The sequence below is a fragment of the Phalacrocorax aristotelis genome, chromosome 2 (assembly GCF_949628215.1).
Source record: "Phalacrocorax aristotelis chromosome 2, bGulAri2.1, whole genome shotgun sequence".
NCBI classification, from domain to species: domain Eukaryota; kingdom Metazoa; phylum Chordata; class Aves; order Suliformes; family Phalacrocoracidae; genus Phalacrocorax; species Phalacrocorax aristotelis.
The window spans coordinates 141,348,748-141,492,926 of NC_134277.1; the positions used below are offsets into that span (position 1 = coordinate 141,348,748).

At 40.1% G+C, this 144,179-nt stretch overlaps 1 protein-coding gene across 5 annotated transcripts; it reads right to left on the reverse strand.

Moving 5' to 3' along the window:
* Positions 1-5,874: 5,874 nt before the first annotated feature.
* On the reverse strand, positions 5,875-69,283 carry TRIQK (triple QxxK/R motif containing). Of its 5 annotated transcripts, none has more exons than XM_075085385.1 (6): positions 68,987-69,069; positions 53,860-54,010; positions 53,285-53,407; positions 50,908-50,988; positions 21,003-21,088; positions 5,875-11,115 (listed from the first exon to the last, which is right to left on the reverse strand). In XM_075085385.1, exons 3-6 carry the CDS (start codon positions 53,319-53,321, stop codon positions 11,002-11,004), a joined length of 318 nt encoding a protein of 105 aa, XP_074941486.1. In that variant the 5' UTR covers positions 53,322-53,407; positions 53,860-54,010; positions 68,987-69,069; the 3' UTR covers positions 5,875-11,001. The 5 variants fall into 5 exon arrangements, with proteins under 5 accessions (XP_074941486.1, XP_074941485.1, XP_074941489.1 ...); XM_075085384.1 differs by lacking the exon at positions 68,987-69,069 and adding an exon at positions 54,419-54,514; XM_075085388.1 differs by lacking the exon at positions 68,987-69,069 and adding an exon at positions 54,419-54,514 and having other exon boundaries at positions 53,259-53,407.
* Positions 69,284-144,179: the final 74,896 nt, after the last annotated feature.

A 144,179-nucleotide genomic window follows, 5' to 3' on the forward strand; every position in this document is an offset into this window, starting at 1 on the left:
ATTTAAATTATTAATGATTTAATAATTAGAAAGAAGTATTTTAATGCAGGACTGAATAATGTATACAACTATTCAATTTATTTTTTGGAAATGAGGGTCTAGGCTTATTCTTTTCCCTATATTTTCAATTCAGAACTATTCAGAAGTTGCAGTTCTGCCATTCTGGCTTCCTGCAAAATATAGTGAGTACAAAAAAATCTTGTTTAATGCAGTCCAAGAAAGCACATGTGTGTGGGAGACAGAAAGTGATACAGTCTCCTAAAGTTCTGCTAAAATCTCAGTGGTGGTTAGAGATACAGCTGTGTGAAAAACATCAGGAAAAAACAAGTCACAAGTCATAAACAAAAAGGAATAATTACGCCAGAGCAAATTTAGAACCTTTACACCAAAACTTGAATTACTTTGAACATGCCCACAGAGTCTTTCTCAGTGCAATATTTGTGCATATTCACATTTCATACAGCAACAAACACGGGCTATCCTGGGAGCAGCTGGGGATAGCCCTTCAGAGATCACGGGGCCACAAACTCGAGCACATGCAGAAGTTTATATTGCCACGGCGTGAAGTGGGTCAGTGTGTTACCCGACAGGTTATTGTAAAAGTCGCCTGTGGTCCCACTGTGGGCAGGGAGCAGACGGCCTGGAGGGCAGCAGCCCTTCGGAGGCACATGCACACTTCTGCAACTCCAGACTGCCTTCTGCCCTCCAGAGACTGCTGATGTGGGCAGTTTTTCCCTGTACATTCAGGATCAGCCAAGAATCAACCCTAAACCAGACCGATTCCTAAATTTCCGTCATTTCTGACTGGAGTTGGATTTAGACACTGTCCCTGGAGGGCTGATGCAGTAGCAGGGAGCACCACCAGCCACCCTGCCCTGCAGGGACTCAGGACTCCCAGAGCAGGCAATACCACTGGGAGAAGGGTGTCACGAGGGCATAACCATGAACAGACTTCTGCCTTCAACACAAGCTGCCCTGCCGGAGGCGTTGCACCCACCTCTATGAGTAAGAGCGATCTGTGCCAGCTGCAGTGAATCAAGGCACTATCTGCGTGGGCTTTTTTTTATTTTAATGCAGCTGCCATATATCCAAAAAACAAGTCATTAAGAACATTACAGTATTAGTCAAATCAACTTTGTTTTTCAGAGGGATGAAAGCCAGTGACATAATTCACAAACAGTGGGTGTTGGTGGGTGGTAGTATTACGCAGAGGTTTTCAAGCTCTTTTCTCCTGTGTGAGCAAATTTTCATTCTTGGAGAGACATCCTGTGTAACTGCAGTTGAAGAGTCACACAAGGTTTGTTTTTCCCAAGCTCCCAGGCAGAGTGAGCTGGCTGAAGGCTTGGGCTTAGGATGGAGAGGCACTGCCGCTCCTTTGGGCCACAGCACTGCTGTGGATTTGAGGCTCTGGAAGAAGAGGCTGCTCCGCTTGCTGGTTGCTGTCCTCACTTCAGGACCTTCACAGCCTTCCACATCACTGGCTATCCATCTACTGGGACACAGGCAGCCCAAAGCATTTTCCACTGTGCTTTCCAAAGAGGAACAACAGTGTTTTTCCTGGACTACTTTATTCCAGTTCTACCTCCAAGGATGGCTGTGATGTCTGCCTCTAAATGATTAAGACTAGCATATAGTAGAGATTTTACAGAATCTCCTGTTTTTCATGCTCATTAGCCTGCCAACTTCAGCTCTCAGCCTATGCTAAGGTCAAGGAACACTTTGTGAGAGGAGCAACATAAGACAAAATCTCTCACACATGTGACAGTCTCTGTATTCCTCAAGACTTCTGAGACACAGGAGAACTTGACAGGGCAAGAATATGTTGCTGGTGCATCTGGTTTTGATATTTGGCTGTGAGGCACGTAATAGTGAGGTATCCATATAAGCTATAATTGAATTAACTGAGAGCTTTATTTCTGCAGCTCTCTAAACTGGGGTAGTTAGGTAGCCTGGTGTTCTGCAATCCTGTTTTACTTAATTAAAGTATTCCTGTTGGCTGGGTGGAAGGATGTGCTACCCTGTTACTAGCACATGATGAAAGGAGACACACATCATTAGTGTACATGACTGCTTCCTCAGACCCCATCAGAGCTAGGGCCACTGTAGTTTCTCTGGAACAGAATTAACATATTTCTCATTGACATTTGTTGTGGTTTTTTTTTTTTCTCTCATATTCAGCTGCATAGATTTCCCCATTACAAGTATTAAACTGTTTGGTTATCCGTAATGTGCCTAGATTTTTGTGAATGTCCATTTACAAATGAGCCCCTGCTGCTAGGTTAACGTTTTAGCACTTGCAGTTCCTATAATCTTGAGTTGTTAATGAATTCACCAACTTTTCATCATCCGTAGCATGAGAGATACTTCTCATGATCTCAACTCTTACTCCTGAAGAGCAAGATTGCACTGGGGTCCTCTCATAAGTTTTCTTGGGTTTGTGCCACTGGAGGAGGGAGCGCATAAGAAGAAGCATCTGGCAGTACATCTGCATCCAGTCCCTGCTGACATCCTGAGATCCGTCTGTCTGGGCTCACTCCTCCCTTTGTACAGAGCTTGACATATCTGGTACCTGACTGCCAGACAACCTCAGCAAATACTTCTCTCTCAAAGGGAGGCTCAGTCACTTTTTCAGTGTCTTCATCTTGCGTTATCTCATTGCTAACCTGATGGAAGAGTGTGCAGTCTCCTTTCAAACTGCTCCTGGCTCTCCGGAAGGAGTCTGCTGAAAAGCCTTGATCTGAGCAAACTGGAAGGCCTGATCTAGGTGCAAAGATCGAAATCAGCGTTCTCCAGACCAGTGACCCTGAAGTTCTAATTCTTTACAAAGGACATGAAAACTAAGATGGTAACTGAGATAAATGTTGGTGAATGGGTGTGACAGATCTGTTCCTCAAGGCTTTGCAATGAAGCAGCAAGGAAGTGTTGCAGGCCCCCAGGCCAGCTCCATAGTTAGCTGATCAGCTGAAAGTCAATTACATTTTTTTTCTGTTGTTCTACATCACTTTGCATTATACATACATACCCTCTGGTAGACCCTTTCAAAGCACCTGAATAACTCAATACTTAACAAGGATACTTTAATTTTCTTGTTTATGTTCTGGGAAATACAAGATGATTTTTCATTCTGAGTTGGCAACGGCGATCCCCAAACTAGTGAGTTGTGGAATAGGGGAAATGATAGCTTTGTGGAAACTACTCTAGAGATCTGTACTGTAAGGAATGATGAATATATGACAGAGGAGTGAGGCCTACTTTTACCTTTCATAAATGTGCAATGTAATGAAAACTTCCTTTCTGTATTTGTATTATCTTTTAAATTTAACATGTTTTATGTCTATGCACAGTTCCTGTGCTGCAGGAATGATTCTTGTTTCCAAATGCCCCTGCTCACAGGCAGCATTTTTTCTTTATTCTATCTGTATATTTTACATAAGGATGTGTAAAACAGAAGTTATCTTCTTCTGTACATAGGAATTCATTTAGTAAGAGACACCTTTTCTGTGTGTAAGAGCATAACATAGCAGAAACACTTGCCCCCATGAGTTTGAGGGTGCAACAATCACAAGCAAAGTAGATTGTCTCAAATGCGTTGCTTCTCCATCACCCCGTAACACTGACATAGTCCAGTAACAGCAGTGTGTATAGGACAGGTTGAATAATGCATGTGAAGAGTCTCTTAAGCATTTATTTTGTTCTTTTCAGTTGTCCTTCATCCATTACCCGCTCCATCATGATACTGAAATTTCCTAATACAGAAGGTAAAATTCTTTGGCAAGGAAAAATTTCAAAACCATTGCTCTTGTTAGAGCGACAGATTTGATATTTCTGTGGAGAATTTACCAAATTTCAGCATCACAGTTTTTGGAAAAAGTTATACAAGTAATTCCTATTTTGCGGCAACCCTTAACCAGAGGGAGGTAATTATCATTCCGTAACATTTCAGATGAGAAGCCACATTTGTCCAAAGTGTATCACCCACAAACAAAGCCACTTTTCTATTAATTAGAAACAGCTGATGACTGGTTTATGAGAAAAAAAAGTCTGATGCATTCTCATGATTAACACAATCATGTTTATAACTTGTCTTATTTTAAGGTGAACTCACAAGCCTTCATGTATAAGGGCAAGGACTGTCAAATGGCATTCGCAAGAAGACAGCAATTTTTAAAAGGCTGCTTTTCAAAATAAAAATCTATATAGTGCACTGGGAAAATTTCCCCCACATATATTGCCTAACCTTTTATCAATTTGTGGCTTTGGTAATGATCTGAAGAAGCCGCTCTACTCTATTCTCTGTTCAGCACATCCCGTTATTACTGGAGCAGCAGAGACACAGTGGCACAAAGGTAAAGTACTGCCTGTGAAGGGCAGCTCCAGAACGGCTACGATTAATGAACAGATAAACACAAACATGATTGTCTGCCATTTAAGAAGGAACAGTCACGAGCTCATTAGGGTAGTGAGAACCCATGATACCACTGTTAAAACAGCCCTGCTTTAAGTATACAACCCCAGCACCTCAGCTCATCTTTTAAATGAGAAGCCGAAGGAGGTAATCAAAAAGGAAGCATGCAAAAACCTGACTTTCAATGTGCAGGCTGCTCTGAAGCTTCCTCTGGCAGGAAAGGCTAAATAAAGCTACCCTCAATTCAGGATTTGCTGTCCTTCCCAAAGAGCCAGGCGAGAGCAGGGGAGATGGCAGGTCACTCCCCAGACCCTCCTTGCGAAAGGATAACGTCTACAGCTTTCCTACCAAAAGCAGTAGGCATGAATGAGCATAGCATTCTTTGACTGGAAAGCAGTGCCATACACACTAAGGGAAACAACTCTGCAGAAACAAGTTTCAAAAGGACAACGAAAGACAATTTTTCTGGCACCTCCCTGAGAACCTAGTAAACAAAAGTAAAATGACTGAACATCTCAGCTTCTATTTATTTGTGGTAACAAATCAGGCACCAGTGATGGTAGGAGACTCACCCTGTAGGTTAAGCTCTGCTCTGTACTTTTTTGTAGCCTGTCCAAAGCAATCCAGGTCTGCAGTCCCACTCTAAACACCAGCAGCTCCCCACCTAGCAGGGGTGATACTTTCGGAGTGCAGAACCAGCAAAGGGGCTCCCCTGCCATTTCCCTCCCAGTCCCTCCCCTCTGCTGATGGTATCACAGAGGAAGAAGGTGTCCCTAAGAAAAGGGGACATTGCTAGCACCAATACATTTACATTTAACACAATAACAGACGCACAAAGCTACACTAGCTTGGCATAATTTGACTTTTTTTATACATGAAGACAACAGCAATTATCCTGATTTATGCTTTGTGTAGATCCCCCAAACCCTGTTTATTCCTTACTTAAATAAATGAACCATTGAGCCAATGAGAAGCTGCTTCGTTTCAAACATCTTTACCTCCTCCTGGCCCTTTTTTTGCCCTATGAAAAATAAATTGAGGTAGCTGTGATTTGATATCAGATTTAGCTTTTCTTCCACCCTCTTCTTGAGCAAGATGGTGAGCTGTGAAGTGGTGTTCTCCTGGAAGAACTGGCCTTTTTACTTCTGTTTTCTTCCACTCCTGTTCCCGGAGGAACTCCGATAGGAGAATGACATCAGTTTGTCACCAAACTCTGTACTCACCTCCTGTGGCTTCGCTCTTTGAAATTCCTACAATTTCTTTGTGAAATGGCAAACTCCCAAAGATCTATATGCTGCTCAGTCTTTCCAACGTTCAGCAAAATGAAGGTCTTTGGAGCTCACATTTATAACTGACTTGAACAAACACCTTTTAGGAAGAATTTGGGCAAGGCATGATCTGTGCTGCAGGGCTGTCAGCTTATTTCTGCTTTTTTAGTGATTCAGAATAAGACAACAGAATCAAGCCTATTGTTTGACTAGTCATGTATTTATTTATGGCTTTAACATGCAAAACCAGTATAACAATTATAGAAGTTAGAAAAAATATAGCACTGAAAAAAGTATTCATGCAGAATGAGGCTTCTACTTGAACTATCCTCCACAATCACCAGTTAGTTGATTTGTCCCAATATTTATAGTTCATCATTACAACTGCCAAAACTGGCAACCACCAGGGTTGTTGTCTCAATTAAGGACAGTAAACAGATTGTCCCATTTTTTAAATGAAAAAAATCTAAAATGTAATACTTCACAGTTTAACATGTTTATTCATTTAAACGAGCTAAAAAATAGTGGTGTGACATCTGCTTGAGAGACACTGGTACCTAACATTTTGGCTGTCTCCCCACCAATTTGGTTGTAATTAAGGGGGGATAAAAGGAAGAGCAGAGGATTCTGTCAATTAAATGCACTGATGAACTACAAAAAGTATTTTTCCACTCTTGGAAAAGTGTAGAAATACATCTACAAAAGAATGTATTACAGCAAACCAAGAGGATGATGGGGAAAAGTGTTGCAAAATATCTCCATCGGCTCTTTAAGGGAAAAATACTGTAAGCATAAGATCACAGACAATCTTTGCCAGTTTATTCATCTCATGGACTCATTTCCCAAAGTGCAGGCATAATCCACTACAAAATCTTTTAAGAAGCGGTTCCAACACCACATTTCTGCTGTCTTATTGATGTGCCATATTGTTATTTTCTTAGTCATAAGCACCACTAATTATTATGCTACTGTAAGTAAAACTTGAAATGTGATCAAGATCTGTAGTATCTTCTTTGTTGGCACTCTAACTTGCCTAGTCTGCACTTCAAGTACAGTCCTTTGCTGAGAATTGTCCTGAATGCTTTTGACCTTCACCAACTGGCTCAGTTGTGCTTATAGGCACAATCCCATATCAAAGCAAAATGAATCAACGCTCTAGTGGGAGCTGCTAGCAGCATTTTCTTCCCTGAAAGGGCAGCATTCAAAACTTGGCCCTAAGTTAGCAGATAAGCCTCTTCCATGGTAGCAATTTTCATGGAAGTGGGATGAGAGGTTTTGCAGGGCTTTCACTGTGCCTTCATTTAGTAGGGTTGTTTAAAAAACGTTTGTTTTCAAACATAACTTGTCAGGTCAACTACTCTAGATGACACCTAAACAGATGAGTTTGCTCATGTTGCGTATGTTCACAGTTATGTGTTGTGGCACAACCTCACAGTCTACACGTCATCCCTGCTACAGCTGGTCTGATGCATGGAAGGAGCTATGACAGATCCTGAATCACATGATGTCTGTATGATATGCAACAGTGAACCTTAAATAAAGCGTTCTTCAAGAAAAGTTTAAATATATCTCTAGGGTCCATTAGGGAAATGCTTAACATGCCTCCTAAGTTTCCAGTAAAATATATTTATGGACTCTAGGAAGTAGAGTTAAAGCCTTTCCTTGGCAATGTTCACCAGCAGCCCTAGTAAAACTACTATATTGAGGCTTCTGTCCTGAGATGGTCTACATGCTGGTTCTGCTTTTGCAAGATCAAAGGGAAAAGGAAAACTGCTGAGGGAAGATTTAGTGAGCAAATTGACTGCTGGAAGGCTGTCACACCTTCCTAGCCAGACTCTTCCAGATGGGACATTCGCTCCCACCCACGGTGCAAGGACTTGGTGCAGGCATCTCCTCCACAACCTCTGCTGGAAAGAAATTCAGTTTACTCCACAAGCAGAGGGCAGCAACAATACTGATATCTACCCTTTCCCTACAGGTGACTATACTTGGAAAAACCTGCCCCCTTAAGCCAGGGCTGCTGTGTAAACAGTTTGATCAGCAATCTTTCTTTGAAACAAGCATATAGAAGTATTACTTTTATAATAAAGTCAATCTGTCTGAAGTTGACTGGAGCTACAAGGAACACCTTTGTCTGCAGAAAGAGATCTGCTCTATTGGTATTGGGTAGGATGCCAAGGGAAGTTCTCTTTATTGTCTTTTAAGTATTCATAGGCTATGCTCAGTTTTAATATGAGTTTAGGGGCTAGAACTGCCTAGAATAATCCAGATAATCTAAAACTGGTATCACTGCTCACATTTTAATATTGTGCTGTGTAGATTGCTTTAATGTCCTTTCAAATGTATACATAATTCAGTGTGACACATCCAACATTAATAAGAGCACAAAAATAGTAAAAATACATTTATTATTGAAATAGACACTGAGCAACTTATACAAAGATAAGTGGTCCAAAAACCAAGAGGCATTCAATCTCAGATATAATTAAGGGCAAAATAAGCCACGTTTGCAAGATTAAAATCAGTCTCTACTTTAAAATATCAGGCATGGACAATGTAGCACGCCAGAAAGCAGAAATAACTTCAGGTCAGATTCTGCTTTTCCCTTGGAGTAAATCAGCTGTAATTTCAGTGAACTCAGGGGAATCATAAATTAGTAAGCTCAGAATCAGACCTCATTGTGAATAATGTTGTGCTTGTGCCTTTTAGAAAACCAAGGATGAATAATTTTATGAAAAGTGGGAGCTTTTAGCTTTAAAAACCTATTGACATAGTCCCGTTAGAAATTATTGTACTGATAAGAGAAAAAAGTGTATTTGCTGCAACATTTGCAATGTATTTCTGTGCACACTGAACAAAAGTCTATCCAGCATATCTAAGCGAAAGGAAATTTTCTTGTTACATGAGAATATCTCTCATGTAAATGAAAACGCCTAATCTAAATGAACCCAACAGACAAACTATGGCACTTGTGGGCAATATGGACTGATAAGCCACAGATCAGGGAAGCTGCTTCAATCAAACATATACGTGCTTCAGATTTTGTGTATGAGTCATAATTATGGGAAATGCAATCTTCCTTTTCTCGGAACTTCATAAATCTGACAGCAAGAATAGCTTGCTTTTTCATGTAACTCATTCAGAAAGCAAGTTACAAGACAACCTGCATGAAGAGGATAACTACACATCATTCCCAGGCCACACATCACCCAGAAGAGCTACGTGCAGACATTAAAAAAACAATCCTTCCAGCACTTTATGGAACAAGAAAATTGCTCATGCAGAGTAACAGAAGAGGTCTGCAGCTTCTGTGACATGTGGTGTGGCACTGGTGAAGCGAAAGGCATGTCACATCCAAGGAGACAGCTTGTGATATGCTTTTTTCTCCACTGAAAGTCGGGCCATGTGTCAGACAATGCTTCACCATAAATGCAACATGTTGCTAAGCATTTGGTCATGTGTGTGAGCCTTAGTGGACTATAAGCCATTGGAATGCATAAATGTTAGGATTTTGTGTTGGTAACAGTCATAATTAGAAAATGAGAAATATTTGCACATACATGTTTGTGCTTCTCTCATATTTTTCTTGGAAGACTGCTCTACTCTGAATTTCTAGCGGAGTTCTTTTGCATTGTACAAAGTGAATGAGGAGTATGACAGGTAAGAAGTAGATCCTTAGAGACTCGTAATGTATATGGTCATAGTTACTATATGGTTTAAAAATTAACTGCATTGATCCAAGTTCCTTAAGTGGTGATAATGGGGCTGGGTCAATGTAAAATGAATATATTTTCCATTATAATATTTGCTATGATTTGTATCCCTTTGTCTTCAAAATCACTATAAGAAATCTTAGCCAGGCATTTCTGGACCAAGTCCGTAAATATCTCAGTTGCAACTAAACCTAATGTTCAGCCCTGAAACTGGTATCAAAGATAAAGCCAAGCTAGTTTGCTACAGAATTTCAGAATTATGACAACTTTTCTGGAAGCCAGTCTGCCTAACTCCCTTGCCACATTCAGCACCAAGAGCTCTATATTTTTTTGGGTGTCAAAGTGAATCTGAACTAGAGAAAGACTGACCATATTTTTAAAAGGAACAAAACTGAACCTTTACAACCACAAGCTCAGTTACATGCCAAACCCAAAGCAGAACAGGATAAAGCCAGAATTTTACAGCTCCCTGCAGCTGCTTTGACATACCAACTTCTTCAAGTGGCTTCTGGTTAACAAAGGGATGAGAACTGTTATCTACAGTGCATATTCTGAAAGGTACTTTGCAAGAACTGAAGGATGTCATGAGGCCAAGATTTTTCCAATTATTAGTACACACGAAAAAAAGGTTTCTTAATACTTACAACTTCTGACATTAGTCTGATGATTAAAATGACTGTATAACTGGAAAGCAATTTTTTACAACATCCCCATAATAAGTAGAGCAAGTTGATACCACAACCAGCAGGAACAGTATAATTAAAATACAATTTTGACTTTATATTAACAATAGAGCAATACACTAATTAAAACCAACATCGACTGAACTTTCTATTTACACTAGTTCAGACAGCACAGGAGGCAAAGAACTGTGTTTCAGAGGCATATGCGAATGTTAGAGCTTCTGTCATCCAGGTGCCATTTCTGACAGAACACATGTGTGCTGAACAGTTGGCAAAAGAATGAAAAAGATTACTGCAGATATATGGGCACACAGAATCTGGGATGACATAAAATTAAGTCCATATAGAAGGTGACAGACTGCTTCTAAAAAGATATTTTCTCCTACAGTTTCTTCCATCTTTGTGCGTGCGCGTGTGCACACATGCACAAGAAAGATTAAAAGGGAGAGAAAAGATGAGGGTTTTTTGATATATTTTAAATACAAACCAAGAAAAGACTTTTTATTTGGTATTTCTGCTTTCTTTTGGGAAAGGAAAAGGAAACTAATTTGTCTATTAGGAAGCTTTGATTCCTAAATTTAGTCAAGGCAGACTCTCCTCCTGTGAAGTCAGCATCAATACCCATGATAATAATAGCACCTGTCTTTTAACATCAAAGTTCTCTGCCTGAGAAAAAAATAATGTAAACAATAAACTTCATGTATTGTACTGCTGCTCCCGGCTTTGGCGTTAACCAAAAACACCTGCCAGGCATGAGTTTCCTCTTATTTTGGAGATCTGGAATGTAAAAGTGACTGACGTATTGCAAAACTTTCTTATGAATTTGGACTGCACGAAATGGCATCATTTACTGTCTCACAGTGAAGGGACTGTGTGTTCCTACGTAGTCTTGTTAAGCTGAAGAAATGTTGATGATAGACTCATTGCATCTGCTAGTTTTCATCTGGATCCAGATCAAGGTCAACTTCGTTGGAAATGTTAAGATAAAAGAAAGCATAGAAAGCCAACAAAAACACCAGTATAGCTGCAAGGACAAGGGCAACTTCCTGTAGAAATAAGAGAAAACAAAACAAAACAAAACAAAACACCTGTTAGAAATAGTATAATATTTTCAGATAAATCAGGAATAAATATTATTTCCATTCCATAATGTTCATCAGTATAACATCAGACATATATAATTGCATAAGGTATTGACGCTTTGATGATTTCTTCTTTGTGATTACCATTTCAGAATGTTATAAAATCCATTCACTTAATAAAGATTTTAGCAAGTCTGATACACTGCCAGAAATAGGATATTTGGCTTAAAGATCTTTGGTCTGACCTAGAAATAGGAGCTTTACATCCTTTTATTATGCTATTCCTTCTTTTTTAAAAGAAAAGACAGAATTCACAAACCACAGTTTTGAACACAAATTTAAGTTATGAATTTACACTGTGAATTTTGATGTTTTCTAGCAATATGTTACTGCTTTTTGCCAACAAATTTGTAATTTTTTAATGAAGCAAACACAGTATGGTGGAAGTCAATGAAAATTGCTACCTCTACCTCCCAACCTCCTGGCATGCATTACAATATGGAGCTACAAAATCCGTCAGAATTGGACGAAACTTTTCTTCCTTCCTCTCTGCAATAAGGCAAAAAAAAGCACAACAATTTGCACTTGCACTTGCCTCTTTTCCCATAAAATATTGCAACTTGCTGCATCTTCCTTAATTAACATAAAAGAGTCTTCCAAAGTATACATGATTTATAGCAGCTTTCAGAAGCAGAAAAATGTTTTTGTACTACACGTCATACTCATTATGTGGCTGCCTATCATCATATTCTATCTTAAGGCTGGACCCTGTTAAGCTCCAATTTTAGATCTCAGATACAATGAATCATAGTATGATTATCCTCTTTATAACACTACCTCTTTCAAAGTCCAAGTATTTCACATTTTTAAGTTTTTATTTTCCTGAAAAGCACAGAACACTTCCTGTAGTGTTGACTCTCATTTTGCTAGACAATGAAGGAAGAAACACACATTGGAGAAAAATCCTTATGGTCCTTCAGCTCACAGAAAGTGCCACTTCCACAGCTAATAACATGCACGGCTCCCTTCCATATCATCATGATGTATTTTTAAACTCATGCACTGAGGTGCTCAAAAGGAACAGGTTAGTTTGTACTCCCCAAAACTGTTTTCCCTCTAAAAAAAAAAGAAGCAACAACCACCCCTCCAAATCTCAGCTTCATGTTGATCCACAAACCATCTGCATCAGAACGATCCAGCTGTATACTTAAAAGGAGGGAAGAAAAACAGTTCAATGACTTTATAACAAGATATAACTTTATATCTGAATTGGTACCGAAGATACCACATCAAATCTACTCCGCTGGTGGGACAGAAAGGAGGTGCCCACAGCACAACCAGACAGTCAGCCACCTTTTACTGTCCAAGGAGAGCATCTGACCCTCTTTGGTGTAAGACACATTGTGTCCTCTAAATGAGGTCAGGTGCATTCTTCCTTAAAAATGCCTATTTCTCCCCTTAGACTAGAAGGGGAATGGAGATGAAACCTCTGATGTGGAGACCTGCACTGTAGGATGAATTCCATCCAGTATCTCTAGATTGGTGGTGGCTTTGTGACCAACTTTGTGTCCACTGCCATGAAGGAGTTAAATCTTTGCTAGCTTCATTTTTTGAAGTCTAGCCTATAATCTGGCATTCTTCTATAGAACAGCATTTCATTTGCATTTACATGAATGCATTATATAGTTTATCAGAATGTTGGATCAATAATTCAACATATGCCATCTAATAAACTTTGAAATACTACTGCCTAGTTGGCGTATGCTCTATAGCAGTCTTTGTTCTATAGAAACCTTTGCTTTACATTTTATATGGATGATTAATTGAGATGTACTTTATATTTATTTTACCACATTAAAATTGCTCCTGTAAATTTGCTGAGGCTGTTTGCTGCGGATTTCAACTACATTTTCTTCTTAGAATTATAGCATCCTCTGAACCTCATCCTCCTGATTTCATATGATTTGATTAAAAAAAAGAAAGTACATCTAATTCGCTAATATATTAAAGGAAAGTGATTTTTGCTTTGTTGCAGTTGCAACATGTCAGCATCTCACAAAAGGGCATGGCAGCATCAGACAGGTTTCATTTATTTCCTTGTATCCACAGCTGTGCTCCCAGACCCATCTGGCCACACAGCTACTAATCTTAAGAGGATGTAATAAACAAGTGACATACAACTGCAAGCTCCATCTGCTCAGGAGAGTGGACAACAAAACCGTACAATGCAGGCACCATTCACACTTGACACAGAGAGCAAATTCATTCCAGTATTAAAAAGTTTTTTCCCTTGTTTGGATGCCACGCTTGCCATGCTTTCTGCTTCACAATGGGTTCACCTTTCCTCTCCCTTCTTCCCAGGCTCCCTTATGAAACGCTGTGGTAGCAGCAGCAAAATTCTGGGGAGTGCTTGCATTAAAGATTTTTTTGCTAGGAAGTGGGACTGGGAAAATCTTGATTTTTGTTCTCAGGCTGCCCAGTATCTGCATTGATGGGAGTAGTTCTTTAATTCCTCTGCCTAACTTTTACAGTGAATAACACTGAGATGACAATACTACCCTCCTTACACAGGCATTAGGAACTGGGTGGCTGGATGAGTATTTATTAACCCTGGGAATGAAAAGCCTTATTGAAATTCCAGGTTTGTGAATTATGCAAGAACCTTAATTTTGAGTTACTGAAGAAGGCAGAGTAACAAAAATCTAAAATAAACGGCCTAACAAAGGACACCTGGCTCTCAGCTAGGGATATGCAGTCTCTTAAGAATTGCATCCAGTTTATGAACTTTTATAAACATAAATTTTGCAATGTAAATAGCAAATGAGATGCTACAACACTATACTGTCTTTGCAACAACAGTATATATTGTCATTATAATTTGTTTTATACTTATCAGGCTTTGCTATTTGTATTTTAAGCCATGCATAGAAATGAAATGTTAGAATACTCCTCGCTTGGCATATATAGTTTCCTTTCTTTTGCACTTTATGGATCATCCCCATCATCCCTCTGCCAAATCCATTTACTCAGAGGATTTCACCATGAATAATTAACCAATATAGAAAAAGTCCTATAGAAATAAACTTGAAATGATCACAGGGCTTTTTCTCCTTTTTTTCTTTTATAACACAGTACAGAATGCTAGGAAATAACACCCCTGCTCTCAAATCCCAAAGAACAGTCAAAGAAGCCTTTAAAAAGGAAGAGAATTTTCTATTATATTCTCTTATATTTAGAATAATGTCTGTAGAACCCTACTGATTTCAGCTTGGTGAAGTTTTCAAGAAACTTTTTGATAAACACATGCCATTACAGCATAACATAGATTTAATTCTCCCATCATTTCTTGTCAATTTTATGTCTCTCATGCCAAAATACTTAGATAATGTCCTCAGATTCACCCTGATGGAGCAAAGTTGCAGAGTTGGGACCTAAATAAGATTAATCAGGAGATGAAAAAATAGGGGTAAGGAAAAAATGTCGGCTATAGTAACACAAATCTGGACACTGTGTATGGCAGCATCATATCCTACACATACAGAGAAATCTCATACTTTCAAGAAATTTTGGATTTTTAACATATTTTTTATTGTCTTCCAAAGAGAATCGTACCTATTTTAAGCTGAAACAAGCTTAAAACTAGGTGAAAGAGTACCACAAATTGTTGTCTTTGACATGCTAAACTATCCCTGGCTATTTCTGAAAAGAGATGACAAGAAAATCATGCTGACCAAGGACACCTGTAAAAATAAAACAAACATATATGGACTTGACAATCAGCCCTTTTATTCCACATAATTTCCAACTGGAAGACTTTATAAGGACATTCACTGTGACCATTTTTTAGGGCTTCAACAAAATCATATTTAAAAATGGATGTTTACTTCCTTAATGCAGCACATTCTACATTTAATACAAGGTAACAAAAGTAATTTATGAACTTTTATAAATGATTTTTATGTTATAAATTTTTAATTGTAAAAATTTTAGATGGAACAAAGATCGTTATTGTCTCAAATAATGAGAACAAGGTACTATTACAGAGTCACCTAAAGGGCCTGGCTATATGATCACAAAGCAACAGGTTTCATTTTAATATAGCTAAATGCAAGATAATGTATACAGGTATCAAAGATGTGGATAGTACTTACAAAGTGGAGGACTCTGCCTTGAAAAACTGTGGCTCTAAAAAGCCTTTGGATTTAAGGGGTAACCGCTCCCTCAGTGTGATCTCTAGAAGTGCAAAGGTGGAGGGACTTCCAGTAGGGAGATGACTGGTATTTATTTTATCATAGAGAAGAATGAGAGGTAGTTTGGTTAAAGCATATAACTATATATGCCATACACCTGTATTTAAGTAAGGCACTTCGCAGTGTGAGGCCTTTCTATCTTGTTTACAAGAACCTCTCAAGGTCCAGCGACAGTTAGATAAGCTCAGTTTTGAAATAAGATGCCATTTCCTAGGAGCAAGAATGACTGAACATTCCAGTTACCCCTTGGGAAAAATATGGACTTCCATGGCTGTGCCTCTTTTGTGGTCAGATCTCTCAAGAAAAAGTACATTTTTATTTAGCTATTAGGAAGAATACTTCAACCTGGGCTTGTGTGAAACAGAGATCCCGGCTGCCAGCCTTGGAGTTGGCAAACTCAGCCCTCCAGACGGCTCCCCGCCTGCAGGGCCCTGGGAAGACTGGGCTTACTTACATGGTCAGTGTTATGTTCTGAACCCCTAAAGTACCAGATTGCTAAAAGTAATGGCACCTCATGCTTCAGTGCTTCAGGCTTTTCTATGTAACATCAAAAGAAATTTTCTTCTTTTTTAGGAAATTTTCCTCCAACTGTATTGATTTAATTTCTGGGATTTGAGGTCTTGTTGTTGTCAACAGTCCTTTGAAGTGTTAGGGATTGGTAGTAAGGAGAGATCAAAGAGATGGACCACTGCTCCAAGATGGTACAGAAAATGCTCCTAACCTCCTGCTTGGTACATCTTATTCACCTGGCCAAACCACCATGATTACACGGTACTTACGTGTACAGGTCAGGCCAGGGTCAGATGGGAGCCATCCGATTTTGTTTTTCTCTTTGTACTGTTTTTTTCCCCTCCCTTCTGTTTCAAGGTCAGGGATCAAAGTCTGACTACTGGGATCACTGGGAATATCACACTTTGTTCACTGGTGGCACATTAAGATGCCCTGCTCTTTATGTGAGGCATTTAAGTTGGTTTGAAGACCCAGTATTTTGGCCATTATAAAGTGCTTGGACTTCCTAGAAAGTATTTGGACGAAATTTTATGATCTGTAGCATATAGAGGGCCAGATCAAATGATCTAATAGTCCCTTGTGGCCTTAATTTCTGCAGAGCTACGAAACAATATTCCCAACTTATCTTGGCAAATGTGGTTCACTAACTTAGCAGATTATGAACAGCATGAAACCAGAGAATACCCTTTGCCAAAATACACTAGGAATGTCTTGTTATCTATTCATACATAACTTGTTCCAGATGAGATAAACTCTCGCTAGTGAGCTAGCTAGCTACACAATAGATTAAGTAGATATGCAAAAGAATGACAGACAGTAAGCTCTCACTTTTTTAGGAAACAATTTTTCCTTAGCTCAATCCATGTAGTATGCTGCTAATAATTCTCTATGGAGTGGTATTCTGCAGTCGATTATGTCTTTGCAAGTGGGTGTAAAATACTACTGTTCAGATTTGCGCCTACCTTTCAACAAGAGAGAAAACTTCATCATCTATCCCATGGATTAATTCTCGCAGCCTGTGAAAACAATCTCTCCCCAAAAGCTCCCATTACTTTTGGCCTCTGCATACCAAACCCCAGCTATCTGGGGCTGAGCTTCACATTCCTCAATGCATTTTTTGCCTGCCGCCCTCCCGCTGGCACCTCTTCCTCACCCACTGAGAGCAGAGTTAGCACCGATGGTGCAGACCCCTTGCTGCTCCACCTGGTAAGGACGAGCAGGTGGGCTTGCACCAGCATGAGCCCCCCACAGGGGGCAACAAAGCAACCACACGGAGAAGGTTCAGAGGCTCCCTTTTTGGTACCGCTACAAAGAATTTTGTCTTATCCAAACACCAGGAGACATACAGCACACTGCTTTCTCTCCGAGTTGTTTCTCGAGACAGGGGTCCTGCTTTTCCAAGAGACACCATATATTTTTGCACTGTCTGCATTCGTGTCACATATACAAACAGAGCCAGCACAATAGCTCTGCTACAATATTTAACTTTTAAACATGTTTAAAGAGCAAATATTACACACCAAATACTGTCATGGTCACCCTGCTTGAACTAACTTTTGATAGTTATTAGTGCTTAGCTGCTTCTCTGACATTATCAACACAGATAAAATCTCTCTTTGGGGAAATTAAAAAGTACTAAATGCCAGTGACTGAAAGAAACTTTGTTACTTTAAACCCTGCATTAAAATGACAAGGCAATCAAAGTTTGACAAGACAAGCTAATTAGTATGCCAGCGATGAAATGTGAAGGATCTCCAGGGGATTGGTTCTGAAAAGTTTTATGTCATTTATAGGGCCTTTTTTTTTTAAGCGAATGTTGTCAGCTCTCATGGTGAAATACGCAACAGTTGAATTTCATTGTCTTCATAGAAATTAAGGACTAAAATTCCTTCACTGTTTTCCAGTCTTCTTGTTTTTTTCCCCTAAATACTACATCAAGCCTTAGTTTACAGCCAGGAATATAAGCTCTTCAGGATACTAGTGCAAAACAACTCTAGAGGTAACAATGAGCACTAAAAACCCTGTTCTAAGTGGCAGTACGGTACTTATTCTGTTAGTTATTCCACAGAATTATAAAAATATTCCTTTCCCAGAGAGCTTGTACTTTTACATATATGATAAGGATATCCTTCCTCTACAATATTTTTATTAACTGTAACGTAGCTTTTTATAAGAAAATGTTAATATAATTTGAAATGCTGCATACTGCATCATGTAATGAAACCTGGAAAAAAAAATAAAATATATGGTAAATACACATATGTCTGTGTTTTCTCAAAGACTTACAAAAACTTTGGACATTTCTATTTAATGCTTACTTATTACATCGCACTGTAGTGACACCACTATACCAGCTACAGTGAAGAAAATTAACTCTATCCCAGCCAAAACCATGACATTCCTCAACACAAACTGAAGTTGATCAACTGTCACAGCACAGAATCAGGGCCTACATCATATAGAAAGGTTAAAATCCCAGCCTTTGGAAGGTGAATCATGTTGCCTATCACCATCAGAAAACTTTGTTAGTATGAAGTGACAACTGTGATGATACCTTCCTGAAGGAAAATCTGAGGCACACTCAAAAGCTCTGAATATTAGGAAACAATTAAAGGAATGCACACTCAAGCCTCAAAACAGTTTCATGAATGTACATCACCTGATGGGGCCTCAACCCTGCTGACTCTTCTGACAGCCACAGACACGAGGAGCAGTTTAACACCTTGCTGTCCCACTAAGCAGGAGACTTCAAGAAATTCTTATTTCAAAATTTATCCAGAAGACAGCAGAGGAGTATCTGGGATAGGTGTGGAGGATGAAGGTAAGAAGATTGCTCTTGGACAGCTGGAGGAGCTTAACAATGGACTGAGAAAAACAAGCCCTGCCTGAGGGGAGAGGTTAGGGCTTCACAACTAAGCAGCCTCTCCTGGGGTAGGGAGGGCCATTTCCCTGCAGACACTCCAGGCGTAGCCACTGCCCATGGTGAAGCTCTGCTGAACTGGAGGGATAGAGCAGGGTGAAGAGTTGTCACTGGGAGACGCAAGAGGTGCAAGTTTACCCTGAGACATTAAATATGCCTTGTTTCCGTGCTGAGCACTGCAGGGTCTGACAGTAGAAGTGAAGAGTTTTATTCTACAGGGATTGCCCATATCCTGGTAGAAGTATTGTAACATTTAGTAAGCCTGAGGTTGTTGGCATTAAGCAGGCTCAGTGAGAAAGGTGCATACGAAGGCCCTGCTTTCCTTTCCTCGCAAGCATATCCCTGGAGGGAAAGGTGCCCAACTTGCCTTCCCTTTTACTTCAGCTCTGTCAGCTTTTCTCAGCAATTAGGAAGCAAAGCAAATGACTGTGATCTTTTGGGGGATGATCTACAGTCATATTTTAAGGTACAGGCATGCAAAAAATATTACAGCCAGAAGACATTTTAAAGAATTTCTTTCTTTTTTTTTAAGGCAGAGGCAGAATTGCAAACCTGAGACATTGCACACTGCAACTAGCAGAATCCAAAATCACAACATCCCACGACCTGGAGAGGACGTGTGTGCCTTGATGGCAAAACTCGTTCTTATCTAGAAGTCAGCTGGTTTGCTGTAACATGCAGGAACACATTTGTACAGAATAAACTGTTCTTGATTTCTTTACTCACTAATACTTGATTCTTCATTATACGCGTGATTACACATGTTTTTCTATCCTCCCACATTTTTATGTAAGAATTACTTAAGAAAATAAAGAAAGAGAACAGGTTTTGAAGGACCAAGGTTCATATTTTTCTCACTTGTGAAAGACATGCAAAAAACTTGCACATTTTAAAAGAACTAGGCTGTACACTACAAGTCTCAAAGTAGAACATCACTTTTAAAAGGTCACGTCATTGAGAGTAAAATGAAAAGAAAAAGTAAAATTTAATAAGAAAGGAGGAAAAAACATTGAACTCAAAAGGTTAATAATCTATCCTTTAAACAAAAAAGGCAATCTACTTTTTCTCATTAAAACCTGACACACAGCACTAACTGAGGAGATTATGTTGTGAAAACATACTGCATCGCACGGTAATGCTTGATCGAGATCAGCAATCAGGAGCAAAAAGAAAGCACTGTTTCGTGATTATAATAGCAAATTCTGGAAGACAACCAAATACATCATCTGGCAGCTCAACAGCTGTTACAGCTTGGTAGTAATACCTTGGCATTTGCTATAAGCTATAACTTGAAAAAATTGATTTCTCATCTGCCAGAAACAAGAAAATGTTCTCCTTTTAACATTTCTGAAGTTTCTTTCACTAGAACACCCAGGTATTTGATCCACTTTTTTATTTTGCTCAGGTTTTACCCTTGCTGCTAAGCTAACTGTATACCAATTTGATTCAAAAATATGTTTGAGGGAAAAATACCAGATGCAACTTAAATAAACAACGTACATTCAGATAAATCCCATTTTGATGGCACACTGGGTAGTAGAGAGCACAAAATATTCCTAATTGTCCTCCTTGCTCCTATTCACAGCCGTGATCAAACAGTCAGTATTATACTTCATACCTGCCTGAAAAAGGGACATTTCAGAAAAAAAGTTCACTACCTTTCCATGTGTTTTGCTGTTAGTTAAGCCTTCTTTTTCCGAGTCAGAGGCAGTACACAAGGATGTTGAGAGAAGATAATAATGCTCAGAATTTACAATACTTAACAAACCCAGTCTTTAAATTACTCCTGGGTATAAGATAGGAAGAGGAAGAAGGAAGATGTTTATTGTAATTTTTATATCTACATGAAATCATTAAAGCATTTGTTCTGTGTGTAGAGAGGCTCCCTGAAAAGATCAATTTTCTAACCATACAGTACTTTATTGACCTTAAAGTAAGTATGCATCATAACAAGGACATGGACTACTTAAAATCTTTTAGCATTTCAACTATTCTAGTTATTTTAGGGTTAAGTAAAAGCAATCCCTCATAAATATTTTAGATTCTGGCATTCCATTTAGATTTTGAAGTGTCATAATATCTCTCAGAAATCAATATTCACACAGTACATCTATGGGGAAAAGAAACAACATATACACAAAGGTGGTATAAGCTATCAAAAAGATCTCTACCTTTACGCCTAGTGCAGTTTTCTTGGCCTCTGCTTTTAATCTTGTAGCTCTTAACATAGGCCTGGTTTTCTTATAATCTTGTTTTCCTAAAGTAGAAAAGTACATTTAATGAAAATTATGCAAAAAGAAGATAAAGAATGTTTGCAGTTACGTCAGTTGAAAAGTCAGATCTAACATTGTGAAAACATCCCACAGTCCAGCACTTTAAGCAGGAGGTACTCTATAACACAGGAGCCTGACGCAGGGAACAACTGTCCTTAACACAGACAATGACAGCAACAAGCAAGAGGTGACAAATCAGCGCAGACGTATTACTCCAGAGAGACATCAAAATACACGTACGGACAGCCATCCACTAGTACAATGATTATTAAATTGTTCAGTAAGCATCAGACAGCAAATAAGTAGATTAAAGGTGGATGACGTTTTTGCCTCACATTTCAATCAAACCAAAATTTTCGTTACAATTTTTGTTGATTAGTCATCTCTAATGCATATATAAATGTGTAATACAAGACATTGTGGTGAGTGTAAATGTTTCATCATTCTGCACCGGAACACTATTTGCAAGTAGCAGAACTGAGAGACATGAAAGTCAGTCCAAGTAAGCGCTAATAAAACCATTGCTTCACACCATCTGCTTGTAGAAACATGTTACACAAAATCTCCTATAAGTGTCTTATATGGACTTTTTAAAAGTTACAGGGACTATCCCTTACAGTCACAGAGTGCTGCCAAGTGCTTGGTTACTTTGAGTCCATATGAACTGAGTTCAGAGGAGGGCATGCAAGTATTTAGAAATTGCATAAATCATTTATCTCAACTTGATAATAAAGCATAAAACACTTATCTCAGGGATATTTTTGCTATCTGAAGGGCCCGTTACTGCTGTATTATGTACTATTGACCACAGCTTCTTTAAGTCAACAGAAGTAAGGTACAAATACAGCCACAAAAGGAGAAGAAGGAAAAGAGGAATCTGTGAAGAAACTGCTCAGAGGGGTAGAGTCTCAGGACAGCTGCTTTGGCTTCTCAGAAAAGTCCTTTCCGTTTTTCCCCTAACGTGTACACGCCTTTTTGTCTTTTTTTGCCTTTTTCCAAAGCTGAGCTACAATGCTTAAAGCTGAAATCGTTGGCCATTTTTTACCACTATTTTTACCTAGTTTTACATTTAGCTGTCATCACTGTTACATTAAAATAATGTAACCTTTTCTCTAAAACTGTGTCCAGTAGTTTTCTGCATGCAACACTCCCATTTGCTCAACCAGATGTGGTCTTACATTCATAACCAATAGTGCAAGCTTCTCATTTTATGGTCACCTTCAAAACTGGGATATTATAGTGCAGTGGTGAAATTCTGAAACGTGAACTGGAAGTGAAAGGTCTTCTCCAGTGATACACTGGATTCATGGAAACACACCTCTACCTTTGTCCACTCTTTCTATCACTCTGCTCATATGCAATACAGACCTCCTCTCTGTAGCATATTGTGGTTGCTGAACTCGCATTTCAGATGTGCTTTCATTGTATAATCTCTCCTCAACCCTAGGGATTATGCATTGTGAAGGTCTCCGTATTATCCTTTGGTCAGATATTATTCATAAAAGACCTGAAATAACTTAGAAAATACTAAGAGAAAAAAGGAAAAACCAACTGAAACCATGTCTATTGGAAAATAAACCAAAAATCCCACATACATCCATGGAACCTTCTTAGAGGAGAGAGTGAAGAAAAGATGACTATTTATGTCTGATGCTCCACTATCTTAATCCAGCTGATGCATCTCATTTGCAGGACAGGACCACTGCACCATTATTTTTCAGAAGTCAATGATATCCAATAATAGGATGCATCAGGAGTACAGTAATTTTTTTGAACAGTTAGGGAAAGAATTCTGTGAACCACCAAAATGGCTAAGTCATGAGATGAAGCCAGCCAGAAAGAAAATGTGTTTCTTCTCCCTAAAGTACTGTAGTCTACTTCTGCTATGAAATAGTTAAAGGGCTGTCAGAATTTCCATTAAAAATTGCAGGAGTTTGTAACTCATAAAAATTCACTCCAGGCCAAAATTTGGCAGACATGTACCCCAGCCTTGAATTTTTTTGTTTGTTTGTGGGGAGCCAACTTTCAATAAAGTGATGCAGCTGTTCTTACTTGTGAACAAACTATAGAAATTTATCCATCTGAGATGTTTTAAGCATGACAGATACCTTTGTTTAGAAGTATATGACTGACAAGGACTAAGTTCAATTTCAGTTCTCATAATTCAGGTTTGCTGCTCTCCTGTCTGTGGTAAATAAAGCAGGATAGTCAGAGGTTTCCCTTCCGGTGATGCAATGGCATTAGATAATGAAAACTAGAAAGCTTTGTAAGGCCAGTAAGACACAGGAAACAGTCAGCAACTGAAACCCGCCTCCCTTTCCTCCCATTTCCCCGTCTCCCTCTTGCTCTCCAGGGCTCAACTGTGAAGGTGACACGAACAGGGGTAAACATTTCACAGGAGACCCAGCCTATGAACTAGATCTATCGGTAGGACCCAGTCTATTCCTAGAAAAGGAAAAGCTTATTGGTGTTCTTTCCCTCAGTTTCAAGCACTCTGGTACTATTTATTCCAGTATTGTGGCTATGGCTAAGACTGGATTCTACTTATCTAGAGAATACTTCCAGATTTATATTAAATCTGATATGAACAACTAACCCCCCATATATAACAAATAGGCTATTTTAATAATGACTCCAGAGCTGGTAGTTCTCCAAATCTATGCACCTGCCATTAATTTACCACTCTCCTTGCTAAATGCGATAGCCAAAAGGAAAAAAAGAAAAAAATATATGGTAGGGAAACAGTCTGAGTCCGCCAAGTGCAAAAGTTTAGAAAGGGCATCTGTGGAGTCTTTTGTAATGAAAACCAGATTCAGCAATTGTACTAAAAGACTCTCAAAGCATCTGAACTTTCTGAGGCCTTGGGAAAGACATCTGCACTACAGGACTATAAAGAACTATGAAACGCAAAGCCCCTACCATGTGAACACTGATCACTACCACCTGGAAAACAAGCAGAAATAAATAATACAGGCTCCCTATGTCCTTTTGGGTCTGCAAATTCAACCAGTTGGAATATGTACATTCACACTCCCAATGTCTTCTAGTTTTATCTCACTTTTCCTGCAAGCTTTCTTGTATATTTGTCTGTCAGAGTCATCAGCTTAAGCTGTTTCTTCTTCCCAGGAACAGACCGTCAAAGCCAGTTAAGACGGACTCATCAGACAAAGCCCCATTTGTCTGCTTTACCCAATGTCTATTCAAGACGGACACTGAGTTTTCCTGAGGGAATTTAGGAAGGCAAGAAGAACAAGCCAAAAAGAACTGGAAAACTTCCAGCTCAAATTTTGTATTACTTAAGCAAAATCCTTTCCTCTTCTACTTCTCATTATAGTTATAAAATCTTCATCTCATCTCTTCTTTCAAACTCCACTGTCAGCTTTCCTTAACATTTTTTAATAACTATCCCAATTTTCCTTTATTTTTTTACAAATTTGCCACTTCTTTCTTTACAGCTTTTCCCAAGTCCATCACTTTCTTTCCATTTTTAAGGCCCAAGATCTACACCACGATAAGGCAACTTTTCTTACTGACTACAGCCATCATCTCCCTGCTTGCCTTGCCTCCTGCCAGTCCCTCCCAAGACCAGGTGCAAAGACCATCCACCTTTCCACTTTAGTGCCTGAAGTTGCCTTTGACCTTTGGAAGCTCTCCAGACCTCACCTTTCACCCTGCCCCTTCCTTCGATCCTTCTTGCACAATTTTTGCTGCTCCTTTGGTGGCAGAGTGACCTCAGCAGCAGCTGAACTGAGTCGTGCCCTGTTTACAGACCCTGTTCTGAAAACTTTCCACAGGTAGAAATGAAGACAATTTCACTAGCCCTAGAATTAGCAAAGGGTGATGGTAAAGGTGAAATATAGGTACTTTTTGAGCTACTAAACACAGCTGTATTGTGAAAAATGCCAAAGTGCCTCCCTTGGAGTGAGTATTAGGGATTCATACAATATGCAACATGAGTTTGTTTCTCCTCGTGTAACTAGGATTAAAAATCTACAGGGTTCACAAGAATTTTTGTGACTTATCTCTACTCACTAGGGAAATTGAGATCCCATATATCTTCTATTCAATAATTTTAATAACAGACTAGAGACAACCTGATCTGGTATATTCAGTGTTCTTTTTAACTGAACCTCCAGCGACACCAGGATTACTGAATAACTTTAAATAATACATATGAACTAGACAAGTTCATTAAGTTCTGGGTGACCATTTTTTTTTTTCCATCTAAAGAAATACTGTGCCATTACCAGGTAGCATGCATTACATTGTACTTTTGCATACATACCAAGCTCTGTTATACACGTAACTGAGACATGCTGAACCCTATATTTAAGAAAACTGACTACATTTAAGATTGTTTTTAAAGGTGCTGTAGTTTAAGATACAACCTGAACAAATCTATAGAATAACTTCATGAGAAAAAAAAATTGATTCCCAACACTTCTAGATATTTACGCTTTCATTCTAACAATAGCTCATTACTGGAATTGAATAACAGACTGAAGACTGACTCTCTGCTTTTCAATTCATCAGGCTTTACCAGAAACAGGACTGCATCTTTGGTCTTTGTTGATGCTGCTGTCCAATCTTATTATCATATGAATATCTAGTTATTGTTTTATAAATGTTCACATTTCAGGAGCTCCCGGATTTCTTTTCTCTCAATAGACTTTACAATATCCACCTTCATTATCATCATGTGGCAGCATTGCTCTTTGCCTGCATTTGCTACTTTAAAAATTAATGCACTGCTATTTTCTGAATACTGTACTGCATAAGCTGCTTATGAGTACATTATGCTATCAAGCAAGCACATGCAGAAAAGCTTCCTAAACTGTTATTCTTTCAATGAAAATACAGCTGGTTCTGCTTCAAAGGCACTTCTTTTCACCTGCAAATGGACTTGCTCCTACACTTATTCCTTAATTCATTGTCTTTTATTTGTGTCTGCAAATCTTTAATTGCCTTTAATTAGAAAAAAGTAAATTCAGTGCTTTAATCTTGCAAATACATTCAATCATAATTCTGTCTGGGATGAATACCAAGTTCTATTCACTGACTGATCTTTATAACAAAGGTATATAAATTTATTGTCCGTTTATATAGACCACACCAATTAAGCCACAATGGAAAAGCAAATAGATAAGAGTCAAAATATTTGAAATGAGAAATGTACAATCTAAATTTAATTACTCAGACAAATTATTTGAGGATGAGTTATTTACAGCATGCCAAAAAACCTGACAGATAGTAAAATTCGCTAATCAACACTACAGATTTAAAATTCCTTTCAGCACTCTCACTATAATTCATAACAACCAACAAACTGCTGTCCCAAATCTTTCTGTGCTGGTGTTATAGTCATAATCAAAACATCGGTAAGACATTTTCCATACAGTAATAATCCATTTCATACACTGAAGTATTGTTTAAGTTGTAATAAAACTACAACTACTGGGTAAATTTTAGTTACCATTAGTAGTTTAACTAAAGTGAATTAACGTAACTGATGCTGAAACCTAAAATAAAATGTATACATAGCTAGTTAGAAGCTAGAGACAGGCTGTGGCAAGCTTTACTGTCAAACTGGAAGTCTGAAATCACACACCTAGTTAAGCTGAAATCAATGTTCTTATTATGATTATTGATCTGAATTAGCAAAGGTTCCAGGAACCTTCCCACAAAATCCTACAGAACAAACACAGAACAAGAAAATGGTCCTCTGGTCTTTTTAGGGTTTCCACAGTCTGACTTCGAGCATCCCCTCCTTTTCCCATCTGTAACAGGGGGAAGGGAAAAGTTAGATCTCACTGGCAGGGGCAAAGTTCCAAGATAGAGGAAGGCTCAGTCACACTATCCTCCACAACCTCTTTCTGTGCGAGACATCGAAGGCCGCAGCCATTGCACCTAACCTCGGTGTGAGGTGACTGTTTGTTTACGTCTCTCTTTACTTCCCATAGAGAGACTTCTCCAAAGAGTGACAGCAGTCTAGGATATCCTAAAGTGCTCTCTGGCAGCGCCTACTTTACTGTTATCAACAACAGAGAGAGCCTAGGGTTGTTCAGCACCCAAGTCAGATGAGTTGGTTTCACCTCTAAGGTTAAGCAGAATGAATCTGAACCGAGGAAACTAGATCTAAAGAACAAGTGGAGAAGGAGAATCGGTTTCCTACATGATTTTATCTGGACTCTCGGATATTTGTGGACATGGGCAAATTACCTTTGAAGTAATTATCTTTAAGTATTACTAGCACTATAGGGAGAGCATCACAGAGCCATGAAGGGACTGTAAAATGCATCTAAATATCACACCCTAGCTGGTGGTTCCCAGCAAATTCCACCCTTGCTCAGCTATGCCGTGGCAGTTCCCAAGCCAGTTAGCTATGTCTGTACTACAGAGCCACTAGTGTGAATACATACCATAATTATCACACTGCTTCTTCAGAACCGTTCTTGTGTGCCAGCTATGGTCCCTGGCACTTTAAGCTACAGACTCATAGGACAGTTTAAGTTAGAACAGGTTTCTGGAGGACGTCTGGTCCAACCCTCCACTCACGACAGAGCCAACTTCTAAACTGGATCCAACCTGAAAGTTAGCTTCAGTTGCTCATGGAGCTAGTCTAGCTGAGCTTGTCTAGCTGAGTTCTGAGTATTTCCAAAGGTGGAGATTCCACAACCTCTCTGAGCAAACTTTTCCAACATTTGACCATCCTTCTGGTAAAAACATTTTTGTCCTACCTAATTGGAACTTCCATGTTCTAACTTGCCTCTTGTCCTACCATTGTCTACCTTTGAGAAAAGTTAGGCTTTGCCCTGTCTGTAGTCTCCTCTTAAATATTTATAGACAGCAACAACATCTCAGCTGAGCCCTCTCTTCTTAAAGCTGAACAAACCAGTTCTCTCAGCTTCTCCTTGTACATCCTCTGTTCTAGACAGTCATCTTGGCCCTTCACTAGACTCACTCTGGTATGTCCATGTCCTTCTAGTTTTCTTGGAGATGGGCATGGCATTTGCCTTTTTCCAGTCATCAGGGAACAATTCCTCGGGACCAGCTAAATGGCTGACGGCACAGGGAGAATTTGGCCATGGAATCATGTTGTCTGAAATACCTTAATGTAAATGTAGTAATGTAAAGTGCACCAAAGGAATTCAGTAGGGTCCATAAACATCAAGCCAATGGACTAAAAAGTTCAAATCAGTTTGTACTTTCAACAATTCCATAACTTTGCAGTAGTTTGTTTTTTAATAGGAGGGAATATATATTTTTTTCCTACATGCCCTGGGACTCCTCAAAACTGGGCTCTATCATCTTATGCACAGTGGAAGAATTTTTTCTTCAAGTGCCTGTGTTAATGCCAGGAAGTTACATGTCTGGCATGGGGAAAGCAGTGTTTTCTCAAGTGCTTTGTAACATCACGCAGAGCCATAAAGGTACATAGGCACCTAGCTTCTAAGTTGCGTGTACAGAAGTATATGATTACATATCTTTGAGAGATTTTAAACCAGTCACTGTATATTCACTGAGAAACAGAATTTCAGACCAGTGAAACTCAACTTACACATGTCTTAAACATGCATGCCTCAGCTATAACAGTATAACTCTAAAACTAGAAGTAACTATTTAATTAGGATGTTAGAGGAACCTCAGAGAAACAAAATTCCAAAGGAATTCTAGGCCTAACCTCAGTTAAAATCAGACAGCAAATCACACACCAGTAACAGTGTTATAATCTACTTTTGAGAATTGGCACCAGAAATCTAGCTCAAGTATACAGAAACAAGACCAAGTTCTCAAGCAGTTATTACTAGGTTTTGTGCTCTTAGTGTCACACAGATGCAGTCAATGACCATTCTTTTCCTGAGAAGCAGAGGTAAGATTTTCTTATTTTAATTGCTGTGATTCCAAATGGAGTTTTTGGAGTCCTAGGTTAACAGAAACATTTTGATATGTCTTATACGTACTCAAGAGTATGTCTGTACTCAGAAAAGGCATGAAAACCCCCCACAGCCTCTCTCTTTTTTATTCAGGTTTAATGGCAGCTCAAATCACTGACCATTTTTCAATCTTGAGAGACGGAACAGCTTGACACTAATAATACATTTGCAAAGGACACATCATCATTTAACACAACATTAAGTGCTCAGGGACAACTTTTTACTGTAGACACAATGTGCTCTGAGCACAGGGTTGACATTTAATGCTACAAAGATAATCCAACCAGTCATTCATGAGGGGTAAATTAATTTTCAAGCAACTATATTTCAGCTTTAAGCCAACAAGAAGGATGCATTAAAATGAATAAGTTCCTTTTATGCTGCATGTAAGATTAAAAACAACCCTAAATATAAAGCATCCTTAAGTGTACCAAAATTTACCCATTTAGTTATTGCTATCTTTCTGTGATTCCAAAACAGAAGTATAGTAATATGTTAAATATAATATTCTGACTGGAAACAGATTCCCTTAGAAAATCCCTCAGAATTTGCTGTGAGTTGCCATGAAAAGCAGCATTTCATTAAAGAAATGCTTTACATCTAAAATTTGTATTAGGCATACGTTGATTATAATGAGTAACTAGGAAAGTATTTAAATTAGCACCTTTTTTGATACTTTTAAGGAGTATTTAAAAAAATCTATATAAGCAATTAAGAAACGAAATTCAGAAAACTGATTATCAATAATGTACAAAACAAAAAATAACATCAACACTTCAAATCAGCTAATTATTCAGGTAATTTCATTGTTTTCAATACCTGTAGAATATACTCAAGTAACTGCAAGACCATAAGAAAAGATCTGAAGAATAGCACTAAAAATTTTGATGCTTACTAGATACTATTTGATGGGCAGTCCTTTTTCATGCCTTTCAATGCTAAATCATCTTTTACAATCTTTTGCTCAGGCCCAATAGGTGCACGCTTATGGCCATTAAAAAGTAATAGCTCCACGTAAAAGGAATAACTTCAACACTCATAATGGCAGTTCTTCAATTAACATTTCCAACAATCTCTTTAACGTTTCCTACTCAAATCGACAACTATGAAAACATTAAATACCTTTCTTGAAAAAAATTAACACAATTAATTTGAAACAGATCACTGGGTGGGTGTTTCGCTTCTTTTCTTCTCCACGTACATAATATATACATGCATTAATGTGCATATGCAGCACATTTTTGAGCACATTTTTAGACATTTTTATTATTTTGCTATGAAACAACTACTAGCAGTTGCACTTTCATATAAACAACCATGTTTTAGTATAAATTCCGAAAATGAGAAAAGCAAAACAAAAATACTACTGCTTAGGAGTGAAGTACACACCATTAATGCAATTAAAAGCCATATTTTTATGAAACATTTGATTAGATTATTTTTGGACAATGGAGACTATCGTACTATTTCTTTGATGATGAGAAGTGTGAAAAAGGCAGCGTAACGTGTGGTAAGATGGACACACAGCACACAAGGAGTCTTTATGCCTTCCTGAGACAGACGGCACCCAGCTCCAATTTGGCTTACACTGATTTTATTAACTTTGTTGGCTGCAAATAGAGGAAAATGTGATATACTCCAAAATAAGTGGAAACAGACTTATGGTCAGAGCTTTCTAGGAAGATGGAGGTAGCGTGCAGTGCCATTGTCCCAGAGCTCCGCAAGCCCTAAGCATGCTCTTCTGGTCTTTGCCATTTCCAGCCCTAGAGGCCTCAGACTTTTTTCAATATATCCTGTTTGAAGGTGTACTCATAGCTCACTTCATAGGGGAGAAAGCTGGCCAGGAGTGGATCCACCAGACAGAAGTTAAGTAGCAAAGACAAGAGAAGGAGAGGTGATTACATTGTTGTCACAGATCCCAACCTGGAGGACACATCCAGGAACCATGTTCCACACAGGGACTACAGAGTCAGAGAAGAACAGGTCCTTAAAAATGGAGATGGCACAGCCTCACTACCCTTCTCCCAGCACTTCACTAGGTTTGGCATGAAGTTTCCTCATGTCCAATATCTAACTCAAATCTCCCTTATCGACATCTTAGCACATTACTTTTTGTCATATCCACCACTGACTTGGAGGACAGTTGATTTATTCCTTTCTTCTTTGCAAGGCTTTTATATATTCAATGACTGCCATTACATGTCTCAAGCCTTTTGCTCTCCAGACGGAACCAGTCCTTCAGTCTTTGCTTTCTGGGCTCCTCTTGCTCTCCTCTGGAGTTTTTTTCTGACCTTAGTACAAAATTGAATACAGTACTTCATCTGAGGCCTTATTGGTATCTTTTATGCTTACACTCCTTACACATTCAATCACAGTCTGCCTGTGACTTTGCTCACTGTTACAAACCCTTTCCCCAAAATTATTGCCTAAGCATTTCCTACCCATATTCAGTCTTCAGTTCATTTTTATACCAAAGTTAAGAGTCTTGTCGTTTTCCTTGTTGGATTATATTCTATGTTTCCAATATATTTCATTGATTTCTCAAATTTAGTTTGAATTTTAATCTTAAACTCTTATGTCTCTACTGCCTCCCATACTGGTATGATTTGCAAACTGAATTCTTTATCCCACTTGCAATTAAAATATTGGGTCCAAGACAGACCACTATGGATCCCTCGTTACACCTTTACAAACAGACAATAAACCATTAATAACTACCGAGAACAGCTTTCATACCAATTTGGTACCCATCTTGCAGTAGCTTCATATTCATGCCTCTCTAGTTTGTTTACCAGAATACATTGTCAAAAAGCCTTGACAAGGTCAAGGCATATGGCACCTCTTCCTCATCCCCATTGATAAGGTTTGCTACTCTGTCAGAGAAGAAAACTGAATTGATTTGATAAATCATGCTGGCTGTTGCTTACCTTATTGGTGCACTGTAGGTGCGTACAAGATGATACCTGTCCCTGTCCTGAAGAGCTTATTGTGAAGGATGAGGAAGCTGCATTCAATAAGTTATGAATATTATATGTCCCATCTGTTTGCTTGTTATTGTGATGTTGGCTTTATAATTACTAGAGGTTAGCTCCAATAAAAGCTAGCCTGTGCTTAGGCAGGAAGGTAGAAAAGTACTACCAATAGTTCTCCACTGAGAGCACTTAAAGACAATAAAGGAAAATATAGAGACTGATGACCAGGTCATCCAATTCAGTTGCCCACAATAAGGCATATCCATGTAACAGATGTTCCACAAAACATCTTCTCTGTTCTTAACCTCATAACTGCATAGACAGAAATTTCTCCCATTGTCTTACACAAATTACTTTCTTTTGACCTTAAACAGAACACGAAAAGCGAGGTCACAGAAGAAGTGGGACTGTGGCACCACATGGACCTGGTGTCATCCCTTCTCCCTCCTGTGCCCCTGCTCCTCCACAGGCACCCTCCCAGGAGACACAGACCTCCCTAACCAAACCTGACCAGCTGTTCTGCTGTGGGACTTTGCTTAGAGGAGGGATGGGGACAGCTAGGCCAGGAAGGGAAGGACACAACCTGTCATCCACAGCTTCCTCTTGTCTAGCTGGAACAGCAAGGTCTTGGGGGTGGCACAGAAAACCAGAGCAACTCAGGAGATGGACAAGGCCATATGAAACACAGTACAGGACTTCTACTGCAGATACTACATTGTATCTAACAGTTTCTGAGTTTTCTGTTCTCACACACAATAGGAAGGCAGTATTTGAATGGTATCAGTACATCACCCAGCATTAAATCATATATCTGATTTTATGAAAAACAAAAAAAGCCTTGTGGCAAACAAAGAACAATGACAAAGTTGCGTGATGAGCCAGGGACAGAGCTTCAGAGACAGCGCAGCTCAGGAGAAGCTAGGGTCACTTCTCGCTAATGCCTGCCTTGTTGAGCTGAAAGCCCTTTTAACATTAGCCTGTGCCCTTGCTGCCAAGTTTAAAAACATTCTTTGCTTCAGATTGACTCACTGTTAATTCACCACTGGTCACAACTTGCTAAAGAAAAGCTTCCCAAGTCTGAATCAAAGGCTGGACTGGAGCTAGAACTTGTGGGTGACAGGCTAAATTTAAGGATTTAGTCCAAGTATGGGATTCATGGTGTTCACCTAGGAGCAGAGAAGCTGCAACAGCTGAGGGGGACACCATATATACAATCGCAGCCACATCACACCCCAAGGACAGCAGCACAGCCTGGAAAGGGAAAGAGTGGCAGAAGGAACAAAAGACATCTGAGTGAAGAGACTTGCATGAGGTCAGGCACCAGTAGAAAGGCACAGCCGTGACCCTGAATGCCTTAACTCCTGATCCAGTGTCTTATCCAGTGGATAATGCTTTTCTCAGAATTGAAAATAAATTGGATGCTGTCTGCCAAGATGCAGTAATTCTGTACTAGTAAGTCATATCATTCTGGACCAGCTGTATATTACAAGACCATCCCAAAATACAAGTTGTAATTTATTAATTCTGCCTAAGTAAAAGGTTTCCAGTAATATTGTCAGCATTTGCAGTTCTCACTTCAATGAAGCATATTGCAAAGGATGCTTTGTCAGACCTATATATCACTGTCACTCCAGGAGTCAATGCACTGACAGTCTTAGCAGAGGTGGATATCACAGGATACTGTGAAAGTGATTATGTAAGATGGAAAAGCAGGTTTTTGGAGTCTCACTCCAGCAATACAGAAATCAGAGGCTTTTAATGGAATTAGTGGAGAAGGGAACATCTCTCGTACACATCACCGTTATCCCTTGGGATCCTAACATTACTAGTGAGGAATAATCTCTCCAACTCACTCATAATTTTAGCACTCCTAAGAACTACATATCTTCAGTTCGCCCATAATTTAAACTTCTTTCCTTCAACAGAAATACCACCTGACAGGTCTTAACTAAAAGTGAATGACAGCAATAGCAGCTTACTTAAAAGTGTAAAGGAAATGCATATTTATGAGCACCCAGAGTAATGGTTTATGGACCTCAGAACTAAAGGTGTAATCATGTCTTGAAGGCATTTTAGAAGACACAATTTTACCTTCAAAAGACAAACTGGGCTACAGCCAGTGATGAGACCCGTGTTTCTGTTAAGATAATAGGATAGAGGAGCTAACTTTAATATTTATCTTTATTTTTCCAGACAAACTACATCTTTTTCTTTTCCCTTTCTGAAGGCTCATAGAAAAGGGACGTGTGTATGCACGTAGTGTATTAAAACATGTAAAATAATGGCATCTTACTCCTGACTTCAGGCATAGACTTGCTGCCTTACAGGTGAATGTCTGGTATCATTCACAAATACTGCAATCTTCACTACATAACAAAGACTAGCTAGGCTTTACTTCACACCTTCTCTTTAGGCATATAAATTTGTCAGGTAACTCAAATGCTGTATTTTTCCAATCACTTTGCCATCAGAGTGATGGTAATGAGTTTCTGAGACCTTTTGATTTTATTTCAGTGCTCTGTTGATGTTTCAATGAATAAAGTCAGTCGGTTTCAGTAACAGTCTTATTTTGAACAATAAGTTACAGATTTTGAACAATAAATTATAAGCAATTTAAATAGCGAAAGACATGTATTAGGGCAATTTATTCAAAGAAACAAGGATTGCTCCCAGCATAATTCTTTTCCAAAACTTTATTCCATAGGATAGTCTTTTAAGTACGCTACCTCTTGTAGGAAACATATGAAAGCTGGAGAGACTGCTGAGGAAAATAGTCTACCATCTGGAAAACTATTCAATTAGAGCAGATAAAGCATGGAACTGTTTTCTATTTCTGAATCTTCCATAAAATTATTCTATGACCTTCCTTGGGAAATCTTTTTTCCTTGCAAGACTTTGGTATTCATCAAAACCTCTGAGATCCTTGTCTAATGGTGCAAAAGAAGTGAAAAACACTCATAAGTGTTATCTACTAGAGATGATTCTCTGATGGCCTATATTAATTTCTTTTTAAAGATTTTAAAATTAAATTTACAAATATAATGAGAAACAATTTTAAAAAGTACCTGAAAAGTAACTGAATCTACTACTGAACCTTAAAGTCAATTTCTTATTCATTAAAAATGCATGTTAAGTATTTATAACCCATGCACAAAGTAATTTCAGTTTCTGGAATTCAAAGCATACAAAATTAAACAGAATTAAACAGAAAACTAACTTTTAGCTATGCCTGTTTCCTCACAAACTGTTTATATGAGCACTGCTCTGATCACAAAGGTCCTATGTAACCCGACACCCATTCTGTCTTCCCTTGCTGAAGTAATGTCTCTGTGCGGGTCACCTAGTGTGGTGATACAGTGTGCATGCGATACAGGACACGGAACTTCAGCCATGCACCATTAGGCGACCAGTGACTCAGTCCTAGTTCAAGTGCATCTCCAGAGGGAAAGTCCTGATCTGCAGCATCAGCAAAGAAAATCCCCCGCCTCCCGTGGCGGTGGGATCCCAACAGACAGGGCAGGCATTGCTCGGGACAGATGAGGGAGGGTATTTGTAAACTACCTGAATAGTTCTCTATTAACATTTCTCGCTCCGATTGATTCCATTCTCTAACATACCAGAAAGGACACATTTATTATACATAGCATGCAGAGTGAAAAACAGTCAATGCATTTCTTTTTCAGAGTCATTTTTCAGTTCCTCACAACCTAGAGGTTTGTCTCACATTTGGAGTGCATTGTTCTTCTGAATGTCTCATTTTGTAGATAGATAGATAGAGAAACAAAGAACAAAATAAAAAGCGACACGCCCTCCCTATGGCTTGTTTTTCCATAGTTCATTTCCTCAAAAGAGACACAACTTCACTTTCAGTAGCAATGCAGTCCTTATGACAGACATACTTTTCCTAGATCCAAGAAAAAGATCTGATTATGTCAAGTTCTAAGAATTCAGCAAAGGGATTTTGCATACGCAGAATAGAGGACACTAAATTATTGAAACAAAATTACTGCAACTAACATTTGAGTGAAACATGCATGAAATGAAGATATACATTAAGTTAGTTCTTTTGGTGCAAAATCCAAAGGTGTGGCGGAAACACAATGCTAATTTAATGCTCATTTTCTAATCGTAATTTTTTTTCCTTACAATAAAAGGGGTACAGAGTGTGGCAGATGGACTCACTGACAGCTCACTCCATGGTGTGCTAGTGCTTTATTTTTTATTGTTTTTCTCCAGAGAAATATCATAGGAAAAAATTTTAGGTACCCACCTGTATTTTTGATACAGCTACAGATACTAGCAAGTTCAAAGACAGGCCTTGAAAAGTCAAGGAATAAATATAAAGTTGTCTGCTCCTAGCATATATACCAGAATACAGAACTTTATGATTTTTTATCATTTTATGATAATGTATGCTGCTCAGAAGCCCCTTACTCTTTCAGTAGTTAAGTAAATATGGATGATAAGACTCATTGATCAAGCTGTATGAAGTGTAGTAAATGAGGCAAGGGACCAATGGAAGATGACAAATGCATTTACGGTTAGGGTAATAGACGAGGACCAGATACCTTTTCCTCAGCCACGTTTTGGATATAACCTTGGACAAGACATTCATATTTTGATGCATCAAATGCGCAAGCAGTCCTAGACAAGTCTTCCTTCTTTTGGGTTAGGAAAAGTGCAGAGATTTAATGAGGTGAAACATGGAAAAGAATGAGGTAAGGCTACTGCCGAGGCCAGCATCCCACACTACGATCAAATGGCAGCCTTAGTTGATATGTTCCTGTGATATGTTAGTGACCAATAATCCATACAAATACATGTGCCCTGATCACTTTCCACTCCAGGTGTTTACCCAACTATAACCCACTCTAGCCAATATATCGACCTATTCCAAGATTTACTGGGAACGAAGCTCTTTCAGTGTCCCCCATACTGGTGTGCACTTCCAAGATCCAAGTAATTTTATGCCGAAGGTTTCAGTAGTACTTTGTGCTGCACACCCATGTGAATTGCTCTCAAAATGCGCTAAGCTAGGTTAAAATAACTCTTGGGAAATGATTGATTTTACATATGCTGTTCAATAAATAAATACATAGGTGGAGAAGGGAAACTCCACCTAAATAAATCACTTCAGTCAGTGATGTATGCGGTGGAGACAGCCCGTATTACCATGCCCTTATTCCACAACCTTTGACACCTGCTGTAATCTGTTTCCAAACTCTTCCTATTTACTTACTGAAGAAAATGTTCACGGGTTCCTTGACAACCTACAAATACTATACGTTTCTCTTTTCTGCCCCCCTGGAGATGAGCTAATTGCTAGAAGTATTTGGTACTGTAGAAGTATTTTATTTTTCTATTGATGTTTTTGATGACAGGAATGCTTGAGTCACATCCTGTCCCTACCAGTGGGACATGATGCAACAGCTAGGGCCAGGGGGTGACATCGAAAAGTCCTGTCAAAGATGTGCAAGTGGGGATCCTCTGAGAAACTGCACACTTACTTACTCCTAGACTGTTAAATACTGCACTTCTACAATATACAGAACAAAAAGAGCAGCAACCCCAAAAAACAAACAAGAAAATATGATGCTGTGGAAATGTTTTGATAATTTCACCGCATTGTGTTGAGAGCACAGGCACTGAAAAACAAAGGTTAATGTTATATTTGAAATGTGCCCCTTTTCCTTCATCTCTCTCCTTTCAGTCTGGACCTTCAGCATGAATTTCATATTCTCTTCAACAAAAAGGAAAAAGCCTGTGAAATTCAGGATTATGTTTTTGGTTCTCCTGAAATCCTGATTTTGGTGAAAATACTCAGTATTAATTTTTCTACAAGTAAAATTATAGTCAGAAAGTTATGGTAATCCTTGCGAATGCATTTCCTAGCTATAAATATCTCAGAAAGCTGCTCCACTTCACAGTGAAACTTTGTCCATATGGAACATATGACTAGGAAGGACTTGGTGAACTACTGAAATCCAGTACTCTGTTAGTGAAGGCACCCACAGCATTCAGTTTTGTTCAAAAATGATCATAGAAAATGATCAGTTGGAAAACAAGTTAGAGCTTTGGGTGGTTTTTTTTTTTCTTTAGCGCTACAAGTAGGACAAGTAGGTAAGAAAGTGCCTTCTAATTTACAGCTATATTTCTTTATGGACAATTTATACAGAGTTCCAGATTGGATATATATGGACTGTTGTCTTTCCCAAGTGTTTACTCCCAAAACATTCACTGGGAGGAACCATAACTGTCTTAGATTGTGTTCAGCTGTGCTAAACAAGGTTTTTCTTGGTCATCCTAGTAGCTCTTTCAGCACCTCTTTCGATTAATATTTCTTAAACATGGATGAGCAAAGCAGTACTCGGTACTTCAAACGCACTGTCTCCGGTGCTCTATTTAATAGCTTTAATATTTCTTATCTCTACTTTAAATAAATACAAGGATAAACCACACTTTTTCATGACCATACTTTGGGTGATCATCAGAAACATGGGGACCTTTCCTCTAAGATTTCTGGCTGATGAATTGACAGCATTGGTATTGAGCTAGCTGGTCATCAAAGTAAAGATACAATCCATGTTTTAAGATGCTGATGCAACCCACCCTGACATTCCCACATAGTGATGTATGAAAAGTACCATATAATTAGTTTTCTATTTCTTCATCTGCCCATGCAAAGGAGCATACTGAGCAGCACTGATAACACTGACAACCTTTTCTGTGGTAGGACTCTATGCAAATATTCCCAGGATTTCAGAAAAAAATTAGAATAATGGCAGAGAATGTCAGAATAATTCAGGACAGAAGGGACCTCTGGAGGTTACCTGCTCTAACCAGAAGCTGGACCAGGCTAACTTTGAAGTTAGATCACATGGCTCAGGTCTTCGTACAATTCAGTTTCAAAAAATTTCCAGAGATGGAAATGCCACAACTTCTCTAGGCAACCTGTAGTGGTGTTTAGCCTCCTTTATCATGAAACTTTTCCAAAATTATTGCTAAGTTAGCAACATGCACAGTTCTTTGACAGTATTCTGACAACAGACAAAAAAATCATGAAGAAACATAATAAGCCTTTGCAGTATCTAAATGTTATTCATTTTATCTTCACATTTACTGATTGGATTTTGCTCCCAGTTACAAGGATGAGCATCCAAAATAACTTTGCTAAATTCAGTAGTGTGATACCTGTCCCAAATGTCCACCACAGTAAAATCCAACCTTCCTACTCACGGCCTCTTGGCTGTAGGAAGTGTTTCTCTCCAAACTAAAAATTACCTGAAACATAGCTGGATAAACCAAAAAAGTTAACACTACTATGCTTTTTAATTTCTCTTTTTGCATCAGTGATAGAAATGAAATGGGGAAGACAATCCTCTGTGGACTACATTTTTTCTGCTTTTGCCACAGCCAAAATATTTTATACTCCTTCTCTAAAGAGTACGTGAAAGCACTTCCCTCTTTGTCCTTTTCATGATGATTACTTATTAGAATTTGATAGCTTTCTCTACACAAACACAACAGGTCATATTTGCTTTTTCCATTAAGCCATTTGGACAGAAACTCTTCCATGGAATATATGCTATGGGGTCTGTGGTTTTCCAAGCTGCCTATCAAGATACACTGAGCCTCCTGTGTTACAGACATGAGTCTCATTTTCTTGTAACTCTACCAATCGTTTCCATCTGGTATTGTACTTAACAGGTTGATTTTCTGAGACACTTCACACTATGAAGTATGTTACGGATTGTACCTTCAGTTCTATTTGATTTGCAATTTATTCAATGTTTCTCCCTGTGCAGTTCATTCCAGTTTGCACAGTCCCCACCCATTCCAGAAAAGACACAGTGGACTGCAGCCCATCTTTTCTAGAAAAGTATTTCTTCAGAGATAATCCCACTAGTCATTTCATTTCTAATGTTTGGTAGGCAAAATACACTCTACTATACCTGAATGTTATGGAAAAGACTATGCCAAAAAACCCCCCTGCATTCAGGTTTTGTTGTGCCTTCCACACGTATGGAAGACAACATCATTGTTCACTGCACTCGGTATAAAATATCTGTAAAAGTACATGGATTTAAACTATCGTAGCTATTATTTTTAAAGTAATTTGGCCAGTAGGAAATCAAAAGTGATTCTAAGAAGTCAGGGGAAGCCTACACAGGAACTGAATCCTTTTTACACTTGCTAATCTGTTCAATCTGCATGTTATACAGAATAAAGACTACTTTCTAGACTCACTCGAGGTGTGGCTTAGCCTTGCAATATGTTCAACAACAATACTGGCTTATGGCACTTGTTGGCCTGAGTTTTGCCACCTGCAAGTTGACCTGCAGTGTGCCATCCTGCTTTTTGATACATATGAGCTCAGTTTGTGCATGCGGCCAGATGATGAAGCAGATCAGGGAATTGATTCAACTGAAAAACTGCCCAGCACATCTTCTTCTTCAGGCTGGATCAAAATGGCACGCACACAGCTGTGCCAGTCCAGAGGATGGTATAGTATCCACTGTGACATGGGGACAGGAACAAGTAGAGAGAGGTAGGTGTTGCTGAAGGTCACTTTGTAATGTCAGACTGTATCCTCTGGCTATTTGGTTGCAGGTGTACCGATATATCATACAATATATTATTCAATAGTCTTCACCCTCCAATTGTTACAACAATCCCTGGCACAGTTCGTGCTCAGAGTAACCCTGTCCCAAGCAATTCCTACACTTGGCTCAAGAGTTAACATGGGCCTGGGACAATTTTCAATATGCAGTTTGCAAGCAGCCACTCTGTTTTAGGGAAAAAAGAGATCGACAGTAAGGTCAGGGTCATTCAATGCCAGTTGGCCTCTGTGCCAGAAAGCAGTACCAGGCTTGTTTAACCTACAAGTGCAGACATGAATCACCAGCCCAAACTTGGACTTTTCACCCATTAGAAGAGAAGCCTACAGAGGCGATCCTTAAACATCCCCACTCAATGCCAGCAAACCTCCTAGGAGGCCCCACCTGCATTCTACTTTAACTTAAGTCTTCTTCCAGCTCTTCAGTGTCAGTGACTGAAGGTCCCTCAGGCCTGTGATGTTGAACCCTTTAGGTGCAAGCCAACTTCAAACCCAGGAGATGCACTACCATAATACACAGCACCGTGCCCAAGTTCATTAGCAATGCAAAGAGGCAGGTCAACATGAGCACTACGCTCAAGAGGTTCACAGCTGAGGGATTTAACACACTAAGTTCAGACTTACAACAGCTTCAGTGAATCTGGGCCACACTCTCATCAGTATGCTGTAACCTTGAGCTGAAGGGACCATGTCTAATGCTGAGATACTGTTTCACTCCATATGCTAGTTCATTATCCAGCTCCTCTCTGTTTTGACTGCCAACAAATAATGATGTTTTTCAACACTTCTCCACTAGGAACTGAATGCACAAACATCGCATCATAAATGCCACCCAACATCTGCCAGGCAGTTACCATCTTCCCATGACTATCACCTAGGCTGAACCTGAGCAAGTGATTTAATGACAAGCTGTGTCAAACCCTCTTACCTATCACACCTTAGATCACCCAAACCCCAATTCTTATGAACAAGAATGCCCACACGTGTTTGGTTAAAATACCATAGGAAAATTAATTCTAACAAAACCCTCATGCATACTAAAATTACTGTTACTTTGTTAATGAAGAATCAATATCAGAATCGAGGACATCATTACTAATCTTTCCTAGAGCACCAATGCAGATATGGTGATAATGATTAGATATTCACAGAAAACAAACTAAGGAAAAGGCAGGCTTTTCCCACCTTTCCTGTTTAACAGGCAGTCACAACTCTTGAAAATATTATGATTTAATACATGAGTTATTTTAGCAAAACTCACTCGTTGGTCCCATGGTAAATAGGGTATCTCTGTAGCTGGGATGATGACGAGGACCAGATTTCAAGCAAAGTATTTCAAAGATTAAACAACATATTAGTGCTTTGCCTTATATTATCTGTAAATTTATTGACTGCAACCAGAGCATTCAATCAGGGCAGAGTATTTTATTTCCCACATTCCACTTCTTGTAGAGATCTGCTCACTTCATGATGCTTTGCTGTACTGATCCAACTGCTTTACAAATGAAACATCTCAAAATAACTTTGAATGTGTGAATACTTTCAATAATGCTAATTTTTAATTAGCCTTTACCATGGAGTAAAAGCAAAAGCCAGTCACATGATGTTTGTGATTTCTGTAACTAATTCAAATTGAGCAACTGCCTTTTCATATTTTCATTCTAGCAGTTCAAGCTTTCTAAGATCATTCTCCCCCTGCTCTGTTACTTCATTTCCCATCCAACACTTAAAGCCTGCAAGTAATATCTAGGGCCTAGCACACAATCCCATAAATAGTTCAAGACCTCAAAAACCGCAGTGTACCCAGTTCCTAACTTTCTTCCAAAATAAGGCATAATAGACGCAAAAGCTTCCACTGAAAAAATAATTTTAATACAAACCAGTTACAGAAATCCCTGACAACGTGCAATTAATGGGCCGTGTGATAGCAATCACCAATGTGAACAAATCCATTACAAAAGCCAGATGACTGTTCTATGGTCATGCTTACCCTGAACACAGACATCTAACCTTTTTTTTAATACCACAACTAGGTGCAATACCTGCTGAACTACATAACGTACATGGTCACGTCCTGAAGCACAAAATACAAAAGTTCCTCCAGTTAAACCTCTTGAATTGAGCCAAGGGGACTCTATGTCTTTTCTCTTAGACCAGTGCCCCCTGCAATGCTCGACAGACTTCTTGCTGCCTTCATTTCTGCTAGTCCAGACAGCGGAGGAGCAGCGGAGGATTAACAGACTGCCACCCTCCATTGCGGGACAACGGCTGGACAAAACTTAACTGCACCAGAAAACCAGCACTACATCTCATGGCATTTTAAATGAAGAAGTGCGGTTACTACTATGCGTTATGTCCACTTTAAACACCAGTCAAGCACATCTTGATAGGTGCATGTGCACTGGGCATTTCATTCTTATGCCTTCTGTACTGCTGCCTTATAACGAAATAATAGGAAATGAGATCTGTAGTTCACTGGCCAACTCTCTTCGCATTTATATTGACATAGTATTACTTACAAATATAAGCACATGCACAACAGCAGAGAATGCACATATATGAACACTGTATACATAGAAAAATTATGTCTGAGAATTTTTAGAAATGGGTGTCTAAAGTTAGATTTACAGGTTCACATTGAGATATGAGCACTTTGAAGTCCACCCTTCACACATACGAGCTAAGATTTTCAAAGCCTAGTGAAAGAATTTCTAAAAACGTTAAACTGCTCTGCCTCTGAATGTAATATATACATGCTTATGTGTCTATAGTGAAATTTTTATGTATTTTGGAGAGGATGCAAAGAGGATGTTTTAGGTTGATTTTTTTTGACTGTAGAAATTAATCCACTGAAGAACGGATCAGAAGCTGAGCGTAACTACAAGCACAAATACGTACCATTGCAAGAGCCCTGTAGACACCAGATAACTTAGAGGAATTGCAAGTGCTTGAAATAACACCATGCTGAAATGCAGTTCAGCAATTGGAAACAGTGTGTCAAATTTCACTCTCATTTACACCCATAAAAAAATTTGTAGCGACTCCACTGAGTGAAATGGTGATATTGTTGATGAGATTAAAATAAGAGCAGACTATGAGCCTCCATCTGTATAGAAGTACTACACAAGTGTAGTATACGTATAGTAAAAGTAGTATAATCAAACAAGTTCAGAGAAACTCCAGGCCTTTGCCATGAAGAGGGGATGGGAGCCAAGGGTTAGATACACCACCTTCCTCCTTAGTGTCTCTGCACAGTGTGTGTACACGCTCCTGCAGCCCCCTGGCTCTGCAGCTGCCCCTCCCGTCCCTCCTCAGGCTGGGACCACATCTGCCCAGCAAATGAAAACTAAATAATATCTGTACAAACACAAGTACATATCCAGATCTACCATCACCTTTTATGCTCTAAGCCAAGGCAATAAAATATAGCTTTACTGCTTTGGACTTTAAAATATAAGTGATCACATACTGTATGTGCTTAAAATCCATCATCAGCCTTCACTGAACATATTTAAAAACATCCCAGTCGTCACAGAATGTGGATTAAATTAGTACAGCCAGACTAGGCTTCACTTCACAGCAGTGTTTTACTCAGCTGCTCCTGCTTTAGTTTCCAAGAAGTGATGCCACTGGCACAAAACTGAAATCAAAACAGAAATCACTGACCAAAAGACCTAGTTTAATTTTTGTGACAAAGAAATTAATTCTTTGTTAAAACTCCTCCCAAACAAAAGAAAACGGACTACATGTGGTATCTGTGACTTATCACTGTCAAGTACAAAAGTCCACATAGAAAAAGGTTCCAAAACTTGCCAGCAGTCACACATAATAGCAAAAGGCGGGGGTTTTCCCTACTTCTCTTTATTACGTATTTAATAGTACATTTTTATTAGAAAAATTCAAGACAGTGAATGTAATGGTCCATACACACACACAAAAAAAAGGGCATGCCATGCACTGGAACTGCCTATTCCTTGGGCTGTTTTTGCACTCTAAACAGTAGGTGAGGTCTCTTCCCTTTTGTCTCAACTTAGAATAGCAAGTATTTGTTTCGGTCCTTTTCCCCTCCCTACCTTTCCCCAGTAAATGGGTAACTGACATCAAATATGGGGGGGGGGAAAAAAGATGACTAATTAAAAAAATAGGTTGGAGAATTTTCATTTCGTTGACATCAGTCCTGCTACATCTTTTCTTGTCACAACGGAGAGCAATCTTCATGATGCAAATGCTGCCTTCTGGTCCCATGCCTTTTCTTAACAGACAAAAGATACAGGAACTCCTGTTTTGTGACAAATGGTGCGATTTTGAAATTTTCAGCACAAATTCAGTCCAAACATTTTTTGCTGTTGCTGCTGTTGCTGTTGTTTCAGAAATGAAATCTAAAATTTTGATGCTGATAACAAACATTTCCTGGTCCAAAACAAAACAAAACAATCACATTTCACTTCAAAGTATGTAATAAATTTCAGTTATTTCAGGCAAAGTAACACTTTTGCTTTTCTTGAGCTGAAAAGGGAGACTGTTAGTGGCCAGTTTGATTTGAGGACGTAATGGCAGTACTCAGGATAAGGAAGGCAGAGGGACATTAACTCTGTAAAAAAATAGAGGTAAACAATAATGGAAAACAGAGAAAAAGCAGAGGTGGTAGAGAGTAAAGACACTACTTCTAGCGACAGGGCAAGTGGAGATAGCAATCTGCCACAAGAAAGGCTTCCCTCTGGACACAGGGAGGCAACAGGTCCAAGCTCACAACTGAGCTGGTAGCTGGAGGTGGGAACCCCAGCGACATTCTTGCTGCTGCTAGTCCCCACCCATCTATCAATCCATCCATCGATCTATCGATCCATCCATCCATCCATCCATCCATCCATCCATCGATCCTTCCATCCATCGATCCATCCGTCCATCCATCCCACCAAAGTATATTCCTTCACATTGTCAGTGCAACCATACTTGCACAAATGACTCCTGGTTTTGGAGACTGGGGCTGCCTTCCTTCACAGTCACCCAGCTGACAGCTGAGCTACTTTGTGCAGGAGGCTGGGAGGCAACAGAGCCCTGCTCTGCCCACCACGCTCATGCTGAGAGACAAGCCCTTCTCCATCTCACTGGGGCTACAGTGGGACTGTAACCCTTGGCACTAGGATCAGGTGCCTTTCTTCTGGGTGAACCTCCAGTTCCCCACACCGAGGAGTTTTAAAAAAAGGGGTGACTTTACCCACAGGGTTTTTTCTGTTAGTTTAGGTGGGCACTTCTCCCTCTCCTCCTCCGCTGCTACAGCAGGGGTCTCAGGACTTCCACCCAGTCCCCTTCACCACCCCATCATTCTGCATGTGCTATGCTGATGAGCACCACCTCCATCACCGAGCCATCGTGCTCAGCCTAGAACCCTGTGCTTTCCAAAACAAAAAGAGAATCTATTTTCATTCATAACTTTTACTCCTTCCCGGGGGATGTGAGGAGCTTTGTTTACTCCAGAGATTCCCTGGGCTATGCCTATATAAGCTCCAGCCCCTAAAGGATCAAGCCGCCAAGTCAGAAGATACAGAGCAGACAATAAGCAGACCTTTGAGTCTACAAATTGGAGGTTGAATGATTGGCAAACAACCTCTCCTCATGAAAAATTATGCTACAGCAACACAATAGTAATGGGAGCCAAAAGTATGTCTATTCCTGATTTGTAGACCAGGTTTTAGTTATGCTATAATCCTCTCAGTATGCCTGCTTAGGATCCCGCAATCACACGAGTCATGAACACTACCCACAAATCCTTCGGCTTCCATACCGAGCAAGCAACACACCAGATGAAGAAGGATGGAAAATATACATGTGGAATTGTTCCGGGAACTTAAAGCACACATAACAGTAAACAAAGCAAATATGGTGCAAAACCTGTTGCTATTTTCACAGCATTTGCAGAGCAAAGCTGCATAAATGCAGAAAGATGCATACTGCCTCACACCTTTCTTCTGATCCCAGCAAATTAAGCACAGCAGCACAAACAGCAGCAGTGAGAAGGAAACGCTATGCAGAAGAGCTGCCCCATTTGCTCTTGCACTGCAGGTACATGTTTGGGTATGTGAGAGAGCTGAGTGTTAAAATTACTTTTCCTCATGCCTCCTCCAGATCCTTGGCTGCTCACAGGGAAATGAAAGGGGAGAGATTCCCTTGGCGCCATCCTCCCTCCTCCAGCCACAGTCTAAGCCAGCTTGAAAAGGTTGCCGCTGTTGTTCCCTGTCCCACTTGGGGACAGTCTTCATGAAGCCCTTGCCAGTTTGGTCTGATAACTAAAAGGCTGCCTCTGCTCCCCACAGAAAATACAGTGCTGTTGTTGGACATCAATGCACTTGCTGAACGACAGGCACTACAGATAAATTTTGGCTGATGGCAGGAGAGATGGCTGAAAGCCAGCTGACAGAGAAGAGCAGTATCAATCTCTATGCCGGGGGAATCCTCTGAAAATGCTACTGAAGCAAACAGCAACCATTAACAGCATAGTGGCAAACAAGACACGAGCAACCCTGATCTCACGGAGGAGAGAAAAAGGCAAATGATTGAACTAAAGTGATCAACATGAACTCGAACCATGGCACAGGGCAAACATGTGGTGTGCCGTATGGAAACTCAGAACAAACCAGAAAGCTTAGAACAAAATGAAATTAAAAATCTGCTTTTATTTCAAATTACTCCACTAAACATCTAACTGAAAACTGAGCTGAAGTTGAATGACTCTGTGACATGTTGCTCCTTGAATACTGACATTTTCTATCAAAAAAAAAAAGGTATTAAGAACACTTCAGTCTGGCTACCTTCTATCCAGTGAGGCTAGAAAACATTAAATTGTGAGATAAAAAATAATGCCACACCATTAGTCAGCAAGAGATAACTGTTCAGCCAGCATCCATGATAATATTTTCAAGAATACAAAGATGCTGAATGCCTGGGAAGGAAGGATGGCACTCACTCCAAGCATGGATTTAGAACTTTTAACGGGTTTGATTAATTTTTTAAAGACAGGCCCCATGCAGCCTCCCTTTGCCCACTGTTTCTAGATATAACCTACCTGGGGAAGGGTGATCAAACATCCATCTCCAAAACAGATGAGGCTTCCGCCTCTGTTCTACAAACAAGAATGACCCTCCCATAAGCTACACAGTCCTGGAGCATGACAGTGTTCCGTATTCTGGGAGGCCTTCTACTGAACAGCCTCGCACTAAAGCACCCCTGCAAAAGCACCTACCTAAGCTGCCAAATCTAGGGCTTATTTGATGAATGGATTTTAAGAAAAAAAAATATTTGAATTCTTCCTGTATAATTTCTAATAACTATCTGAATTAAATCAGATCATGAAGAGTTAGATCAAGAGGCGTTAAAATTCACGATCTGGAGCATCACTCCTATGAGGAAAGGTTGAGAGACCTGGGACTGTTTACCCAGGAGGAGGCTCAGGGGAGACCTCAGCAATGTAAATAAATACTTGAAGGGAGGGTGCAAAGAGGACAGAGCCAGGCTTTTCTCAATGGAGCCCAGTGACAGGACCAGAGGCAATGGGCACACGCTGAAACATGTAAGGAAAACATTTTTTACTCTGATGGTGGTCAAACACAGCACAGATTGTCCAGAGGGGTTGTGGAGTTCCCCTCTTGGAGATATTCAAAAGCCATCTGGACACTGTCCTGGGCAATTGGCTGTAGGTGGCCCTGCCTGAGCTAGGGGGTTGGACCAGATGACCTCCAGAGGTCCCTGCCAACCTCAACCATCCTGTGATTCTGTGATAAACACTTGAATTATCATCACTTACGCAAAACTATATAAAAAGAAAAAAAACCCAAGAAGCAGTGGCAAAAAAATGAAATATTTCCGTATTTATTATGGCAAGAAAAGTTCTTTATTGGACAATATTTGTCAATAATACACCTATTTGTCCTATAATACACCTAAAGGCATAATGAGACTGGAGAGATAGCTCCACCAAAGCTCAGCTACCAGGCCTAAAGCTAGCCCAAAATGCTTATACATAAAACTCAAACATGCCCACAACATTACAGAATAAAACCATACCCATAAATTTTCAACTCCCCCCTCTCATGTTCATTAAGTTCACTGGTGAGATCAGAGAACTTATTTTCATTGGCTATATCAGTGAATGACCAGAGTGGGAGCTGAAACAACCATCATCAGAGCAAAAGGCAGGCTGTGGACAGTCTATTTTAGTTCTTGCTCTCTGTCCCCTAAGGAATACTACAATCACAGAAACACCTCCTAGGTTATATAGTTTATTTGCCTGCTGGTGTGAGATTCTTCCCTATGATAATTTTTAACACTTACTTTTGCCAAGGTAAAAGCAATGTGTCGCATCTAAGGAAAATGAGCTTATTATAAGCCCCCTCAGACACTGTATTTTGTGGTACCTAATGGATCACAGTGCTCCATCATATACAGCGAAGGTGCCAAAGTCTTCAGACAACTTGCTAGCCCGAAACTGGAGAGTCAATTGCATAACAGAACCCCTCTGACTGCTGGGCCCCAATACAAATACTCTCACCCCCTTGCTACAGCACAGTGTCCTCTCCACTGCTTAAGGCACAGCTGATCAGTCCTGGCATCTCATGGGTGCAAGATGTGCAACTGCAGTGCCACGCAGTAATAACGTGCAAGAAACAGCCCAACCTGTGAAAAAGCAGGAGGTAATTTTGTGAGTCTGATACTTAGATGCAACTTTTCGGTCCCTTGGTGCTCCCGCAGCCCAGCCTGCTCTCCAGGGATCCCGCTGGACCTCACCAGTCTCTCTCACCCTGCAGACGACTTCCAAAACCAACTCCAAATGTGAACACCTGAAGGTGTTCACAAAAGGAATACAAGCAACCCTACAGGAGGTGTCTGAAAAAGAAGTGACTGCGATGAAAAACATGCAGACAAAATGCTGATGCAATCGTCTTCTCTCCGAACACCCAGTTACACGGGATGAGTTGTCCCGAAGATGAGCTGCAGGGCTTTCACTTCTCACCAAACCCATTTGGGTGAAATATTTGTGGTGTCATCGTCTGCCGGGTAATAGTTTCCTTGCAAAGTTTTATACATGAAACCTAAATCACACTAAAGTGAAGAGCCCATCTATTTAAACATTCTTCCAGCATATCTGCTTCCCATCTGTAAAGGTACTTGGAATTTTTCAGCCATGTTTCTAACTGTCTCAGAGAATGAACCAAGTCAGCCACACAAACTGCCCAAGACTAGGAAATATAGAGCATTCCACAGCTATCTAAAACAAATAAAATATGAAATAGTCCCTTACTTTCAACTTTAAATGCAGAAAAAAACATTAAAATTTATATTAAAATAATAAGGCAGCACTAAAAAAATCAAGACATGATAAAAATAAGATTGTTCACATACACCTAGCTCTTTCACCATGAGAATGTACATTATACACAGCCTTTTTTTCCCAGACACTTGCTGTTCTTCTGCATATTTAAACACAGATGTGGGTGCTTAGCAACTGTAAAACAAAGTCATTTACTTAAATAACTCAGTACAGATTAAGGTACTTCATTTTACATATTTACTTTTAAAATATTGTGTCTGGTTTATAATATTATTTAACACCTATAGAGGCAGAATCCTCATATATGGATTCCAAAAATAAGTCATTTACCTTTACGTTTAAGCGAAGAAATAGGGATTTGAGTCTGCTACGTAGGTATCTGTGTGGGCATACTTGTGGGCATTCGTATGTGTGCATGTATGTACTTCATATACAAGCTACCTACATATAGAATGGGTAAGACCAGAAAAAGACCTAGGAAAATAAAAGATTTACATGTTAAAAGTATTCCATTAGTGTAAGAATAAATGCAGCTATACAATGTTACGGTCTGCACCATTCCGTGTATCGGAAGTTGTTATGAAGCAGGAAGAGTATTTTGTTTAAAATGCCCATATTTTAAACTGGAGACAAACAGGAAAATTAGGAAAGTTCCAACAGTTCAGAAACTTTGTGGAGTCACTGCACTGCAGTATTTCACTAGTATTTCCAAATACAGAACATGGACTTTTTCAAGTTACCTGAAACACTGTTTTGCTAAATGAATAAGTCAACAGCATATAAAAAATGCTTCCCTGGAATGTGCATTATTTTGCAGCAGTCACAAGAAAAACAAAGTTTTTGAAGAGGAATAATACATTTTCTTCATTTTGTTACACTAACTGGTCTGGCCAAAAATAACAGAGATTTTTAATTTTTTTTTTTAAGCACACAAACTTTTGGTCAGATCTCTTACCTATTTGTTTCCTGTACTGGTCGACAGGAGTCCTTGCTGTAGAAGCATCTTTTCTACCCATCGTTTTCAATCCAAAAATCACTGTCAGTATCAGAAAAAAAAAAAAAAAAAGCATTATTCCTAAATAGGTTACTAAGGAATTCAATGACTTGCAACATCAGAAAAAAAACGTAACAAGCAACATTTACATGATTATACACAAAGACATGAGCCTTCCCAGAGTACAATGAGATACTGGAGTTAATCATCACTATTCTGAAGACTATTAGATAAATTCTAAACATACCTATTTTCCCATTGCATGGGTTATTAACATTACATAATGCCTGTTAGTTTGAATAAAAAAAAAAGAAAAAAAAAGATTTAAACTGATTGCACTGTAATTCAGCATTTGGTACCATTGAATTACATTCCTATATAATTTTTTTCTTTAGTAAACCAGGGAGTGAATGCAGTATTGTGAGCTGCTTCTGTTGATGGCAGACACATTTACACCATGCCTGGGACTCTGAGGCAGGAGTAGGCATGTGTGCATCCACGGGTGTAACTGCTCGGGAAACCCACCTGCAGACGCAGCCCTCCAGCCACCCTGAGCAAAAGAGAGGAAGAGATACCTGAAACACAGCAACCTCACACTCTCCTACCTTCCCATCATGGGCTCTAGAGATCTGCGAATGAACAGAAAGTGAAGAATAAAGGTGAGAGCTGGGGCTGTGCCCTTTTAACACCTCTCAGCCAAAGTACTGAACGTTTAAATCACCTTCAATGCATTTAGGTAACAACCACCCTGACTCTTGAACGGGCTTCTCACATTGCACAGCACAAGCAGGTGACACTAGGACTGCACGGGGAACTGCACTATCATTCATCCAGTGATACTCCTTTTGGTACTTTGGTGCTCCCACACCATCCCTGTAACTGAATAGCGTCACCTGAGTAGTGTTCTAGCAAACCCCTGATATACCCATTCAACGTGCAAAACCTTACGGTCTCTTATTCATTCCCTCACAGGGCTGCCACTCAAAAGATACAGTAAGATTCAACAAACATGCTCATTTCACCTCTTTTTCCATAGTCAAAAAATACCTGGCTTTTATGGTCACGTTTGTGCTCAAAACACTAGTTTTCAACTATTTTGGCTGGGCTGAAGACATCACCCATCACAGCAACGATAAGCCCCACTGTTTGACCATCTTTATGACACAAGCGGCCCAACAGCAACCCCTGTGCTCACAAGAGGACTGACATTTTCCAGAAGCGTCAGATTTACTGTTCGAGCGCAGAAGACAGACAACAGCCAACACTTGCCTTTTCCCTACCGGCCTCAGCGAGCACAGTGCCAAGGGCAAACTTTGGCTGAACTGCCCTGGGTAGCCACAAACCGTCTGCAGATTGAGCACATATGGCCTTGTGAGTATCTGCAAGTTTTATTTTTCTGTTAGGCATAACCAGCTGCGCTACAGCAAGACGAGCTTCCCTGGGCTCTGCCAAGGCATGCTGTCTGGGAAACGCAGCCCTCAAAGGCACTGCAATGCCAAACCATGGGCCAAACAGCATGCCAAGGCACTGCTGAATGGAGTACCGCCAGCATCACAACCTTAAATGTCCACCATTATTTCCTTTATAGCTTCAAACAAGGTCTAAAGTATAGCTGCAGGAATGATTCCGCCAGTTATTTGTGCATTTTAAAACCACAGTTTCTTCTTTTGCATTTAGCTGTTCTATAAGAGTTATTGGCATTTAATGTCAAATGACAAATCCGGAACAAGAGACAACCAGGCTCCTTAATCTAAAGTGTGGAACACAGAGTATAAAATGAACTTTGGTGCTCAAAAATCAGCAACGTTTTTTAAAGGAATTCAGGAATAATAACGAAGTATAAAAGACTGCCATTATTTTTTAATCCGAACTGAAAACTCAATTATAGTGTTCTAATGTTTCCATACATTACTTTGGTTTAATTCAGAGAATACTCCCATTTCATGTAAAACACATAAGCAGTGAACTGTAATCCACTGGGGTTTTTTTTCCCCTCTATTATGTTTCCCAGCTATTCTCTCAACCGAGTTGTATTTCTCACATAATGTTCACATCAGAATAATGAGAGTGGAAAATAAAAGTACCATTTGAACTTTCAGCTAGTTGAGGAGATGATAACAAATACATTTTACACTGCAAAACTAGTTCTTGGCTTTTTTATGCCATTGTTAGAGACTATTTTGACTCGCCTTTTGTAATTTCAATAGCCTACTAGTGTTTTGTAACAAAACATCAGCTGTGAAAAATGTTTGCAGTTTTAGCAGTGCCAATAAAACAAACGAAGAAAATGCAGGCAAAAATTATTTCCCGACCTAATACGAGGCACAGAGATGCTCACGTTTGCCCATGTGGCTCAGTGTCACCAACTCCTGCATCTAGAACCTTGACTCCTCTTTGTTCTTCAAAGGGATGCAGTAATCATCATTCATTTCCACTGCTTTGATGGTTAGATAGCAAACGCCTGAGAAACCCATGGAGACATTAGCACATACAGCCGCAACGTCTAATAAGGCAGCTATTTGCATAAAAGATCAGCCACAATTTAGAATGTGTTGTGATAGATGTGGAAAGGGAATAACAGATCTATATTAGCATGTACAAAACCAAGATTGTTTTCACAATTTAATTCCTTGGGGACTGTGGCTCATCACCTTCTTTTGTAAAGAATCCTGCATTCCCTGAGGAAGCAACTTGCCACGAGCCAGAGTTAAACTAAAATATGGATTAATAACAGATAATATTTATTATTTATGAACCTTGCTGTAGGAGTGGTTTCCAACGTAACTTTCTGATCAGATTTCCATAAAGGAAAAGCCTGGAACATTTATGAGTCACAAAACAATTTGAAAAGTGTTTTCTCCCCACTTAAAATAGCAGTGGTCATCCTACAATACTTGGTTGTCTTAACTTAACTGTAAATGGAATTTGCACAGAGCTGTCTCTGGCCGTGCCTCTGCCTCCGACGTCAGCAAGCGGAGGATCTGGCCTTTCCTCTGTTTCTTTGCCAAAGGGAAGGGATAGGCAGCGCGCGGCGCTGCGTGCACCCCAAGCAGCCTTCAGGTCCCTGGAATTTTAATAAGTACATAACCATTTGAAAAACACATAATGAATTTTGTCACTACTCTTTTTACAGGCTACTAAAAATAGGTCAAGAGTAATTCCAGATCATTTGAAGGCAACATGAACCCTCCTCAACTTTCAAGCTTTTACAAAAGATGGTTTTAAGAAAATGAAGCGAGGCCCAATGGAATGATTTTTTGTGTATTGCTATTTCAGAGATACTACAAGGTCAAAAGACATCTTTGTTTTTGTGGTTCCCTTCACTGGTTTTCACCCTCTTTCTCTTCCCCTCTAGTAATTCCCCTTTGAAGGCTTACACCCTCAGAAAAACACGACTTTTCTTTTCCTCCTCTTTTATTCATAAGCAGTGACTGATAATAATTAATGCACACAATAAATTGCTTATTATCACCTCCAACTGTCAATAGCATATTGTGAGATAAAACCCAGTTCTGAAGGTCCATTCAGGGTCTGACCACAGAAGCGTTTACATCCCAATTCTCTATTCTTGATGCATACGCAGCCTCTATCAACCAGAAAAAAAAATTTAAAGCAATTACTTTAATGAAACAGAAACATACCGTGAATGACTTTAGAAATACTAATAAAAAAGTAAGTACAGGGACTATATAGCACAGAGGTTGCACTTTGTGCATTTATGGCGCAATACAAATGATTAATAACAGTGATAAGGCCTAAAATGTGAACGAGTGAACACTCAAAAATCTATGTATGTGCATGGGTACAAACCTTCTTAGCGGTGATGTTTGATAGTATGTTTGTATTCTTCAGTCATAAGGTGCCGAAATATTAATAGAGGGCACATTAAAGAAATAAAAATATTCAATTAAATGACCAGTTTTGTAGCTGAAATATAGCTAGTCAGGTGAGAGTAAAGCAAGTAAAACTTCAGGATAGAAAAGAAACACTACAGAATGTAGAAGTACCAGGCCAAGTCTTCAGCTGTTAATTGAAAATGCCGGTGAATGCACAGTGAATATCTGCGTACATGCACAAGTACCTTATCTTTAATTGCACATGGACACCTAACTTAAATCCTTCTTTTTTGTTGTTGCTGGATGCAATGCAGGTTGATAATTTGAACTCATAACCCAAATCATATGATTCAAAGTGAAAGAATTGGTCTTTTACCAGTCAATTCCATAGCTCATAGTTCAATAAATAATGGATATCAAAACCCTTACAAGTTACAGGACAGCAAAAATAGCCTTTTATCTTCCTCAGGTAAAATCCAAGGAGCACATCAGATCCTCTGTGAACATCAAGTTATTCCAAAGAACTGGTATCACTGAATTTGAAGTGGGAAGGTGTCTGCATGCAGCTTGGTTATTTTAATTGGCTTTTTTTGGTGTAACGCTGAAGTACAGTAACTAAGATCTGTCTGTACAGCAGTGGAGGAAATGCAGTGAAACACAATTACCAAAATTGTAAGAATAATGCAGCTGAGTATTTTAACCATACTTTAACCAAGAGAAATAATTAAAAAACCTTTACTACTGCTACTACTTTAAAAAAGTTACAAACAAACCAAAAAATTTGAAAAAAAAAAAGGTTTATGTTCTACTCATAAGTCTTACAGTAGTCTTCACCATTTCTCTGGAAAGTCTCTCTCAATGGATGTGACTATTATTTCAAAGGAAAGAGTACGTGCCCATGGTGCTTCTTGCAGAACCTAGCTCTACTTTCTTTGGTGATTTATTTAATTTTCCTTTAATAGAAGGTATTTAACATTTCTTCACTTAAGTTAACCTTGAAAGCAGCAGAGGTGATTTAAATTCAGTTAAATTTGGGAAAACTAATCAAAACAACAGGATCCATAACTCCAGTTGAAACAAATATTACTAAAATAATCTTAACTTTCTACACAAGGACAACAAGCACTGTAACATATCGAAGGACAATAAACACTGTAACATATCACACAGTTAAAACCATCCAGGAATTGTACCTTTTAATCTGATATATGTATCAGGCTGTGTCATAGTTCACAAAACGCACATTGTTACTTCCAGCAAGTGCCCTTTGCACTCTAAGGAAAGGAGCTGCTCTGTTGTTTATTAGTTATACGGTGCCTACAAACACCATGAAATTAGCTCTAAATTTATTTAACAAAAGTAGTACACAGGTAATAGTCCATATGAATTCTCAGCACGTTCTCCTTGATGTTTCAAAATCCTGAGGCAATATACTACAAAAAATGAATTTCATCAACAATCCGGATTAGTTCCACCTGATTTCAGGAAGGTGAGACACCCAAGTTACGCAGGAGGCCACCTCCGCGCCCTTTACAGTGAATGAAGAAAGAGGTGCAACGGTAAGGAATCCAAATCGCCTCTGGTAATCTTGCTTTCTTGCCATGCTCCTAAATCTCCCCTAAGTACCTAAAATTTGGTGGGACTATTTAGGACCAAATATTTGCGGTTGCTCCTCTAACAAAACGTCTACTTACTTTTCCTAGATGCAAAATGCTTTTAAATATCTGAAGAGTTGAAAAGATTATTATTAAATGTATTCATGACAGCCAGGAAAAAAGTGAAAATTTCAAGGATTGCAAAACCTGACTAAGAGTTTTTTAAAAAACTTCATACTTACGTAAATTTAGTTTTTTAAACAAAAAAAGGCTATTAAGAGTGTCAAAGGTTCCTTCCATACCCAGTAGAGTAGTTTGTCACAGCTTCTATGGGAAAAAGAATCAAAATATACTAGGCCAAAACTCACTTATAAAAACATTACTTACACAGAAGATATCTGTTTAGCAATTGGTGTTATACTTGTTATACAAATAGTATGACATCTTGCTGCAGAATATTCCTATTTGTAGCGATTCTGTGCACCTTACGTTTACTTTTCATCATTAGGATTTGTTATTTGTCTTCAGAACCAAATTCCCTACTCACTTCAGAGCCGAGTAGAGCTACACCATCTGTGAAACATATATTCACTTTAATATGAAGACAGATCTTCATCTGAACAAATTTAAAATTCCAAATGTTCAAAGATGAACTTTTTTTCATTTTTATGAATATGACGGCATTGGTGTGTCAAGAAAATATCCTTAAAGAAGTTCATGAAGGGAAAAAGCATACATGTGGTTCGCTTCTGCCTTGCCAGACAATTCAAAACGTAGTATTTCCCAGAGGAAAGAGTAATCTCTGCTAAAGGGAAAATTACACAATAAATGACACCATATGTAGTATTTAAGAATAACATTCTTCAAAACAACAGAATCTGTTTAAACTTTTTTTTTAGGGGGGTAAGGGAGGGACTATGGTAAAATCAGAGGTAGAAAGGGTGGGAAAAGAACAGGCATCTAGACCACCATAACGCCCAGAGGCACATCCACCAAAAGTGGGTACAGCCTCCATGGGAACAACCACAGACGCTGTACAAACACCTCCGTGATCTGAGAGTAAGCAGGGAGGGCACCGCCGCCACCGCCGCCGCCACCACCACCACCACGCCTGCACAAGATGGAAACGAAGCACGCATTCTCTGCCTCGTGTTCATCGAGTCAAGAGCAACGACAAGGAACAATTATTTGCTCTGTCTCAGTAATTGAAGCGGCAGCAGCGAACATTTTGCGGTTCAGTTAAATCCAGGCAGTTTTATTCCCTCTTTGATCCCCACCACACACCCCTTCAGCACTCATTTCCTTTGATGAAGTAGGGAATAATTTCAATAACAGGTATAAAGCTAGAGGTCATAGACCTTAAATTTCAAAATCAGCTAAGTCTGCCTAAGCACTTCACTTCTAATACGGTATGAAGTTACAATTCTTGAATTTAATAGAGCGCCACGTGGTTTCACTGAAATCTTAGTCCAAAACCTCAGAAGCTTTGTTTTGCCCTGCTAGGTGTTATAGCAGGGGAAGAGTGACTTCTTTCCCTTCCTTAAATCAGAAAATAACCCCTCTATTCTCCCCTCTCTTTAGCTTTTGAAAGTGACAAAAATTCCATTTTTCCCAGATGTTACTCCTTTTCTGGGACTGCCAGAAGTCACAGCTTGCTATAAGCCTGGGTGCTTTAATTATATACATTTGTTAATTCCTCATTTGTAGACTTTAAGCTTAGGCTCATTTTTGACAGAAATTAAATTCTTATTTCTTCCTCAAGTGAGAAGAAATATTTAGGCAGTAATTATACACCCCTTTAGCATATCCATCTAAAGCTCCAGTTCACAACCATCCAGAGGACAGAAAGTCTATTTCATGATGTTTTCAATATTGCAAAATGGGATAACAACCTTCAGTGAGCATAAATCTTGTAACTCTTAAAGTTATGCACACACAAAAAATCTTGGGACAGTAAGCAATTCCATATTAATTTTTTTTTGTTTCTAATGTGCCTTTTTCCCCACTTGCATTATCTTGGGCCATTAAAAGTAAAAAATATCCGAGTTAATTATTTAAAAATTGAAATACTTTCCTTGAAATAATATATCAAAACAAGACAATTTGAAACTGCTGGAACGTTTCCTTTCCTCTCACCCTGTTTTTTTAAAAAATGCTTTTTAAAGTATGTTAGGCTAAGTTTCAGCTTAATTTTTTCCCCATTAATTCTAATACTAATATCCCATCTATTTTGATTCCATTTTCATTAAAATTTGTCTATCATTCGAGAAGAAAACCATCTCTCGGCAACTAGTCCGTTCCTGTTTATCAGTCAACCTAACTGAAAACCAGAAGAAGATAAAAGAGCCACAAATAAGCCACACGGGCACAAAGCCGGGAGGCAGACAAATGCGCCCTTCTGTTATATGTTTCACTGTAGGATAAAACGATGTCCCATCACACATGACCTCAAGTCATAGTAATTGCTAAAACTGGTCACCACATTTATAGCCTAATGATCGCCTCCCTTCTTACCTTGAGCAAGCATGCAAAAGTTGAAAGCAGGCTACAAATGACAGCAGCAAATAACACTTCAGTACACGTAGACCTAATCGTAACACTTCAGCAAAACTGAATTATTAGTTCCATTACTAAACCTTGTGTTTGAAAGAACTTAAAAGGTAATCTTTCCATCCTGCGTTCAGAATTAATGTCGGTTTTCTCCTTTCTCTGAAACTACCGCAGCTCGATGAGTATTAAATAGACTGATCTATGAATGAAGAAAAATAGTTTTATGCTACTTTTGTCATCTCACATGCTATATTATGCATTCAGGAAAGCAACTCAGCTTAAAAAAAAAATCTATTTTAGTCAGCAGGCAAAAGAAACATGAAGTGTTTTAATTTGGTGGTTTTGGCATTTGTGTTTTCCCCTGTTTTTCAATAACTGATTAAAGACAGAATAACCTGTTAATCTTCCCCATAAAGATCAGAAGATAAAGCTGACACAAATTTCCTTAGCCTTAACACAATATATAATTTTTTGTACTTTTTTCTTTAAAATTGTCTGAGGCAAAAACCAGTGGAAAATACAGTAGATCTTAATGTTAACATATCAAATGTAAAGTTCAGCCCTACAACACTTAATAACAAGCCTAATAGTCAGGCTTAGCAAAGAGACCCATAGATGTTAGCAGCAGCATTTTCAAAACCAAGTCCTACTCTATTGGTTTTGAAGGATTAGGCCATAATTAGGTGAAGAGTTTAACACGGCTTAAATAACATCAGCTCAGTAGTTTCCAAAGTAGTTCAAAACAATAGGACAAGCACGCTCTCTGCAGATTATACCTAAACTGCTCAAGTCTTGGCTCTCCTGAAGCCTACCCAGAGATCCCATCAAAGGCAATGATTTTTAAGACAAAGTAATAGTGTATATATCATCTCTTGAGGAGCTTTATGTTCTATCTGGGCAAAAAGGGAATATAAGATCATTGACATCTATCAAAAAACTGAATCTTGAACAAAAATGGAATTAAAAGAATGGATCAAAATGAGGCTAAAACCTTTATATGTGCCAAATGAAGAAATAAGCTTTGATAGCCATCAGAAGACATGGTACACAGTTTACTTGCCTCATTTTAAGGCAGAGCAGACAAGTGCGGAGTGCAGCTGGGAAGGCAGCAAAAAGAAAAAGAGTCAACCAGTAGAGAAGTATCGGCTGAAATAGCAGAAAGTCATGTGAATGTCTCAAGGTCCTGAGGCAACCATTTGCGCAAATGTCTGCTTGGGCTTTTTTCACAGCTTTCCCCATAAGCCACAGGATGGGAGAAGACTGTGTCCCCATCTACTCCCACTGCGCCTGAACAGCGTCTGTGCGTCGCAAGGAAGAAATTTTGCTGCAGGGTTCATTGTCCAGGAGAACGACAAAGGAAAGGATGACACCAAGACTAATACATTGGAAAAAACCACTCCTTTGCATGTTTCAAGTCACACAGTACACACGAAGTTATATTTACTGTAAAAATATTAGTGAAGTACAAAATTGAACACTTTTTCATGGGTTGATGCTTTTGGAGACAGCACATTTTTAAGAACCTGTGTTCTGACATGTGAAATGTTGGCCTTCTCTGGCCTAAAAGATATCTCTTACGAGAGATTTCTATACCTCAAGCTAGTTAGGAAGGGAATGAAATAGTTACGAGACTCCTAAAAGAGATCATTTAATGCATAGCTATCAGCTTGCAAGCATTTCTTCAGAAACCCTAGCCTGAGATAAAACTGCAGACAACAACCCACTCCATTCGCTCTAATTTCCTGAGTGCGTCTCTCTAAGCACTAGGGGTTTGCACATGCCCTTGGCTAGAGTCAAAGGAGAACATATGCTTCAGCACTGCCATAAAGTTTTATTAGGAGGAGGGGGATATACCGCCTGAAATCCAGCCTTGTAGAGTGCATACAACAAAAAAACCCTACTAGAACATACAACAAATTGAGTTCACCTAAGCTAGGTTGCTAAATTTGGCTAATTTAGCTAAGTTGCTTCTGCGTTTAACTTCCGAAATACTGTCCCATGTGCTCAGCTTTACAGCCATCCCAGTTGTTGCCATACTGATTCTTTTGATAAGGTAAGTTAATGAAAATGTATACCAATATAGTACAGGGCAAACATCTTTCCAGCTCTTCACTATTTCCAGCACTGACAGTGCTTAAGTCTGAAGGCTCAAAACCAGACAAGAGGTAAGTTTCGTCAGAGAGACATTGCCCTGAGCTTTTTCCTACAAACAGCATTCCTGCCCCTTGAAGGTCTCCTCAAGGTACAAGACACATTCTATAGAGTCCTTCTATGGTCACGATACAGAATTGAACCGAGCCTATACAATATACATTACTTGTGTGCAGTAAATGACAGAATGCAAGTGCTTTGAGTTCTTTACTCTGCATATATGGTGATGTTTTAGTATGGTACCCGCATTTAGATCATAATTTCCATGGGTCTATATAAACACGCATAAAGATAAACAGCCTCTCTTCCCATGTAGAACTGGAAGAATTCATCCAGAAGCTTTGCTTTGTAAATCATTTCAGACGTATTTCACTGAAGCCATAAAGGATATTAGCAAGTGCGCTGGGACCTTTTGTTTTAAATTATTATGATCTGTTACTCTAACAGAAGTTACTAATACTATTTAACCCCACTGGTGTACTTAAAATGAAAATACTTTGAAGCTTTTAAAATAGGTTTTGTCTCTATAATAATCATTTTTCCAGAATACCTTCTTCTTATTTAGCCTGTTGGTCTGCTGCTTCGTATATCCAGAAAGATACCAAAATAATCCAGGCTTTCAAATTATCCTATCTTTCAGAATAAAAAAGTAAACAACAATCTAAGTATGCTTTGCTAACCTTTTCACTCCAAATTAAAAAAGGTTCATTCATAAATTAAATAGCATATGTAAAAAAATTCCACAGAAAGCAACATCCATCCTTGTTCTGACCATTTTATGATTGCAGAATCAAAAAAACGGCAAATTATTAGCTGCTGCAATTCTTTGTGGTTCCATTAAAACCATACTTAAGTTTAATCACACCAAAGTCTAAAGTTAAAAAAACATATTATAGGAAGCTTTCCAAGATGCATATATACAACAAAAATGAAACAATGCTTTCCAGAACTTCTGTAATGGTAATGGGAAGAAATGACAAATTCACACAGATGCAGCACAGCCTTGCCAAGGACACCCAACACTCTGTACGCAGGAGGGCCCCTGCAGCAGCCAGGTGGGACAGCCAGCTAATAGAGCTTGCTGAGGTCCAACATGGATGAGGTGAGGTAGACGTGTGGTCAGAAACATCACGGCAAGCTTGAACCCACTCTCAAGCCCACCTGCCAAAAGCAATACCATCAACAGAACTAATTCTGTGTCTTCCAGGACCTTCATGATGCTTTCAAATTTTTCAGGACATGTTTTTCATAGAAATTAGATCTAGGTGTAACTTTCTAGCACTGATATTATTCAAGGGATTCAAACAGCCCTCCTACCTCTCCCCCTACCTCTACTAGACAGCACCAGCCCTTCTTGCCCCTGCCCTGCACTTGAATCCCCTTTGGCTACAGGTGCTTCCTCACAACCCGAAGTCTTCGCACAGTCACAGCTTTACAAGATAAAATCTTCCATGCTGCACACACACCCAGCATTCCTTCTTCATCGACACGTTTGCAGACAAATTGCATTTTAACAGACTCATGTCCCCATGATCTCAGCTACACTTTAAACTTCATCCCGTCTTCATCAATCCAGCAATCACTGAACCATTCATAGTTTCTCACTATTGCTTTTATGGTTACAAAGAGAGAATTGACTAAAACAGCAAAAAGCATCACACCCAACACGAGCACTGGGGAAAGTCCTGACAAGCTCTCATCTGTTGACAGTGGCCTCCAGCCATTACTTCTGAGTGCTGGCAGCTCACCAGCTCTTTATCCATTTTATTGTTACTGTACAGTCCTAATTTTTAAATTAATTTTAGTTGAGTAACAGTAAATCAAGGACCTAATCAAATTTAAATGCTAGCTATACAAATAGTGTACTTTCAGTTTGACAGCCAAGACACAAAAACAAAACAAGTAATACACTGCTTCAGGTTAACTGTTTCCTTTTGGCAAGAATGCAAGTAATAACAAAACTGGTTTAGCAGTGAAGTGAGTGATGTAATCTTAATTGGAAGCACTGCAATCAGTTCCACGCACAATGGGTGCAACACTAAAACCGCCTGCTGCACAATTTCTATGGCATACATACCACATGAAAGAAAGATCTATGTGTTTTAATATGAACTTTTAAGCATGATCACTTTTATGAGTAGACAAAAGCGTGAGGTGGGAGTTTAAGTAGAGACGGTGACATGGTAAAGCCAAGTGCTGAAATATCCTCACACCAACTTGGTACAGCAACAAGTGGAAAACATATGTAATTTAAAATATGAAGTTTAAAACACGTTCAGGGGAATCTACAGGGGAATCCCAGAAACAAGCTTTGGGTATCTGAGAGGGTTTAAGATGTTACTGACCCAGGGTGTTTAATCACCTCTCTCTTACAGGCTTCTCATCCCTGGCAAAGGGCAACAAGAGGAGGTACGTTCTGCCCCCGGGGCCCAGGAGCCCATTCCCACCCTATGCATCAGTTCAAGCCATCCAAAAAGAAAGGTGAGGGTGAGGGAAGCAAACTCCAGTGACTGAGGTGGAGGTATTGCTGGCTCTTCTGTACAGACTGCAATCTGAGGGGTGGGGAGAAGGCGACCAGCTGGCAGCATCTTAAACCACAGCATCTAGGGCTTCCAGAGCACATCTGTCAGAGCCATTCCTGAATAAATTTGAGCATAAGAGTTTGTAGAACTGAGAACTTCATATGCAATGATAACAATGAAAACACAATAGATAAAAGCACAAAAAGCTACAAAGGCTGATTGATAATGTAAATGTGAGAGGGAATTATCATGGGTAAACTTAACCTTTTCTTCATTTACACCACACAGCACAGCCAGGGAGAAAACAACTGAAATTTTGAAACCTGCTACATTTCCAACCCAATCTGTTTCCCCACTATAAAAAACAGTTCATAACATAAAAGGTTATTTTGTTCCATTATTTATTTTATTTCAATGGAAATACACGAGGACAAATTTGGCTTTCTGGCTAGAGGCAACCAGCTACAGGTGATGTAACCCCATCTTTTGTTTTGTTGTCTTAAGAACAGAAACAGCAGCATTAGTAGCTGACAACAAACATGTACAAAATGGTGTGCTTCAGTTTGCCCACCAGATTTTAACTTCCCTATACCATTCTCAATATTAACATAGTGCTAACCTTTGCTCTTTCCCTCTCTCATACTTGCCCTTTCTGGTACAAGTGACTTCTCCACTGTAAACTTCTGCTGTCAGAACAGTCTTTCCCCATTTACTCACTTCACCAGCTCAACATCTATTCCTGGATTCCTATTTCACCCTTCCTCTCCTGAATACCTCCCATCCTTCTTTACACCTGCTGTTGGGTTTACATCGACTAATTCATCACACCGTGTCTTTCCAATTCTGTCTTCGTTTTGATGGAAAAACACACTGGATGAAGGACGATGCCAAGAACAATCATAACACATGAATAAGCAGTATTTTGTTGATTTATGAATTACCAACTTAACATTGCACAGCATCCTGGGACACAATGACCTGTATTGTGTAAAGCTTCGTTGTATCATTGCAACATGTGGTTAGAGAGGCAAAATCAAACTTAAAATTGCTAACACTGATTTTTAGTCTCGCTGCTAAAAAATGCAGAAAAAAATGGAAAACAAAGGGATTAGCACTGTCCATTTCAAGAATGCCTGGAGTAAGTGTTTACTCAGCCCACTGAAGTACAGGGGTATCTACGTGCACGTAGTGAATCAAAAGCACCTGGGGTGCCTTGACATTTTCCCATGACCTTCAAAGATAATTCTAATGAATAAAAATGTATCAGAAATCATAGGCTGTTGCAGATAATTCTGGGATATTAAAGCTGCATTAATGCAAGTGCGTTTTCTTCTGCAGCAGTACCAGTGACCACCTATGTTTGCCGTTACATAAAACAGAGCTCCTTCTTAAATGGCAACCACCACAGTTTTTCGGGAACTATCTTTCCGTCTTTTCTTCTTTCCAAAGGGGGGGGAGGGGAGAAACTTATCTGCTTATTCTGTGTGTCAAAAAATACTTCAAGACTAAAACTGATTGTTAAAGAGCCATAACATAAATTGTGTCTCATCATCTCCTCTACCAGCGACACCATGATGTTTATGTTGTACATAATACTGCAATGATATATGAGATCATCAGCTTGGTAACTAAAAACAGTTTCACTGTGTCTGTGATTGATAAACTATGGAAGTGTTAAAACATTAAAAATGTTAATCTTTGTAATAATCTCCTGAAAAGTTTTTACATTAATTTAAACCATCGATCATTTTAATATTTAATCATTGCAGACTTCATTTGAAATGATAGCCATTCACTGAAAAGCAATTCATTTTTTATTTTAAAAAATCATCAGTTTGTATGTATTTTGTAAATCTCTTCATATTTTTTTCCTCAAAAAAAAGCAAACCTGCAAGCAAATGAAAAAAATTCCACAAGAACAGAAAAATTTAAAACAGAGTTTGTGCCAGCAAACATATACTTTTGCAGTCCTGCTTCTCAGGAGTAACTGTATTACAACAGTAGTGTTGTAAGAGGGTTGCAGGATTAGGGGGACTTCTACTGTAAATGAAAATCATTAGCTTCTCTGTCTACACCTTACAACCATCTGTCCTTTGTTCTCTTTATGTATCTCATAACATGTAAACATAACAATTTACTTATGAAGAGTAAGTACTTAATAGAGAGACCCAGCTCTCCAAGATGATACTAAACTGAGGTAGGTTTTTTTTAACATGTAACCCCATTTTGTAACACTAGCCTGCTTTAGCAACACATAAAGCCTTTCCACAGTATCCCATCCTCTTCTGTAATTCACAGCTTGTCTTGCCTAATGAAAAATATAGATTAATACAGAAATATCCCAAAGGAAAACAAACCCAAGAACTTCCTAGTTATGAGAAAAATCTCATGGAAATTCTAAAATTCCAACAGCAATGAATTATTTGTAATCTTGACAGTATGGGTCTGGTTTCTTTTGAAAGAATTTTAAAACTATCAAGAAATAAATTTCACAGAAAAATCCAAGGGAAATGTCCTCACTGCACTGCAAAAGAAACCCTCATCTTGTTGACTATGTAGAGTCTACTAAAATTGGATGCTTCCTGGAGGTACTGCCATAAAGTGCATGGAGTTTAAGTTGTCCTTTAAGATTGGGCTGCAGGATTTGGCTGAAATATTTGAACCAAGTAAATCCTAGATACACACTGGGAAGTTTCACTGGTTAATATATTAGCTTACATTACTAGTCTTCGTTCTGTGTTTGTGACCAAGAGTGAGTTAAAGGATTTTCCCATAACTGCTATAAAACTCCCACACAAATTGGCTTCCTCTCCTGAAGAGGCTGCAGAGTGTAAGGACAAGAGCTATGAAGAAGTCAGGGAACTGGCAGAAGTGCATGTGGAATCTTCCAACGCATATAAGCTTGCTCTGCACATTTCAAGCTTATGAAAATAAAATAAAAAACAGTAATAAAAGCACTGCCTTTATTCTTGATTTTATGAAGAAAAGTATATATCTTGTTGCATACTACCTTTTGCTAAAGTCTCTTTTTAAGGAAAGATGTATGGAAAAATCCTATTCATTCAGTGTGATGCAGTAATTGAATTCAGGAACGCAGCTGCCTGCATCTGAAAAGGAAGGATAGTCCTGTTTTTATGGAAGTTAATAGAAACACATACATGTGTTTGTATAAATATCGATAAAAGATTTAAAGATAATGAAAAGAGGAGCTTTACCAATGCTAACGTGAATTTCTGTTTTAGTAATTTGATTTGAAATAATATTTTAAAACCTATATATTTGAAGAGCTCCCACATCTGTGCTGAAACAACTGAGTATTTTCTATATCGCTTTTGCAGATACAAAGTACTATTTTAACAGACTAAGAACTCAACTGTAGAATATTGTTGTAATCTCTATTTGGTTAAATTAATAAACCAAATTCACAGAATTAGATGATCATCGATGTTGGAAGGGACCTTACGGTCATTTACTTGGGTTCATCTACCCCTGCTCAAACAGGTTCAGCTGGAAGACTACACATAAACTATAAAATAAAATACAAAAAGGATTTACATATTGAAGCAAGAGTAACAGAAAAAAGTGAGTAACTGCCCTTTCCTAAAAAGTGTCAACGGTTTGCATTGGTGTGATTATTTCAAAGCCAACACTTTTTTGTTTTCTCTACGCTCACAAGTAATGGCCTGAAGTAGACTAACATCTTCACAGCTTCCATGAAGACAGAAAATAAGTCCTAGAAGGGTAAATTGTACTAATTCATAATGAGAGACAATCACATCAACAAAAGCATCTGCCAAATTTTCCTTAGTGGGCAAACAAGCTATTTTCTGAACAACCAAATTTGTCCCTAGCCCGTTTTGTACCAAGAGATGAAGTGATTCAGGCAAGGAAGATGTGCCAAATGAACCTACTTTAAAAATGGTTGGTCTCCCCATACTTGTAGATTTTCTGTGCATCCCTGAAACATCACTTTCTACAATTTTCCACTACTTAAGTCATACGTCAGTAGCAAAGGCTGGAAGAAAGTCAACACATCTTTATTAACAGGTACCCTTCCATTCTGATTAGCTCTTCAAGAAATGAGCCGCGTCCCCAACAGCAAAGAACTTGAGCCCTATGTAACATGTAATTGAATTACTGAGTATGAATGCGTGTGCTGTACATACAGCCCTGTTACACCATAAGCTCTTTTAGAGGAACTTTCTAATACCATGCTCTGTCCTCATAACTATGTAGGCCGACGTAAGGCAGAGCAGTTTGAGAGCCACACAAGTAGTAGGCTGACAGAAATCCCTGCCAACACTTCACATTTAGAAATGTTGTAGCTCCCATTTTCTGTCCAGGATTTTCTGAGCGTAAGCATGATCAGCGCACTCTGCAGAAAACACAAAGGAGTCCAATGTACCCGGAACACATCACACCTGCAAGGTAAACACAGCCAGCTCAACAAGCCCGAGTTGTATCAGATTTACTGCACGTGCGAAGCCACGCACAGCCCTGTTACACACCACACACGCAGCAGCTCCAACACGTCCTGGCCTCGCTGCGCGCAGGGGGCCAGCCTAGTCACACACACACAGCAGCTGCTTGTCCAGCTCCCAGACACTGGGAAACCCCATACAGATGGGGTTTCGCTCGCACGCACGCACCCAGCCACACTGCTCTACTGGGCAGCGTACAAGGAGTTGAGTTCATGAGGGAAAGCTGTGGCGCATCCTCGCATGGAGACATCGCAGGCTCCTGTCAGCTCCCGACAGCCCGCGGGCCAAGCCTCGAACCCAGCCTTCGCCGAGGAGACCCTTTGATTGGGGGATTATTTCCCTCCACATCGGTCAGTACAGTCTGGGGACGGACCCAGCCCGGCAACGTCTGCCTGCGGGCACGGTGGAATTAGGCCAGGCAGCCGAGGAGCGCTCGGGGCTATGTGAGGTGGCACGGCCAACCCCTGCGCTGCGGGGAGCTGCCCGCTCTCGCCTCCCGGGCGCAGTACGGGCCGTATAGGAAGGGAGAGACGGGGCTTTTCCCGCCCACACCCAAAATGGCGGCGGCCGCCCCTAACCCCTCCCGGCCCCTCAGCCCACCTTCCGAGGGCGGCACCCGGGCGCCCGCGGCGCCCCCCCCGATTGGCAGCGCGCTCCGGCCAATCGCGGAGGCGAGCGCTTTCTCCCGGCCAATGGCAGCGGAGGCCCGCGGCGGACAGCGGGCCGGCCGAGCGCGCCGCCGGCGCGGACGCTCCGTGCCCGCAGGCCAATGGCGGCGCGGAAGGGGCGGTGGGCAGTGCGCCCCCGCCGCCCCGGGGCGGTTGCCGCGACAACCGCAGTCCCGGCGGTGCCGGCCGTCCCCGGCGCCCGCGGCCCCTCGCCCACCCCGGGAAGCGGCGCGGTACCTCGGGCCGAGCGGCAGAGCTCCGCCTCCTGCCTCCTTCGTCGGCGGGGCGACTTCCTGTGCTGGCGGGGCCGCCGCCGCCGCCGCCTCCTGCCCGAGCGCCCCCGCCGCCCCGCCTCCCGCTCCTGCCCGCCCCGCCGGGCAGCGGCCTGCGGCGGGCCGGGGCGTCGAGCCCGACGGCGTCGGGCTAACCCGGCCCGGCGGCACCTGCGGCGGTGTGTAGGGGAAGGGCCTGTGCCCCGGCCCGGCGGAGGGGCGGCGGCGGCCGAGGCCCTCACCTCCCGCCGAGGCCCCGCAGTGCCGCCCGCCTGCGCCTCTCGGGGGCTCCCTGGATTTGCCAGGGGAGATGCTTTGCAGGAGGCTGAAAGTTCAGTCATGGAGTAGTATTTCGGCATCCTCCCTCACTCCCTCTGCGCAGTTTTTGCTGCTCTTCTGCCTACCCGTATCAGCAATGTTGCTCCAAACATGTAGCATGAAAAGCAGTTAGCTGCCTTCACATCATCATCACAGGCCCGCTTCAGTGGGAACCGGCTTCTAAGATCCTAAAACCAACACATGGGAAGTTAATAACCCTGGCAGGTAATTTTTCACCTTGAGATGATACTAGGTCCCTTGCAACAGATAGCTCATTCACTTCCGTGCTAGAAGTAGGCCACTGACTTTTGGAACAGCTTACTGATCAGTATTTCAAGCGCACACTTTGCTTCCTGCAAAATGGCAGCCAATAACCAAGTGTAACGCTGCCCTGTAAGGAAAGAGACACAAATAAGTATTTGCTTTAGTTTACTTCTGCAGCTTAGAAAGTGAAAGCCATACCCAGCTGAACTTCCCCATCTTTCTTGATGACACGCATACAGAGTGGAGAAAGCCTACAGAAAAGTTGATTAAGCAGAGTTTCTGTCTGACATACATACCAAACCAGAGGGTTTTTCTCCAGTCATTTCTGTAGCAAGCTTAATGGATGGCTGAAATGAAACAGCTTTCTTAGAAATACAGCCTGTCCTGACTTCAAGCGATGAAACACAAAGCTTTCTGTGTACCTTTTCTGCCAAGAAATTTCACACTAATGGTATCTAGCTGCTTTGAATGTGGCAGTTCACTGGACACAACGTTATGTTTTCTTCCCAGGGTATCTTGTCCCCCATAGGTCAGGGGGTGTCATAGCCACTGCGGGCACAATCTCTGATTTTTCTAGCTACTGTGTGTTCAGAATTTTCAACAATATTTTATTTCATTCATACTCTTAATGGTAAGCCAGGAACCATATACATGTAAAATATTTTAATACTTTATTTTGTTTCCTTAATTGTTTTAATACAATTCAGTTAAACCCAATTCATTATTAGGCTCATGGACACTTGAATATATTATATGCAAAGCAGCAATCATGTTCAAATCACCATTACATGTGATTTTTGACTGCATAATCATAACCAAAATAAATAAACATTAAGGAATATTGGAATCAGTGTATCCAGCTACATGGTTCTGCATTATCTGAACCACTGCTGAGGAGATTTTCCTTGTTAGTCCTTGTAGCAAAATAGATTTAGTCCTAGTTCAGTTTTATGTAATTTCACCTAATCACAATATTTACTTCACCACCAAGTTATTCTTCTAAGAAACCTCTGTATGTCCAGCAGCCTTGATACTGAATCCATACACAAGTCATAAGGAATTATGACTTGATGAAAAGGAGCTCTACAACCGCTGAGAAATTGTCCCATTTGTAGTTTCACTGTCTTTAATTTCTTCATTCTTAATCCTCATTTTATAGGAAAAATGTTTGTTTCCCATTGCGAGGTTTCTTCTGCAGAAAAGGCATGTGTATTGGTGGAATGGTCAGAAAACCAGTTGACATTTGGGTGATAGAAAGTACTACTGACAGGCTTGCTGTGTTTTGTAGGCTAAGAAGCAGCCTGAGTGGAGTGTATGTGTCATAGGATATTTATAATCTGTCTCTTACAGGTATAAATACACAAGATATACAATTAATAAATATATAACTATAACTGAAATGTATATCAATCAGAGAAAATTATTTTATTGATCTTGCCACACCCATCAGTTTGGTGCCATATCCCTTGAGCAGATGAATTTAAAAAGCCAAAAGTGGTGGTAAACTTACATGGTTTTATTTCACAGAATTTTGAGGGAAATGTGTTGGCTATTGTTTTCAGTGACTGTCTTTTCCTGGTTTTCCCCCCACTTTTTGTTTCTTGACAAGATCTTCAGCTGACTCTGACAATTTGACAAGAGTCTGTTCCTATTCTCCTTCTATGCAGTGGTTTTCAACTTTATGATTTGTGAAAAATTTTTGAATAGAAGTTAAGCCTACTGAAAATAGGCTTCCTTTTCTTATTTATCTTTTGCAGAGCTCCTAGAAGCAGTCCCTGAGCTTTTAGAGTTCAGTAGATAAAAGGTTGGAAAATGATGCTCAACATCTTTGTTCCAAGATGACAACACAGATTAAATTAACATACAGAAGACTAATTCCCCAAAACACAACAACTTGTTTACTGTCTAACCTGATGTCTCCTCGTGTATGTCTAACCACCAGTTTAAGGTCAAAGATGTGAAAGAATGTTCTTAATTATTTTTGTTTTGTTCATTTTTGCCATCATTATGAGTATGCCTTATCTCTCATCCAGGGCTGTAGCCTGAATGTTGCTAATAAAGCAGTTATTAAATTGGTGCTACTATTCAGGCTATCATTAAATCTTTCAGGTAACACCTTTCTCCAGAACTTCTATAAGGTGCAGTATTCCCCATCCAACCACAAAGCTAAAACCCTCTTTATGCTCCTGTCACTTCCTAACAATGTCATTTCTGGTGGCTTTGACAGCTACAGTCTTGCTCTGCTCATATCGAACCAGAACTGCTGCTGAAAGAAATAATCCCCTTAGCTCATCCCTTTGCCCATGTCACTCCCCACTTTGCATCTCTCCAGTGTATCCCATCTCTATGCCGGCTCTGTATGCACTTTGCCTTCATGCTGAAATCCTTTATTCCTATCCTGTCTTGGTTTCACTTAGCTTTCTTATGTTGCTTCTTGCCTCTGACTAACCTGGGATACTGGCTGCCACTGTGCTTTTATTCATGTTTTTTTTAATGAACCCTGTTGTGCTTTCCCCCATGTAACACTGTTACTCTCAAATCCATCCAAAAACACAAGTAAGGCAGGATAGCTACTGTAACTTGAGGCCACTGGTGTGCTCAGCCTACTGTAATCATGCTTCTCCCATATTTACCATTTCTGTCCGTTAGTTCATGTCATGTCTTACATGTCAGTTCCAATCTCTTCAGTGCAGGTACCTTCCTCTTGCTCTTCACTTGGTTAGTGTTTAGCACATTCCAAAAACCTCTGCAGCATAGCCCGTAGCAGAGCAACCCCGGACAACTGTCCTTACTCCTCCTCCCTGCGGGGGTAGAAGGGACGTGGAGCCCATACTCTCTCCTTCCAGCCTTCCAGCCGAAAATCTCAACGCAGTGTCAGTCATGATAGATGGTGCATTTTGTGACACAGACAGCCTGCCATTAGGACAAACTCATTTCAGTGAAGAGCCATCTGATGGTAATGACTTGCAGTCACAGGCTGACCTAGGCTGGCTTGAGTCAGTGTGCTGGAGGTGAAAGGTTCCATATTCCATTACCAGTACTCTGAGCCATCAAGTCTGCTCCATCCCACCCCTACTTAATCTGTATTGATAGACTTGTAGCATTTTCCTAACTGCTATCATCCATACAGATGTCTGCCGTCATTTTGTTGATATGGTCGATCAATACTACATTAAATGTTACCTTCAGTTTACCCTTAATTGTCTAAAGTAGATGTGGTATTTTCATTATTTATACAACTATGCCATTAAATTATGCATTCCAGATTAAAAGAATAAAAGACTTGTTTACATTATTATTATTGCTCTGGCATCAACTTTTGGATTTCTGTGTAAAGAAATTAATCTTCTATCAGAGGAGGAAATGGGGACTGACAAGCACTAGCTCCTGTTGCCTCTGGGACATAATTATGCTTGCAAATACAAAACTAGAAAAATCATAAGCTTAACACAGTAGACACTCTTGAAAGTTTCATCTCAGCATGAAGCTATGTTTTAATTATTATTTTTGTCTGCATTGTTCAGAACGACAGTGCACCAACTAGAATAAGTGCTTATCCTAGTTAATTCTTCATGAGGCTTATGTCACTGGAAGATGTATTTAATTTATTTCCTTTTTCTTTTCTTAAGCCAGAACTGACTAAGTGGTTATCTATACACATTCAACCAAGGTTTTACTACTTTAGGGCCGGATCCAAAGCCTGTTGAGTCAATTGGAAACTTCAGAGGTCTTTGGAACAGGCCCTATTACAAGACAGAGGTAAGCTGTGATTTGTTTGGGGACCTTGCAGAATAAAAAAAACCCCTCATTTATATTCTACAATATTAACAGATTTCTTATATGGTAAAGATTGTCTGTTCTTATGAACTGAATTTGGACACTCTAATATCCCCACGCACCTTAATAATAAATTTATATATATGTATATGTGCATGTCCCAATTCCAACTTAAGATTAATAACATTAAAATATATTATTTTTTTCCTCATACAGTCCTTGGAAATATGATTCTATGTAATACAGTTCTTACACCTGAACAACTGTCATCTGTGTTGTAGGAGAAGATTTTCATGTTTACTGATTTAATTAGATAACTATAATGATGCATTTCACATTGGGAAAAATCACATACTTTGACACAATTTTGGTTTATTTTTTTAAAAAAGCTAACCTGTTAAGTATCAACATAACAGCTATCTATTGTAGCATCAAAGAAAAAGCTCAGCTTCCAAGAATGAACGTGGGTTTTGCCATGCCAACAATAACCAAAGAAATGCTCTGCCTCCAATTATTAGTGTGGTCACCCGGGAGATGAAAACCAATTTACAAATTTATAAACTATTTGTAATATAGTTTGGGAACCAGCTTCTCCATGTTGCAGGATAGTGCCCCAAATTGCTAGGTTGATACAGTTCTCCTCAGTTTCCCTCAGAAATCTCCATTTTGTACAAATAAAAAAAGTATTCCATTAAATCTGGACTTGAATGTACTTCTCTCCCATCGCAGTTGTGTGCCTTAACTGAATTATGCACTGTCCCCCTTTCTACACTACTATTCCATTAGCTAATACAGAGTTGAACACATCAGTAGGAGAAGCAAAGAGCTTTTCCTCATACGCCCAGTTACCCGACCGCAGAATCCGTAGCGCCCTCCCCTAGCAAGTGAAATCTAGTCTTTGTTTCGAGTCAGGTAGAAAGAGGAGTTGAAAACAGTTACCACTAGGTGAATACCCTTTCCCCTGGACTGCAAGGTAAAACAGGAATTTCTTCTCCATGACAAGTCCTGTCCTTGGAAAACTTTGTGAAAGATGTGATCTGAGAAGTGCCACCAGACCAAAGGCTATCATGCCAGTGAAACTGGCGTGATGATGCAGCAACTCTCTGAGAGTCTAGTGTCTAAGAGACAACTAAATGTTGGACTTTATTTTTATGTGAATGCCACTTAATACAGCAGTTAGAGGCTTAAGTCCCTTCGCATATTCAGCCAATGGGGCTCTGTAAGACCCCAACTTCATGAATCTCGATCTGTTTAATGCAACAATGGAAATTTACTGGATGCTCTGATCACTGTCTATGAAAAGCTAGCTGAGTGATCAAAATCTGGTAAAAAAGAATTCCTTAACCTTTATATGCTGTTAGAAAGAATATATACATAAAGACCTAATAGCTGGGAGTTCAAGCTTGACAAAGTGAGAATAGAAATAAGGCATACACTTTTTCTAAACATCATACTGGATTCTCCATTGAACACCTAATGAATAGGTGGGTTTTTTTCTCCCAGAAGAGGAGACCTTTTTCAGTGAAGATGTCTTATGGCTTTCAAGAAGCTGTAAAACAAACTAGGGGGTGGTAATCATCCTTATCAGCTTTACACTCTATGCTTCTACTCAGCACACTACAAATAATAATTAGTTCAGTATTTTACTTCTTATTGCTGTTTGTTATGTGGTCTCCCTTTTTTATTTCCTACTTCATAGACTTCTCTCAACAGTTTAAATGCCTTATAGTCATTCATATCACCCATATTTGAGTGATTCAGAACCATTAATTAATCTTCATTGCAGGCCTATAAGATAAGGGGGTAGCAGCGTCACAGTTTTACAGATGGGAAGTGAGGCACAAAGAGCAGCTGGGAGGACCAGCACATCTGATTTCCATACCCAGGAAAATGGTTGAAACTACAATAGCAAATAGAACTGGATGAATGTCACGTACAGAGTAAGATACCCCATGATTTTTGTAGATGAGAGTCATACCTCCTGCATGTGTTAGAGTTCTTTGAAAGAGTCACCTAAAAATGTAGATAATGGTGACTGGTCAAAATATTATAACTGGAAAGCCAAGACAGCTAAGTTTCTACAGGATAAAAGGGTAGTTACTTCTCTTGTTAAAAACCTAGAAGAATAGGTAGAAATAACCGCTCTGTTTTCATACCAATGGAATAGTGGCATATTCACAATGATCTGTCCGTGATTCCTGCTGATCAATATAGTCCTAAATGAATCAGTATTAGTGCAACAAAATGTTCTGATTATACAAAATAATTAAAAGCAATCAAAAGTAAAAATTCAAATATTAGCAGAAACATTCCCTGATATTCAGGGATTGCTTTTTAAAACGGCTGATGAAATCCAGCACATACACATACACCATGGGAAAAATAACTATCCATACAAATGACGGACAATAACACTGTCATCAGTAGACTTGCTGAGGGTACACTGTGCCCCATCATCCAGATCATTAATGAAGGTGTTAAGCAGGACTGGACCCAGTATTGACCCTTGGGGTACCCTGCTAGTTACTGTTCTCCAACTAGACTTTGTGCCACTGATCACCACCCTCTGGGTCCCACCATTCAGCCAGTTTTCAAAACACCTCACTGCTCATCCTCTTCAACCAAAGGTGTATCTTGTTCATGTGGGGGACTTCAATTTACCATATGTCTGCTGGAAATACAATACATCAGGGAGAAAACAGTCCAGGACATTCCTGGAGTGTCTGGAAGATACCTTCCTGACACAGCTGGTGAGTGAGCCAACTAGGGAAGGTGCTGTGCTGAACCTGTTGTTTGTGAACAGAGAAGGTTTTGTGGGTGTGTGACAGTTGGAGACCATTTTAGACATAGCAATCATGAAATTATAGTTTTCAATTACTGGAGAAATAAGGAGTGGGGTCAGCAGAACTGCCACCTTGGGCTTCAGGAGGGCAGACTTTGACCTATTTAGGAGACTGGTTGACAGAGTCCCTTGAGAGGCAGTCCTGAAGGGCAGCGGAGTCCAGGAAGGCTGGACATTGTTCTAGAAGGAAATATTAAAGGTGCAGAGGCAGGATGTCCCTATGTGCCGTAAGATGAGTCAGTGGGGAAGAAGACCAGCCTGGATGAACAGAGACATTTGGCTGGAACTCAGGAAAAATAAAGGAGAATTTATGACCTTTGGAAGAAGTGGCAGGCAACTCAGGAGGACTACAAGGATGTCATGATGTTATGCAAGGAAAAAATTACAAGGACCAAAGCCCAACTAGAACTTAATCTGGCTACTGCTATAAAAGACAATAAAAAACATTTCTATAAATGCATTAGCAACAAAAAGAGGGCTGAGAATCGACATCCTTGGATGCGGGGGGAAACCTAGTGACAAAGGATAAGGGAAAAGCTGAGGTACTTAATGTCTTCTTTGCCTCAGTCTTGAATAGTAAGGCCAGTTGTTCTCTGGGTACCCAGCCCCTGAGCTGGAAGACAGGGAAGGGGAGCAGAATGAAGCCCCCATAATCCAAGGGGAGATGGTTAGTGACATGCTACACCACCTAGACGCACACAAGTCTATGGGGCCAGATGGGATCCACCCACGTGTACTGACGGAGCTGGTGGAAGTGCTCACCAAGCCACTTTCAATCATTTATCAGCAGTCCTAGCTAACCAGGGAGCTCCTACTTGACTGGAGGTTAGCAAATGTGACAGCCATATACAAGAAGGGCCAGAAGGAGGATCTGGGGAACTACAGGCCTGTCAGTCTGACATCAGTGCCAGGGAAGGTTATGGAGCAGATCATCTTGAAGGCCATCACACGCACATACAGGACAGCCACCTGATCAGGCCCAGTCAGCATGGGTTTCTGAAAGACAGGTCCTGCTTGACTAATCTGATCTCCTTCTGTGACAAGGTGACCCACCTAGTGGATGAGGGAAAGCCTGTGGATATTGTCTACGTAGACTTTAGTAAAGCCTTTGACACCATTTCCCACAGCATTCTCCTGGAGAAGCTGGCTGCTCATGGCTTGGATGGGTGTACTCTTCACTGGGTAAAAAACTGGCTGGATGGCCAAGCCCAGAGAGTTGTGGTGAACAGAGCTAAATCCAGTTGGTGACTGGTCAAAAGTGGTGTTCCCCAGGGCTCGGTACTGGGGCCAGTTCCATTTAATATCTTCATCAATGATCTGGATGAGGGGATCAAGTGCACCCTCAGTAAGTTTGCAGATGACACCAAGTTGGGTGGGAGTGTTGATCTGCTTGAGGGTAGGAAGGCTCTGCAGAGGGATCTGGACAGGCTGGATCAATGGGCTGAGGCCAACTGTATGAGGTTTAACAAGGCCAAGTGCTGGGTCCTGCACTTCAGTCACAACAACCCCATGCAACGCTACAGCCTTGGGGAAAAGAGGCTGGAAAGCTGCCTGGTAGAAAAGGACCTGGGGGTGTTGGTCAACAGTTGGCTGAATATGAGCCAGCAGCGTGCCCAGGTGGCCAAGGAGGCCAACAGCATCCTGGCTTGTATCAGGAATAGTGTGGCCAGCTGGACTAGGGCAGTGGTCGTGCCCCTGTACTCAGCACTGGTGAGGCCGCACCTCGAGTACTGTGTTCAGTTTTGGGCCCCTCAGTACGACAAAGACATTGAGTTGCTGTAGTGTGTCAAAAGAAGGGCAATGAAGCTGATGAAGGGTCTGGAGAACAAGTTTGGTGAGGAACAGCTGAGGGAACTGGGGCTGTTTAGCCTGGAGAAAAGGAGGCTGAGGGGAGACCTTATCACTCTCTACAACTACCTGAAAGGAGGTTATAGGTGGGTGGGTGTTGGTCTCTTCTCCCAAGTAACAAGCAACAGGACAAGAGAAAGTGGCCTCAGGCTGTGTCAGGGGAGGTTTAGGTTGGATATTAGGAAAAATCTCTTCACTGAAAGGGTTGTCAAGCATTGGAAGAGGATGCCCAGGGAAGTGGTTGAGTCACCATCCCTGGAGGTATTTAAAAGAAGTGCAGATGTGGTGCTCAGGGACTTGTTTAATGGTGGACTTGGTAGTGCTAGGTTAACAGTTGGACTTGATCTTAAAGGTCTTTTCCAACCTAAATCATTCTATATTTCTATTCTATTCTATCTTCCTTGCTCCAGCCTTTTCCGTAGACCTTTTGGACCTTGCTAGTAAAAACTGAGGCAAAGAAGGCCTTCAGTACCTCAGCCTTCACCAAGTCCTGCGTAACCAGAGCCGCTGTCTCATTGAGCAATGGGCCCACATTTTCCCTAGTCTTCCATTTGTCCCCTAAACATACTTATATATTAGGTTTACCCAGAACTGTACTTTGATGCCAAGGTCATGGCAAGTGCCCATAATACTATATCATATACCCTCTAACCTTATAGAACAGTGTGGGTACAAGCAGGCTACCTGTTAGTAACCATTCCTGGTGGATGATGGCTCATGCTTCAGGAAGGTTGAACCATGCTGGGGAATAGTTTGGGAGGGAGCTAGGCAGCATAGGCCAATACTGTGTTGGGGGCTGTTGTAGCTATTCAGTAGCACAGGTGATCAAATGCAAGCGCCCAGTATCAGGGTTCTGCTAACGACACAAACTTAGTGAGCTCTTACTGTTCAAGAAAGAAATCCTAGGGTCGCTGTAGATCTCTGAAAATATCAACTCAGTGTTTAGCAGAGATCCAGAAATCAGAGTAGGATAATCAGTGTTGTTTAGAACGGAACCAAGAACAAAAGAGAAGTCATCATTATACCATAGTGTGCAACAATGTGTTTGCATCTTGAATACTGCACCTTGTCACCCTGTCTCAGGAAAGGCACATAAAACCAGAAAACATTACAGGATGATCAGATTTGGCTGTTTTATAAGAAAAGATTAAACTGATTAAAGCTTTTCATCCTGGAAAAGAGATAACATGAGAAAGGGATACAAAGTCATTACTTGCAGAGAGAGTGTAAATAGAAGAGAGCACCAAATTAAAAAATCAGGTGGGAAGTTTAATACAGAGGTGCTTGCTGGACTGTGGACATGCTTCTTTGCTTTGCCTTATCTGGGATGATCAGTGGAACCAGTTATCTCCTCTGCTTTGCCCATTACATACAGATGCGGTGGGTTTGGGTCCTGCTGGTGAGGGTAATGCCTGCTCTGCGGCTGCTGGCAGCTCCTGGCCAACCTGCCTTTTAGAGGAGCTCTGCTTTTGCTCCTTCCTCGCAGTAAATTTTTAATTTAGCCAGAAGTTCCATACCTTACTGGATGGTAAAATTCTGTATATGTATAGATTTGTATTTCAAGGGGATAAGTATGACACTCGTCTCTTTTTAAAAAAAGATTTTGTGTTATTTTAATGTTACTACCATCAGAAGAGGATTTATATTGGTGGTTAAGGCTGCTTAGAAATATTTCTTCCTAGTTAATGTTTGTTTTATGTGAGAAGTGTAAGGTTTTTATATATTTCTTATATTTTATGAATGGGTAACAAGATTATTCAATTAAATGAATACGTGATGCAGGCCAAAGTGAGCATGGCTCCCGCAGAGCTTTTTCTTGCTCATCGTGGTAGGTTGCATGTATTTTACAGAAAGTATAGTTTGTCGTGGACACATATACAACATGAACCCAGATTCATAGTTTACAGTCAGAAGAGAAGGTTAGATCATCTGCTCTCACAGTCTGTATATCCTGTGGTATTAAAACTATGCCACTTACTGTTGTGCTGAGGTTAGCTGAGCACAGGGACATGACTATGAATGTGTTGTACATGCTGCAAAGGAGTTGTGGAAATCCAGAGATGGAGAATCAGTCATTTTTCTGCTGCAGTTTGTTCCCACAATTAATCACCTTCATAGTTAAGATCAAAAAACAACAAATAACAGTCATAGAAAGTTGTTCCTAATTTCTCATTTGAATCTGTTTGATTCCCTCTTTTAGCCACTGGCTCTTGTTCTGTCTTTACTGTCAGAGAAGTCTTCAGTATCTTTTCACTGTTAAGGTGCTTATACACTGTAATTAGACCAAAGTCTAACCTTCCTTTTAATAAACTGTACTTAATGAGATTTGGGAAGTTTTACTGAGATTTCTTACTGTTAGGAATTTCCTTCAGCTCACACATAATCTGTATAGCTGTCTACTGCAATCTAATTTTTCAAAATGCTTTTACAAATACAGATGATAGAAGTACATGAGTTATTCCAAAAACGATCCCATCAGTGACAAATTCAGAAGTAAAGCATGTCACTAACCCTGACCATTATTTTATTACATAGTTTTATATCCAACAACTGAATATGGGCTTTGTCAAAGCTGTGTTTTGGCAAACTGCATTGAGTTATTTGGAATGAGTGACCATAATAGTTTCAAATCATTTTTCTTTAGGATAAAGCCTCCCACTTTTATAGAAGTGAAATCAGTTTAAATTCTTTGTTTGGCTTAATTAGAAAATGGTTTAATGGCTCTAGATTAGCAGCAGATTCTTAGGACTGTATACTAATTTGATCTTCAATATTATTTACTACCTGCCAACCTTTCTGATCTCATTTTTTATCAAAATGAATTTATATTTCTAGCTGGAGCTTTGGCAAAAATCTTAACGCATGTGTGGCTTGCTGTCATTCCCTGCAAAACCTCAGTAGAAGTGTATCTTCAATAATAGCTACTTTTTTGGTTCACCATCTATTTCATAATCTCTGTAATGCATGCTCTGATGTTTTGTTATTAGGAAAGTCATGCTTTACCATTTCTTCCCACAAACACAAGTGGACTGCCAAAATTTCCTAATTAGCTTAATAACAAATTCACAATTAGAAAGCAGGTCTTTTAGTTTGACAGCCTTTGCCTAACTGACGGGGTGCATCGTGGCTACAGGCCACTGAAGTGTGGGAGTGACCTCAAGGCTGTCCTCTGGACCACATTTTCTGCTGGTCCTTTTATGCTCTCAGGAGGGAAGACGGCGGCAGGTCCCTTGCCATGCAGCTGGCATGCTGTCCTTGGCAGGGCTGCCCCCCCAAACACCTTTTCCCTTCGGTAATGCTTGACAGAAGGTAGAAGGATCCTTCCTAGAAAGATCCTGGCATCACCTGCTAGGAAAAGCAGATGGGATTTTTACACAGCCTGAATTCAGGGATAATGTGGATGCTTTCTCTGTCAGCACTTCACTTAAGTACAGACATAACCTGTATTTCCTGGCTGGCCATGAGTCTAAAGACGTAAGGTAATTAGTTCCTTAATTCCCCTTGACTGCAGTACAGCTTTGTGAGTTTCATTCTCCCCTATGAAAGCTCTGTTTAAATGTTATCAGACCCAGAGTCTGGATGCTTAATCTTAAGCTCATAATGGTGGACAGCATTCATAGAGAACATCCCTATTCTCCTCCTTGTTTTGCAGGGGTGGAATAAGAGTAGAGCAGTAACAAGCTGGAACTCCTCAAATCTTACAAATAATTGCTGGGCGCTGCTCCAGTTAACTGAAAAAATACTGAACCGAAATGATGCAGCTTTGCACTGTAACGTTTTATCCTAGCTGCCTCATATCGTGGCTCTTCCCAATGCTGCCCTGCTTTAATGGCTGCGTGGATTCTGTTTTTATTTTTTAAAAAATGAGGTTTAGATCAGAATGATCTAAATATAAGCTAAAATTACCTAAAAAGGACATTTTCAGTGGTAGTGTAGCCAAAGTGAGCCATCTTTTCCTTTTCATCTGCTCAGAGCATCCACTGACTCAATGTCTTTATTCCAACAAAGCATTTACCCATATGAAGGGCAGCCAGATCTGACTGGAATTGCTTCGACACATTTTGTAAATATATTATTACTAATATTGGTAATACTAATGATACGTTGAACTGTGCACCATATAAATATACAACAAAAATATATTCTTTGCCTGACAATTTATGAAAATGAGCTTTGTGTAACTCTAATGAGCTACCCTGCAACAACAAAATAGTGGACACAGTTAGAAAGGGGGTCATTAGCTTCCAAGGAGCTGTTAAAAAATGCCAGTATCAGTTTAGGAAAAGGTATAGCAAAATAACCAATGACATAATAAGGAGCTATTTCTTCAACATAATGCGTGAAACAAGACTTAGGCAGCTGGAAATAGCTGGAATGTTCTTGGTTCAAGCCCAGCCTGTATTTGTAACTAAAAAGCTGGTTTCTCAAAAGATCGGGAATTAGAATTAACTTTCTACCAGGAAATTAGTTCCAGGATAATTGAATTCTGTAGTGATAAAGAGAGAGTACATGCAAATAATTAATTAGCAATAATTCAGCATGGAGAATAAATACTTACCCTACAAAACAAGGCAAGAGGTAGCATAGATGAAAAACAGTATTATTTTTAGTTATGAATATTTTTTACATGTTTCTCTTTCATCCAGTATCTAATCTCTTCATTCTTACTGAAAATATTGCTCATTCCAGAGTTATTTGCAAAAATCCTCATTCTGCAAACATTTATGTATATGCTTTATATTATACAATCCAGTGCTAAGTTAAGAAAAGTTCTATCTTCTAGGGAATTCAGTTCTCAAACACTTCATTTAAAAATCAGCTTAAAATAAAAACATTTTTTGCTCCTTAACAGACTGTACATTTTGATGTTAGCAGAATAAATAATAAATTAATGTGACAGGAGGTAAGATAAGTATGAAGACTGAAATGCTACATGCACAACTCTAACACATTTTGAAAAAGGTCTGATCAAAGGCATTTTATGAACAGAAATTTTCTGTTTCCCTTTTGGGGTAAATTGTCTTTACTGTGCGAAGAGGAGTACTACTGGGAGCAGAGAATCTTGTTTTGAAATCTGTTTTCCTAGAATGAGTGCTTTACTTCTGCAGTTTCATAGCCGTTAGCCTTTTTCCAGCACTAATCATGCAAGTGATGTCATAAAAAGTAACTTTTATAAGTTTTAATCACATATATTTCAAATCTCAAATAGGCTGTTCAGACAATACACTGTTTAGAAGACCCTATTATACCATGCAGTAGTGTGTGATGAGGAGATGCTACATTTATTTTAGGAGAGAAAGAAATCTGTATTTCATTTGTTACACTGCTAACTTCACTTTAGGTAATTGCATTCAGCTTTATTATTGCCCAGAGCAATAACTGATTGTTAGTTATTGAAGTCTGAAATGATTTTCTCATTTCCCAGGGGAATCTGGAGATTTACATGGTGCACAGCAGTAACTAATAGATATAATCTGGTCATAATGTAGCCCTATAATGTGTTATTTACTTGTTGAGAACACGGATGTTGAACATTTTAACATTTCCTCAAGAAGTGTGGCAGATTTTACTCATGATATGTGAGCTTTAAGTGTCTACTACTCTTAGTTTCACAATGGTTGAAATGCCAGCAACCGTTAAAAGGTATATAAAACACTGGAGATCACAGACCTGTACTTACTCAGCTGCACTGGAACTTGGACAGATTTTATCCTTGATTTCTAAAATGTATGCACATGAATTAAAAATAACCTACGATAAGTAAAATTTCATCATCAATAGACACTCATGAGTTTGATTTGGAATATTCTTATTGTATGAACGTAATTACACCAGGACAGAGAAAGGCTTTTGTGGAGCAGAGCTTGCTTCTCTTGCTGTCCTCTGAGTTGTTTGTATCTATTTTGGTACAAGTGTAGATGCAACCCTGAGTATTTTGGGTAGCTCTGTGCCTTGTTTTATGAACAACCCATGCCATTCTGCAGTCAAAGGACATTAAGGGTGTGTAGTCACAAGCAAAATGTCCCTGACTATACAGTGGAAGCAGCAGACGTTTTAAAGATGGGATGAAGTTGCCTGAGCATAGGCATCTAATGCCATTTTGCATGCTGTGTTGTATTAAGGGCCTCCCCATAGAACTGCCAGATAAGGCATAGAGCCTGCAGGACATTTTGGCCTTCTGAAGCAGCTGAGTGAACTACCTTAGGGTATATCAAGTGTCTTGTGACACCCCTTTTTAGTCAACAAACTACCCCCCTGAAAGTCTGATGCATTAATTCAGTGCCCAGCACAAGGGACCCCAGCCTAACTGTAACCTTCTTTAAGGCAGTAAAATAAACCTTAAATAACAATCACTTCAAACTCTGCAGTTTTGTCATACAGATGTCTGTCTTTGAAGCCACATTCAGAATAGGGTCTTAGAGAAAGAAAAAAGAGACTGTTCTGTAAACTTGGGTTCATTCCGGCTTAGTTAAGATACTCCATTTTGAGGTTACAGTAAATTGAACTGTTAATGTTAGATAAACAAACCAATAATATGAAGTAAAGTGATCTTAGCCTTATAATATATACTGGCAATGCAAGTATGTTATACATGATACTCAAGTAGACAAAATACCAACTGCTGATTGTATAATAGTGATAAACATGTTTTATTAAAGTAGGTTTTCCTTTCCATCAAATATGAATGTTTTATGAAGGTTTCAAAGTATTCCTCATGGAAACATTAAAGAATCTGTTCTTCTCTCAGTCCCCAGGGGATTTGTGACTGTTATTCACATTAAACCTAATGAGAATTACTGACATAAATACCTGGTGCATCAAGAGGCAACCAGGCTCTTAATCCTTAGCATCTTCATCATCTTTTCTGCACAGGCTCCACCTCTTTCCAAGCTGCTGCTTCTTGCATTCCTAGTGCTCATTTCCTCATACAAAAAATATTCCTGCTAATGTGGGAGCACCTTCTTTAGTGTGGAAGGTTGCTCAAGGAAAATCCTCCTCCTTGACTAATCATGCTGTGTTGCTTTCTTCTTCACTAGAGACAGACCCTATACCACACAGCTAAGATCTGGATGCCATTTTAAAGTTTTATTGAGATCCTTATTGGGTGGGGAGGGAATCAGAGCCGTTTCTGCTCTCTGGATTCAGCTCCAGACTGTTTATTGTCAGGGTGGAAGATGAAAGGAAAGAGAGAAGGAAGAAAGCAGTAAAGTGAGGACTGCAGGAGAAAGAGGGGGAGAGTGAGAAAGGACAGGACGGGTCTGTGCTCTGATAAAAACAAAATACACAATTAAGAGTTCAAAGCCATTCCTTCCCAAATGGCAATCAGAAAGAGCAAAATAAATGAAATCCAAACAACACCATCCTCCCTTGAAACACCTCCCTTGAAATTCTCCCTCCCTCCCAAAACCCAGAGCAAACATCCAGACATGTGTCCTGGAGTTAAGAGTCCCTTTAAAGCCTGTGATCGCTTTTCAATGTGAGATGCTTGACGGACAGTTCCCCCTCTGTCTCAAAGCATGGTCCAGAAGGAAGGTGCTTCATTTGTCCGACTCTTCATATGCTATCCTAGCTTCACTGCCTCATCTGCACCTGCACAAGCTATAAATAAAATCACCTGAAGCAAAAAGACTGGGTTCCAGAGGGTAATCTTACATATTACACTGTGATGGATCACTGCCGATAACACATACTAAAAATGTCACATTTCACACTAAAGCCATACATCAGGTAACTCCTGCACTGGACTGTCAGCCAAGGCCACATATATAATCACTAACAGATTATGGCTTGAAATTTTTTTTAAGGATTTTAGTCAAAATTAAAATTAGTAGGTCTCTCCAAGTCTTGTAATGCCGTTAATTTTCATGTATCTTCGTTCCGATCTTCTGTGCCTCCAGTTGTGCTACATTCTCTGCTAGTTCTTTTTTCCCATGTCAGTCACCTCCGTGAAGCTGTTTCCCTCCCTTTTGTTCTTGCACTTCCATATTATAAAGAGGTCCTGTATTACAGAACCTTTCAAGCTTTTTAGTTAGCTTCTAATGATAGCTGTCACCACAGTACTTCTGCCCTTCTGCTAATCCTGACTCCCTCACATTAGCCCTTTTAAATTATATCAGGGTATTTTTATAGGATTTTTTTGTGATAAGTTAAAAATCTATACAGAACTAGAAGATAAGCTTTTGAGAACTTGTCATACAATAGCTTACCTTGTGAGTTTACTTTCTCTAATTGCCATCCTACTATTTCTGCTATAGCCACACATATGTACATCTAGTTAGTTCAGAACAGCCGCTCTCAGTCTTTTAATATCAGAATCCTCTTTTCTATACTAATTATGGTGGTTGTCCACCACTCCATTATGTGTTTGTCATAGGTCTCTGTACCTGAAATTTAGGTTCTCTTCTGATGAGACCACTTCTGCAAGACTCATCAGCCATATTCCACAAGACTTAGATGAATCTGGAACAGACAATGAAAAGCTTTAGATGCTCAGGTAAACAAGAAATATTTTGTATGGCAGTGAATTAGAAGACTTGGCGTTTGGTGGGATATATGCCAAGGGAATGGGAATGCCAGGGAGGAAAATATTTAAGCTAGATGACAATGTTTGTCAGATAACAGAAAGAATATGGTAATACTTTTATAAAAGAGTAATACAATGACAAAATTCACCGTGGATTATTTTTATTTGATTATTAAGAAGATTTCTAACCATTTGAGAGCAGAAGGACTAGAGTAGCTTTCAATGGAAGTATTTGCAGCAAGAAATACAACCCTTTGTGAGACAGACATTAAGGAGACTGCCTGATGTGGTGCCAGGATGAAGATCTTAGTGATCTAGGGGTCTTTACTGACCTTGGTTTTTAGACCTTGAAAACTTATCTGGGAATGCTACATCCCTTTCTCAGGTACCATATAAGCAATCACCTCTGCTGTATGCCTTTAGGTTTGTGCCTTCCAGTCTACCCAAAATGCTGCTAACATTTCCTCCTCTGAATATTTCTATCTGATAAGATCAAAATCATCTTTTTGTATTTTAAATATATTAGAAAAACAGACTTAATTTAGTGATCTTTGTTATCTTAATTATTAAACAAAGTAGGAATCAAAATGCATGATCCTTGCTAATGTCTTAAAGAACTGCCTCTCTGACTTGGTAAACCTAATTTTATTGAAGCCCCAACAACCTATTGGATAAATACACCAGTACCGTACATATTCTCTTTGGCTTGCTACCCTTTTCCTGTTTCGGACAGATTAACTCAGCAAATAAACTAAGTACACATTAACCGTATTGACTGTTAGGTGAATAACTTATCAATTATATATACCTAAGTTAGACTGCATTATCAATAAAGAAACCAAGACCTATTAAAATCAACTTTTAAAATTAACTGTTTCAGTGCTTACTGCTGTTTGGCATTCTTGGACTGTGTGTTAGAGCTATGAGCAATTTTTGGCTCCTTCATTTCCAGAAGATACACTATGAGCAAAAGAGCTTTCTTTTGGAGGCAATGGAAGTTTCCACCATTCTGCTGTCCATTGTAGGCTGACAAGCAGGTCTTCAGCTGCTGAACCAACTTATGCAACTAGGAGGGAAAAACTCCTCTTTCTACTGAATTCAGTTCACAGCTTCATATGATAATAGTAATTTTTGCTGCTGTTTGAATTTCTCAGAAATTGTTTTAATGTGTCCTCACATCCTGTGCCCACACCTTTCTTCTTACTAACTTTCTGAATGAAAGAAGAAAAATATTCAAGTGGTTGGCTCTTTATCTGTTCATGCAAAGGACTCAACTTTACTTCAGACCATGCCGAGACTGCTTCAAGGTTTGCACTGAAATATGACTGTGTGTTTCCTAACATGTTTCATAAGGACACCTAAGGTCAAAGCCTTTATAAGGACACATATAATTTTCCCTAAACCTTGAGACAAAAATTCTAACACCCTATCTGCTACAAAGCCTTTGGTTTTATTCATATGGTCTTCCATTAAAATCCTCAGGACAAGATGTTTTGATGATGATGGCAGGGAAGCCACTGCAATATTCTTGTAATGCCTTACAGATTGGTAAGCTTTATTAGTAATTAGTGGTGTATTCAGCAAGGTGAGAGCCATCACTGTGGAATATGAGTGCATTCAGAGAGGAAACATCGCTGTCCCTGGGTACATGGGGTAGATATTCTGAACAAAAACACCCAGTCGTACAAAGGCTATTACCTAGTTTTCCTCCCACATTTTACATCTCAGACTGCCACTTTGTTTACAGCAGAAGATTTCAGTTCTTCTGACTGTATCATTTTTAATTGACCAATTTATGAATAAAACTGAACTACACAAAAATGTTGTTTTTCCAAGCTTTCAGGGATTATTAAGTGACCTTGTCAACTCCTGGAGGATAACAAAAACCAATGTTTTGCAGTTAAAGTGAGATTTTTTCCCTGTTGAAAATTGCTTGTTGTTTTTATTATTGTAAGAACTGGTCCACTGAACTTAGCACAGCCTCTGAGGTCTCAGTGAGAATCCTATGATTAATGAGGTAGCCATTAATGTCAGTAGATTGAACAACTGAAATCTGATTATATTAAAGTGCTTCCCAAACATTAGGGTCACATTAACAGTTTATTGAAACAAGCTGATAAAATTTAAAATGGTCATCTAATTCCCTAGGGTTCCTAATTGTTGCATGATAAATCACTCTGTAGAGAAATCTATTACAATGTTCCAAATGAGAAAATGTAATTTACTGTACCATTAGTGGGGTGTTTGAAGCACATCAGTTCTTTCGTGGGGGAGTTTTGCCAGAATAAGACAAAACTCTGTATATGGAGGTTTTTTTTTTATTTTAGGTCAAGATAATGCTTATGCCTTGAGCTGCCTAAATTATGTAAGAAAAATGACGCATCTTATGGAAACAAATCATCTGACAGTGACTTGTAAGTCTATTACCAAAGGGCCAGCATGAATGAGCGTTCATCTGTGTTTATGGTATTACTCTAGTTACAAGCACATTTCTGCAGAGATTAAAAAGTTTTCATGACTCAATTATGGTGTCTTCTTAAAGGGAAAGAATCAGTTAAAAATTCACCTGTTTCTGGTTTCAGAACCTCAGATGCTGAAACAAGTCTTAGCACAGAGGACCTAAGTTATTCATATCAATGTCTGCAGGATCAGGGTCATTCTTCATCGTTTTTCTCCTTTTGGTGTCAAAACCCCCCCCCCCACTGACCTGGATTTACCTCTTTCTTTTCCCAGATTTATTCATGGTATAATTTTATTACTTTCATTCTGTGCTTAGGTAGAATTTGCCTTCAGAGATTCATATATGTGTTTCATTTTGTGTGAGCAAATAACATGGCTCTAATGCTTAAGAGTTAATAAAATTTATTCCTATGTTTGGGGGCAAAGCTGATCATTGTTGTTGTGCTTGGAGCTTTCCCAAATTTAAAGAAAACTAAAAAAGGTGTTACAAGTAGAAGGGCCTTTCACAATCACAACTGTCAAGGGCAGGTAAGCAGTTATCCCTTTGTCTCAAAACTAGGCATCAGACAAAAAAGTGAATCCAGACATTCTAGATACTAAGATATTTGCCGAAGAGTTGCTGAAGGACCAAAGACCCACTGTTAGCTTAAGTACCCTTATTTTTATTCAGTCACACTGGAGTAGAAATAGCACATGGTAAGGGACAACATTTCTGTGATGGAGGGGTAACAGGTACCCCTCAGTTGACAACAGCTAAATGATGAGCATCTCATCATGCACTAATTCAGTCTCTTGTTTGGTGGTAACCCCAGCCAGGCAGTCACAATTACCGTGCCATTAACTTGCAGCAAGAATTAAAAGTAGATTTAGTTCTCACTAAACTTACTATTAGAGGGAGAAAACCCCTCAGCTTCTCTCTTCCTCCTTTTCATGAACAGAGTGCCAAAATACTGTAAAAATGCGTGATTGAGTGGCATAAAATGCTGACGCTTAAACCTGGCATCCTACCTATAGATACCTGAGGTTTTTTGAGATGTGTCTTTCTATCTGTGACAAAATTTTATTCACATTGCATAGGAAAAGAAAATTTGTACGTTTCATATTCAAAAAACCCAGTGCAGGTTGTGGAGTTATTAGTACTGCTTGCAGCTTGGTAGCATCTGGGAATCTCAGCTGCATAGCAGAGTTCTGTGTGTGCAAGGAGATGCACAAGCACAGGACAAAAAAAGACATGTTTCAGTAAGTTTCAGAGGATAAAAGAAGATACGGCAGATGGATGTAAGGAAGTTAAAGGGAACATTAAAACAGCAGCAGTCTCAGCATTGTTTGCTGTAGGTTTCACAGAAAAGGAGAATTCTAGGCTGGCTGTGCAGAGAATAATAAGGCACAGCTTTGTGAAAATTTGCTGTCCCAGAGAAAGCACATCTGGAAGAGGAATTGCTGCCACTGCTTCTGTTTTATACAGTGCCTCAGTGGCCAGAATAGCCTCGTGGGAGGCTCAAGTGCAATTTGCCAGCCTTAGTGGTACGGAAGTCAGGTTGAAGAGGATTCTGAATCATTTTGAACAGAAAAAACTCGAGATTTTCTTAATGGAAGAGACAAGAAAAGAGATAGGGTGGCAGTTGAAGGGCAGGCTTTTTTAAGATGGGAGAATAATTATTTTTATAGTGAAAGGAAGGACCAAGATGAGATTAAACAAAAGCAGAAAGTAAGTGGGGGCTCAGAGGAGATCAGGCAGCAGACTTAAAATACATATTTAAACAGTGGAACTCATTGCTACAAGATACTGTGGAGATAAAAAGGGATGTTTTTTCAAAAAGAGATTAAACTTCTATGTAAGATAGGTTCATTATTACCTATTAGAAATGACTGACCCGGAGGAACCATCAGTTTTAGAAGTCACTAAACAATGGTGGATTTTATTTTCTTTTGCTTACCACCTGCTTATTACTTTGCTTTCAGATGTAAGGCACTAAGTCCTGAACAAAGTGAGTCACTGAAGATGGTGAACATATGAGTCTTTATATGATGCTGATGAAAATATTAGACTTTCATGGGCCCTTTTGAAACCACTGGGATGGATCTGTCTGGTCTTTCTGAGAGACTGAAGCCTGTCAGGACTTTGAGTTGGGTCTGACAGTACAAAGCACAGTTTCTTTTTAACCTCTCATATCTTCCCATGGCCTCATGGGCAGCTCTTCATTGTAACCTCCATTAATTTCTGGCCCTCCTGTTAACTTTTTCTTTTCAGTTGATCTCTGGCCACACTGCAAAATGGGGAAGGGGAAGGGGAAGGGGAAGAAAGAAGAGTCCCAGGGACCAGTAAATTTTGCTGTGGAATACTTGTTAGAGTAATGCACTTCTTTGTTTTTGGTTTTTTTTTCTTCCTGAGATGAAGAGATAGGATGGAAAGGTGAAAGAAAATGTGTAGCGATCAGATGAAGAACTTCATCTGAAGAAGGAGAAAGCAAAGGCAAGCCAAGGAAAGGAGACAAATCAAGGAATATGAATCAGCATGTTTCTGGTTCAGGTTCAGCTGTGACTGAAGCCATACCAGTGTAGATCTGATTCAGCTCAACAAAACTTTATTATTCAGTTTGGGAAGCCCAGCATAGTTTGTATGAGTTTGGAAAATTAATGACGGAAAAATGTAGAGAGGTATGTGACAGGGACTGGGCTACATGGCAGAGCTCCTGTCAGGGAGAAGCTTGTACTTCTTTCTTCTCACCCATGTGCATTCTCTCCTCAAGTCTGACATATGGGATGGAGCATTTGGAAAGAAGTAGAGCAGCACAACATATGAAGATCATCTGGTGCCATCACCATAACACTGGAAGTGAGGAAGAGAGAAGGTAGAAGGTTTAAGTCTCCATTGAGTGTGTCAACTTAGTAAACAGGAGGGCATTTCTGGGATGCAAATTTGTCTTATGCCTTTACATGGAGTAATGCAGCGTACAATCAGACACACCATTGCACTTGAAGAAGTTCCCCTCTTAGTGGAAAGAAAGTTGAAGGCACACACTCAGGCACCATCTGGGTGGTCCACCTACCGTGTGGCTGCAGGATCCTCCACCAGTTTCTCCTTTGTGCACAGATAGTGTGTGCCTGGGCCTGGTACCTCATCCAAACCTCCCTGTCATTAAAGTCACAAAGTGGACTTACAGTACTGGAGCCATACAAGGCTCCAGCAAATCAAGCCTCTGTCCTTTCTTCTTTGTGCCATACCAGTTGGTAGTTTAGGCATGCCCTTTGTGTCCTCTCTTTCCTTCTCTTTGTAAATCCACATTGGTCAAAACACAGTGTAGAGGGGACAGAAAAAACATACCAGTGAAATACACTGGTAGAAGTGCTGAGCCCAAGCACTCACTGATGTAAGTAACGGCACACAACTCGCTGCCTGGAGGACAGGTTTGGAGATCCAGCCACCACGCCCATTAACTCTGACCAATTTTCTCTCACTTGCTCCAAATGAGAAGTGGGAAGAGGGGACAGAAGAGCTGTGGAGCTGCCCCATGTAGCAGAAACATAGGGTTCCATTACACTAGGTTGTCATGCTGGTTACCTGAAAAGGCCTGCCTCTCAACCCAAAGGACACCTCTGGGATTTGCATTATACTCACTGCATTACTGGGCATTCTGAAGAATCAGTAAGAAATAAATAAATAAGAAAATAGAGTAATAACAAACCAATAAATTAGCAGACTGTTTCTCTGACAGTGACTGATTTCCTGGAGTATCTGACATTAATTCACTGCACAGCTATTGGTTTAGGAGGCACAAAACTGTACATCACTCGCACGCTTTCTCTCCCTTTTTTTATTCTTTAGGAGTTGGCTGACTTTGAATTGAAGACCGCAGAGACACAGTGGCTGTGGATGTGCCCCCACAGAGTTTTTTTAATACACTATTTTACTGGGGAAAGGTTCTTCAGATGTAACTTGTCTGTCAATTTTTCTCTAATTATTATTATTACTGCAATCTATGAATGATATCTATGAATTTGTGTGGATCTATGATAACTATGGATTTCTAGGTTTTGGCATTAGAAACATGAATACTGCCTAATGTGCAATTCAGCTCCTCTGAAGCTGCTGAAGGGTACCATGCTGGTTTGCAGGGACTGCTTGCACACAACATGTTGCAAATTGGCCCTTTGTATGGTTGGCAGTAGAGTTTTTTGTGATACCTTTTGTGTGAAATTGCCTTCCTGGTTTTGGTAAAACCCGACTGAAGTCAATAGAACTACTGCAGTGACGAATTTGGACCTTTGCATTTTGTTTATTCTAAAAAAGAAAAAAGAAAATAAAATGCCTTTATGGAATAAGTAAATATACATAGTATTTACCGGAAAGCTCTCAAAAGCTTTTTCATAAATACGTGTCGTATTTCTGTTCATGTAAATGTGTATTTGTACTTTTACAAAAAACCTACTTATTAGTAGCACAGTTAAATAAGTGTTTTGGATGTGTAGTAGGAGTTTCTTAGCTCAGGCATGATTTACCTTATCGGCTATAATGACTACCAGGATAAACGCATATTTTGCTGTAACTAAAAATGCATATTATTAATATTTTTATAATAGTTTACATTTATATAGCGCCTTTCATCCCAAATACCATAGGGTATTAGTATGTGAATAATCCTATTGAACTGATGTGAATAGTCCATTGAAACCGATGGGACTATTCACACAAGCAAGACTATTCACATGAATTAGAGCTATAGAGTCTGGCCCTCACTCTGTAATGTATTTTTTCTCCACAAAATTGACACTCACCATACATGTTAGTTTTAAATAAATTAATTGGAGAGGAGATGAAATTGCAAATGCTGCTCCTTTCAATATATTTTCAGAAATTCACATTTATGAATAAGGGTAGGAGGCCAAATAATTTAATCTCTCTGTCTGTCTCTCAAGAGAATGTTAATATGATAGTTTAGTGCAGATTTAAAATCAAGATTTCTCTTGTTAATGGCTCATCCCAAAACAACTTACTACAAATAAGGGGCTCAACCCTAGAATTTTTTACTTAAGGAAGCAGGTTTTAATCATGTTAAGAATCTTATTTCATTCAGTGGGATTACTCACATGAGTTGTGATTCCAGGACCAAGATTAAGGCTAGATAAACCAGTGGCTAATATAATTGATTGCTTTTTGGTCTATATTAAATTAATGATTTACACTGAAACAGCCACTTGAGGTATCAGATTTGGGTGACAAACACTTTTCAATGTTACTTTTCATTTCCATGTGCTACAGATGCTCAGGAGACAAACTTTTTGCAAGATTCAGGATATGTTATTTTTTACTTTACCAGCTCTAATTCAACAATGTACCAGCAGTAAAATTCCATGAGAGAATAATTTAATTTGGCACTATTCCTTGTACAAGGATTCTTGCTCTGCTATGCTCCACGTTGCTTGTTCCTGCCTTCTCAGCCCAACCTGGGCTATGTCTACTCAAGCATTTGTGGAGCCATGCATTTATCAGGTCAAGAACTGGTCTGGCTGAAAACTAACCAAATATTATTTTGGCCAGTTTAGCTTTAATTCCTACTGTTTGCCCAGCTGAAGTCCATGACTGCACAAATGGCTGTGCCAGCACCAGGGAGAGGGTGATGCTCCTCTTAAACTCTAAAATGGTGGAACAGCTTCCTTCAAAATTTCTCAGGTTGGTTTTCTTTTAGGCAGAATCTGAGTTAGGTGCCTTTGGAAGGTACCCCAGCACACAGAGGTAAGAGTGGTGGTATTCAGGAGAAAACAACAATGTAAGGGTTGTGTGGGCTCTTGAGAAGCTCTTAGCCACCCCTCTGTATGAGTGGCAGTCAGGGTTAAAAGGGAATTTTGGAGTCTGCCTGGTAAAGTGGGAAGTTCAGGAAGGAGATGCAGCATGGTCGTTGATAGCACAGTGGCTGAAGGAGTCACTGGGGATGCAAGAAACCTCCCTTCAGATCCCCATAGTGCCTGATTTGAAGCATTGACCCCCTTTTTTGTGAAACTTAGATGAGGTCCCTGCACATCAGCTGAGGGAGCGAGCCTCTTGCTTTTCTAGTTTGCCTTTACAGTGCAATGCAAAGCAAAAGACCTCCCACAGGAGACACTAGAGGTGACCTACCTGGAGCAGAGCACACCCTGGAAGATGGGGGACTCTCCTGTGAATGTATGAGACCAGGGCTTATGTTCACGCTCTAAAGCAGGCAGAGTGATGATGAGAAAAAAGAGGAGAGCCCCATTCACCTACCGATTTAGTAAAACTAAGCATATCACTCAGCTAGACCCTAACACCTTGAGTCATGTCCAGTGAGGAGGCAGGTCTGGGAATAAGCCCTCGATGAGGGTTTGCAAGAATGATCAGTGTGGGCTTGCTGATCTCCAGATTACGCAGGGTTAGGCATACAACAGGTGAGTAAGGTTAGTTTGGACTGTCACATTGGCAGACATATTGGCATTCCTTGGTGTCTAAGGAAATGTAGGCATATCGGGATTTAGCTGCTTTTGGGAACCTCAGTTTTTCCCACAACTGAAGCTAAGTATTCCAAGTGGCTGAGCACTGCCCTAGTCCCTTTGCAGATTAGTCCTAAAATGTTAAAAAAAGTGTAATTTATTCAATATGTATGTATTATATTCCATATAAAGCTTTCTATGCCCTGGCCTAGAGGTTGTATCATCCCATCTTTAGAAAAGGTGACAGCCGTAGGAGGAATATGAGGACAAAAATTCACTTTTCAGTTTTGTATCCATTATATGGTGCTGTTCATTAGTTCTGAATATCACATGGCCAAAAAGGGCCTTATTCTCTCTCAAAAAGCAAACATCCCCTCAAGGGCATTTACGAATCTCTGTTTGAAGGTCTAATATGAAAATGCGGCAAAGGATTTTTCAGCAAAATTTTTAAGAAAGAATATTTAATACTTTGTATTCTTAAGTATTTATTTGAAATACTTCAGATTCACTATGCTTTTAATACTAATGTCATACTTAAAATAAATCACAATGTGTACTTCCTGTGATCTTTTCAGAACGCAATAAAACAGATTGTTTTTAATGGCTGTTCCAGCAATGAAAAATATCTGTGTTAGGTGGAAACAACAAATTGATGCTTTTTCAATTCCTTTTAATGGCATGAGGATCTTTGCAACATGCTGTGAAAAATATTCTCTTAATGATAGGCCTGTGGCACAACTTAAGGAGTCATCAAGAAATAAATGCTCTGCTGTCTGGCTGGCAGCTTGGTGTCCCTTAATTGAAGTATTATAAGATTCTGTGCAGAGTAAAGCCTCCAGGGTTTTGTAGCTAAATGGCACGGACACCTCTGATGAGACATGCAGATGAAGATGTGTCAATACAATCTTCACCAATTTGCTGTAATAGCAGAGACTGATTAATTTTATAACCACGGGTGCTTCTATTAGCTAACCTAAGGAATGATTTAGACTTTATTAAGTGACTTATTTCTATCTTTTTCGAGAGACTTCTACAACATAGTTTATCTCCAAGTGCTGGACAGCAACATGTTTTCTAATAAGGATTCTAAATTTATTTTTTAGGGAGGGATCATGAGCGTGACTCAGTTACGTGCATCTTAGTGGGGGCAAATCTTTGTGAATTGGCAAATCAGCTGTACTTAGGTTAGTGTTTCTCCAAAAATAAGGTGGCTTGATATCCTGTGCAACTGAGATGGCAGCTCCTATATACATTTTTAATGTATAAAAAGGGAAATTGAAGCAACTAAATCAAAAGTATGCGGCTCTATATTTTTATCTTTTTTTGCTAGGCTATAAAAGTTTTTAAATATTTTATTATAATTTCTTATGGACATCTAACATGATTTGGTTACCCATAATCAGCCAACACTTTATATTTCAAGGCTTTCTTCAATAAAATATGAATTACGACACGGACGATGCATTTCACGATTACTCTGCGCAGTGCTGGCTGTGCAGTCACGCTGCGCTTTCTCCCAGGAATAAGGAACCCAAAATGACTCTTGTACACTCTGGATGCAGCAGACAGTTAGGAAAATGGTCTTTCTTGTCTGGATGGAAAAAACATGAATTGATTGCTGTCATCAGTTTCCTTACCCATTCAGCAGGAAGACTGATGGCCATGTTTTTATCATCTCAGATGCCAGCATGCCTCCCACCGCAGAAACTTTACATTCTGCATCGTACCCTACTACTGCCTCCTGACATGGGTCTGCGTCCTTATTGCCGAAGGAGAATGTTCTGGCATTCCTCCCCGTGAATGTGAAAGTCTTACTTACCAAGAATACTGAAGACAGATTGACCTTGACTTTTTATTTTTCTGCAGTTTTTTTTGTTTTGGTTTGTTTTGATCTTTTTCCAACTAGCCAGTTCTCATACAAACTAATAAAGGATATGCTGTTCACAAAAGCCAAGTCTACACATCACAGATTATAGCGATTAGCATGGGTACAGAGTAAACCACTTCCAGATCATGGGTCAAAGTTTCACTCATACACAAAGCCAGAGAAAGAAGTTACTCTTCACTCATCATAATCACAGGATCTGGACACAATATAATCCAATCTTTTGATTCTTTACTTGCAGTCTGGTTCTGGGATGGACACTTATGCGTGAAATCATCTGTTACAAGGTAGGAGAGCTGTACATACAATCTGAGGTTCATATTTTTCCCCCAACAGCAGATGTGTGAATCAGAGAGGGATTTTCTTCGCATAAGAGCTCTCTCTTAAGATATCCTCTCTGCTCCTGCTGTTGTGTTTTGATTTTTGAGTGTGTGTGATTCGCAATTTTTAGATATTCACTTCTCAGTTGTGGCTGAATTCATCAATGTATTTCAACATTTGTTTGTTTGAAAATTGTTCTCATTACTTGTTTCATACAGTTTCTTCTCCTTGACCAACTTGTGAAATTATGAAATGGTAATAAATAATTTATCAGTAGCGAACAACAAGTTTCACTAGTTCTTCTGCATATGTGCAGTTCACTTTAATAGGAAGATTCTCTAGAATCAGAGTACATTAATGCTTCATTCTTGCAGTTACGTGAAAGTTCAGCCTACAAAATTTATGGGAATCCCTACTTTTTGGCTTGCCTGAGATCTTCTGAAGGTCAAATTATTTCTAACTTTGCCTCCTGTAGGCTCCATATACATTTTTCACATGTATTTGGTGCTAGCCACATGCCAGCAGGTGTCTGATCTGGCATGGCAGATCCAGATGCTTGTCACTGCAGAAATGTTCAAAGAAGTCATTCTCTAAAGGTTTGTGAGAGCCAAAGGCAACTTGCTTGTGAAGAACAGAAGCAGCATCCCTTTGGAATTCAAGCAAACATTGGTGATCACTTTTTATCATACTTGCTGTGCTTTTTTCTCTCTCCTACACCTGTAGGCTTCATTTTTTTCCCCATCTTCTAACTGGGCTCACTATCATCCCCACACTTTCAGATTTGGAGGTCAGTACTGGAGCAGCATGCGAAATCTGTCTGCTTTATGTCAAGCAAGTACATGCCAGCTATATCTAGACTGCTTCTCTCAGTATTTCAGGCTTGTTCCTTCTGCAAAGGTGAAGAACAGTGCTGCTGATTCAGGTTGCATTCTTGTTAAAGTGAGTAAGAACCTGCTCTGATGCTTACATTTCTCACTGAATGTTGCTGTGGCAGTCTGTGATATCCTACCTACCAATTAATTTTGCTTTCGAAGTGAGGTTGAGGCTGATGAGAAAAGGTACTGTGGCATCTACTGAATATCCATTCCCTTGTGCTTGAACTGAGACCCTGGGCAGGGGAGACTTAGCTTAAAAATGTCTTTAAAATGTGTATTTATATATGTGTGTCTGTGTGTGTTTGCATTTATACATTAATCACCAGAAATAATTCTTAAAAAAGAATTATGTATGGCTGGATCGCTTTCCAAATTAAAACACAGGCTATCACTTCAGCTTATACTTGTAATTCAAGCAGTGCCCCTAACACCCTGCCCTCTGCATCCTCATGGAGAGGCAGGAAGGAGAGCTAAGCTCAGATAGGCTCCTTGGCACCATATTATCCTGTCCAACAAGGCTCCCTAACCCTTGAAATGGTGCTGCACCTAACACTGATTGAATCACTAAGCACTATTGATTTCAGCTTTCTAGAGAAGCCATTCATACAGCCTACAGTGTATAAAAGAGCTTCTATTCTCCTTGAAAATTATTTAATATAAATAACTAAAATAAATGTCAGTGGGAGATCTGTGAACTTATTAGGAAGAGGTAGACCTCTTGATGTGTTCCACATAGACTGAATGTGTATGCGTGTAGATTTAAATAATGATACATGTATTTTCAGTCCAAGTCTGGCACAGCAGCGGAATGGACCTCAGAGTGAGTGCAAATACATCGGACAAATTACATAATGTGCATCTGCATACGGAAACCCAGAGCCAGGCACACCCTGTCGATTAATCCTACCCCAGAGGCTCCTAAAGGTTGGAGAATGTGTGTTCATAAATGTGGACTGCATCCCCTCGTCACACAGGCAGCCCCCGGAGACCTGTTTGCACCCACCTTGGCGAGGTGTTTTTGTGTCTTCAAGCGTGACCAGAGTGGGGGAAGAAATTCTGCCTTACAGCCAGAAAGCACTGACTTGGGTCTGTCCTGCCTGTCAACTGCATGGACGTGCTGCTTTCTTTGGCCATTTAATTTGGTCACAGATTACTAATGATCCGAGCAGGTTTCCAGCGCACCCAGGAGACTTTTTACCCCTCTGTTCCCTTCTCCCTGAAGCATAAGACTAAGCATGTTGGCGGGTGCCCAGAGGGAGGGACCCTGCACCGTCCCCAGCTTCCATCTCTGCCCACCGTGGGAGGAGGATGGCGGTGGCCATGCAGCCCCTGCTTTGCATCCACGTGGGCCCTGCATCTCTGGATTGTGAGGAAACAAAGAGCTCCTGCTTTGCAAAGTAGTAGTGCGCTGCCCCAGATTTTTTCCAGTATCTCCCAGTCTATAAATAGTCTTGTTTGTTTATACTTTCTGGAGGTAAAGCGTGGAAAATACAATACCACACTAGACCCAGGCATTTCAAGTTGACTCCAATTCATAGTCTGCTGCAGGCACTAAAAATCTCTCGATCACCTCTGACAGGCTCAGGATTGGGCAGATACTGAGGCAATAACAAAATCTAAAGCTCTACATATGTGCACACACACACATAGCATTCATACAGTATATACATCTATGCAGTGCTTTAAATTTTCATGCTAATATAGCATAATGCTAAATTCTAAAGTGAACCCATTAGCTTTTGCAAAATAAAAATAAAAAATATGTTCCCTGAAAATGGACAAGATTTTTTGTATTACATGTTCTTAAGGCATGACAACCATCGAACGAGCTATTTAGTGTGTTACATGGTTTAATAAAAATAGCTTGTCTGGCAATGTCTGAAAGCTTTTGCAGCTGCGGGGGTACTTCTTGGAAATAAATTTGTGTTTACACAGGTGCAGCCATATTTAACAAAATTTTTATATGCAATGCAAACAGCTGCCTGTCTGTTTTCTTTGGCAGAGCTCTTTCCAACTGAAACAATTTGTATCAAACATATCTCTCTGTGATACCTATATAAACAATAGACAAAATTCCTGTGAATGGAAAAGGTTTTCAATAATGTGTCTTTTAGATAAACTGGGAAGCAGAAGCAGCCTGATTAGAAAAGCCTGGCCCTTCATGAAATATTTTACATTTGAGGAGACCTCGGGAATCCACTGGGGAAGTATTAAGCACTCTGTAGGATAACTCAGAGAGTTTTATCAAGTTACAGTCAAGCTGAAGGATTCTCTGATCAGTAAAAGATGCTTGGCAAATTGGATATTTTCCTGAACAGCAGCACTGTAGGTACTGAGGTACACTATATTATTCAACTTTTGCCATATTTTTATATAGAATGAAGTCTTTGCCAAAATATTTAGCTCTAAGTCAATTATAATTTTTTGACTATGCTATAAATATTTTGTTATGTATTTTCCATAGTATGAAATTCTTTTTCATTCAGAAAACTATAATTTACAAGAACCTTAGTAACCCTGCACTTTTCCAATTCTTTGCAAATACCCATGCATTTGAAAGGCTGTCCTATCGCCAGCTTGCTTTCTTTCAGTCAAAATTCAGTAGATGAAAAGTCTGTGAATTTTAAATTGCGGCCTGGAGTTTGGGTTTCATAGACACCTTCCTCAGCCTTCCCTGTTCCCATCCAAAACAGCAAATAGGAAAGAAAGCTTTCTCCACTCAATTCATCCTGATGTTCAAAAGTCCTTCTGCTATTTGTTCATGTACAAAGGTTTTCTGCTTCATTTGCAGCTAAAAATGTTAGCATTAATATTTGCTGCTATTGATTCAAATTGTGTTCAAAGATTATTGTACACATACAGAAAATACAGCTCTAATGTTAAATATCAGTTTAACTATTTTAGCGTTGATGAGGAATAATTTTCTGTCCACAGAGGAACAGAAAACTCTCCAACAACATTATCTTCTCATTAATATTTTTTTCTTTCTTTTGTAACTGTGCAGTGTAGCATGTGAACCCATGCATGTGATATACTTGATCAGTCCTTTTACTTCATCAGAGAGCGAACTGGAGAAGGTAACAATACTTCTGACATCCTCACTACAACAGAAACCGTATGTCTGGATAAAGATTTTAATAAATTATATATTTGTATAACTCCACTGACTTCAACAGGGGATCCAGTGGGCCTTGTGCTGCGCTTGCATTCGTGTGGAGCTGACACAGCTCCTGAATGCTCAGAATGACAAATCTGTGCTCCATTTGTTAGCATTGCCGCAACTCTGCAGAAAGCCCTTCCACAAAATGCAGTTTTGTGTACCAGCATCGTGGGGGCTTGTCATACTCTGTCCTAGGCAGCGTGCTGGAAGCATATTTTCAGTGAGGTGGATTGTTTGTCTTCTCCCTGTGGACTTGCTCCTCGGTATAACTACTGTCCAATAAATGACCTTTTCTTAAGCATATCCTGCACATTATATATTCACATATCTCCACAAGATGTATTTGCATGTACATATTATACTGCTATATAGAATGAGGCCATACATTACCGCTGGTTGAAATTATGGCCACAGAAGAAAATTCTGTGATTGTACATTTTCTGCACTTTCTGAATCGTTCTGGCCTTCTGTTTGAACTTCGATCTATGAGCGGAGAGCCTAAAAGACATGTTAAAGGAAGTTGTGTTCCATGTGTAAAGGCTGCTTTATGTTTACATGACTGCATTAGCTGCAAGAAGCAGTCAGAAAATGAAAAATCTTTGTGGGTATTTAGCTTCTCTTTCCCATCTAAACAGCATTTAAAGCATTAACTATGGTGTGATTATTTGTTTCTAATTTTAAGAGACACGCTTCTATCACCAGGCATGCCTGCACATTTGGTAATTGTGTAAGCTTTGTGGTTTTGATAGGAATAGATTTACTAAGTGAATGAGGACTCCACATACCCCTTAAGCTCTTAAATTTTCAGACTGAAAGATTTCACTCCAGTGCTTTTAGTTGAACTGGACCTTAGGCTAAATTAGCAACACTACTCACTGACAGCCAAGGAGTAGGAAAATCCAGTATGTAAGTCTGCGATAGCGATCTTTTTCCTAATAAATGAACAATTAGATAAAAGCGGATATTACGTTCAAGTGAAATTAAAACCATTAATAAAAAAGAGATGGAGAAAATTTCACCTTGATGGAGAAAATTTATTTACACAATAACTTGGGACTGTGTGCTCAAGAGCGATGATCTCACCACACATTACAACAGAAACAGACCTGAGCCTGGGGCAGCTAACCAAAAGTGTTGAAAATGGCACTCCTTTATTTCAGTAAGTACTAACCAGTGGTTCTTAACGCTGCTGGAGACCCTTTTAAGCAAGTTGCCTAACTGACTTCTGGACCATGGCACCTTTACAAACAACCCATTCTGGTATCTCCATCAGATCCTAGCTTGCTTTCCACCAAAATTCCCTGTTAAAATGCACAACCACCACCTGTCCATTCAACCTCAGAGTAAAAAATATTTATAGGAATGTGTAATGTCTTAAAGTCTATGGAGACTTTAAGAACCTTCTAGACAAAAAGATGCTTTCCAGAAGCAATTATTACTTAGGTAAGTAATCTCTTCATTTAAGTTACTTTAAATATACTTTAAACCACTCTCGCAAGACTTTTGTTCTTTCCTGTTTGAGCTGTTATTTTAATATACTGCCTTTATGTGATATAGCCCAGGTTTGTGTAGGGACCCTAAAGGGTGAACTGAAGTGCTACAGAAGCTGAATCCTTAGTCTTGGATCTGACCATGAGGAAGTACAAAGAAGCTGAAGATAGCCAAGTTCTTGTTTAAGGCATGCAAAGTCTCTGAGAAAATCATGTCTTTGACATAGGTATGTGTGATGAAGACTTACTACTGGGATCCTCCCCTTGAAAGGAATTCTAGGGCAACCACCATGAAAATAAAGAATCAGACTTGCAGTCAGTAATACTGAGTAGAAGTTTAACAAAGCTGAGATAATGTGCAGATATACTAAATCAGGCACTAGTATTTAAAAGATGATACTAAAAGCTATCTCAAACCCATCAGATAACTATGTTAAAGATGAATATGAACACAGCTATGAAGCTTAACTGCATTCTTTGGTATAAACTGTATCTTGAGTTATGTCTCCAGAACAAAGGCCTGTACTGCCCTATAGTGGGCGATGGATGAGGGGGCCTTATTCATTCCTTTATCATTAGCTCATAAATCACCCTTCTTCCCTTTCATGCTTTCCTCTTACTTCCTCTCCTTGAAGGTCCAACATTAATTTAGGTTGTGCTGCTGTGTGACTGCCCTGAGAAATTTCATGTATGTCTATGCATTAGCACCTAGACCGGACATTCCTGGTGGAGCAGCCTGGATGGTACTCCTGGGACACACACTTCCTTTACAGGTAGATGGTTCATCCTGCTCCAGTCTGCTGCAGTCAGTAATAGTGTCATTCATTTACAAACACAAGCAAGCATTGTTACCCTGGGTGCAGAAACATGAAGTTAAGTCACTGGGAATTAATCCTCCCAAGATAATGTGGTGAAGGAGTGGTGCAAATATATTATTGCATCATTCAGATTATTCAAGCACATAGTAAAATTTTGTTGCTTGTGATAATGCTAGCTGAAATAAATTATCATACAGATACTAGGAAATAAAATGGGCCAAAGACTTTTTTCTAGTTTTCAAAGCAAGTGGCACATCTCATATCCATACCATTACATTTAATTCATACCTCCTTCTATTCCCAAAAATAAAACAAATGTGGTTTTGTCCTGCATAATCCCTGCTGGGAGCAATCCTAGTCCTGTTCAGGCTGCCTCAGCACACCTGCATATTAGCTGCTGACTGGCATGTGCCAAAACTGGATTGGAAAGTGTGCTAATAAATAGTATGGACAGCTCTGGCCATAATTATGCCATAGCCATATTTTTGCCATGGTCACCTTGCTTAGCTTCCTGGAACTGTGCTTCATCAGCTCAAAGGCATTTTGAAGGCAGTGGAATATTTTAATTTTGCTTGAGCTGAGGACTTAAATAAATCCCAGAATTCTCCCTGCTTTATAGCAAAAGTGCTTAGGTCCCAACAGACTCCAAAGGAGTTTGTTGATATTCAGAAGAATGTCATATCACATTACAAAGTCAATTTAGAAGTTATAATAATTTATATATTTTTATTAAAATGTTTTTTATAAGTACTGACCAGGAAGATACTGGGTTTTTATTTTCATTCTTGGCTGACTCTCAAAAAAGTAAGAGGCAAAAAAATCTACCACCTTTTTATTAATCATGCCTGGATTTTTCTTAGGGTGAGAATAAAGATTTCTATTCAGTACATGGCAATATCTCAAGTTCACACTGATGATTAAAAAGCGATCTAATCCTAGGACTTGAACTGTAAAATCATAGACTAGTTTGGGTTGGAAGGCGCCTTAAAGACCATCTAGTTCCAACCCCCCTGCCATGGGCAGGGACACCTTCCACTAGACCAGGTTGCTCAAAACCCTATCTAACCTGGTCTTGAACAATTCCAGGGATGGGGCATCCACAGCTTCTCTGGGCAACCTGTTCCGGTGCCTCACCACCCTCAGAATGAAGAATTTTTTCCTTATATCTAACCGAAATCTACCATCTTTCAGTTTAAAGCCATTACCCCTTGTCCTACTGCTACAGGCCCTTGTAAAAAGACACCCCTTGTCCTACTGCTACAGGCCCTTGTAAAAAGACCCTCTCCAGCTTTCTTATAGTCCATCTTCAGGTATGGGAAGGCTGCTGTAAGGTCTCCCCCTCTCTTCCTCAGGCTGAACAACCCCAACTCTCTCAGCCTGTCTTCATAGGAGAGGTGCTCCAGCCCTTTGATCATCTTCACGGCCCTCCTCTGGACCTGCTCCAACAGGTCCATGTCCTTCTTATGTTGGGGACCCCAGAGCTCAATGCAGTACTCCACATGGGGTCTCACAAGAGTGGAGCAGAGGGGGAGAACCACCTCTTCAACCTGCTGATCATGTTTCTTTTGATGCAGCCCAGGATATGGTTGGCCTTCTGGGCTGCAAGCACACATTGCCCGGTCATGTTGAGTTTCTCATCAACCAACACCCCAAGTCCTTCTCCTCAGGGCTGCTTTCAATCCATTCTCTGCCCAGCCTGTATTTGTGACTGGCCTGTAGTTTCCCGGGTCTTCCTTTTCTCCCTTTTTGAAAATGGGGGTTATGTTACCACTTTTCCAGTCAGTGGGAACTTCACTGTCTGCTACTACTTGTCAAATACGATGGCCAGTGGCTTAGCAACTTCATCTACCAGTTCCTTCAGGACACGCGGGTGCATCTCATCAAGTCCCATGACTTGTGCACCTTCAATTCCTTAGATGGTCTTGAACCTGATCTGATTCAGTGGTCTCAAATCCGAAGTCCTGCAAAGCAAAAAACTTTTGATAGGAAGGATAAACTCTGTTAACTAAACAATACAGTTTCATTGGTCAAGTGCTTCTTGGTTGCACAAAACTCTTCAGAAATCTGCCACCTTTCATCCCTGGAGTTGTTCAAAGCTGTTCCGCAGATGACACAATTTATTTGGCTTTGTAATCAGCAGGTGCTGCAGTAAAAGCAAACTTTCTAAGGGCATCTGACCGTATTTTGTCCTTACTCTGCATAGAGCCACATAGCTAGATGGCAGACACAACCCCCTCAGCACTCCAGTCTGTTGACTTCAGACCACAAGCCAGTAACTGCAGTTATAAACCACTGTTGCCGTTGTCTTTTATTATGTAACCCAAGTTATAATGTTATTGCGTCCCCAGTCTGCCTGTGATCACCATGCCACTTCATTGTTCTGGCCTTTTCTGTTTGAAACAGATGTTTAAAAACATTTGAATAAGATATTTTAGTTTGTAGACTTCTTGTCATCATCCTGCAAATTTACAACAGTCAGCAATGTAAACATGTACTTGACAAACTCCAGCAGCTTGTAGACTTCAGAGTTCATCCACTCATTTCAGTGAGGCAGATGTTTCATTTTAATACTCTTCATACTATAGATTAGGATTATGGTTTTTTCTTTCTTTTTTCTTTTTTTTTTTTTTTTTTTTTGAAAAGGGAATAAACCTGACATGCTACTAATGTCATTTCACACTGCAGGCCAGATGGCGAAAAATGCAAAGGCTGCAACTCTGTTTATGTATGGGGAAAAAAGGAATTTTGTTCCTGAAAGACTTTCAGCTCAATCATTTGTTACTTTAAACTAAACACTAGATGATGAATAAAGTAGGACTATCTGAACTTCAAAAAGGTCCTTGAGATTAAGTGCTTAACAATGTAATGCATCTGGAGGAAGAGTATTACATTATTCCTGCAAGCTGCATTGGAAAGATGTTGGGAACATTTTCACTATAGTGGCTGCCTAAGAGCAGAGTGCTTCAAGACAACATTTGGCAGTCCCTTGGAAATTTCTAGAGATATAAATCATAGTTCCATCACTTTTTTATTATTATTACTGAAAGGCAGTACTTGAGCAGAGGATTGGCAGGCTGTGCTAAAATAGCTTGTTTTATCTGTCATTTCAATGTGACAAAATGGCATATTTACCAAGAATTGTGTAAAATATTTGCAAAGAAATTCAGCATTATTCCAGGTAACTTCAATTTAGACTCTGAAACTCAAAAAGGGGAATATTTGCACTTCTCCACGGTAGGTTTGTGCTGATTTGCAGATTATCACAGAATTTATCCAGAATTTGTGATTGTGATTCTGCATGATTTTTAGAGAATGGCTGAGAAAACTCGAACTGTGCTTTGATTTGTTTATTCGTAAAGCACATGTTCCAGAAGATATTTCAATTTGGGGATCAAACTGGCTTGCTTTGTTTTTTCCCCCAGTTCTGTAGTACAACTGTAGTACGTTTCGGATGTTGTGGTCCAGTTGCCTCATTCTGGTTAGTGGGTGGACAGGGTGGTATTTTCCATGAAATACCATTGCTCTTCAAGAATAGAAGTGGTTCTCATCCATCACTGGAGACTCTAGTCAACCCTTAGACAACGGTGGGAACAGAAGGGAAGCAAATCCCAGGAAGCAGTGCAGCATCTTAGTCAACCCTAAATCTTTGCATTTAGGACAAAGTATTTAAGTTCTTGAGTTTTTCCTTATTTTTTTTTTGTTAAAATAATGGTGTATGTTTGCTGGTTTGGGTTTTGGTTTGTTTTGGTTTTTTAATGGGAATTTTACTTCCCCAGCTAGCTCCAGTAATTTCCAAACAAATGTGAAAGTGAAGGTTTGACTAAGTAAGAGAAAATATCTTGTTCCTCTGTTCCATGAGGTTTTTTCCATGAGTTTCATCATAGACTCTGCATGACACCAGACTATGCCTGGAAGAAGAAACTCCTATGTAGCTTTCCTCAAATGAGTTATGTCAGATTTGTAAAGGAAGGAATTAACTATGTAAAGAAGGGGAACAACCTTTTGCAATGAAAATTGTCTGGATGAACCCAAGAAAAACTCAAATGGAAGAGCATTGACCATCCTGCGACCTCACAAAATTGCTTCCTTCACTCTTGGCTGAACACAGTGATGATATATCACAGTATGCATGAGAATCTGCCCGGATTTGTTAACATAGTAGGCCCTAGTTAAGACTGAAAAGCAAAGATAGGATATGCACAGGCTGCATCTTTCCCTGAAACATTTGCTGGTGCTGTAAGTGCTACCCACGTGAGCATTCTCCAGGATCAAAGTGATCAGAAATAAAAAGAAAATACAGAAGAACTCAGCAGTATTTTTGACAGTTCAACTGAGTACAAAGGTAGCATCAGAGGAAATTAGTATAAACGTTTGGTTAAGTCAGGTAAAAATGAAACAACATCAGGTGCATGTCGACAGGATGAGATTTCAATTTAGGATATTATTAAATAATACAAACTGTGCCTATTGTGGATGCAGTCCTAAAGGCCATGGTCGTCATAACAAAACACTCCTATTACTTAAGAAAACTCTTCTGCACAGATATCAATATCTAAGAGATCCAAAGTGAAACCTAATTTTAATGCAGCTTATATTTTTGTCATTCAAAACAGAGCTTAAAATTTTTAATTATAATGCATTCCAGGAGTAGACAAGGACTGAAATCTCTGACTGAACCTTTTCAAATGCCTGAACTGTTTGAATGTGTCTGAATCTAACCCATCCTGATGCATTTTTGATTCTTGGCCAAATCCAAACTAATAAAGGGACTTACTTATCATTTTAGATACAACTGAACTTTTCATATGAGTGACTAACCTCACAAATTTTCCAGCATTCACCCTGCTAGAAAGTTCTGAAGAATAAATTATCACAAAAGTTTTCTCTTGTTGCAAACTACCAAATCCTAATAAAGACTCTAACATTGTTATAGCCTCCAGCCTACACCCAAACAAGATTCAAGTATGTGCTGAACTAAGTGTGGCTAAAATTTTTGAAATGTCTGAAATACATTTTTGGATAAATCTACTGTCAATCTTCTTTTGGTCTTTTACATTATGTCTATCAAAAGTGAAATGGAGGTATTTTGATACATAGAGACTCCCTTACAGAAACAATACTCTGCAGTGTGACTAGGAAAGTCTTATAAAATCTCTCTGTGTTACTTAATTAAAAGATGATGGGCAGAAGGGGTAATAGGTTGTTTCTCAAATTTTAATGAATTTTATCATCATAATGATGATTACCAAATGTCTATATTTGCAAAAGAACAGCAGTTCATAAATATCAAATTTGTGCTATTATTAACATGCAGAATATGCCAGTTTTTATCAGTATAAGAATCTGGTAATTATCACTAAAGCTATTCATTAAAATTAAGAAGTAACTAAATAAGGAATAGGAATGCCACTTATTTCTTAACATCCAAACAGCAGAAATATCTACCTATTATCCTTTTCAGGCATCTGACACTGTGACAATGGAATAGAAGGTTGTCACAGTATAATAGTCCCCAGCTGCTGGGTGAATGTGAGCCGAAACTGAGGCATTTATCAAAACTAAGCACAGGGGGAAGCTGGGAAACATCGATCCTGGGACAACACTCTGTTAAATCAGTGGTATTTCTGTTCCAGCGAGTGACTGATGGGTATGCAACTGCTCAGTCTGATGGGTGTTGGTATGACACAACAGTCCCTCTCGCCACACCACGGGGAGCTGTGTGGTGATTGGCCAGCGGGAGAAGATACCTGCAGGGGGTGCCCAGTCAGAGGGGAGCTCTGTGGGGCAGATTTCTGAGGTGTCACACAGTGTCACCCCTCCATCAGCCTCCACCTCACTCCCTGCCTCCAGGTGGTGGTCTCCAGCCCCATTGCTCATCTGACTGCTGGAGCTGGTGGGCAGGACCAAGTACAGATTACCCAGTGGTGGAAGGGTTAGGGGGGCTGCACACCTGCACCCACCCATGCCTGGGACACCCATGGCCAAAGCTCAGCACAGGCTCCCAAGAGATGGTGCTGGATAGGGAGGCCAGTGCTTCACCTCTAGTGTGGGCCCATGCTGGACTCAAGCCTCACGGGCCCCTTGGAAGATTGCGCATTGGAAGATTGGCCAACACCCATAAGCGTGAGATGCCTGAGGGGTGAGTCTGACTTATTTTCTCCATGATTGCTTTGGCAAAAATGGATGGAAAGCTGCAAAATGACCAGGAGGAGGTCTGGCTCTGGAGGTCACAAGGGTAGGAGGCAATCAGGGAGCAGTGGAGGCTTGCAGAAGAAAAAGGGGACATGCTTTCAGTTGCCACAGTGACATTCTGGTGGAGCTGGAGCAGGGCAGGAGAAGAAAGAGCCTGAGGCTCTGCGAGAAGGCACACCCGCACAGCACAGCCATACAGCCAGGCAGTGGTTAGTGCACTCATCCACAAAAGCAGCCTTCAAAGCCTCACTGCGAGCCAAATGAGGGCTGAGGCGTGGGAAGGGGTGTCCCTGAAAGGGACTATCCTCATGCTTATCAAGACATTAGTAGTAGCTAGTAGCCAGCAAGCCTCATCTGCACTGGACAGTAAAGATTTTGAAGGAGATCCATTCTTTCAAGGCAGTGAAGGAGGAAGTGGAAAGGGGACATTTTTTAGAGGCAAATACCAGTTACCTCTGTTTCATAAAGAGCTTTCTGCTCTCCTGGCATTGTGTTATACATCTTCAGCCTCACTCGCTGCCCCCTCCTGTGTAAAATTTACACAAGCATTGAAAGATTGTGGAATACCCAAGGAAATCATTTTTCAGTCGATTGAGTTCTTAATGGAAAAACCTCCCTGAATGCTATCTTACAAATTAGAAGATCCCCTGCTTTCTAAATAGTTCAATTGAAATCAGCTTTTGTATTTATCCTTCAGGTCATTCAGGCTCAAATGTTGTTAGCTCTGAGTCAAAAAGTCAGATTTTTAAAGGGAAAATGTCAAGTCCTTTTAGGCTTCAGCTGACCTTTTAAACCAGATTAGGGATTTGAAGCATTACACATGGATTTCTACATTATATATCACAGTATTTAACAAATGATCAAATACAACTCCCAAGAATACTATTTTTACAAGCTTGACATTTCAGGCCTTAAAGGATGTTGCTGGTCTTTCTTTTACATAAAATTACCCTGGAGAAATTCAGCCTGTTTTCTGCTCTTCCATTTCTCTTTCATAAGAGGGGAAGTTCTGTGCATTTTATTTCATGCTGATGTTCTCTCTCTGGCATTGCAAGCAGCAAAATATCATGATGAAATCCTTGAGATACGCTCAAAGTGTTTGCTATGATAAATTCACTCAGTGGGTGTCACATACAGTTAGAGTACAACTGAGGCAATTATAGATGCCAACAGGGCCCTAGGAATAGATCTGACCTTACTTTTGTGTATGGACTGTCAGATAATGCCACTAAAAACACACTAAATCTTCCTAAGAGGAGATAATAGAAACCCTCATTTGGTTCCAAATGATTCCCTCACACACGTAGGACAAAGAAAGTGGATGGCAAAGTGGGGTTGTGAATGTGAGAGGACACTCATGAGCTGAAGGAACAAGCTCGGCCTTCCTACCTACAGGTTCCCAGAGCCTGTAGACACAGTGGGAACAAGAGGAGTCCCATTCTCAGCCACTGTGGTCTGTAATAGGTCTGTGACAGAGAGTCTTAAGTCCCATGACCTGGACAGTCGTGGTCATTTGGTACTGCTAGATGATGATACTTACATAAAAGATAGAGACAAGGTAAATTTCCTTCCTGTGGGGTGTCAAGGGAGGGAGCTGCTAATTCAGAAGTATCACATCAGAGGGCTCAGCTCTGCACTGCTGGCTGTTCAGCCCTTCTCCTGTCTTCTGAGGCCCATTACTGCTAATCATTATGCTGGAGTTTGTAGATGGACCATTTCTCTGATCATACCTGGAGGGAGACCAGCAAATTATTTCACATGAACCAAATAGGCATCAAGATAGCAATGGGGTTCAGGTTTAAAAGGCTCTGCATTAAACCACCAGACAGAACCACCAGCTCCTTCTAATTCTGTAGTGGGTACATGGTTTATCGTTTGGGCACGTGGTTTGTTTTTTTTTCATACCAGACTAAGACCTGCAGGTTCCCTGAAAAATTTTCCTGGTAATTTCAAGATCATGTATGAACTTAGTCTTATTATGGAGGTAGAGGCCATCTCAAGGATTTACACGTAGTCCCGTTTTTATTCAAGGTCTTTCCCCAGTGACTTGACTCCAACATAGGCAAACACAATGCAAGATTCTGCTACACACTGCAGTTCAAAGGGGTGGAAGCACAAGAGTTTGTTATCAGTCAAGCATTCTCCATCCTTTGATAAGCAAAAGGAGTTAAAAGGTAAGGTATTAGAAAAAGAGCAGAGACTACATTTAAGTTGCAGCCCTATGTTGGTAGCATTTAACACAGGTGTTTCTGTATTTTATTTACCTAATAGGCAGTTACTGTGCACAGTACAGTAATAGAGGCTTGCAACATCTACACATTTTAAGTAAGCACAGAGCTTACCTTCTGAAACAGAATTTTAAAGTTTCAGTTGCACAAGTTTTTGTTGTTTTGGAAAAGACTGAAGTGGTAAGTCTTGTTATACCCAGAAATCATGCTGACTTTGAGTCATTTCTGGTAATTGCTAACAATAAAGTAAACACCATTCTCTGCATAGAACAAGTGTATACCTCTGCATACTTTGATGCTTTCTGCATCGTGACACTAGTACCATCATTACAGGATCAGAATAATTCTCTTTTCCCAAGTCCTACATCTGAGGAGAAAAATATAAAAGAAGCCATCAGCAGCTCTATGCCGGGGATACAAAATCATTGTAGTCTGAAGCTAACATGTCAGAATTGGTTAGAGCAATTATTTACAGTCCTTAATGTTAGCTTTGCTGGTGATTTCACTATTTTCAGCTCTTCTTACTGATTGGTTCAGAAGTTCTATGTTATTCAGAATAATATTTATAAGACAGAAAAAGCCATGTGTTTCTTATAGCCAGATGTAGAAAATCATGGCAACACCTAATGATAATATTACCAAAGACAACTGACAGATGCCATCTTTGTGATGCTATTGTTTTTTGTGAAATAAAATAAGCAGCTATGCAGCTGTTTTAAAATCTTTGTCAGACTTTATCAAAATCATTTACCTATCACCATATATTTGTTTCTTGTAATGGAAAATACCTGTAGTATGACAAGAAGATGAGGTTAATCTGAAGCAAATCAACATGACAGTTTTCCATTATTGGAACTCAAACAGGCTTGTCAACAAGGGATGACACAGAATAACAATGCTGCTGCTGTTACACAAACAGGCATTCACAGAACAAAGTGGATTTTGAGGTATGTTTTTCTTCTTATTTGGCAACATTATATCACGAAAATTAGGCTATTCTGTTAAAGCTCAGGAAGGCAAGCTGTTTTGAAATGACATGCTCTTCTTGAAGCTTCTGCTTTGCTCAAGTTTATCTCCTTTCCTGCCACACAAAGGAGTCTTTCACTGCTGTAGTCATTATTAGAAAGACAGAATTAAGGAGAGCTTGCCAAAAATATTTGGATTTATCATGCACTCCAGTGTTAGTGGGGAGTACTTTGTTTCTGATACAAAAGTTATATCCACTTAATTTGTAAATTTTATACGACAGATCTGGTCATCTGTTATTTCTTTGGAAGCAATTATATATGGAGCCTTGTTGGACCTTCCATCTGACTATAGGCACTTTTGTTTATGCCAGCCAGCTCTGTGCATTTACAATTAGAGGTTCGTTTGAGTTGTGCTGAAGTATTTGCAAGATAAAGCTCTGACCAAAAAAAACCAAACAAAGGATATTGCCCCCTATTGCCCCCATAGCTCCCATTCAGAATGTCCTGAACTTTCTTTCTCCATTAACCAGATGTGGCAAGGAAACAACACCACAAAACTGAAATGGCTAGTTACTAATGATAACTTAATGGGTATAGTGTTACACTTTATCTCTGATTTGGAAGACATCCTGTCACAACAGAGTTCTATACTAGGTGACAAGAGTCTGTGAATTTTGCAAAGCCCAAGGGGCATCGTGTTTTTAGGGTTACCAAGCAGGAACACAGTCAGTTGGAAACACTAAGTCTGGGATGGAGAAGAAAGTTTGATAATGTTAAAACCCCCACAGTATTGGAAAATGTTGTTTGCTCCCTTTTAAAAAATGCAAAAACCTCAGCTTTTGTTTCAGAGAATCTGTCTTTTCTCTTAAGTATGCTTCAGGAATAGTTTTCAGCAAGTGAGTCCAGGAACAGCCTGAGTAGTGAGGAACTCAGCTGGGTTTCTAAAGCAACTGAATCCCTGAATGTACTGGTAGAGCTACTGGTAACCAGGGGCCAGTCTTCACCACGCAACAGGGTGTAATGCAGAGGTTCCTGAACTAGTGCCAGATGCAATGGTGGGCCTGGCACCATGTCAGTGTGCACAAGCCAACCGTGGGATGGCACTTCTGATTTGCTATCTCAGCTGACATCTGTGCAGACTGTTCAGTAGCAGCATGGACCAGGCTGCTTGGATGTCTCTAACACAGTGCCCCTTGCACTCTGTGACATACTTGTACCTGACAGTATTGTTCAGCAGTTCACACTTGATGTTACTTCCCCTTATTCTTCTGCTTTTTTTTCTGATTTCCTCAGTCTGAGAAGAAGCTAGTCCTCCCCTACCTGCCCCTGCTCCAAGAGCATCAGCAGAAGCAGCCCAAGTGCTGTGTTTTTCATTCTTCCTGCCCTCTGCCTGGGAACAGTCCGTTGGAATAATGACTGGGGCTTGGCTCAGGGTTTTGAGACAGCTGAGAGAGGGTGAGATAAGGTACATACATACAAAGATAGAATGTTTACCGTTTCTAACCGAGAGGATGTTCCATGGCCTTACATCAGCATAAAGGCAGATGTCATATTTTTCAGAAGCACATGGTTGCCTTGCTCCCATTTATCATCTGCCTTTACCAGACTAAATTGTCTAGGACAGGAAGATCTGGCAACCATTCTCTGGGATTCACACTGGTTTGCCACCACACCAGCTCAGTTTTTTGACCGCTCCAATGTGCCCTCTCTCTTCTAATTCACTGCTTTTTTCTGGTCATCTATTTTTCCTCTCCCTCGTTTCCTTCACCTAAACTGCTGCTCACACCACACACTCCAGCTAGCAGCTCAATGTTTCTGTGTCTGAGGTCTGTGCAGAGCTTCCCCCACCATCCATGGTTTTGGGCATAAAATCTTTTGTTTGCCTGAGAATGCTTTCCCTTGGCCTTCACTTCCAGTCAAAAAGGCTTTTCTTTGCTAACTATTACTTTACATTTATATTGGGTCTATCTTCTCAGGGCACCCCAAAGCGCTTTACATACTCTATGCAGGAACCAGTGGAGGGTGACTGCACTGGGGCTCACTTGTTATTTCTGTATTCTTAGTTATAGCGCTCTGTGTCATGGAAGCTGACTTGGTGACTGACAAGGTTAATTCTGCTTTGCCTAATTCATCCCAGTAGAAAAGCCATGAAAAAGTACAGTTTAAGTGCATAGCATTTTAGAAGGAATATCAAGCACACTTCCTACACTGTTTTAATCTTGCTCTAAGGGAATATATGAGAAGCATAGTTGATAAGAAGGAGTATTTACATAATTTAGATTACTTCAGAGCACTTCATTATAATACCTAGAAAGAGTGGAAAGGACAAGCCTTTTGGAACTGGATGCCTGGGCATCAGAACCATCCTTAGTCAATGATGCAAATCAACCCTTTCAGCAGTCAAGGAGGCTAGGGTTTGGGTGGTGTTCATCAGAAAAGTGTAAAATATGTGAGAAAGGAAATACTATTTTACATTTCGAAGGACACGGCTCTATTATATTTTAGACATTCAGTAAAAAAGGCACCAACAAGGTATGCAAAATGAGATGCTGCTACCATTGCTAAATCAAAAAAACACATGTTGGTATGACTGCCATCTTACAAAGACAAAATGTAGTCACATGTTTGAAGGCTTTACAGTCTTGCAACAAGAGTGGTTTCCATGCTTATGTCAGAATAGAGGATCATGTTTAAGCTTAAGAGATCAATATTTCACAGCAACAAAGGAATAGAGAAATACAGCATTCCATATATCAAGCCAATTCCTTAATGCAATATGGCATAATAGCTCTTGTTTTGAAGGTAGCTTTTGGAGGGATAGAACATAACTGATAGTTGTGAGATTCCATGTGGGAAGCGATGACAGAGCTATCAGAGGCTATGAACAGTGAATGTTTGCACTGTACATTCGCTATGTGCTTCCAGCAGAACAACCCACTGACTTCGAATGACTTTATAACAAAGGACTTGGGTTTTGACCAAGCCACTACATTTTCCTTATCAGTCCCTACAATACAGTGCATCCATCCATCCTACCTTGGGGACTTACAAATGTACAGCAGACACTAATGGGTATCTTTCTAGCACAGTCTGTGCCATTGTCTTCAGGCTCCCCTCTTCCTGGTTAGTGTGAGACATCTCCTTCTAGTACCTACTTCCACTTCTTTACTGCCACATAGGTGATCACAGACCAGCTCCAGATTGAAATTGCCTGCCACAGCACTGACAGCAGAAGGGATACTGCTTACAACATGGGGACTAACTCTATTTTTCTTTCATCTGTCCAAAATGCAGTGAATAAACACCTGACACATACCCCAGAGTGAGAGGCTTCAGGAAAGTCACACTCCCAGCATAAGCATTTAATTCAAAGGTCCTCTTCTTCCAAAATGCCGTTCACTGGTGCCATGCTGAATCGATGAACACCTCCAAATTCCTCTTGGCTGGAGCTGCTGTAAAATATGGTGTACATTTACACTGAATGTCATGGGCTTATGGACTGCAGAGGTCTCAGCAATTCAGAAGATACTCAGTTTGACCAAGCTTGTGTCCAGCAGGCCCCTGAACTTGTGGAAACTGGCATTTCTTGATACCTGGTTTTATCACCCATAAAGTAGAGCAACAACATGACAGAGATCAAGATTGGCAAGAAATGTTGCAGTTCAATGCATCATATTTTATTATTATAAAAGACCATTCCATGAGGTATATTGCCCCTGATATTTTGTGGAAGGTCACTGATTCTGGCATAAGAGTTTCTGCCTGCAGTTACGCTTGGTTGAACCTGTTGCTGCTGCTGCTGATTGCAAGTTCACTGAGCCCTACACCTCTGATGCCCAAGAATATCAAGAGCTAATCAGTGACTTCAACAGGAAAAGCAATGACATATTTTTCCCTGTTGGCTAAAAATCTCTTCACCAACATGCACCTGAAATCCCTTTTATAAAGCCTTATTCCCTGTACAAACCAGGAATGATGGCTGTCGTTGGAATACCTGGAAGAGACCTCTGCCCATCTGTTATGGTCTCCTGATGATGTCCCAGTTGTGCTTGTCTAGAAGAAAAACTAATTCTTACTCTTCATACATGGTTGCTGTGTCCCAAAACAGATCACCATAAAAAAAAAAAGGTATTGTTATTTCCAGCTAGTAAGTCACTAGAAAGGAAATTAAGAGAAGGATGTTTACGTAATCTCAGGATTTGGTCTGTACTTGTAAGGGGATCAGTAGAAAACTGTTCAACACTTGATACGGATTAGACTAGAGTTATTTCTTTCCAATTTATCCAATGTTCCTGCATGCTCCAGCATTTCATCAATAACACTGTCAGGGATAGATAAGGTCATGGTCATTAATTTTGATAACTTTATTTTTCTTGATCTGAACTCCTTTCTCACTAACATATCCCTATGTCACTAAAACATTTCAGCAAAAAAAACCCAAAATGTTTGATAAAAATAGTGAAGAGCTCCTTTTCTATGTCATCCTCTTCAATGATTGCAGTATGGAGACAAAAAAAATACGTGCTGTCATGGCATGGGCAGCTCTTTTAAGTATTCAGAAGTACATTGATTTTGATTTCACTTAGGTTCCTCAAGGCAATTCAGCAAAGATTTTTCAAAGGCAGTGCTCCACTATTCTTCAAAAAAACAACAAAATTGAGTGGATAAATGAATCCATGTCTGCCTTTAACCAGTTTAAAGAGCTTTCATTATCTTCCTGTGTCCAGATTGAATAAAACACTCCTTTGTAAAGATAAATACATAGAATTATAGAACTGGACCTGACCTTCTGCAACACAGGAATCCCAAAATGAGCACTGTTTGTTGACATTCAATTCCCACAGCGAAAAGTGAAGTATGAAAATAGCAAGGAACTTCAGGCATCAAGGAGGCCTTCAGGCAATGGCATTGTCATTTGGAAGGTGAACAATGTCTGATTCAGGTTTTCATAAGGCTCAAGACCTCAAAAACCTCCAAAAAGCCTTGATTTAATACCAAATTCAAGGATCCTTTTTCTTCTCTATGTTCAGTTTCACACAGTTAAGTGTTACCCTGGTCCAAAAACAGTAGACCCAGTGCACTATTCTATGAGTATGAATATCTTCACCCAGAAAGAACCTTTCAACAGCTTCTAGTTATCTTATGATCCTTCCATTTTGTCAGTGTTTCCATGATCTGTAATGTACTATCCAATATTAAGGCCAGATCATGCCAAAATCCATTTTCCATTGAAACAAATTGTGTCAAGAAGTCGTCTAGCCTTTTCTCAACATTTCAGACCAAGAATGGACTTCCATTCTTCAAAAACTAATTTTACACTAGGAACAACTAACACCACTGAGCTACTAAGACCACTCCACAATCCTCCGAGAAGGAATCACCTTGGACATTTTGAACATATGAGCACCTATCTCTGCAGGTCATATTTTAAAACTTCACAGAGTATGGGCCAGTGGCATTGGTGATTAATCTCACATAGCATCTCATTTCTGGCAGGCAGAGATGGAGGAGTCAGCCCACAGCTCCAGCCCTGCCTGGGACTTTGTTTCTTGTTAGGTGGAAAGTGTACATTCTGTTGAACTATCATGGGAGAGGCTGAGGGACCTTGTGGGACACAGAGCGATGAGGAATGGGTTGCAACTGCTGGAGTAATTCCTCCAGTCAGCAATCTACCCTCTGTCCTCTGCTGAGGCCTCCCTGGGAAAGTAAAAAATAAAAGCAAAAGGTCATTTGTGCTCTGCATGTGTAGAACATCTGGTGCTTCCCAAGGGATGCACCACCATGTACCACTCTTCAGCAGCGACTGGAGGGAACTGTGTGACCCACCCAGCAGGGAGGGTTGGGCACCCCTGGTCAGGAGCAGTCGTTTTAAATAGCAATTAGGGAAACATTTGGCTTTCAAGTGCTCAGATCACTTGCCCTTGCAACACAGCTTCAGGCCCTTTCCCCTTACCTTCAATTAATTTCACGTAGCTTTCTCCCGTTGTGTCTGTGCCCCGCAGAGCTGATCCTCTGCCTTTACCTTATACCCAGGGGGGAGGGGGGCTGCCACTTGGAGCCTCAGCCCCACCCCAGCTTGGACCTGTTTCCTGAAGGCAAAGGGCCACCAGCTCTGCATCGGTGGGGGAAGCTTTGTTGTACTGCTGTCTCCGGCTAATTGGCTCTCTGAGACCTGATATTCTCCAGAACTCTTTGCACAAACAGCTGAGGAAACTTAGGGGGGCAGAAAGGGCCTCGGGGTGAAAGGCTTACTCTATTGAAGTAAGATGCAAAACTCTCTTTGACTTCAATGGGGTCAGATCTTTACCCTGTAGCTTTAATTAGCTTGCATTGTTGTAATTGTCCTGTGTCGATACATGTGGAATGTAAAGTACGGTATGTTCAATAGTGATGTATACATAAATAATTTAAGAGGATATTAAAGTGGAGGAGTGCATTTAAATGGCATGAAGTTACAGGAGCAGGCTTGTTTAAACACTACCTACTCCATGCTTCATAATGAAACTGAAACCTATGTGAAGCCCCTGTAATTTAACAAAACAAATTGGCTCCCCAAAAAAAGAGTATCTGTGAACCACTGGGAAAAATGTCACAGGAAAATGATCTGACAAAAACCACCTGTAAGTGAGCCCACTTTCAAATTATTCGGAGTGTCTTTTCTTATAAAGGCCTGAAGTTCTCATACAGATTTATGGGTATTAAGCAGGATGAGATGGCTGCTTGGCCAGGGAGAGAAATGAAGAAAAATCTTAACCATCCTGCAAAGGGGAAGGGGATGCATGGTATACGATGTTTAGCATGCTGGAGTGTAGTGGATGTAGGAAATGCATGTCAAGGTGTCACAAGTGGTGCACAGTGGCCAGAGAGCTGATGTTGCAGAGTGACGGATATTTTGACAGGAGCAACTGTGTGAAGAGTGTTCTATGCAAATGCTGTGTCTGGGATAATGAATAGTATAATTTTTTCCTCTTCTGAGAGTTTCAATGGAAAGGACACCTGGATTTCTCAGAAAAGCCCCCAGAGAGGAATTAAAAAAATGTTTTATTCATTTATGATACAGACTCTGTCTTGTGGAGATTTCATCATTTCATTGTCTCTGGTATCTCAAAGAAGAACAAACAGCTGGGTCCTCACTAGATGCTTCCATGGAGGATTTATTTCTTTTTTTTTTGTTTTTCCCCAGGAAAATACCAGTCTATTTGTACAATACTTTTTCCCATCACTTTCTTCCAGTACTTACCTATGCTGAGTGAAGAGGGTCAGTCCATCTGGGGAAAGTAGAACAGGAAAAGCCACATCATTTTCTGGCATATTTGAGTCCTCCCTCATCCACAGGCCTTCTAAGCACTAGAGCAAGGAGCAGTGAGTCCAGGCACTACCACTGCCCTCAAAAGGCTGCCTGTGGTGTGCACAGGGCTTCAGTTTAATAGAAAGTCCACAGTCCAGGATTCAACTTGCGTCATTACTATGTGTTCACCCATGGCTTCTGCATCACAACTACATGCAAGATAACTAAAGTGAAGCATCTGATATGCTTTTCTTTAGCCTTCCCCAAATTTTCAGTCTTTGGAAGTTTGACTTTTGATAGACTTTTAAGGTAGAATCATAGCATCATAGAATCATTTAGGTTGGAAAAGACCTTTAAGATCATCAAGTCCAACCATTAACCTAGCACTGCCAAGTCCACCATTAAACCATGTCCCTAAGCACCACATGTACACATCTTTTAAATACCTCCAGGGATGGTGACTCAAACACTTCCCTGGGAAGCCTGTTCCAATGCTTGACAACCCTTTCAGTGAAGACATTTTTCCTAATATCCCATCTAAACTTCACCTGGCGCAACTTGAGGCCATTTGCTCTTGTCCCATCACTTGCATCTTGGGTAGGTAGGATGCTATCAGGTGTTTGCTTCTGAGGTAGAGAGTTTGATGGTCATTCTGCTCTGTGCTTCAGTTGCACAAGTTTGCTCCAGTTCTTATTTACACTAACAGATTTCAAGGTCCTAATGTGCTGTGTATCGTAAATTTAATACTAGCAATTCTGTCTGCTTTGCATTGTATTTCAAATTGCTTACATGATAGCTGTGAGAACACAAAATATAACTCAGTGTGCCCTGAATTCTCTTAAGGGAATAAAAAGTTTCTTTCCATCTCCTTTGTTATTGCTATAACAATATTCTTTTCTAATGCTATTTACAACTGAAATGTAATGTTTTATTCCATAATTTTCTCTAGATTCTCTATTGCAACTCTTCTTCCTTTTAGGAAACTCTGGGGAGACAGAATGTCTCTATCAAGAGAATCCCCTGCATAAGGGAATTTAAAAAACAACTTGTAATGAAATGTGCTAGCAATTGTATAAAAATACATTGTGTGGGACTTTTGCCTGTGGCAGTATGTATGCACATGAATGACAGTATTGTGTGAGACAGAGCATTGTGTTGTTCGGTGCCAGTGTATAAAGCTACACTCATTTTGTATAAATATTTGACTGTTTCTGGGATGTCTGGGATTTTTTTTTTTAAAGTAATGTTCCATTTCTCTTTCTCTGGAACAACTCCTTGGATTTGCATGTTTCAACCATGGCTGTCACAATGGGGAAATGTTCCTGTGTCACTTCAGTAAATATGATCAAATCAGGGTGGGGGAGAAGTGGAAAGAAAATGTATACCTGAAAATCAACAAAATCTTATCTATTTTTCATGCATAAACTATGCAACAGATACAAAAGAGGTTGTTCTTTTAGGCAGAGAGTCCTTTAAATTTCTAATTATTCAGGCTTTGCAATGTTCCTCATACTTATGGACCACCTCCACACCTCCATGGAAATCCAGCGATAAAATGCCAGCTGAGGATGTGGTCCCTGTACAAATATCTGTAAATATTTGTGTTTCAGTGTTCCGATCACGTGTGGACTTGTGCAGTGAAGATTTTTTCTTCTCTGATGCTCCAAAATAGGCATTTCTTACATAGTTCATTTGATGATGAGAATAAGTCACTCAAATTGCTCTGGACTGCTTACTTATTTGGATCTACTGTTTTACAGCCTCTTTAAATTTAAGAAGCAGGAAGGATACATCTGCAGGATGAGAGATGACACCTTGGAAACCAGGGTCTCAGAAGAGGATTAAAGGGTAGGAAAGGACAAGAAATTCAACAAAAGCTTCCAATGCAATGCCATGAGGAAGCTAGTTTCAGTTATGTAACTAGATGGGCCAAAGAGGTGATATCTCTCAGCACACTGAAAAGATTAATGATGGGACAATGTGTTCAGGTCCTGTGCGCACAGTTTTAAATTGGAAATTTAGAGTATGAAAGAGGTCTTAAACATTATGTGAAGGCTACAGAAGATGTGTTACAAAGAAATGTGACTCATTCAGACTCTGTAATAAGATGTAGACTGAGAAATTGATGGTTGGACTACGCAATGATCTTATAGGTCTTTTCCAACCTTTATGATTCTATGATTTTATGAAATGGCATGGAGATAGAGAGATGATTGGCTAGTGAATTCCAAAGAACCTAAAAGTCCCCATTTAATCTAACAGAAAATAATGGCTGAAGTCATGCATATTGGTAATATCTATTAACTAACATTTAACACTGTGAATGATCAAACTACCAGGGTAGAGCCTCTGTCCTTTGGAAGCTTAGTCAACACTGGACACCTGGAAGGTGCCTGATTAGCCATGCTTTCACACGTTAGTTGACCCTCAGTATAAGGGTAACAGGGTAAGTATTAATAGACCATGTTATATGGGAGGTCCAGTGAGATACTCTAATGCCCCTTCAGACTGTACACTTGAGCCTAAAGAAAGCTCTTAGAAGGCTGGTTCAGGACCAAGAGTCCTCCCATTGCTCCCATTTTGCTGCTGTTTTGGCCCAGCTTGTTCATTCAGCACTTCCAAATGTCAGTTGCGACACTTCCCATAGATGTCAGAGTAGCCAAAACTGAAGGGAAGGCAAGAATCAAGAGCAGCTTGAAGCTTTGCCCAGTAACAAGTTGGCAAACTGAGTTATCATGTATATCCTGCTATCACTCCAGGGCAGCTGCACAAGCACAAATGGCTTTTCAGCCCTGGGTATCTCATGGACAGCATTCCCAAGAGGTACACTGACTCAGTAAACATCCAGTAAGTCTTGCTCTAACCCATCTCATTTGGCCCAGCTAATTTTTATACGTGCTAGCAGGCACATGGAAACACTGCAGAGGACTTGCCTCACTGTCCAGCTGACCAGTAAATTTTCTGTCACCTTGTGCCTGTGGCCTGGGTTACAGGCCTGAAAGAATGATACCCAAGGTCTCTGGCTGCACATTTGTGTTGCAGGTGAACTCAGGGTATTTACACTGCATTGAAATGATTCCTCTTTTGATAAGCAAACACAAATCTACTTCACAGTATGTCCAATTTTAAAAAAAAATTACAAAACCCCCCATTTCATTATAATGTAATGTGCTATTGAAAGGGATTCAAGGAATCTGACTCAGATGGGAGAAAGGATGGGATCATGAGCAAGCCACACAGCATGGAGGTAGTTTATTCTGTGTGCTGTGTCAGGAAGCAGGATTGACAGATGCTCAAGCAGTCAGTCTTTATTTTGAGTGTGTGAGCATAAGACTTGCAAAACTTGAGCCCTGCTCTGCAAGTCTAGGGCCAACAGCAGGAACAGTTCATGCCCTCTGCATATGCTGCACTCAGTTCTCCAGTCTGCAAAAGTTTGACACGTGGCAAATTTTCAGGTGTGGATCAGTCTCACCAGAGCAGGAACCACTCAAAATGACAACCCCTCAACTAAGTCCAGGGTCTCCGTGTGTGGACAGTCCTGTTATGCTCTGTTGGTCTCCTCTGAGAGGCATCCTGCTCTAGATGTGACCAGGCCTCCACCAAAATTGCTGCTATTGGTCAAACAGTTTATCTTCAATGGAGAATGACTCACACAAGTAAGATGTAGTAAAGGTGAGAGGCAGAGATTGCCTCTTTATTCAGGCAGAGTTGGACAAGATGAGCTCCTCTGACATTGCTCCATTCTTCCGGGACACTAAAGTAACCTTTTTGAGAGCAGATACAGATGGAGTGGAAGAAATGCCCTCCACAGCCAGTGCCATTCTCAACTGGGAGGTGGCAATGAACAGCCCCGTATCCCACTGAAGACTGAAGCGTACTGCCTGTGTGCTCTGCCTTGCTTTGACTCCTGAGAGGTGGGAGGCATGCATTCCTCTTTCCTAGGCTGCTCTTTAGGAACAGGCAGAAGTAGCCAGCAGGGCATTGCGATAAACCTCATAAACATCCACTCAGCTATGACTTAATATCCCATACAAATGAATCAGAGCACAGTGGTGTCCTCAGACTCTCCTTCCACAAAATGCTGCACACTTTGAACTTCAGGGTGCGCAGCCTGGCCTTAGCAGATTCATTATGTGCATGGTAGTTGAATTAGGAGGCAAAGTGTCCTGGTTTCAGCTGGGCTAAAGTTAATTTTCATCCTAGTAGCTGGTATAGTGCTGTGTTTTGGATTTAGTGTGAGAATAAAGCTGGTAACACATTGATGGTTTAGTTGTTGCTAAGCAGTGTTTATACTAGGCAAAGCCTTTTCACCTTCCCGTGCTCTGCCAGGTGCCCAACAAGCTGGGAGGGGGCACAGCCAGGACAGCTGAATCAAACTGGCCAAAGGGCTATTCCATACCGTATGATGTCATGCTCAGTATGTAAACTGGGGGGAGTTAGCTGGGGGGCAGCATTTGCTGCTCAGGGACTGGCTGGGCATCGTTTGGCAGGTGGCGAGCCGTTGTGTCGTGCATCTCTTGCTTTGTATATTATTATTATTACTACTGCTACTACTACTACTACCACCACTACCACTAGCACCACTATTTTACTTTTTAAATGCCAATTATTAAACTGTTCTTATCTCAACCCACAGGTTTTCTCACTTTTACTCTTCCGATTCTCTCCCCCATCCCACAAGGATGTTAGTGAGCGAGCCACTGCGTGGCCCTTAATTGCTGGCTAGAGTTAACCACAAAGATAGACTCAAACTGGGGCAAAAGTCTTATGAGGAGAGGCTGAGGGAGCTGGGGTTGTTTAGCCTGGAGAAAAGGAAGCTCAGAGGAGACCTCATTGCTCTCTACAACTACCTGAAAAGAGTTTATAGTGAGGTGGGTGTTGGTCTCTCCTCCCAAGTGAGGAGTGATGGCACAAAAGGAAGTGGCCTCAAGTTGCACCAGGGGAGGTTTAGATGGGATATTAGGAAAAATGTCTTCACTGAAAGGGTTGTCAGCAATTGGCACAGGCTTCCCAGGGAAGTGTTTGAGTCACCATCCCTGGAGGTATTTAAAAGATGTGTACATGTGGTGTTTAGGGACATGGTTTAGTGGTGGACTTAGCAGTGTTAGGTTAATGGTTGGACTTGATGATCTTAAAGGTCTTTTCCAACCTAAACAATTCTATGTTATCCATAGCACAGACCATACCAACAAGCTGTAATGTCCGTAACCTTCAGAGCAGTTCTCACAGGGTTGTTTCTCCTCTGCATGATTTCCCACCCAAAAGGAAGATTAACATTTTAATAATGGCAATTGCACAGACCGCATCTCTTAAGGGGAGGAACTGCATTTTTGGCATCTTTGTGGAACAACTCATTAAGTATAGATTGGTTTCACCAGGTAGCTCTGACCATAGGCAGAACTTAGCTGTGTAAAAGACGCTATAAAACATTAAGACAAAATGTGAATAATGTTAACAAGCCAGACAGACAAAGATTGGCAGGGGAAACAAAGGTGGAGAGGCGACAAGGCATCGGGTTCAAGGTTGTTCATCAGATCAGTGGTAAGGTCAGGGCAGACAGCTGACTTACATAGTCTTTCCAAACAGATATAGTAGTACTGTGAAGGTGTCCATATTTGTTAACATCAGATATTTTCATTATATTTCCACTGCATTTTCCTTGGCAGGAGTTCTTCATATTACTAAATTCTGGCCACATTCTTTGAAAGAGTGATTTAGTTGCTGTAGGTTAATAGATGTGGTTTTTACTGTCACAGGGAAAACCCACTATTTTCAATCCTTTAAAAAACTTGTGTTCTGGTGAAGGAGGTGAAACAGCTGAAAAAACTTACTGCTTATGTCCAATGGAAAAATCAACAGATGACAAAAGTTAAAACATGTTGCAATAAAGTGAAATCAACTACACTTTATCCTAGGGATTCATTCATACACTGTTAACCCTATGTGAAGGGAAACCTGATATGTTTTCCTATTGCAAAATACTCAACAACAGAATTTGTCAGCTATGCCCTCGTAATTTCTCATTCCCACATTACCACACTGAACAATGCTGAACATTTTTTTTACAATTAGTGATCTCACAGATTGTTTGCTTTTTAAAAGCAACTTTCATATTTAAAGTTGAAAAAAAAAATTTTCTGTGAAAAAAATATAGAGGATTAGATTCTTTTCGAAATTCATATGCAAAGAAATAAATGCCCGTGAAAGTGAATTGTTCTATTCTTGAAAAGGAATCAAAAGTTCTGTGTCCATTCGTATAAAATACTTAAACAGACGCATATTTTCTTCCTCACTTTCATGTGAGCACCCAGAGCACTTCAAGAGTTTTTTCAATAAAATGTTTTGTGACAGAAAAGCAATTTCTGCAAAATCAAAATTTCCACAGGGAAAATTATTGTGTTTCTTTTCTTTTTCTCTAGGGAAAGGAGAATTTAAATATTTAGTTGTGAAACATGCTTTGAAGTGTATGAATTACCTCCAAGCTGAAAATTCTGCTTTCTTGCATCTATAAATAACCCATGTGTCTCTCAATCATGCATATTGATAAAGTTAGCAACTGGTCTGAGACCCAAGCACTTTCTCCTGAAGGGCACAGAAGGGCATCCATCCTCACTTAACCTGTGTTTCAAACTTTACCAAATACAATTATCAGTCTTATGAGAGACTGTGCAGAGCAGAAAGCATTGTATATGCTCTATTTTCAGATGGAAATGGTAACAGCAGGGAGAGCGAAACAGTTTGGTAGCATTTGATCCAACGGCATTCCCCTCTCGATGAGTTTTCTTGTTACATCACTCCACTACTTTGTCCCAGAAAGTGACAACCAGTACAATACCACACAAGACTGTCTGCAATTCATAGCACAGGCACAACCAAGTAGCAGCCCAGTACAATTCCTGACTTTTAATTATGGTCACTGGCACATAAAGTTGCTGAACTATCAAAGAGAAAAGAAAAGCTTTTGGACCTGAAATGTGAGTTTGCTTTACACAAACCCTGAGCTAATAATTTATTATATTGTTATTTTTATTAGTTGTTATCAGCTGTTATTTATTTACTGCATGCAATGATTATATGTTATATTCCCTATTTTGTTAGCTATTGATGGCTGTTTTGTAACTGAATAGTCTGAATCATGGCAAGGAAGATGACAAAAACATATGCAATAATAGAAACAAAAAGGTTTCTATTAGGTTTAAATGATTAATTATTGTAAGTAAATAATTTGAACGTTCTTAAATTAATACCAAGCTGGATAGTAGTTAAGTAGAAGTGACACTACTAGTACAGGCTTGCAAATCAAAGGTTAAGGTAGTATTCCTTGTGGTCACCTGGTATGCTCGCTGTTTATTTCTCCTGTCCTGAAAAGCCATCTACTCCTGTTAATAAAGACTGCAAAAAAAATCAGTACACATATATTTCTGGAAATTAGATTTCAGTGAGTGTCAAGGGAAACAGAGTCAAGCGTACAATTGCGTTGTTCAGTATCCAACATGTGGCGATGCAAGTGAAGCAACCTCTGCAAAAGGTGAATGCAAACCTCTGTTCTGCAGAACTCTTTACCCAACACCCTAAAATGAGAGACTGGCTTCAAACCAGCCTGAGATTTTATATTGTTTCAGAAGTACAGTGTAACAGAACAACACAAAAGGTGTTAACACCGGAGACTGAACTAGCTGTGATATCTGTATTGTCTGTGTTTTCTATATCCATGCTATGCTTGTTGCACCCCATATAAGAAGAGAAAATTCATATATGGAAGAAGCATACTGAATGAAATATTGATTTGTCCTACAGTATATTATCCATATAATTCCCCATCCTGTTTAGAACATCCTAGTAACTGCACATGAAATTGAAGTCTTCATTGTGTTTTACCTGATTTTACCTACTGCAAAGTACAATTGTTATACAAATCTTGTAACCAGAAGTAGTAGTATAAAACCAAGTATATAGTAGCATGATATTTTTTGTTTCTAGAAGAAAACTGGAAATAGTTATGGATAATGAGAACATTCAGCATTGTATCAGCAAGGTTAAAACTGAATTGATTTCCAAGGGGTATCTTACAAAAATCAGCTGTAAGGCAGAACAAAAGGAGGCAGGGTTGGGCAGGGCACAGCTACAGCACAGCAGCCAGCAGGGGCTGGCAGCCCCGGGCTGCGCTGAAATGGGGTCCTGTGCCATGGTCAGGGGTGGGGGAAGACCCCAGGGGAGGCTGGGGAGGGCCAGGAAGGGCTGCTGGTGCAGCCAGGGCCCAGATACTTAGACTACCATAGTCACCCTTATCATTCCCTTGAAAGTCTATGAATGATACTGGTAATGAAGAAAAAGCTCACAGAGCGTGAGGGAACAGCAAGGCTTTCAAAAAACTTGGAATCCTCAGTTAGATGCAATTTTTGGAAAAGAGACTGTCTTTTCATAGGGTTCTTCATACTTGTAAAACCCACCTCCTGCCAAAGGTAGCAGGAACTTTAATGATAGTCCCTGTGTAAAGGAATATTTTAAAATAAGTAAATAAATTGCCCTGCTGAAATTAAAAAAAAAAAAAAAGACAGCTCCAGAGGTGTTAGTTTTACAGGAAATCCTGTCTTACTTGGATGGATATAAAGAGCCTGAAAAACAGCAGAACCATTAGGTAGCAGAGGTGAGAGAAAGAGAGTTACAGAAATACTTTACAAAGGGACACTATTCACCATGTATATATATGGACTGCATGTACAGAAGGTTACACTCTTTAACAGAGATGTATAAAATCTCCGTACAAAGTAGTCTTTCTACAGCTGTCCTTGAGACATGACACAGTGCATCCCTGTTGCTAGACAGATGCTAATCCTGTGTTAGCCACTGTAGCCAAACCTCCTTCATCAATTCAAGAAAGCCTTTGTCCATCACAAGAAACTCCACTGAAAAAAAAAGGAAAAATAACACCTGAGGGAAAGAAAATTAGTTTTAAAACTGGTCTTGAAAAACAACAGTGCTGGGGGCTGTTAAGCAGAGGGTGAGAAACTAGTTCTAGATAATGAAACTATTTTTCTTGAAGTTGTCCTGTACTGAGACACAGGTGCGAATTTCCAGAGGACCCAGCAAGGAGGGTGCACTTTGACATCACCCTCACTTACAGATCATACCAGATGGTTAGCTGGCAGTTGCACAGTTGCAAGCCCATCCCATGTGCATTCACCCCCAGCCAGATGTACAGATCAAGTCTTGTCTCTTTAGATTCTGTATCTGCCAAGTTGAAATGCAATGAGCTTATTAATATCTACAGGATTCAAAGCAGGGTGGGCCTTATAGGTCAAAATTAACCCAGAATTAATTATGTGCCAAAGAGCAAAACTTTGCAGAAGTATGCATTATGCCCTGTGCTAGAAGCTCTGTAGACTCTGGTTCATACCAAGCAAGTGCCAGGGTTAAGGACAAAGAACTTCACCTTTTTAACTTCAATTCGACTGTTAAACAAATCCTGGGCCTGAACAGAGCTCGGTCAAGGTTAGACAGCAAATCTGACACTGGGTTTTGCTCTGTGTGGGTCACCTGTGATTTAAATGCAGGAAGGTAAAGACAGAGTAGCAATGACCCAGAGCTGTTCTTTGCTTGCTGTTTAGGATTAAAACCTGTGTGATGCAAGGCAGGACTTTATTATGAAATGTTCACTGCCTTTTTTGTGGGCAGCCAGATGAGTTTTGGGGGCCAGCTTTTATCTGTCATCAATCAGTATGCAACACTTAGTGGTGGAGTGTAATAAAGCAGTCCATCAGAGTATGACTTGCAATAGGATGAAAGTATCTAGATTCAGATCTCTCTGTTTAAGCATGTGTGATATTTCTGCCTACTGTCCATAATGAAACAAAAATGTGATAGCAAAGTATCCATTTCTGCCCTAAATATTCAAGGCAGTAGAGCTATGTCCTCTTTTATCCTCAACAATTACTGCATGTATCCTTCTAATAACTGCTTTGTACTATTTTACACTAAACTATTTTTTTTCTTTTTGGTTTTGTAATCAAAACCCTAAAAGAATTTTCCACAGCTAAAAGAATATGTGTGCCTGGCTTTCTGCTGCATGGATGAGCTTTGTCTCTTGAATGGCAATAAGTTATTCTTACTGCAGAGATTGTCATTATTCTAGAAAAGCAAGGCACTGGACCATACCCAAGCACTCAGAAACCTCAGTGATAACAAAGAATGTGTACATAGGGAAGGAGAAGTACAGTTCTGTGCCATCTGTGTATCACCGGCTTTTAAATCCAGTTCACTTAGTAGCTGGATGCATGTAGATGTTGAAAGAGACTAGAGGAAGAATGGGTCTTTGTCTGGTTGAAGACTTACTTTGGATTCATGCTACCTGTCAGACTTGACATAAGGTCAACAGTGCCAAGTATTGCAAAGATATTGAGGAGAATGAGAATGGATTTCTCCCTTGTATCTGTTGACAGCAACAGACCTTCTGTGCCAGTCATCCATCAGTGCCAGTGAGACAGATTCAAGTCCCTGCCCTGGCCTGTGTCTCTACTGCCTGTGACCCTAGATTAACATGAATAAACTTGTAAGGGGGTTCTCTATGAGCTTGATTAGAATACCAGGTTTGATGGTAGGTGGCAGATAAAATGAAATTATATATTCAGGACAGATTACCGAGGAGAAATACTGCTAGAAATACTGAGATTCCCTCTCTGAATTAAGCATTAGCTATTTCTGCCTAGAAGATAAAGCAGAGCTATAATGATAACATGAGTCCCCAGGTCCTTGACTCCTTGTCCTGTGGGTGTAATGTTAGTATAAATTAGCAAGCTGTCTAATTTGCTAGAGCCTGGGAATCCCTGCAGTTGTACTGGGACCACCAAGCCAGGGATAGCCAGGGAAATCTCCACAGAGGGCTACTGCACAGGCATATGAGCACAGGAAACCTCTGTAGCAGGTGTTAGTAAAATTCAAAATAAATCAATGGAAACTAGTTATGTGTTGTAATTCAGACTGAGCCCCAAAAGAGGCATCTGGAAGAGAGTTACAAGGTCGCTTGCAGGTTACCACTTGTAATGGTTATGACTGTTGTTCTTTTGCACCATAGTGTTCTCTCAAACCTCAGTTGCGTTTTGTCACCGTTAACACAGAGAGCAAAGAAACATTCTACCAAAGTCTGTAAAGCTCTGGTGGGGATGGAGCCCACTATTCCCAAGGTAAGATCTTTCCCTGAACAAAAATATCTCACCTTCATGTTAAGGGGTTGGATAACGTATGTAGAAGGAAGAGACCTATAAGACCACCTTGTCCTGCTGACAGACAATATAAATACTGATAAAGCCTGATTTGTGTTTTGATGTTAGGTTATTGTAGATGGCCCCTTCTTCAGGCAAACTGTTAAGAATTGTCCAGCAAAACTGTCTTATCATCCATGATTCAATGAGTGGCCAACAAAACTAAACCAGAGGAGCGTCAGTGAAACTGTGGAGAGGTGCAAGATGTCAAACCTTTCCTTTTCCCCTTGTTGAGGCCTTTAGTTATGATTGATATGAGAACCTTAAATTCAACGTAGGGGACCTTATATAGAGTAGGTTTCTCATCATTTCAAGTGCAATTTTTCTTGTGCTCCGTTTGACATGTTGCAGGATCAAACAATATTAATTTCAAGTAATCTAGCAAAGTGTCTACATCTCTTGCAATTACAGTGAGAGTTATGGAAATAGGAATACATTTAAATGGCCAGATTTTAATATATGGTTTTGGAGTCCGAGTGGTCTTAGAACATACATGCATGCCAGCTTTTTCTCTGAATTTGGCTTAACCGAAAGAACCATCCCTATCCTTAAATTAAATATTCACATCCATTATTATTCTCAGACTAGGGACAATAATTTAAATTAATATCAAGATGCATTTTTAAAAATCATCAATCTGCCATCTTAACTACATTATTTTCTACCTTCAGGCACTTGTTGTAGTTTTTATGAACATGATTCAAATAAATTGGCTCTTTTTCCTCAGTGGCTTCTTTAATTACTTTGTTATTATCCAAGGAACTGGTTTAATTTAAATGAACACAGTGTTCCTGCTACTACTACCCAGAGAAAACACAGACTCAGAACATGCTGTTTTGTATTTACAGTGTATGCCCCTGCATGTGGATGCCAAAACTGGTCTGGTCTTACCCATTTACCTTCACGTGATCAAAAGACTCCTACCAGCCCAGTGTAATCACTTGTCCTGAACACCTTTCTGTGTGTCTTTCCAGATAAAGACCAAAGGTAAATAGGCAATTAGATCAAATGACTCTTTTACAGAATATTTATTACATAGCTAGACTACACAGTTACTTCATCTTACCCAGGGCAATGTTCCCTTACCAAATATCTGTGTACACTTAATCAAAGAAATGTGTGTAACAAATAAACGCAAGAAATTAACAGTATTTGCCCTGTAATGTCTTTATATTCCTGTTATAGTAATACAGGTTGGTATCCCAGTTCTGTACCTAGGTGTAAGATTCCTCCTCCCCCTCCTTTTGGTGTCTTTCCAACTAAAGTACATAATAAAATACATAAGAGGGTGGGTTTTTTTAAAAAAAATACAAGCAAACATTGGTACTTCATAAAATATTTAAAGACCTTACAAAAACGCAAAACTGTATTTCATTTCCTGAAATAGTTATAGTTTCAAACTCCATCTATTTCTTTTAAACCAAACCCATATGTGTTTGAGGCAGTTTTAATCTGTGGAAATACTTTATTTTTGGCTGGCCTGTATGGGCGAACATTAAGTATGAAGCAACAAGTATGGCAAGTCAGGATATTGAGAAGAAATTGTTGTATCTCAAAGAGTGAATTGTTAAAATCTGAGCAATTTCAGTTGTTTGTCTTTTTCTGTGATTAAATATGAGCTACATTACTGTATTTTACAGTGATGGTCTAGGTAGCTAGGATGTTTTTATTTTTCTGTGTCTTTTAATGGTAGGATGTCTTCCCACCACTACAAAGCTGCCATTTTGTGTCCCTTCCCTCTACAGAGGACACGTGTACTGTCATTTTTTAGAGCAGCATTCGCATACATGATCACGTGGGGGCCAAATCATCACACAGTAAGGAAGCAGCTCCCAGTCGCCAGTCTCACAGCATGGACACCTTGGGAAGTCATTTGCAGAACACGTGAAATGCAGCCTCTTGTTTTAATGGCATTTCACACCATTCCTGTACAGACAGAAACAACTGCTCAAAATACAAGTCAGAGGAGAGCTGGGCCAGGCGGCTCGCTGTAATTGATCTGAGCTTGCTGTAGACAACCACCCTGGTTGGCCCTGATGTATCTCCAACATTTGATCTAATTTCTGTTGCCATTAGTTGATTAATATTGTCATCATGAAATCAGAGGGAAAGGCAAGTACAAGAAAGAGTCTGTGATTATTTTCTTTTTTAATGTGATCTCTGCTGAGCATAAGGTTTATATTTGCTTAATTAGGACTTCACTATAAACATTAATGACCCTAAGGCCAACCTGATTTGTTTGAGAAAGGTAATAAATTATCTGCCAGAACAGTTTGATCTCTGTATAGAAGTCTTACTCCAGCTGGAGCCTGACTACATCCCCAAGCTTCCCATCAGTTCATCTCACACGTCTTTTACTGCACCACAATTCCTCTTGCAGCAGCCTCAGACATGCCAGTAAGAAAAAAAATATAAAAAGCCTCATCTTTCCCTTTCAGACGGATGCTCTGCTGCCCACCGCAGCGCTGCGTCCTGAACAATCATTGCTTCTTGCAACTACCAGGAACGTGTCAGGATCTTGAAAGAAATAATTAGATGCCAACTTCGGATAATAGAGTATTTAAAAATCAATTAGCCTTAATGGGAATACTTCGCAAGTTTTCTCATGATTCTGCTGTTTGACACAATGTGTTGAAGTGTGTCTCACAGACAAGTAATAGCCCAGTATCTCACGGGAAAGTGAAGCCTCTGCTGTGATGTCCTAAGAGTGCATTTTACTGCTTCTGGAGTCCATTCATTTCTTGCCATACCAGCGTCAATGAACTTCCTAGCTGCTGTCAGTGTGTTTAGTGCACATGTCAAGCCAGCACTGTGCTGGCCCTGACATCAAACAAACTGGCGGCAATCAAGATATTACCTCGAGCTGGCAAGAAAGAAAACTTACAGGAGCCTATAAGGACCAATAACTGAAACACTTTCTTTAGCGACCACCCTGTTTCCTGTAATCTTGTGGCAATAGAATAATTGATCTGATACAGATGATGGCATGAAGAGTGTTGAGAAGGAACAAATTATATCTTTGGCTTCACACTCCATGGAAGTGTCATTTTAAAGCTGAGGTTTTTGGGGGTGTGCTCTGCTTTCTCATTTCCTGGGGTCTGCCTGGGAGCCAGTCTGGTCTAAATTTGTCCCCTTGCTCTAAGTACATCCTTGAATCCCTGTTACCCCAGATACCCTGGCAGATTCCTGACAGAGCACTGATGGTCTGCTTGGTAATTTGAACACTTTTTGCGTTGGGTTTTTTTTAACCCTCACTGCTTTCTCTCTGGTATCCTGATATTATATGATGGGGCGGGTACTTGACTGATCAGTCAGTTCAGATGTCCTTCTGAATACAGATATCACCAAATCACTTCAGAGTGAATTGAGTGTAAGATTTGCTTCTTTTCTAGTCCTCCCTAAGTCTGTAAAAATCCACATTTTATTCTGCCACCCCCAAGGAACGGAAAGAAATCAAGGAAGCACAGAAATGCTGTTTCTCCACCTTTTTCCCTTTGGTCCATCCCTGAGTTCCGAGTATGTGAAAGTTGGCTGACTCAGGATCAGGCCCTCCTTTCCTGGGAGTTACCTGAGCCCATTTTTCCAGGGAGCCACCAGCATCAACAGGCTACTGAATTGTCCTAAGCAGAATTTTGTTTAAGCCTTTCTGTTGATGCTGTTCCAGCTGCTATAGATACCAAATCCACACCGCACCCCGCAAAAGAGAAGGATGTTCAAGCCTGGTGTTTGAGAAACACTAGAGAGATGAGATACATGGGTTTCGGAGCCTGGTCTAGTGAATATTTTGTTCCTTATCCCCAGTAGCACAGGGCCAGCAGGGCAGATCAAGAAGTCCCCACACCTTGCAGCAACCCTTTGCCTGGTCTTCCTGAGAGAGGGAAGTCCAAAGTCCGGTGCTTCATACAGCAATTGCTCTCCAATGTCTCAGGTATGTGCTGTAAGTGCTGGGTCATGGATAGAAAGGCATAAAGAAGTGACCCAGCCCTGCCTTCTCCCCACTATTTTGTGACTGAAACACCTCTTCCTACTTCCACACACAAAAAAAGCAAAGCCAAAGCAAACAAATAGCTATTATTGTATTCCTGGCCAAACAAACTTGATGTTTTGTTGATGTTGTTTCTTAAAATGCTTTTTGAGTTGAACCACTTCAATGTATTTTAAACATTTCAGAAACTAAACAGAATGGCTGTTCATATAGTAGACAAATATTTGTCTGTTATACATATTAACAGCACAAAGATACTGAATGGGTAAGAGAACTGTAAAGATTTTAAAAAAAATGCTTCATAAGCTAAGTAAACAAAAACACATATATAAATCAAAAGTAACATAAATCAGATTTTGTCTGTGGGGTGCCCTTTCATGCATCAGAGCGTGGGAAGGGACTGCTGTGAAACATTAACAAAAATAGCTCTATTTGCATCATTTCAGTGGCTCCAAACAAAACAGGCATCATTGCATGAGATGAATAAGGGATGCACTTTCCCCTGTCATTTTGCCTGGCACTTTCTGACATCAGCTCAAACTTTAAGCAGCACTCAGCCAATCCTGCAACATTATCATATCACTTTGACCATTAAATAAATAAATAAGCAAACCCACCCAAGTGCAGCAGCGTATCTGCTTAAATGGCTTGTTCAGAGATCTCTCCTTGAAGTTAGTATCTCAGGCTTTTTAAATGGGAAGCCCTGAGCTCATATATCTCTTTAAGTACTAACACTATGAATCACCTTGAAGAACTTAAAAAAAAAAAAAAAGAAAAAAGAAAAAAAACTCTTTACTGTTGTACTAAAAATGAAAAATGGAGCTCCTTCTGGCTTCCACTGCCTGAGAGCTGTGTCATCTGGGTTTTTTCCTTCTTCTTCTAGTTTATAGACTTAAGGAATAAGTATTTCCCAGGGTTTGGCTGACAAATATTTGTATATGAAAACACCTGCACAATTAAACAGAACAACATGCTTATAACTTGTCCTTTATTCTGCTCAGCAATCAATCCTTTTGCAGATTTGCATAGTCATGATGACACAGTAGCAAGGAACTCTAAAAGCTTGTTTCATCTGCCTCTTTTTTCAAGTGCTTATCATTCGAGTATATAAAAAAATTATTGCTTTGAGCTGCTAGCTGGGACCCTGAGAAAAGATACAGGGGCCATTGCTTCACACTCCTCCTGGAATCAGATGGGAATGTGGGTTATGGCAGTACTGTGTCCTTTTTACCCCAAGCAACAGGTAGAAGCAGATAACTCAGTTGGAGTAGATGGACAAGATTCCTTCCTAGCTGCCCCCATCATGTTGTGGGCTGTTTGCATGGTTTATACAGTCCTGCTGTTGCCAATAAAGGCAGCCTGCAGCAGAAAGGGGGCCCCTGCACCCAAGTCCCACTCCCTTGAACATGGAGCCAACCCTTGTTTTCTTGTCTTTCCATCTCTTTTTTACTACAGATATAGTAATGGCAAAGGTTTCATTCGGAGTCATTACCATCTATTATATTAAAAAAAACTATGTTTGGAATCGGGAGTTGCTTAATTTTCTGAAGTGACTATCTTTAAACAAGGATTTAAACAAATGAGCCAGCCTGATTTTTAGAATTCTTTGCAAGAATTCATTGCAAGGAAAAAAAAATAAAAATAAAAAAAAAAACAACCAAGAGGGAGCACAAATAAAAGCTGCCAGGGCTATATTTAGCATCAGAACATGTTCCGGTATGGAGGTATTTTCTGTTCTTTAGTTAACAAGGAGTTAATTTTGGGATTTTATTTCCTCCTTTCCCTTGCAAACACAGTAAGACTATAGGAACTGCTGAGGAGACAAAGGATGGGAATACAGGGAAGGAAGGCATCCCGCCAGTGGTTTTGTTTGTTACTGACTGTCTTCCTGTTCTAATTTGTTTTCATAGAGGTTTTCCCTTCATCGGCCCATTGCCTGCTTTGCTTCTGCTTTCGAACCCTTCCAGGTCTGAAAGCAGCTGTGCTAGCCTTGAACATCACTACATCACCAGGCAGAGCCAGGGATGACCCTGTGGGATACTGAGAGACTGCAATATCTCCTGGGGTGCTTTGATCAACATTAGGCTCTGGAGGTACTGAAGAAGACTGCCTTTTCCCCTCTGATCTTGCCATGCAGAATCTCAGAGGAGGAGGGGGACCATTTCACCTTCAGTGTGGGATCTGGCATTGAATCAGCTCATGGGGATGGGATGCAGAATGGGAACAGAATAAATACATCTGAAAGGAGCACTTGTGCCCAGACAACAGTCCTATAAGCAGGCGAGTGAAGCTGTGCATTTATATGCAGTGTGGAGGGTTGGCGAGGCTGCTCTCCAGGCTCCAAGCGCTCTTTTGGTTAAACTTCAACATGACAGACAGCCATCAGGTGCAGACACAGATGGGAGATGTAGGAATTCTTCCTAGAGAGGACTGAAATAGCTCCTGACATTCAGAGAGCTGCACTGGAGATGGACACTTCACAGGGATGGGGGTAAAAACCACAGTGGCTCAACCTGAAGGGCTGGGAATGTGGAAGAAACCCTGTTCCCTTGAGAAAAGATCATAGCATCTCCTGAAAAATGGGGGCCCCCAAAGCCGCTTAGCCAAACTAATTCGCTGCCATAGAGTAGCTGAGGCAGTTGGAAATCTGGTACCTTTTTTCCACATCCAGATTTGGGTCGTCCTTGTTGCTGCTGTCAGGGTGCCTCAGGTACCACTGCCTAGCAGACATGGAGGAGACACTTCACTACTCCTTGGAATGCAGGAGCACATCACACATCTCCTAAATTATGCCCAAAACAGTTATCGAAGTAGATGTTCAGGGTTGACTGCATTACAGTATTGCAAGCTTGAGTACCAGCATGGTGCTCTGTACAAGTGGATTAGGAATTTTCTTCCTGTTAGAACATCCCAATCTATTTGCAGTGTGGGTTTTTCTTTTCCTGAATACAAAGCTTTGCAGCTCCATGTGTTAGGCTGTCACTGCTTTTGTTCTCCTAGTTTTTTTTGAGCACCCATGGGAGCAAAGAGGAAGCAAAGACCAATCTTCGGTGGAGTAGAGATGCTTCAGATAGGAGCTTGTTAAAAATAATCCCTACTGCATGCAGGCTGGTGAGAAAAATGGCACCCAGTGGTGTACTTTAAAAAAAAATAAAATAAAAAGAAGAACATGGAAAATTAGCAGTCAGGAATGAAAGACAGGTAAAATCCCCCATTGTCTTACTTGGACAAGTCTAGTATTGCTTAATCAGTGCTTAGGCAGCTACTCTGGGAAGGCACAACACACAATTCAAACCTGTGGTGACTCATGAGCAGCACAGCAGATACCAGCAGGAGCAGCCATGGGATCTCACGTGTAAGATGCTCTTTCATTCAGACAGGTTTCAACAAACCCTAACTCAGAGTTTCTCACAAACTCTCTATTAGAGAAATTGTACGGCTTCAGAGATATCCAGTCCTGGGCTGGAATGAAGAAAATGTTTAACAGTGTTCATTCAGAAGCACTATAAATAAGTACAGTGGGATTTACACATAGGGTAAAAAAACTTAGAATGAACAACATCAGACCAAGGTGCAAACTGGTAGCACCTGCATTTTTATTAAGCCCCCCCAAAATTGCCAGTTTTACACTTATCCTTGCTTGCATTTCTAAGGAAGATTATTGAAATGAACCTCGGATGTTACATTCTGAAATGGATATAACGCAATGCCTCAACCTGCAAGTTTTTTTTCCACCCCCAGCCCCAACCCCAATGGACTTGTCAGCAGTTTCTATCATTAGCAACATAATCCCTCCTCTCTCCCACTCTCTCTTTTTATGTTTTCCCAGGGCTGCACCAATGATGAATAATTTACCAGTGTGGAGAAAGAAAAGTGTCACTACTGAAGTCTCAAGGCTCATCACTCACAAACCTGTCACATGGTCAAGAGTCATCAGTGCCATTATTTGTGTGAAGAGAAATTAGCACTAATCTACTGCTGAGCTTCTTGCTCCAGCCACTGTAAATGGTGCCAGATTCTTAACGGAGCAGATTGTCTGTGCCACTGCAAATTGCTTATCTTAGTAAAGCTAAAAAAAAAAAGTTGCCTTCTCACTCCACAGAGGACATCCCACATGTGTTAAGAATTAGAGGAGAGGCACTGTAACGCAAAGGGCTGTTACCTTTCCCACACTGGAGAAGGGCTAAAGATTTGCCTCTGCTATTAATAAAGAGCCATTGAACCCGTAGAGGGGATTTCAAGCAGGACTTTCAAAGGCATACATTTTTTTGCAAAAAGGAAATATGGCTTTCCATGTCCAGAATAAGCATGTGAATGCTAAGATTTGAAGTTTAGGAAGGAAAGGAAATGCCCTGTACTGAACTGTGAAGCATAAACAAGGCACAAAATAGAACAAAATGGTGTCTTGAGTAAATAATCAGGGCAACAATAAGAACTATTGTACTATGAGGGGCTTCCTCCTATGAAAGAAAGGAAGAGATGGGTAATGAGCTCAGTTTGTTCCAGCAGTCATTTCCATCCATCGATCTGGGGATTTTAAAACTGCCACCATCAGCAGGTTTTTTGGAACACCCCCTACATGAAATCCACAGCAAAAGCAAAACTGCCATCAGCTCGGCTCGTCCTTGCAGCAGAAGAAGTGACAGCTGGGGCTCGGAGGCAGAAAATCCTGCAGTCCCTCCTCGAAGCCTCAGTGGATTCCATCAAAGGGCGAGGCTTGCTCTCCACTGGGGACCAGCCCCCACATCTGGTGGAGTCCAAGCAGAGCTCATGGAAGAAAAAAAAAAGTAGTTTCCATCTCTGAATATTAGAAATGGATCCATTTTCTCTCTCTCCTTCTCATTGTTCAAAATAATTTTCCAATTTTAATTGCTAGCAAAATAAGCCCGTCTGAATCTGGGATTCACAAGTGAAAAATATAATCCTTTGGATCATGAGAGATGCTGGCCTAAAATCAGAAACATGCCATTATAAAACAAAATTTGGAAGAAGGAACTTTTTTATTTTGATCAGGAAAGCACTTAATTTGTTAAAAAGTCTTGCCTTTTCTCACTCTGAGAGGGTCTACAGCGAGCCGGGTCTCCAGCCTGGCTCTGTGCCTGGCAGGCAGTCTTTAGGACTGCCCTCACACTTCTCCTTGGCAGCTCCACTTTGCCAAAACACACTCTGGGGGCACCCCCCAGCTACGGCAGCCAGTGTAATCCCAAAGTGGGAGGCTACATGAGAAACATAACAGAGCCTTGGGCTGTTATTATGGTTTGCACCTAAGATCCTCCAAGGACACTATGCATCCTTCCCACCACAGATTCACCTCCTCTCAGACTTTGAAGGCCACTCTCTGCCTCCACTGGAACCTGCAAGGAGGCTCTGTTTGCTCTTGAGGAAATCAAGAATAGATGGTGTGGCTTGGAGAAGATCCCCCCGTCACAGCAAGAGGAGGACTGGTGTGTGGAAGGGCTCCTTAGTGCCGGAATCAGGAGGGACCCCAGCAGTACCCAGCTCTTATGGAAATACCTGCATCCAAACACCCATTCAAAACATCAAAAAGCTTCTCAGACAACAAAATAAGCCTAGGTTTTACAATCCAAAGTTCTTCAGGCTTTTAAATTTTTTCAGGATTTTCCTTTTTTTAACTTTAAAAAAAGGCAGAATTTCACACTTCTGCAGACTAATGATGTTGTCCTAAAGCTGTATTCCTGAATCAATTTCCTGAGTCCTTTTCCAATACTTATCCTCTCCACTATCCCTCTTGTCTAGATTTTGATTGTATTTGCTACCCACGAGTGTGAGGTGGCCATTATTAAAAAAATCTTAGCGAGCAGCCTGAGACATCCATATTCTTCCTCCTTCTCAAGCTCTTTCAGCTACTCAAAGTCATCTATTCCACTACAGTTTCACTGTAGTTGTGTGTCCCAAATCAACACACACCACTGCCAAAGAATCTCCACCTCGTTGCACTCGCTGCATTCCCAGTGCCCACGGCTGACTCCCTTCCCCAAGGGCAAAGTTTCTATTACTCATCACATCCTTGCCAAGAGAAATGACCTACTTTCCAGAAAACTAAGGCACTGCAAATGCGTTCTGGGACTGCGGGACCAGGAATCAGGGGAGCGGACTGACCCCTGATGAAGTCCAGTAACAGAAGGCAAGGACGAGAGCTATGAAAGAGCAGCTTGACCAAAGAGGTGTCTCCCGGTGGTGCTGGGGGTCAGGTTGCCATATCCTGCCTCTGTTCCTCATCAGCTCTGCACAGCAAATCACTGTTGCTGTTCCAGCTCACTAGGGCAAAGAGGTAGAAGCCTCGATTAAAGTATTTGAAGGCACTCTTCAGAAAAAGGTGTCTGTGGCTAAGAGATAGACCATATTCAGACCTGGATTTTACTGTTACGTTGCTCAGGAACCCCTGATTCTTTCTAGCTCCCTGTTGCTGGAAATGTAAGAGTGTTTCCCTTTATAAAACCAACTTGTGTCACAAAGCAGCAAGGAGGAGCAGAGGGGCTGTGGAGGCTCCTGGGAGAGATTTCCACCATGTGCTGCTCCCAGCAGCTTGCAAGGTGAAGGAGGGGGCACCCTCGGCCTCATGCCTGGGCTTACTACAAAGGCAGTCTTGGCAAATCATGGCCTCTTGATTAACCACAAGAAGACTGGTCTCTACCTTCCTTGGGGAGGGCAAGAAACTAAGCTATGAAAGCACCTTACATCACTCCATTGGCAAACAAGGGCTTTCTTCATCTGGCAACACAGTGTGTTGAACCCATGAAACCTGCCAATCACAGGAGAACTGCTAGGCAGAGATCTTGGCTTTCTCTGTGATTTTCCAGTGTCTCCATCCCCATGATGGTATCATCTGGCTAGATGGTGGCACCCATGATGTTACCTGGCTAGATGAAAACCCCAAAGATGACAAAGTAACAGGCAGGTACCCACAAAAAGCACTTTGGTTTTCTGCAGCTGCATCTATTCTGCCCAGCATTTCAATCTTTTTAGTCACATTTGTTTTGCCTTCAAGAAAGAAGTTTATTATGAACTTTGCTCAGACCAACTGGAACCAGCCTGAAACATGAAAACTATAACATATCATATCTGATGATGTCAGCTCACACTTCTCTGCAAGCCTTGCCCAGACTGAGTCATAGCAGGAGGGTTCAAAGTGAATACTTAATAGCATTAGCTTAAAGATACACTGCCAGTGGGCTAATTAATCAGTAATCCAAAATTGAGTGAATTTTCCTGACTTGTTAGTGCTGCCTTGTCTATCTCCCAGCAAAAATGAAGCAGGATGCCCTTTCTATATCTTGGATCAGTAACAAGCTTGAGATAATTTTCATTTACAATCACAGCTGAGGTATTCGCTCTAGTCATTTCTTAGCACACACTTTACACCCTTGCTCAGTGTAAAGTATCAAACCTTTAGATTTAGAATTTAAAAATATATAGGAAGACTCTGGCCATGTTTAACGTGTTCATGGCAAGCTGCCCTCGGTCAGATGTACATGCCAGAGCCTTGTTCAGCAATGGGAGATGCTTCAAAGTATCCCCAAAACAAATCAGAATATTAATGTGCCTCAGAACGGTAAAACACAGGTCACTCACCATACATATGACCTCCTGAAAAAGCTCTTAGGCTGATAGAGTCCATCAGAACACCTCCTGAACAGATATCACGCACACATTGAAACAACTTCTTTGCATTGCTGTCTTGCACCAATACAAGTCATTAATGGCTGGATATCATTTATACTGATCTATCAGTGTTTCAGTACACAGTCCAGTTCTTAGACTGGCTGCTCTCACAAGCAGAAAGCACTTCCTAAGCAAGCGATGTTTCTGTCTCTGCAGCACTGTTGATTCAGAACACCTTGTGATAAATTTCCTGTGCTGCCTTGGCTCTGAACAGAGCAGTGTCAGTAGACATCTGCAAAAATAGCTCCTGCTGTAGGTCCACTGTGAAATTTGTTGCACCACTCACGAGCGGCCAGTATCTCTCAGTGACTTAATGAGCTTCTCTTAAAAAAAAAAATTGTGCTTCACCCTGAAGAACCCTTTGATTGATGCAGTCTGCAGCATTTGTCTTTTGTCAACTCATGCTTGCCTCATGATGCTGCGGTTAATCACAAATGCTATGATGCACTAGTTGATTTCTCTGCAGACTGAACGCATTGCAAATATAGATTTAAACATTTGCTTTGAAACGTAACGGGGTTTTTTCCAGC

Coding starts and splice junctions, on each gene's coding strand:
- TRIQK (XM_075085385.1), bottom strand. CDS start 53,321: ATGCAGGAGTTGGTGACACTGAGCCACATGGGCAAAC. Junction 21,089..50,907: donor CCAGTACAGGAAACAAATAG/GTAAGAGATCTG, acceptor TTTCTACTTTAG/GAAAACAAGATTATAAGAAA. Junction 11,116..21,002: donor AAACTGCACTAGGCGTAAAG/GTAGAGATCTTT, acceptor TTATTTCTACAG/GAAGTTGCCCTTGTCCTTGC.